The sequence below is a fragment of the Glycine max genome, chromosome 3 (assembly GCF_000004515.6).
Source record: "Glycine max cultivar Williams 82 chromosome 3, Glycine_max_v4.0, whole genome shotgun sequence".
NCBI classification, from domain to species: domain Eukaryota; kingdom Viridiplantae; phylum Streptophyta; class Magnoliopsida; order Fabales; family Fabaceae; genus Glycine; species Glycine max.
Window position 1 is genome coordinate 32728878 of NC_016090.4, and position 144179 is coordinate 32873056.

Consider the following 144179-nt stretch of genomic DNA (forward strand, 5'->3'; position numbering starts at 1 on the left):
CTCCAGCGATGCTTTTCCAAAGAAAATCGTGTCAGCAGCATACTGTAGTAAGCTAATATCCAACCCATCCCTCCCTACTTTAATCCCTTCAAATAGCTTCTTTTCCTGAGCTTCTTTCATCAATCCAATTAACCACTCAGCTACAATGTTGAACAAGAATGGAGCCAGTGGGTCTCCTTCCCTGAGACCTCCTTGAGGAAAAAACTCATCTGTGGGGATTCCATTTACCAGTATTGATATTGAGGTTGACTTTAAGCAGCCCTCAATCCACTTAATCCATTTGGTGCAGAACCCCATCCGATTCATCATATAGGAAAGAAAATCCCAACACACAGAGTCATATGCCTTTTCATAGTCTACTTTGAACACTAGGTAGCTTTTATTGCATCTCTTTTCTTCTTCCACAACTTCATTAGCTATAACTGCGCTATGCAGTAACTGCCTGCCCTCCATAAAAGCATATTGGCATTTGTCTATGATATAAGGCAGCACCTTCTTAAGTCTTCTAGATAGCACTTTTGCCATAGTTTTGTGACTACAACCTATTAAAGAGATAGGTCTGTAGTCATTAAGGATCATGTATCTTAGGGATCAACGCCAGAAAATACACATTGCTTCCTCTGGGAAAAACTTTATTAGCATGAAATTTGTCCAAAAATTGAAGCACATCTCATTTTAGGATATCCCAGAACTTTTTGATAAATTTAAAGTTTAATCTGTTGTGTCCAGAGATTTTCTCACTACTTCAATCCCAGATTGTTGCCCTCACTTCCTCCTCTTCAATTCGTGTCACCAACATATCATTATGTTGTTGATCAATGGACTTGAATTTGATCCCATCTAGCCTCGGTCTTTTGAATTCAAGTTCCTCAAATCTTTTTTTTGAAGAAAAGTCTGGTTTCCTCTTTGACTCTGCTTGGCTCATGTATCCAACACCCACCAACATACACTCCTCTAAGCATCTAGTAACATCGCTTCCAATTTACATCCAAGTGGAAATATCTAGAATTGTCGTCCCCTTCCTTAATCCATCTTGATCTTGCCTTTTGTCCGGCAATGGATTCAAATGAGCTCGCTGCCCACCACAAGTTCTCTTGTAATTGCTTTCTCAATTTGTCCTCTTGCTCATTCAGCTGCCTACTATCTCCTTCTTTTTCCAGTTTATTAAGCTCTAACTCCACTTTCTTCAATTTCTCTTGAGCATCTCCTAATTGATTTATATTCCATTCTTTTAGTCTCTGCTTTAGTTTCTTGAGTTTTTCTTTCAGGACATATCCCCCCCAGCTAGTTACAGAATTTTCCATCCAGTAGTCTTGTACTACCTTCTTGAATGATTTATCTCAAGCCAGCAATCAAGAAACCGAAATGGCTTTGGTTCCCAATCAACAATAGAGGATCGTAGCAAGTTGGGCAATGATTAGAAAAATTACAGTCCAATATTTCTTGAATATTGTCTTGCCATTTGGAAAACCACTCAACCGAGACAAGAATCCTATCAATTTGCTTTTTGCTGCCCCTTTTGTTTTGTACCAAGTAAATTTTTTCCCCACACTAGGTACTTCCTCAACCTCAAAGTCAGCAATCCAATCATTAAATTCCTTCAAGCTACCCCCACTTTGTATCCTTTGACACACTCCAACTCTTTCTGATGGACTTCTGATGCAATTGAAATCTCCTAAAATACAACATAAGCCCCCATTGTTTGCAGCTCTAAGTTGTCTAACTTCATCTCATACAATTCTTTTGGAAGCTTTATCACATGGTGAGTAACTATTAATTATAGTCACTTTTCCACCATCACCGGCCCATTTTCCTTCCAAATATATAAAGCCAGTGCCCTTCACCTTCATCTCCATTTTAAAAGTTTCATCACTCCTAATACACAATAATCCCCAGTATTATTAATTGTTGGCTGCATTTCCCATCTGACTTCAGTATCTCCCCACAAAGCTTGAGATAAAGTCTTGTCTATCATTTCCTTCTCAATCTCCTGTAGACATAGCATATCTACTTGTTCTTTCCTCACCAGTTTTTTGATTGAAGCCTATTTTAAACCCCTCACCAACCCCCTTATATTGTAGGTCACAATTTTCATCAAACACCAACATCGCTTCCCTTCCTCTGATTTATACCCTTGTATTTTCCCTCCATGTTGACTATTTTAGATATCATTGTTCCCTCCTGTTTGCTGAAATTTACTCCCATGTTTTGTCATTTCCCAATTGCTTGCTGCCTCTTTTACCAATTCACAGCTTCTGGGTGTTGAAACTGAGTTTGTTGATGTTGTGCCCTGTATTCTCTTGGAATTTCCTTCCCACTTGACAACCTCCTTCAGTCCATTACCTGCATTTTGTTTAGGAGATGCTGCCTGGGTGTAATTTATTGTGTTGTTACTTATTTCATTTTTTTTGTTTGCTATCTATTTGTGATTTTTGTCCCTTGTGCAAGTGTAATTTATCAATGGGCTCCATTTGTTTATTGCACCCCTTATTTCTTGTGTACACCTTCCATTTGTGACTGGGCCCATTCAGTTTGGGGCCCAAATCATTGAGCTCCTTTTTTTTCCCATCATTTAATTTTACACTGGGACCCATACATGGGTTTTCTTTTTTCGGCTCCTGTGTTGACTCCTGTTTCTCCCTATGCATTTCCTTTAATTCAAAATGTGTCTGCTAGTGTGTGTCCCTTTCTTCCCTTTTCTTGTCGATTTTGTTGATCTTTTCTCCCTCCTCATCAGAAAGCATAGTACCTGCCTCCCCTACATGGTGAATTTATGCTGCTAGGCTTTGCTTCCTAATATCCTCCATGTCCCCATCGTACTGGTTTGCAGTCTCAACCACCTTTTGTATATTTCCTCACCTAACCCACACTGAGTGGGGCCACCATTTAGTGAGTACGTGCTCCTGTCAACGATGTTGACCGTTGTTGCAGAGTCTAGGTAATAGCTAGTGGGGCAAAAGCTGCAACCCAAAGTTCCTTACAAGTTTGTCTCCCTCGACGTCTGATTCGTGTTGGTTCCCAGATGCTCACTGTTCGCCTAAGCTTCTTCTGACTAAATATCCAACCCAACCTCGCTCCCTTCTGAAGATATTTCTTCATAAGATTCTCCATAATCCCCTATGTTACAGTTGTTCTTAAATTTAGAAGGAATAATATTTTATTTTCTCATATAGAATTATGAGGTCATTGGACCAATATGTACATAAGTCTACTGATTATTTTAGGAAATACGGACAACTAATTCTAGGGAGACAAATCCCATAATTATGGAATTTATTCTAAATACATAATCCTAGTATTAATAGCAATATATAGCTGTGATAAAGAATATAAATACAATCAAGGATAAAATATAAACTTTCCTAAAATACACTAAGTAACACGATTTTGATAGTTTTGATTATGATAACCATAACATACCCTCCTCTACAATCTTTACCACATAAGCAACTCCATTAATGAATGTTGTTATTGTGTGGTTGATCATAGGAAGCCATGGTGTTCTTATAAGGACTCGTACCCTATTCAGTCTCTATAGGTCTTCTATGTCGTCATCCACATCCACCACCTCACCAATACCATTCACAATCTTTGTGATGTTTTCCTCATCCCATGAGTGTAGCAGAATCCCCCAACACATCACCCATGCTTGATTGGGATGGTGCTGCTGCACTCCTGTAATCACTAGCACTGTTCTGCTAACTCATTTCCTTTATCTTTGTCTCTCTTTTTCACCTTCGCTATGGTTGCCTCCTCTTTTGGCTGGTGTTTCTTGTTGATTGTCTCTATCGGATTTTGTTCCCTTTCGTGCTTCGGTAAGTTCACGTAAAGCTTTAAACCTTCCAGAACCAGATTGCCTAGTTGTCTTTTTAGTTTCTTTGCATTATCCACCCCTTTGAATCTCACAAACTTGTATCTACGACCACTTCTATTTCGGTTCCTTACAATGTAGACCTCCCTAAAGCCTTCCCACTTGTTGAACTCAATCCATAGTTCCTTTTCACCCATGTTTTCTGGGAACCTTGTGAAGTAGAGCGAGATGATGTCTAGTGCATCCTTCTAGTTTTTTGCCCCTTCCCTTCCCCCAACTGGTCACGATGGCCATCACACCGTGTTGCACATGCCCCTTCCCAAGGTAGTTGAGACATGGCCTATCTCTCACACTCTCTCTGTGTCTCTCTCCCTCCCACTCTTTGTTTCTCTCTCTATCTCACTCTCATTCTCAAATTATTTTTATGATAATTATTACATAAAGTTCATAACATAATTGAACAGTTAGTTAATTAGAAAATATATATTATTGAATATAAGTAATAGGAACTCTTAGAATTTGGGCTTAGGGCTTAACTCAAGTCCATAAAACCGACTTGTGAGGTTAGGATTGACCAAGCTCTATTTAAGCTATATCTTGAGTTGATGTAGGACTAAACCACCACCCTTAAGGCTGAAATTAAGGCAACCCGAAAGAGGCCACGGCAGCTTTCCAACAGGAAGAAAAGTAATAGAGATCAATCTTGGATTTTGGAGTAGAAATTGGTAGGTAGAGTCCAGGTCTCTTGGATACTTGGGGAGATAGGGAGAGAATCATACTTTTCTTTCATTCTTTTTTTCAGTTCTGTATCTCCATGATACTGATCACAGGCTATTAATTGCAATATTGTTCTTATTTCTGTTGTTGACAGAGCTACTTAATTATTACTATTATTTTTTTCTCACTTATCCTCCCTCCTGTCCCTCAATATTTTAATTATTTTTATTTTACAAAAGAAGGCTTACCTGAAACAGGAATATCATGAGGGAGTGAGGCATGAGATTTCTTACTAAACAGCCAAAAGTAAAAAACAGATCAAAGAATAAGACTAGGTAAATAATATCTTGGCCACTTATTCCAAGGCCTAGCTGACACCCAATTATATTAAGTTCTTTTTGGTTTATCAGTTTCCTTTTTATTATCTGATGGTTGAGAATAACAATTACCATGTTTGTATATTATGCAGTGGAAACTCGTCCTTTGGTCTTCTTAATACTTCTTCAGCTGTTATCCAGGTGCATGCCTGAAGCAATTTATTTTGACACTGCAAATTGAGCTTTTTTTTTTTAAGCCTTCTCACTTTTATTTTATGGTTTTTTAATTTGATACATGGTTGAAACAACATATATCTTTGAGAAATCTCTGTCCATATGTCTGTTGGTCCGATTCTGTGTATGTGTAGTATCTCTAGGTTGTCATTTTCAGGCTATGTGTGTGTGCTTGTGTGGTGGATGTAACAGATGTCATACTTTCTTTTTTCGTTGTTCTCTATTGTTTTTTTTCCCCTTTCCTTTTCTAAGAAGGAAAACGTGCCCGCATTTCTTCTTTAACCAAAAAAGACCCTGCTATATTGTTAATTGCAGGTGGAAACTGCAGAATCTTATTCAGTTTCAATGAAAAATGTGGTAATCAATGTTTCAGTTGAGGTACAAATGGATAATTTGTTAATATTAAAATTCAGACATACATGCATATAATTACAAATATATCTAAAATTAGGTCGGTACTTTTGGCAGGACCGTAAGAAAATTATTTTTGAGCAATCTAATGCATTAGCAGAAAGTGTAAATGGCCAAATTCTTATTCCAAAAGGTTTGCTTGACGAGGTAAGAGTTCTTTGTTCCTTTTGTTTAACATTGTTGCATATATGCATTTCTAAGAATTTCCTTTTATTTATATTTAATTATAGGTTGTAAATCTTGTTGAGGCACCTTTTCCCGTGCTTGGAAAGTTTAAGGAAACCTTCTTAGATCTTCTAAAAGATCTTTTGATTATGGTGAGCACTTCACATTTTGCTTTTTCAATTTTGTAGCATGTCATTATTGTGAATCCTATTAATAGTAATCCAGACAAAAAAATTGACTTTAGGGGGGTTTTGGCTTTGCAAATGTGATTAATTGTAAGCAAACTATCCCTATTAGGGACTTATTTAGGAACTGAAAATAATATTGCTTTTAAAGCTAGACCAATCACTTAACATGTGAAGTTACTGATTCCTGATTTATTGGTCTAACAGTGGTTGAAATAATGATAATTAGAGATGTATTTTTTCAATATTATATATATATATATATATATATATATATTTAATAACGAAATAATATAAAGTTGTAAGCAACCAATATAAAAGTTGATTGTACTGGTTGGGTGGGTCATTATGAAATGAAACATATATAAATGCCTCCAGGTTTAGAAGAATATTGAAAATAGAAGCTAACCATTGTGCATCATACCTGCAGGTTATGCAAAAGCATCAAAAGTATTTTGCTGTATGTGATGCTAATGGACAATTATTGCCTTATTTTGTTGCTGTAAGTTCTTTACATTAATTGGTCTTCTAGAATAACTGCATGCTTTGAAATTTTATTTGTTAAATGACATGTAATTTTCTCAGGTTGCAAATGGAGCAATTGATGAGACTACAGTGAGGAAAGGAAATGAAGCTGTGCTCTGGTATTCTTATCTCAACTTCTTATCGTGTCATATATAGTTTATTGAAAGAGAGTTGCTATGATACCCAGGCTCTTCTTTGGTATTGGTGTCCTTGATGAGTTGTGAAACATTTATTAGTTGTTGGTTATACTTGATGGCTTCTGGAAACTCTCCTTGATGTTTAAGCTATAATTGAAGATACATTAATGGTTTGCCTTTCTAACACAGTGCTCTTTAGGCTTGAGGATGAGAAAATACACAATCCCACTCTAGTTTGTGCTGAAATTAACTTCATTTAGAAGAATGGGAGCAACAAGAATTAAACTCATGATTACTTGGTCACAAAGGCTCTAATCCCGTGTTAAGAACCAACCAACCCAAAAGCTTAGGCTATTAGCTGACCTTTGAATAGTTTTATGTCTTTTGTGAACTCCAAACATTTATTGAGAGAAATGAGAACAAGCAACAACAATATTTGAAACAAGGTATTGATACCTGGGGAAAATGGGAATTGGAGTAAAGCCTTTACCAAAAGTTACCCAATATTGCTTTTTTCTTTGTTTATTAGAAATGTGTTATTGATGTAATATAAAACCATCCATTTGTCTTCTCCTAACAGCTTAAGCTCTTAGGATAGTTGGTTTATGGCATGATATTGGAGCTCTATAACAATATGGCCATCTTCATCTATAGTTATGTCCTTACCACCCTCCATTCTTACTACCAAATTTAATAAGTTAAATGCAGCACAAGGTAAAGGGTTGTGTGATACTGTGATAGGGCACACCAGAGATGTCACATAAAACCTTTCATGTGTTTTCACCTGACAACTTAAGCTTCTAGAATAGTCTGTTTATGACAAAATGAATATTAGAGATAATAGTATATAACCTCAACTGTCGTGCTAATTGGATCCAGTGATCTTTTACAACAAAGGGAGGGAAGGAGAGTGCTATTGTTTATTCAATTCTTAAGAATAAATTAACATATTTGCACAATGTAATGTGCACATCTTATGTTTGTACTTTACGGGGAAGCCACATTAAATTAACATTTTGACTATAATTGCAGGGCTCGCTATGAAGATGCTAAGTTCTTTTATGAGATGGACACTTGTAAAAGGTTTTCAGAATTCCGAAAGCAACTGAAAAACATTCTCTTTCATGTAAGTTGCAAATTAAACTTTTAGCTAAGTGCTTGTATGTAAAGCTGCTGCTAACCAGAATGTATAAAAGATTCTTCTCTCTTAATTGGAAAGTTGAACAAATAGCTATTTATCGTTTACTATTTTTTATTTTTATTTTCCATTAGTATTTTTATTTTCTTCTAAATCAGGTCATATAATTTCTTACAAGTTCATTGTTGATATTGAGAAGAAAATAAGGGATAACTTAGATAATTTAGATAATGATACTATGTGAAAGTTGTAGAAAATACAGTGCTTAACCTCTGGTATCTTGTTTGTTTTGATAACGTGGAATGAAACAGGAGAAGCTTGGAACCATGCTGGATAAGATGACTCGTGTTGAAAACATGGTTACTAAACTAAGTTGCCTCCTAGATATCAATGAAGATGTGCAACAAATTATCCGGGATGCTTCCTCACTTGCTATGTCTGTTCTTGCCACTGCAGTTGTCACTGAATTTACATCACTTTCAGGAATTATGGGGCGTCATTATGCCCTTAGAGATGGATACTCAGACCAGGTTGTTTAATTTTTGGTTGGCTATTATTTGATAATCTAAAAAATCATGTTTTGCCCTTGCAATCTTTAATACTTCATTGCATCCTATTCGGTTACTAGCTACTTAATATCTGTACATAATTTTTCTTTTCCTTGTCGCTTTTTGCAGATTGCAGAGGCCTTGCTTGAGATCACACTTCCTAGATTTTCTGGGGACATACTTCCCAAAAGTGATGCTGACATAGTTTTGGCAATTGCTGATAGGTGAAACTGATTTCAGAATATAAATCTTTTCCTGTTTATTTTAGTGATCATTCAGATTTAGTGATTGAGGTTTATAGGCAGAGTTGGTTAGCTATTTACTAACCAATCAGATTAGCATTCAAATTCAAAAATAAAATAGAAAATATAAGGTTAAGACCAGTAAAAATCTCATCTATTCTAAAGATTATAGAATTAATTTATTCTAATGTTTCCTAACAGCTTTGACCGTAGTATTTTCCTTCTTCCTGGTCTTGACATTATTGCCAAAAGAATCAGCTATGCTATTGCATCCCTCCAGGAGTCCCCTTTCCTTTAATTCCTTATTTCTATCATGGAGCTGTCTTTCGTTTCACTACGAAATGAGTTTATACTGCAAATTGTTATACTAGAATATGTCCCAACTGATTTTGACAACATAGCTCTGCATCTAACGAGATATGATAGTTGTCTGCAGATTAGATAGCCTGCTAGGTTTATTTACTGCTGGTTGTCAACCTAGCTCCACAAATGACCCGTTTGGTCTACGAAGAATTTCATATGGTCTTGTAAGGATGACATACTTTTCATCTGTCTAATTTTTGTTCATGTTCTTTTCTATTTCCTTTTGTAATTTTTTCCTTAAGTTTAAATTCTAGAAAGACAATTGCTTGCACTCAAAGAGATGCACTATATACTCCATGTGCAACTATTGGTGGAAAAGAATAAAAATCTAGATTTTAAGAAGGCCCTAGAACTTGCTGCAGATGCCCAGTCCATTAAAGTAGATCCTCATGTAACAGATGATGTAAGATGAATGTCTTTCATAAATTTAAATTTCCATTAAAGTAGATCCTCATGTAATAGATGATGCAGATGTCCAGTTCGATTTTGATTATTTTTAGGAAAACAATTTCTTTTTGTTTATCTAAAACCTAAGCCATACTTACCTCCTGAATTGCTTATCATTTTGAACACCATTGACTTTACACATATATACTAATTACCAGATATTTCTAACATGTATCAAATTGTTGGAGCATATGGGGTTAGACTATTGTATGAGTTAGGGAGAGATATGTCATTAGCATTTGCACCCATTATAGGCAATTTTAAAGTGTATCTTTGTTGCAGATCAGAAATTTAATAAGTGATCACTAAGATATTCTTTCATTTGTCTTTTTTTATGCATCTGATAAGAACTTTGGGAGAACCACACTACAAAAGCTAGTCATTGTAGTTGACGAGTTCAATGCCTTATAAACCCCACCCCAAAATCCCACATTTCTAATGTAGGACTGAAGTCCCATTTCTCGCAATTGGATCCTAACATCCAGCCAAACTCCACATCCGCGTTGCTTGTTTTTAGATGAGAGACATGGTGAATAGCTCAGATACTAATTAATAAGAACTTTGGGAGAATCATACCACAAAATCTAGCCAGAGCACCAGAATCCATTACTTTCTATGCAGGACTCGACTTCCATCCATGCCTTGCAGTTGGATCCTAACTGTATCACTACTATAATTGGATACCTGATGTTTTGCTCACCAACTATTTTAACAATGATATATTTTCCTATAGAACATGTGCCCTAAACATCTTGCTGTATTTGTGCATATACTATTATACTCTGATCCTATTTTAATAATGCTTTGTAATGTTTTTTATGACATGATATTATACTTTGATCCTAAGAGTGGTCAGGTGAGTTTCACCATGCTGCTATATTTTTTTAACAGGTTGACAAGGGGGTGAATGCAGAATTTGTTCGATCGATCCTTGTAGAAAGAGCAAATTTTCCCTGTCTTGCAGCAAAATCAGCGTATAAAGTAAGTATTCCTCTTTCACTTTACTCCATATTCCTTTGACATTGATCATTGATGTATACTGCTAATTGTTTTTCGTGATTAACTACATCATGGAGGTTCTATGATAAATGGAAATATGTATTTGTAGTTACTTAGTAATAAAATATGCTATCTCTCAGCTACATTTTGAGATTTTGAGATTTAGGCTGAATATCTTGTAGATCTTATAATATTCTTTCCCTAATTATAGGAAACCTCATTTACAGAATTTCTCTCCCTCTCTCTTTGTATGTATGTGTGTGTATATAGCACGAATGAGAGAACATGAAGGCATGCCAACACTCATGCCCTGAGATGTATTTACGCTAAAGAATATTTATTCAGAAACAATGTCCGAGTATGAATATGATCCAATATCGTATGTAGCAGCTGAAGTTAACATTTGCTACTTTAGGGAGCTTTCCAATATAGCTTAGCTAAGTAGGTAACTAACCTGTAACTGTAAGTTAGGTGTACAGCTGTCGGCCTAAACTGAAAAATAACATTCCTCTATGAAGGAAATCAACTTATTCAATTTTTATTACTTTTTAAAAGTTTTTATATATTCCTGATTGTTTACAATGGTTGATTCAGATGGAAGAATTATCTAAAGGAACCTTTTCCTAAAGTTGTTGAAGCATACTCCTGGCCAACAAGAATTGTCCGTGGGAAAGAAGATGAACTTCATATGGAGGTATTTTTTTCTTATTTTAATTATTGTAAGTATATAGAGGAAAATTACAGTCAAATCTTAAACTAACCAATTTTAGGAGTTATGCATAACATAAAAGCCACAACATTTATGAATAAATTTAAGAATGGTTGCCTTTACTCATTATAGCATAAAATAAATCACAGCAATAATTTGGGTGGTAATGCTACCAGTGTTTTAATCTATCTTGTGGATTTCATTAATATATCTAAAATGAATAATAAGTTTGTGCATTTGATTGTCTTTATTTTCCCATTTTATTTGGCTTTTTCTCCTAGTTAAGGTTTAATCTAGACATACTAGTATAACTCAACTGAAAGATAAGCAGGAGGCAGATGACCTAAACTTAATCCTGGAAGTATAAGATTGTTACTCTTTATTTTGGAGATGAAATTTGTAGTTTGAATGACAATGATGAGAACATAGCAACTAATTTGTTTGAATTTTTATATTTGATCTAATTATTGTTTATATATACGAATGACTTCTTTTCACTTCTAGGTCTATTAGTTTTGACATTTCTCTTAATGCTTAAACTTACATGATTAGGTGGACGAGACTGCTTTTGTGACAAATGAAGAGAGTGTTTTATGCGGCACATTTTTGTCAGTCAAAAAGAGTATCAATCCTGGTACTTTTTCTTTAACTTGGTACTTTAGCTAATATCATTAATTTCCTTTTACACGACATTGGATTTCCTTTTCCAGTTTCCTTATTTATATTATCATATTTAATTTTCTTTGTACAGGTTTTGGCATCGATGATTTTGCAGAAATTTCATGTCAGTTAATACAGCCGCTTGAGGATTTCTTCAATAATGTCTTTATAATGGTGGTATGTTGTTAATCTTACTGCTCTTATATAATTAGATAATGGGTGTTAATATATTTGTGCTGACTCTGAATACAAGCACTTTAGTAGTAGTGTTTCATGGAATTGAAGGAAGAAGACTATTACAAGCCTGATATATATAGATAAATAAAATAAGTCCACGAATAAAATTGACTCGGAATTACTGGTCGTCTAAAGGACTTTATATTGCAGAGATTTTCTTCCAAAATTTAGTCTTATAAGGAATTTTTGTTCTTGGTTATAAAATTATGTTTTTACTCTTATTATTGTTATCGTTTAGTAGTGCTTTTTGCTGTAAAGTTTGTCTTATGCTATTATCTGCAGTTTGAGTTGGATAACCATAATTGGAATGTTTTTAACTGGAACTACTCTAATTTTCTTTCTGGTGTAAAATAGGACGATGACAAGATCAGAGTAAACAGGTTAGCTCTGCTAAAAGGAATTGCTGAACTCCCTAAAGGAATAGCAGACCTTACTGTTCTGCCAGGATTTTAAGGATTGGTAAAATTATTTATTTCCATAGGATATAGACCATATTTTTTTTAGGCTCCAAAAGTTTTGACCAATTAGGCCATATTTATTTTTTTCGCCCTCTTGATTGTTGTTTGGGTGATGCTAGGTGCACCAGTGTTATTGCTTGTGCACCTAGTAATTTTAATTAATTCCGTAAATGTTCTTGTGCTTTCTTCTTCCTTTTTAAGTTGGTTTCAAAGGTTTTTTCATTTACGCTTCCATGCTTTGTTCTTCGCTTTCTCCCTTTTGTGTTGGTTTTTCATTGTTGAGAGAGGTGCTGCTTCGGTCGAGGTGAAAGTGTTACAGGTCGGTGGTGATTATTATAGTGGTTGGTTCGTTGTTGGAGGTACACTAGGTACGCACTGTTGTTGGGTGAGTGAGTTGATTAGTTGGACACTCATACGCTGGGCGATTGACTAAGGATGAAAAGATAATTATTGCTTATATGACAAAGTCAATGGTTAAACCAAGAAACATTTTGTTAACGTTGAAAGAACACAATGTCAATAGTTGTACAACAATCAAACACATATACATACAATGCAAGAAGTGCATAACGTTCTTCCATTAGAGAAAATGATACTGAAATGTAACATTTAATGAAGCTTCTTGAATGGTATCAATATATTCATTGGCATAGATTAATGGATGAAGATGTGGTACGTGATATCTTTCAGTGCCACCCTGATGCAGTGAAGTTATGCAATGCAAGTAATTTGGTATTTTTGATAAATAATACCTACAAAACAAATAGGTACAGACTCTCACTGCTTGACTTTGTTGGTGTGACACCAACGGAGATGACATTCTCTGCTGATTTTGCATATTTGGAGGGTGAATGTGTTAATAATGTGGTATGGGCTTTAAAACGGTTTCAAGGTTTATTTCTAAGACGTGATGCCCTCCCTAGAGTTATTATGATTGACAGAGACCTATCATTGAAGAATGCAGTGAAAACTATATTCCCTGAGTGTACAGACTTGTTGTGTAGGTTTCACATCGACAAGAATGTCAAGGCAAAATGTAAATCTCTAATTGGTCAAAAAAATGCTTGGGAGTATATGATGGATGCCTGGGGAAGTTTGGTTGATTGTCCTTCGGAACATCAGTTTGATGATTGCCTTAAGAAGTTTGAAATTGCTTGTTCACCTTGGTCAATATTTGTTGACTATGTTAATGAAACATGAATAATCCCCCACAAGAAAAAAATTGTTACAACCTGGAAGAATGAGGTGATGCACTTAGGAAACACAACAACAAACAAGTATGAAAATGTTCAAGTTTTTGTATTAGGGTTGATGAATTGATGAATTTTAATTATTGTATTTGTTTATTTTTTTGTGTATTTCAAATGTAGGGTTGAATCTATTCATTGAGCTTTAAAAAGAGTATTACATAATAGCCTTGGAGACTTATGTAGTGTTTGGGATTCCATAAATAACATGATCATGCTGCAACACACTAAAATTAAAGCATCCTTTGAAACAAGTACACATGTGGTTGGACATGTTTTTAAAGTTACCTTATACAAGAGGCTTCTTGGCATGGTTTCAAGGTATGCTTTAAATTAGATTGTTGCTGAGTTTGAGTGTGTACATTATGCTGGCAAGAATCCTTCTTCTTGGCATGGGCCGCTGCTATTGCTGGTGCCACTAGGACCTCAGGGATATGTGGCTCCACATATGGAACATCTTGCGTCACAGGTGGATGTCTAGCCAGATCAGCAGGCTATGCCGATGTCATGAATGGATGAGAAATCATGAGGAATCATTCCATGTAATCTGATGCACATTGTCCTGACACAACACATATCTTCCCTGCTACTGCAAGATAGTCAAAGTAATGCATCCACCTATCGTCAATATCTTCAAATGATAACATGAAACCTGTAGTCTATGGAGGAATGGTATGAACGTATCCAAGTTGCGCACCACCCTCTTTGGTCGGTGTCTGACCACAATGGGACCCCATCGTAGATGACCTGAAAAGCATGAAATCAAATCAAACTCTTGCACTCCGTGGTGCTCACCGTAAGGCATCCAGCAAACATCAGGAATTGTGAATCCATCTAGATGTTTCTAGTACATCGATGCAGGTAATGACTTCAAAGAAGTCTTCATAGCAATCCACCGGCAAGCACGTGGTGAGATCTCATCATAGTCTGGATCAGTCAAACACTCAGCAACAGAGGAAAAATGCCCATATATCCAACACTACAAAGATTAGATCAAAATAAAACAAATGTCAAATGAACATATTAAAAACATAGTCCAAATTAACATATTAAAAACATATTAATTTCCTGTAATAGAGTGATGTAACTAACAAGCTGTCGGTCGCCGCTCTTACTAGCATCATTCAAATGATCATACATATGCACTAGGGCGGCAGCTCCCCATGCATAGCTTCCACTCTGACTTAAGTCTCGGAAAGCGTAAAAAAAATAACATGAACATGTGTTGCACTCTTATTAGCAAAAAGAATGCAACCTAACAAATGCAGCAAATAGGCACGAGCTGCAACAGTCAATGTCCGGCCTCACATCTACTCTGATATATATCTTGTAGCTACGATAGGCGTACGTATGCCTCATGACATTATGTTGTCTCATCTCTAGCTTCCTCTCTGGAGACTTCAAGTAACTCCATCAACATCAAGATTGCTTCGTCGACATGCAGAGGCTCGAAGCTGTGGAATGTGCCTATAATTGGAAGATGAAGTAGAGACGCCACATCATCCAGGGTGATGGTCAGATCTCCAACAGGAAGATGGAAATTGCTAGTTTCCTTATGCCACCTCTTCACAAAAGGGGATATAAGTCCCTGATCGCCAGTGTCTACTGAACATGTGATTAAAGGACTTAATTATGTGGCAGCGACTAGCCTTTCAATTTTTGGAGCAGGTCTCCCAAATTTCTGAACCTTCTTTCCATGGGAGGATAACTTCAATTCAGGATATTCTTGCAAAAAACAAATAAATGATTCAACAACTTATAAAAATAATAATTAAAATTATGACAAATTTAAATAATAACAAATACTTAACAAATAAGTTTAACTAAAAAATTTAAATACCTCTTCATTCCATACGATGACTACAACATGGTCACCATAGTCAGTCAGCACCGATGGGTCACGCGGCCCACCTGGAAATCCCTCAACATCATCAGCAGTTTCTTCAGCATCATCAACGTCTTCATGTTATATAAAGGTTCTTTAGTTATGGTAAGATTTAATCATATCTTTATCTCCATAACTCTTAAAATAAGATATGATTAGGTAAGATATAAGAGAATTATGATAGGATATGATTAGATTAGATCCCTTAATACCTGAACCATAAGATTAAAATATTAATGGTAACAGAAATATTATTTATTCTCTGGATCGGGTCAGACCATTGGGGCTCGGCCCAACGAAGCTCAAATGGTACACGTCCAGTAAACCAAGATATTGGGCTCGATAATGTATAAATTGAATAATGTAATAAATTAAATTAAATTAAATGAGTATAAGTAAATCATGAACTATAATAAAGCTATAAGTATCACAGATATTTGCCAGCTTTTTGCAATTTGAAATAGTTACTGCTGAATATGAAGTCTCACAGTCTTATTAGATTGATTTTAGACATCACCAATATGTTATATGTGACATTTCTTCATAATTTGCTTCTCTTTTCCATACAGCATCCTTCACATTTAATGTCATGCTTATAATTATTTTTCTTTATACTCCTCTATGAGTCTTTCATATCTTCTCATAAAGCGCACACACATCTTGCTTAATCTCCACTTGTAGTTGACTATTTGTGGTTATGGCTATAATAAGCATCCATTTATGATTGAAGTAATTTTAAAAGGATTGAAGAGTACTGCAAGTATTTTAAGCATGGGGATTTTGACTAATGCTATTTTGAGTAAAGTTATGGTTGCATCCCATCTTTAATTACATGGAAAGGTTCATTAAGGTGTTTTGTCATTAATATTTTAAAAGCATTGAATAGTTGACATTTATCAACATGTGGATTTGATTGGGGCAGGAAAACTCCTTTAGGCAAGACCCATAAGTTAATATTAGGATCATGCTACTTGCCTCATCACGATAAAAAAGAAAATTAAACTAAGCAGATCAAACTCAAGTAAATGATTCATAAAAAACAACTCAAATTACACTCACAATCCCTGACTTTTTTCAAATTACACGTAACATTAACTTTTTTTTTATTCCTATTCACTAATCCCTTTTATATTTGAAAATATTACACTGACATTTTCTTATATTATACTTGCATTCCCTAAAACAGAGATTACTATAATGGTTAAAAAAATAGGGAATGTCGGTGTAATTTTATGAAATCTCATGGATCGTTAGTGTAATTATTAAAAAAAAATAGACTGATGGCATATCAAACTCAAAAACTTAAGTGTGAGTAGGCAATAGAAAATTAAAGGGATAAAAAGAGCTTGCATGGTGTTTGGTAGTTCCTTCTTTATTGTTTGTTTTTATCTCCACCTCCTATAATGATAGAATCTTGATTTCAAGTGCTTGATGTGGTCTGTATGCAGGCAAAATTTGCTTAACACTTAAAGCATTTCTCAGACTAGGATCGAAGAAGGCATTTGATTTTAGTGTTTCTTTGCCGCTAAAGAAGAAAAAATAGAAAGGTTACTTAAGCTGCTAAAGGTAGTTTAGTGGAGTGTGGAGCAAAAGTAGTTTGTTAAATGCTTTATGTTTAAAATTTAGCTTGTGCATTAGTTGTACACTTGTACTTAAAAAGAAAAAGAAGGAAGGTGGATAGGAGTAAGACAAATCATACCGTATCAATAACATCCACCTTAATTAGCTTTAGCTTCTAGTTTGTACAATATCTGATCTTGAATTTATAGCTAGTATTAAAAGAGTCGTTAGAACCAATAGATATGAAGAATGGTCATACCTCAGCAGAACGAGACATGATTTCTACTAGAAAATATTTATGATAATAGTTGTAGTCTAGATTGTATCTTTTACATTTTATTATTTCATGAACATTTAAATCACTTAAACATTGTTATTGTTGGAAAATATATTAATGCCTTCGCAAAATTATTTACACCCCCCAACCGAGGGTGTTGCTAGGTGCACCCAACATTTTTCATTAATGCCCAAAATGCCCCTAGTTTGTTGTTCCTTTTTAAGTTACTTTTTCGGTTTTTTTATGCGCTAATGGTTTTGTGCTTCCCTTTCTCCCTTTCGTGTTGGTTTTCCATTGTTGAGAGAGGTAGTGGTTTGGTGGAGGTGAAAGTGTTACCAGTCGGTGATTGTTGCGGTTGTTGGTTCGTTTTCGTCGGAGGTACACCAGGTACGCTTTTTTGGCTAAGTGGTGATCCGTAAGCCAATTTTTCACATATGGATCAACTTGATCCGTATGATTTATACGGATGAAGTTGATCCGTAAGTACGAAGTTCATCCGTATAAAGCATACGGATCAACTTCATCCGTATGGTTTATACAGATGAAGTTCATCCGTATAAACCATACGGATGAAGTTGATCCGTATGTTTTATACGGATGAACTTCATTCGTATAAACCATATGGATCAACTTCATCCGTATTGGTTTTTTGATTTTTTTTAATTCCTTAAAGTTTTATTTTTTTTAATTGTTAATATGTTAAAGAGTGAATAGGCAATTTAGTCCCTGAGATTGTAACCAGTTTGCATATTAGTCCCTGACTTAAATTTTAATTCAAAATAGTCCCTAACTTTACCTCCGTTATGCAAATAAGTCCCTACTGTTAAAATCTAATTTCCTCCGTTAATCAAATGTCTATTTGGCAAACCTCAGTCCACGTAAGCATCCCAATGTGGCATGTTTGAGTCCAAGTCAGCAATCCTATGTGGCAAGGCAAGGACTGAATTGAAAAATTAGGTTAAAAAGAAATCAAAAATGAAGTAAACGCATTTTCCCTTTCACTGTCTTACTGCTTGTAGGGTTTTTTAACTGTTTGCAGTTTGCTCTTCCCTCCCCTGCATTCTCTTTGTCGGTGATTGTGAGTGTTCGCGCTTGGCAGTCAAGTTGGTGGTTTTTTTGCATTCATTTTGTTTGCATTGTTTTGGTGGTTTCATTTGGGGTTTTATATGTTCAAGGGGTTTCATTTGCATTGTCTTCGCTCTTCGTAGGGAGGTTTATGGTCTTTTATTATTTTCGTTTATGATGCTTTGTTTTTATAGATGACATTGTATGTTGTTGTGTGATGTGCCTATGTTTGAGTTTGAGTTAGGTTTTTTATTTCCTAATATATGACAATGTTTGTGGTTTCTGATTGTGTAGAATGAATGACAATATAACTTTAATATTGCACCATGGAGGAAGATTCACTCCACGTGCCAGTGATGGAAAGGTTGAAAATATAGGCGGAGAATTTGACGTTTGGGGGATATATCTGCAGATTGCCTGAATGCATTTATCTTATATGATCTGGTGAAAGCTTGTAAGAAGAATAACAATATAGGAGAATGTTTTTGGTTGATTGATAAGGACTAGATTTTAATCATAGGTTAAGGAGTTGTACAACTGATGGAGATATATTACACTTAGTTAGGGATGCTTTTGAAAATGAGAATGAGATAAATGTTTATTTTCATCATGAAGTAGATCCAATTTTAGAAGAAGTCCCACAGATGTTGTACTTGGAATGTGATCCAATTCCAGAAGCTGTTGAGAATGAGGATGATTTAGATGATGTACCTGTTGCTGGCCATGAGGAAACTAAGTTTTAATTCATTTGTACTTGGTCCGACATGGTTACTATAATTAATTAATATGATTAATTTTTACTTGATCACCATTGATGCAGATGTTGGTGCTGGTGAGCATGTTGGTGCTGGAGAGCAGAGAGATGGTGGTGAGCAGAGGGATGCTGATGCTAGTGAATAGAGAGATGGTGGTGAGCAGAGGGATACTGATGCTGGTGAGCAGAGGGATGCTGGTGAGCAGAGAGATGCTGGTGAGCGAAGGGATGTTGATGCTGGTGAGCAGAGAGATGGTGGTGGTGAAGAGAGAGATGTTGCTGATAGTGAGGAGGAAAAGGAAGTTGACAATGATGAGTGGTTTACAAATTTCTCTTGTATGATGAATGAAGTTGAAGCTGAAGTTGAGACAAATGGTTATCATTCAGAGGAGCTTAATATCCCATTAGTAGTGATGATGAAGATGAGGATGTTGAAGTTTATCCTCAATATAGTCAAAGTAGTGGAGTTGGTGAACAGAAGTTGGAATTAGGGATGAAGTTTGGTACTCTATATGAATTTAAATCTGCCTTGAGGGAGTATAGCATATTGATGGGCAAGGAGTTCAAGTGGAAGAAGAATGATAAACAGAGGGCTAGAGCAAAATGCAAGAAGACATTTTGTGATTGGGAAATCTACTGTGCAAAGAATGAAGTTAGAAACTCTTTTCAGATAAAGACATTTAAGCATAATCATAATTGCTGCAGAGAAGTGAACAACAAACAAGCAAATAGACAGTGGGTGGTCAGTAAACTTAAGGGCAAACTCAGAATGTAGCCAACCCTTAAATGTGTTGAAGCTTTGGAATATTTCAAGCAAGAGTTTGGAGTGCACATTGAAGTTACAAAGATATGGAGAGCCATGAAAGAAGCAAAGCAACTAGTGGAAGGGAATGAGAGGAAACAATATGCCATAGTATTTGATTATGCACATGAATTGTTGAGGAGCAATCCTGGATCAACAGTTAAGATCAACACAGTGCCAAGTCCAGAAGGTCCACCACAATTTCAGAGGCTATATATTTGTCTTGCTGGCGGTAAAAAGAGGTTTGTTGCTGGATGTAGACTGTGCATAGGTCTAGACGGATGTTTCCTAAAAAGTGCATTTGAAGGAAACTTGCTCTCTGCTGTTGGGCTTGATGGCAATAACCACATCTTTGTTATTGCTTATGTTGTTGTGGACATTGAGAACAAAGACAATTGAAAATGGTTTTTAAATTTGTTGCACGAAGATCTTGGGGATTACATACATAATGGGTGGAATTTCATGTCGGACATGCAAAAGGTATGACATGGTGTGATTTGCAATTTTTATCATAAGTTAGGTATTTAATTGAAGTTAATGACATAAGTTAGGGACTAGTCCAGAAGTATTTACTACTTTGCTGCAATTTTTCAGGTACTTATTTTAGCTTTACAGGAAGTCATGTCTGGTGCACCTCATAGATTCTGTGTCTTGCATCTTTGGAAAAATTTTACAAAGCAATGGAAAAGCAAGGAACTTAAAGGAATTGTGTGGCAATGTGCAAAATCCACTAGTGTTGCTGAGTTTGAAGGCCATATGGCCCATTTGAATACAATCAACTACCAGGCTTGTGAGTATTTGAATAAATGGCGCAAACAAGCATGGACAAAAGCCCACTTCAGTACAATATCCAAGGTGGACAATATATGCAACAACACTTGTGAGGTATTCAATTCCAGAATTCTGCATTACAGATGCAAGCCTATTATCACAATGCTTGAAGAAATTAGAAGTTATATCATGAGAACCATGGCTGCCCGCAAGGTTAAACTTTCTGGAAAGCCTGGACCATTATGTCCAATGAAGTATAAAAGACTAGAAAAAGAAATTCATTTTGATCAATGGACTCCCATTTGGTGTGGTGATAACATAGGTCTGAGATATGAGGTCCACATGTGAGGGAATAAGGTTGAGGTCAATTTAGCTGAATGCACATGCACTTGTGGAGTATGGCAACTAACAGGTTGTGTTCTTTATAGTTTTTTTTTTTTCATTCCTAACCTACATGTGTGCTGATTTTACAACTTTGATGTAGGGATGCCATGCTGACATGCCATTGCAACAATAACTCACAAAGGAGGGAAGCCTGAGGACATGTGTGTCATGAGTGGCTGTCAATAGAAGCTTATAATAAGACATACCAGCATTTTATTGAACCAGTCCAAGGACCACAATATTGGGGCCCAGACGCAGTATACACACCCTGTTCCACCACATAAAAGGGTCCAGAGATGAAGGCCAAAGAAAAATAGAAGGAGATCTGTAGATGAGGACAATGTCACAGGACATAGGCTAAAGAGGAAATTGGTTGAGTTTACATGTGGAAGGTGTGACCAAACCAATCATAACATTAGAAGCTGTAAAAACATTGGAGTTCCTGTTAGGCCAAAGAAATATGTTGCACCATCAACTTCAAATGAGGATGACCACCTATTATCTCAAGATGAACAAGCTTTGAATGAGGGTGAAGAAGCTGCTGCTCATGTTCAACAAGATCCGATGGAGATTAATTTATCTCAACCTCATTTGTCACAAGATAGTGACATGGAGTTGATGGTAAATATTTGTCACAACAAAGTAGTTTTATCTCAACCTAATTTGTTGCAGCACTCCATTTTTATATATTACAATTATTCATGTTTGGCATTTGCATGTAGGTCCCTGCAACTATTGTTCCACCAATAGCAAGGAATAAGCTAACCATAACAAGAGCAAAACAAAGAAAGGTTACTGATAAAGATGATGCAGTATAAAGAAAACTGAATATCCATTTTTTGTTGCATTTTGAAGGTTGCTGAGTTTGAAGGTTGCTGATGAAGAAAACTGAAGAAGCATTTTTTGTTGCATTTTGATATTAGGATGTGTAGTTGTATATTTTGAAAGCTTCACTGGCATGTGAAATGATGTAAACATTATGGCCTACTGAACAATTGCTTCTAACTACCATGCTTTGGGATGTCAAACATTATGTGAAATTGATTTAATGTCATGTTTCTTCTCTTTTTTTTATAAATTATACACTGTGTTGGATTTGGAGTTGGAGTAGGACCACCTAGTTTAGTGCTACTTCAATAAATTCAAAAGGTTATACAACAACAAATTATATTTAATAAACTGCAAATTTCAGCAACAAATTTCACCAACAGATTATATTTAATTGAAATGGGTAATTGGCAGTAGCAACAAATTACTTCCTACTACAAATTCTTCAGCAAAACAACAATTACAATATCAAAAGATGTTATTACACATTTTACCTAAAATACATTCCCCCTAAAACTAACATTACAATTAAAAATGAAAAACCTAACAACACAATGTTTGTTAAATTTCTCATTTTCTTCTGCAAAGCTTCAATTTGTAGCCTTAAATCAGCCACTACCATTGTTTCTTTTGAGACAGAAGACGAATTAGAAAGTTGGTTTTCTTCTTCAACCCATTGAAAAAATTGACAGTTATTTGGGTTTTTTTGGGGTAATGCACAAGTATAGAATAGCCTTCCTGGGTTCCTCCTTGTTCTTGCAGTTCGAATAGCTGCACGTCATCCATGGTGGCATTGCCGAATGAAACTACCAGAAAATGCACAACAACTGCCACTTGCAGACATGGAGAAATCAAGTGAACAAGAAGCAGCGACTGAGCCTCAGAGGAGAAGAAGAAGAAGCGACTCAGCTTGGGAAACCAGCAGCTTCGTAAACCCTAATTTATTTGGGGAAGAAGAAGAAGCAACCTTGCGTGAGAGAGAATTTATAGATGCAGACCTCAGTGCCACGTTGGACAATCTACGTGGCACTGAATTGCCACCTATGCACCTCACTAACGTCGTCACCTGAGAATTTAACGACAGGGACTATTTTGCAAAACTTATGTAAAGTTAGGGACTATTTTGAGTTAAAATTTAAGTCAGGGACTAATATGCAAACTGGTTACAATCTCAGGGACTAAATTACCTATTCATTTTATGTTAAATTACTCATTTGGTCCCTATAGTTTCATGATTCATATCTTTTTAGTCTCTATAGTTTGATAGTGATTTTTTTAGTCCATATAGTTTATATTTTATTACAAATTATGAATTATATATTTATTACAAATTATATATAGTATTAGTATATAATTTAATTATTTATCTACAAATTAGTTATAAATTATCACTAATTTTTTATTACAAATTTTCTTATGATAAATTAGTTACAAATTATTTGGTAATATTTATGTATTTAATTTTTATTGATGATATTAATCAAATTTTGATGATAAGGACTAAAATGGAATTAAAATATAAAGTATAGGGACTGATATAAGATTTTTATTTATTTGTAGTTTGTATAATTATGTAGAGTTTTGTATGATGTGGAAATTTTTTATTTGTTGTTAAGATAGACGAAGATCAATAGATGTATGATGGTATAATGTCTAAAGAAGTTGATATGGATGATCAAAATAAACAAGAATGTGGTGTGAATGAAAAACATGTTGATTATTTGGAAGCGTTCAATACTTCTCAGGTAATAATGTTCATTATTGTGAGTGATTTGATAAAATGAATGTGTTGTAGAAGACTAAAATTGTCTAGGTTGCGTTGTAGGTGTTTGGTACTCGAGATGATGTTTTGCAATGGGCTCGATCAGTTGCTCATGAAAACGGATTTGTTGCAGTCATTATGAGGTCTGACACACAGATTGGTAGTAAAGGAAGGACTTCACTTGTGTTAACTGGTTGTGAAAGGAGTAGTCAGCGTAGGTGTAAGAAGAAAGATTTTGTTAGAAGAGATACTGAGAGTAGGAAATGTGGGTGTCCCTTCAAGCTTCGTGGGAAACCAGTGATTAGAGGGCAAGGTTGGATGGTGAAGTTGATGTGTGGGATTCATAATCATGAATTGGCCAAGTCATTAGTTGGATATCTATACGTTGGGCGATTGACTAAGGATGAAAAGACAATTATTGCTGATATGACCAAGTCAATGGTGAAACCAAGAAACATTCTGCTAACATTGAAGGAGCACAATGTCAATAGTTGTACAACAATCAAACAAATATGCAATGCAAGAAGTGCATACCGTTTTTCCATTAGAGGAAGTGATATTGAAATGCAACATCTAATAAAGTTTCTTGAACGGAATCAATATATTCATTGGCATAGATTAAAGGATGAAGACGCGGTACGTGATATATTTTGGTGTCACCCTGATGCAGTGAAGTTATGCAATGCATGTAATATTGTGTTTTTGATAGACAGTACCTACAAAACAAATAGATACAGACTCTCACTATTTGACTTTGTTGGTGTGACACCAACGGGGATGACATTCGCTGTTGGTTTTGCATATCTGGAGGGTGAATGTGTTAATAATGTGGTATGAGCTTTAGAACGGTTTCGAGGTATATTTCTAAGACGTGATGGCCTCCTTGTAGTTATTGTGACTGACAAAGACCTAGCATTGATGAATGCAGTGGAAACTGTGTTCCCTGAGTGTACAAACTTGTTATGCAGGTTTCACATCGACAAGAATGTCAAGGCAAAATGTAAATCCCTAATTGGTCAAAAAAATGCTTGGGAGTATGTCATGGATGCCTGGGGAAGTCTGGTTGATTGTCCTTCCGAACAATAGTTTCATGAATGCCTTAAGAAGTTTGAAATTGCTTGTTCACTTTGGCCAATGTTTGTTTACTATGTTAACGAAACATGGATAATCTCCCACAAGAAAAAATTTGTTATAGCCTGGAAAAATTAAACACAAATAAGAATACGACTACATAACCCTAAACCCTTGCAACTAAACCCTACACCAAGCCCCCACATCCATAGACCTTACCCCATGAGCACTAAGCCTTAAACCCTAGCCACTACCCTTAAACCCTAAACCCTAAACATCTACAAATTGTAAAACTACCAATAACATACGACCATATATGACTACCTAATTAAAACACAAAACACATAATTAAATAACATGACTATTTTCATTCAAATAAATTAAACATAAATAAGAATATGACTACATAACCCTAACCATAAACCCTTGCAGCTAAACCCTACACCAAGCCCCCACATCCCTAAACCCTAGCCCATGAGCACTAAGCCCTAAACCCTAGCCACTACCCCTAAACTCTAAACCCTAAACATCTACAAAATGTAAAACTACCAATAACATACGACCATATATGAGTACATAATAAAAACACAAAATGCATAATTAAATAACATATCACTATTTTCATTCAAATATATTAAACATAAAAAACTAAAAAAATTCAATTATTTACTATTAAACTTTAAAAGTATTTCATACCACCATGCAATCATACATATTATTTTTATAAACACAAAAGATACCTATTTTTAATACAAAACAAATAAATACAAATCATATTTAAAAACATTTTTCAAAACAAATAAAATTTTTTGCAAAAAAAAAATTAAAACCTTCATACGGATGAAGTTCATCCGTATGAGTCATATGGATGAAGTTACACTTACGGATCAACTTCATCCGTATGAACGTCACAGATTAATTAACACTTACGGATGAACTTCATCCGTACCAATACAAAAAAGGAAATGCAAACAATGCATTAGCGGAGACGCAAAGCTTACCTCAACGGTGGAAGACCAAAGTGCAGCAAAAGTCATCAGTGCCTCGAATCACCAAATGCGACGCGAACGGCGGACGGAGGAAGAAGAAGCTCGATCAGCAGCGGGAGGAGGAGAAGAACCAGGAAAAGGCGCTGCAGAAGGAAGAAGAAGCATACGAAAAGAGACCCCTAGTGCGCCACTTTTAAATTTTAAGTGAAGGATATTTTTGCCATTTCATTTACAATGCTAGGTACACTAACAATACTGTTGGGTGCACCTAGCAACACCTCCCACTCTAGCAACCTTATAATAATGACCCAATCACCCAAAAATGTGGCAATTGTCTCCCAACATGATATAAATGACAACCATATCAGCATGCAGCATTGCCGGACACATGTATCAATTCCAAACAATTACTAGCTAGTAGAATCGGTCAAACGACAAGTGGACCTAAAATAAATTTTAAGAGAATTTTTAAATGAAAGAATATAAATTTTAAGAGAATTTTTAAATGAAAGAATAATATATTGGACTTTTTTCTAATAAATGTGGCCTTTTTGTTTTATAAAACCTAAAAGTAAATATTTTTTTATTGGTAGGTCTAAAGTTTGAATTTTAGTTGTTTTATCTTTGGTCCAACTTACTAACTAGACAATTCTGGTGCTGCTGGAATCCCTACATGATCCACTTCAACTACACTCTACACCTGTGCATTGTTTGTAGACAAAGTCCTCAAGCTAAGAGCCGGGTTCTGTGACCATTCATTAAACGGAATTGCAAATCCTCCCTTTTCTAGACCAACAATATGTAGTGAAACCGCATGAAAGGAATGGAAAGGAATTGAAGAACCACAAGTTTTAAATCAAAATGTCGACTTCTTATTACTCTCTTCCTCAAGAGCGTGCATGCCAACAATCTTAGTATAATAATTCAACAAAAGTCTAATGAGCAAAATGCGCTGATATTTTTGCTACATTGTTTATGTTGAGTTGAAAGAAACGATGAAATAAGAATTTCAGTCCATAAAATCAAATTCTAGTTTATGCTAAAAATTTAACAGGCAACAACACTTAGTCTTTTTTCTTCTGACTTTTGCTTCCATCGGCATCCTTAATTGGTTTCTTGGGATGGTTGAAGGGGTATGATTATAATAGCGTCCAGAACTTATTCTCCGGAATTTTAACAGATTCCAAAAACTAATATCCAGAAAGAGGGTATTTCTGGAAAGAAAATAAAAGGGAGGTACGTTTCTAAAGAATGGAGATATAAAGTTCAATTGTCTTCAGCAGATGTTTTTTGGGTCTTGTGGGCTTCGGCTGAGAAAGAAAATCAAACTTGCCAATTAGCAACAATAAACCCTAAGCCTTTTCTAATGATCGATAAATAAAAAAATTCTAAGCCTTTTCGTGACTCGTGTTGCCCCACTATTGAAGAGTGTGGCTTTCTTGGGAAATTTAAGATAATTGATGGGAAAAAAAGAAATAAATGATTTTGTGTTTTGATTTTTTATATGTGAAATAAGTCTTAATTTTACAACGAAGTTGAAATATTTCAAGTCTCCCAAAGAAAAGGTAGAAGATTCAAGTTCAAATCACTACACCCAAGTGTCCCAACTAGAAAATATAACTATGACTATCTCTGCAGAAATAAAAACACTACTCTAGTTTTGCAAATTTTTAAGTACGAAAATAAGTCGTTACCCCTCTAATCACACAAAAGCATGCTTTGGTTAAATAGAAATTTTCTTAAATACTTAGTCAGAAAACACTAGTACAATCCATTGCCAGATTGTTTTGTATTTTGATAGCTAAAACGAGCTCTTTTCAACTTGGAACAAAAAACCCTTCCCTACATTCATCCAGAAATTACGAATTAAAATTTCCAAGTTTTATTTATTACCTCAGAACCTCACTCAACCTTCCAGAAACTTTATTAAAAGAAATTGATCTAATTATCATCTCTTCTTTTTGTCTCTTTGACCAAGAAGAAGCCAAAAATTAACAACAAAAAGGCAAATTAAAAAAAGGGAAGAAAAACAAAAAAGAAAAAGAGATTAACCTATCTTCCAAGTTTACTGCAAGACTAATTAATTGGTTAAATCACTTTGTGACAACATAGCCGCTAAGAAAAGCTCCCCTGTGGACCAAATGCCATCTAAGAAAGGAATCATGAAAGAGGCCACCTTTGAATGTCTTGCCACTTTTCCTAATTTCAATACCTCAAACCCCTCACTTTTCAAACCCCTAATTTGCCAACTTTTCCAAAAGCAAGGAACAACAAAGTGCAAACCCCACATGAAAAAAAAGGATCATAGGGCTATTCATTTTTGGAAAATGTGGACAATGGAGTTTTTCCAGTTTTCAGTGATAAAATATTAAGCTAATCATTTTCATCACTAAGTTGAGGATTGCCTTCATGGGATCGGAGTCCCTTGGTTTCTTGAACAAGAACTTTGTCACTCCCCCCCATAATCCAATTCTTATTTTGGCCATATAATATGCACCACAAAAACTTCCTACTAATGATGCTTAGCATCATTCACCTATATTTCTCCACTTTACCCAGTTTTTGAATTATTACCAATATCTCTCTTTCCAATATGTATTGATCTTGACTAAGCATGCCATAATTATAATTCATTGGATTCGTCTTTTCCAAATCTGTTTTTGTAGGTGCTAACATAGGGAGGTAAGGAAATATTGGATTTGAATTAACTAAACTTAGCAATATTCTAGTATATATATTATAATTATATTATATGAAACTCAAGTTTCATTAGAGAATAAAACGGTATTGTTTATTGTCCGTCACTGTTTCTTAGAAGTGGATCGGAATATTGATCAAATGGAATTTTTATATGTTATTAATTATTATAAGATAAGGATTCCGAATTTTGATTTGCTTATTTTGGTTGTTTTTTACATGATTAGATGATGTGAAAAATGTCGCCTAAGACAAATTTTACCAAAATTGCTATCTCTAATAAATCTTTTACTATAATAGTATAATTAATAGTATAATCCTCAAAGCAATTGTTTCCAAGGGAAATACTAAAATCACTTAAAAGTTAGGCCTTTGTTAATTAAGGTTTAAGATGTCACGCAAACTTATCAAGTACAATGATCAACACAGTGATTGTCGATATAATCCTATGGAAAAAACACTTTAGTGCATGAAGACTAAATAATATCAAGAATTTAGAAGAGAAAAAGAAATGTGCATTAATTTGGCATGAGTAGTACTGTCCTATAGGAAAATGTTTGTGCATTTTGTTGGAATCTTATTCATAGTTGTATGCTGGGAAGAAGTCAAGTCAGTAATTAGAAGACAGCAATATGTTTTAAAGTTTTGTCCTTACATGGAAAAGAATAATTTGAAACTATGTTTTTTTTTTTTTGTTTCAGAAAGAAAGAAAGAAAAAATTGCTTGTTGAAAATACTTTCTTTAAAACTGGTTTAAAAAAATAATAACTCTATTTTTTCAGATTTTAAAACCAGAAAAATTAATAAGACCATCTTTTATAAGTTATTTTGATTGTCTACTTTCAGTTTTTTATTGTTTATGTTATTTCTTTTATTATTTCATTTTCTTTCCTCACTCCTACTATCTAAAAATTATTTTATAAAAGTTTTTAAAATTTAATAAAAGAAGTATAAGTGATTACTCAGTATAAATATATATGAAAGAGACATTATTAATTAATTCGTTCATTTTACAAGTGTATACGTATATATTAATATTAATATAGAGAATGTTTAACACTTTGACTAGCCTGTCTTGGTGTTAGTTTCTTCATCAAGTATGGAATAAGTGTGCGTATTAGGGTATTCATGTTTTTTTCCATATCTAAAGTTAACTAAATTATAAGTTTTAGAATTTAGATTTGACATATTTTTAAAATGAGTTTTGATTATTATTCAGGCCATTCCAACTTGAACCGATGTCTTATTTTTTTAAGAAAAAAAATTGAACTGCTTTTTTAATAATTATGCATCAATAATAAATTTTCATGACTTAATAGATAATATTTTACATAATATTACATTTATTTTTATAATATTTTATTTTAAAATATATTATAAAACATATATTAATTTTATGATTAATACATAATTTCATGATTAAGTTTATAAATTATTAAGATTGATATATTATATTTACAAATTGAGTTAGTTTGATCTTATCTCGTATATTATTAAATTCTAATCAAATTAAATTTCAACCTGAATTAAATAATATTATATCAAAATCTTGATATAATAAATTTTAAAATAAATTAATCTATCCCAACCAAGTGTTACAAGTACCTTAATGTCCATGTTATGATTCATTTTTTATTCATAATAATAAGCTCGTGCCATAGTAGTTAATTTTATTATGAGTATGCTTTATATGTTAATTCAAACTAAATTCTATTTATTTTAAATATTACTTTTTTATTAATTTGATTCATTGAAAGAGCATAAAATATATTTAAATTTATATAATTAAATCATTACAAATAAAAAATATTTGTCCTATGTAGTTATAGGATTTTTATATAGCCTGTAGTTATAGGGATAAAAACACAAAACCATGTGAATCTCTTTTCATAAATTTAACTGTTTTAAAATTAAAAAAAACTTATAAAATGAGAAAATAAAAACATATCTATTATTAATTTAAATTAAAATACTCCATAATTAATCTTAACTATTTTTTTCTTAAAACACTTTTTTTTTATTAAATGAATACTTGATACATTTTTTATTTCTCACTTTACTCGTTTACTTGATTAAAAGCAATCAAATCATGTTCCATATAAATTCAATTTAAAACGGATAATTACCCGTAATGATTGATTATGTGTATGTTTGGTTTTACATTAAGAAAATGAATTCAATTCTTGATTTATAATAATTCTGGATATATTTTTATATGTTAGGTTTTAATGTTAGGAAAATAATTCAGCTGGATTTAAAATTGATCATTCTAAGTGAAAGTAATTTTAAATAATTTTTAGGTTTAATTTAAAATTTTATATCAAATTTTACCCTTAACTTAATTTTATAATAAAAAATTTTAACTTAAACAAAATCAATTTTTTCAAACATTCATTCAAATATATTATGTAAGAATTTGGCATAAATCCATAATTTTTTTACTTTCCAATAAAAAATTTATCTGAAACAATTACCCGAAACAATCAGAAAAATCAACATCAAACATTTCTCCAGTCTCCACAAATAGAAATCTGCATCAATTATCACACGTTCTCGATCACAGTGTCCATGAAAATCTCTCCTTTATCATCGCAGATTTTAGCAAATTCGCAGTAATCCGCATGATTCAAATTTTGTTAATATGGTGTAGTATTATTGGTAGATAATAATCATATATGCTCTTTATAATCAAGATTTTAATCTTCAAATTCGTAAAAATATTTATTGAAATGCATCAATCCGTTCAATAAATATAAAAAAAAAAAAAAAACTAGACTAGATATCTAATTGGCCAGACACAAGAAAAATAAAATCTGTCTTTTAACATCATTATTATCTACCTGAATACCTGATCATATATGTGTATAAGTTGCTTAATTTCCAGTGTTACAAGGATGGGAACGCCAATGTCATTCCTCAGGCAACGGCAACGGCATGCACGAGAAGTCACTGTTACACATCAAAATTGGAGGTTGCAACATGCTTCTTCTACGTAGGCATGATTGACAATGCCTGATTTTGGCAACATCTTAATTTTGATTAATTTGTTTTAATCCAGATTTCAAATTCCTCAAAAGGGTTTTTAATTTAATGATTTCAAATTAATGAAACAATGGAAACATATGAAAAAAAAAAGTTGCTCTCTCTGTTAAAAATAAGTGTTTTTAAAAAAAAAAAACCATTTCAATCTAACTGTCATATTAACTTTTTAATATAATATTAATTATTTTTTTTACTAATATTAATTATCACTTTTTTTACCCGTAACTACTTGATAACCCGTGCACATGCACACGTCGTGTTGGTTGTGTGTAAGCATGTTTGAAAAAGATTTTTATGAAAAATAATTGATTCAAAAGTAAATAATAGATTATATGAGGAAAAAAATGAATCTTTTATAGCATAACTAAATAATATAAAAAAAAACATTGAAAAATGGTGAGGTCAATTTAGAATCAATTTGAAAGATCCTGATTGGTCTAATTACGCCTAATCTATGCTTAATAAAATTCTGAACTCTCCCATTTAATATGGAGGTGGTGATTGATGAAGATTATATCCAAAACTTCTTAGCTATAAGGACAGAAGTAATCACTAAATATATGGTTGTATATTGTGTCCAAATTATAAGACGTTATGGCCCTTGGTTTTAGTTGTATAGCATATATAAATTTGGCAATCAAATGTTGTTGGCATATTGAAGCTAACTTTGAATCTCTATAATATAATAAAATATTAACTACTAATTTAGAATAGCAACAAAATTAATATCAATTTCCAGTTTTGTATGTATAAATATAGGACAGATAGTAAATGATATTATGGACGGAAAATACTTCCAAATAAGATATTCAGATGATTTGGAACTCTTCTATCTTCCTCCAAAGAAACACTAATTGATCTAGCATGTTAATCATTTTCACAGGGATAACAATTGAGAATCACTATTAAAAAAATGTTGATTTGTCTTATAAAGGAATGGATTCATATATATAAATATATATGCATTTTACCCTACTATGTACTACTTTCAAAGGTTTAAATCTTCAGAGCAAAGTTGTATGAATCAAGATAGCTATGGTCTCAACCTTGCAAGAATTGGATTCTTCTAATAAAACGTTATAACGAAACAATCTCATTCCCAGTTAGACATGTTAAAATAAGGGATACTATATCTAAATTGCTTTAATTTAAACACATATGTAGTGCAATCTATTTTGAATTGAAAAAACATGACAAATGCAGCTAAACACAACCTTTTGGTGGTGTAAGAGAATTGTCCTAATATTCACAGTAACATAGGAAGCTAGGCTTGCAATTAGGCACTTCTAAACACAAATAGTAATTGGAACTTAGTAATTGATTACTAACTTATATATATTTGTAAGCATAAATCAGTCAAATATTAGATTAAATCGAAGAATACATAATGTTCTTAAGACTAAGTCTGGCTCAAAGTAAACATAAACATGGCAATAAGATAGAGATTATTGTATTCTTCAATTAAGTAATTTTAAAGATTATCATGTATAAAAAAATCATTGAATGTAGCTGCTACAATTAACAAAAGAAGTTGTATGTAGCTCTCAATTGCTTCCTTTGTAAACTTCTACACTATACAACATATTTGGCCTACAAATAAGAATAATAAGTTATATGAATAAAATAATAGTAATTAGTCAAATTGAGAATGGCAATTTAAAATGAATAGGTAAGGACATTATCCAATAATTCAAAAATATAGTAAACTAAAAAAAAGAACTTACAACAAAAAAAAATGAATGAGATGAAATTAAATAAATGCATTTTTCAATGTCAAGGAATAAGTGGAACGAAATATGAAATCTGCAAAAATAGAAATAGGTCAATTGATTGAGAAATTATCATATTTGCATTATTAGGAAAATTAACATTCTTGTAGCTAGTGAAACTATATAAATAAATGTGCAATTGAATTTTTTTTTAATAGACACACATGTTATAAATTTTGGAAAACTTCTTTGAAGACTACATTGGTAGTTGTCTTCAATGGTTTATTGTCCCTATCATGTATTAATATCTTTAAACCACGTTTACTTTTAACTCGAGAAACTACTACATACAGTTGACCATGACTATAAATACTGGCCTAGTTAAGTATAATCCTACACTTTCCAATGATTGACCTTGTGATTTATTGATTGTCATGTCATATGAGACCATGATAGGGAATTGTCTTTGAATGAGTTTAAACGGCCGTGAAGATTGGGATGGAGAAATGGACATTCTAGGAATGTAGATAATGTTCCCAATTGTGTTTTCAGACATGACTCTTGCTTCAATCTCATGATTTGCTAGTTATGTGACCACTAACCAAGTTCCCTTGCACAATCCTTCAAACTGATCTAAATTCCTTAACAACATTATTGGGGTTCCAACCTTTAGTTTGATCTTATGATTAGGAAGGTTAGATGTTCTAAGAGAATTTAGAAATTCACTTGTAAGTCCCTCAAATATTTGGCTTTCAATTGTTTCTGACTTATCAATTGAATCTGAACTTGGATATTCTCTTTCATCACCTAAAATGAAATGAAACCAATAAAAGTTAGTTATTCATTCAATTGAAGGAACAATTTAGAGTTAATTAATATTCTATAATTAATTAAGAAATTTGAACTAATACCTGGTAGTAGTAACAACACATAGTCATTAATTTGGTCAGCAATTCCGATGGTTGATGCTAGGATAGCTCTTGATTGCAAGAACTGCACATTGTTATATTGGTCCATCAAATAAGGATATGTGCTTTGAATAATGGCATTGATAGGATCATCGAAATTAGTAATCAAAAAATCTTTTGGAATATCAATGGAAGCATAACCATCATTTGGTTATGCCATTTGACCATTTCCACTGTCTAGTATTCATTATGCAAACTGATTAAGTTCAGATGCAAATGTGTTGTCCAAGTTGTTGAGTAAACACATATTTTTTGTTAGAGCTAACACTTGACAATGATCCCATAGGTGTGATGCATTAATGGTTGAATGGACAATATAGAAACAACTTCCCCTTGCAATGATTGGTAAAATTTGCCTTAAGTCTCCACAAAAAACAATGACTTTTCCCACCAAAAATTGAACTATTGTCTGTAACATTGTGTTTTCGTAATTTATTTTTCAAGTGTTTTAATTAAATTGTAAGAGTAATTAAATTTATATTTGAGTGCCTAAAATTAATTAATGATCGATGTGATGGTGTTTTGCTTATGTTTGTATGTGTTTAGTGAGTTTTTGGTGAGTTTGAGCCTGGAGAAAGATGAGCTCGTGGTGGTTAATGAAAGAAGTATGAGTTTAGCAAATACTTAAGTGTAGGAAGGAAAAACCTTTTCAGGCCTATATCTCCTTAAAACCCTCATTTGTGCTAAAACTCTCTCTCTGTCGACACACTTCTCTTCACAATTATCTCTTCTCCAAGAAACCACGACTAGAGAACTTTGAACTTTGGTATTGTGCAAAAAGAAAACTATTTTCTCCTTCCTTTAGTGGTTGTTGACTGGCCTTGAGATAATCTCCCATTTTTCCTCTCTTTGAGTTCATTTTCGTTTTTCCTAAAGCAACCATGAACTATGGAAAAACTTGGTTTTAAGCGGGTTGTTCTATTTTTGGTCTGCTTTGGGGTTGAGTTGATGCTGGTATGATGTGGGATCAAAGGAAAGTTCCTCACTTGGACCCAAACCTTACTCCTTTTTTCCTTTCTTCTTCAAAGAGTCATCATCTTGGGTTTATGTAGGTAAGGGAAGCTTTATCCTTTTCTATGTTTAGGTTGTTGTGAATTGGTTTTAAGGCTGCTAGAAAATGAATCAAGTTGTTAAAAATGAAAGATTGAGCATTTGAGGTTGAGTTTTAAAATTTGGGTTGTTGTTTATTTGATGAATATTGATTAAAGGTTCCTATTTGTGAAGTGTTTTGATGTCGTTTATGTATTTGGAATTGATGGGAAAGAGTTTAAGTTTATTTTGAGATGATTTGTAAGCAATAGGAGGCAATTCTATAGAAAATTTAAAATTTTGAAAAATTCGCGTCTAGTGTCACATCCACCGTCTAATGAAAATTTTTGCGTCCAATGACCATTTTCATGTCCAGTGTCTTGTGTCGCATCTTGCGTCTAGTGTCCAGTGATCATTTTGAGTCTAGTGATCAGTGTTAAGTCCACTGACCATTTTGAGTCTGATGATCAATTTCGAGTTCAGTGACCATTTTGAGTCCAATGATCAATTTTGAGTTCAATGATCAATTTTGAGTCCAGTGACCGTTTTGAGTATGGTGAGCCATTTTGAGTCCAATGACCAGTTTTGAGTCTAGTGGTTAGTTTTGAGTCCAATGACCCGTTTTGATGTGAATGTGATTAATGATTGTTTTCTTTGTATAAATTAACTATTTTGAGATCTTAATGAATTCATAATGATATGCGATGTGGTTAAGATAATGTTATTTTATTATTAGAGTTGACTTTATGTTGAGATCATGAAATTCACATTCATATGAGTTTTTGGTGAATTGTTTACAAGAATTCAAGGTGTTGGAATGTCTTGTTATACTTATTGAACTATAGGTGGGTTCATGAGTTTGATGAATCTATGATGTTACAACCTCTTATGATGTTGAGATTGGTGAATGAATTTGTGATGACATATGATATTGATTTGAATAATCATAACATACATACATTGATAAATGACATGGAATGTGAGTAGATACGTAAGTTGGGGGGTGCTAAGAAGGTTTTCACCCTAGTGCTGGAGGTTGTCATGGTGGCTAACACCGAATGGGCCTATAAAATGGATAGGTGGGCAAATCCCTAGACAGGTTAAGGTATTTGCAAGCCTTACCGAGGTAAGCCACTATCCACGCTCATCACACTTCTTCTGTAGGGTTAATTCAAGTATCCTCAAATGGTCAGATCATAGAATGCGACTATGTTAAGGGATGCACTTAGGTTAATCGCTCAAAATGGGGAATCTTTCGGGAGTAAAAGAGTCAGCATGACATGACATGATATGACAATTAAGCATGTGCATTGATAATTATGGCTTGAGAATGATGTGTTACTTGAGGAGATGTATTAATACACAACTGTTGGAAAATGGAGGACTTATGTATCTTTTAAACATATTGATCTTATATTTCTTTTATATGTTGTTTTCTTTTAAAATGAGTTTATCCTTGCATTTTCTATTGAACTGTGATGATCGTGTCATTTGATACGGGAGCAGATTATGATGTAGCTTTTAAGGAGCATGTCACTCGTGGTTGATGTGGATTTGATGGTGGACTTAGGGGTGAGATTTGATCCTTTGTCATTTATTTATGTTTTGTCTTGGTGTGGACTAACTTAGGGTTTATATATCTTAATGGATCTATGTTGTATTTATTCTATGAATTGGACCATTGAGTTTTGTTTGAAGATTTGCTTAAGATGTTTGACGATGTAGTACCTTGGGGCACACGTACCTATATGTTTTACAACTCGATGACCTTTTATGACACACTTGTATTCATGAAAAAAAGTTACATGTATTTTCATTAAACTTATTTAAGAGTTTTAAAGGGACTAAAGATGAATAGTTTTGCATTAAAGCCTTAGTGTTTCATGTAATGACGTTTGGGGTCGTTACATTTATGGTAACAGAGCCGGTTGTGTCTTTTGGGAACAAATCTATGGGGACTAGGTTTGTTGTGCCTTCTATTGTGTAGTTTTGGTTTTTGTTTTGTTACGGAAACATTTTCCCAAGAGTTGAGTATGATATTTTGGGGGTTCCAATTGTGTATTGGATATCTAGCTTGAGTTAGAAAATCTTTTGTTTGTGTTATTTAGTCCACTAGAAGTGGCTGCAATGCGATTGTGAAACTGATCGCCTCAAAAATTGTGTTTGGGCACTGAAGGTGGGAGGCGATGTTGTATGATAAACTTATTGAGAATAAGTCTTTATCTTTCTTTTTTGTGCCATGAAATCATTTTCATGAGAGAATGATTGTTGGTTGTTGAACCATATTTGGTTGATTATTTAAGGAGATCATTAGTATGTTGTTTATCGTGTGTTGAGTACAATTATTTCAAGAGGATAATAATTGTAGTTGATGAGTATGTTTGTGTGATCTAATTAGGATCCCTAATCATCTTGCACCGTTAGAGATTCATAGTGAGATATGGGTTGTCACAGTTATTAGGGTGAAAACCCCAAGCCTGTGATGTATCGATCATATGGGTTGCGATAGATGAAGATGTGAGTGAGGTTGAGATTTCCTAGACTAAGAATTTATCTCCAATTGAATATGATGAGGCTAGTAATCCTTAGGCCAGTACTATGTGCTTAATGAGGTTTCCTTTTTATGACTTGTGATATTTTATGATATCTTCATTGTTATTTCCCTATGCTTCTTCAATGTTTTAACAAGCTTGATGTAGTTTGAAGTTGGTTTGCTTTTGAAAATGAAGATGGCATTTTACTGTTTTGTCCAAAGTGGTTTTACAAAGGTTTAGGATGTATAAAGTCTCATTTTCTATAAAAGTCTCATTTTCTATACATGTAGTTGTGTCTCCCCATATAAACATGTTTTATTTTAGTTGATGTTATTTAAAGTGATTCCTTCTTTGAGAATGAAGATATTTCTTTTAACCTTATGTATTCAAATTGTTTTAAAAAGGTTTGGTGTTTAAACTTGTTATCTGATTATGTTATCGTGTTTTCCCTCAACGGTAGATTTTGTCTTCAAAAACAGGTTGTTTTTATTATTTCAATTGCAATGTCTTCCATTGGGTTTTCTTATCCTTTCATGCAGAGCAAACAACCTCTTTCCATGTATGATTTATCTTGTACAACCCTATGTGTTCGAAAATCATTTGTGAATTTGCTACCTTATGGTTTTCTTGTTCTCTTTATGCTACCTATAATCACTTGTTGATTTAGGAGTTAGTTGTGATGCTTGTGGTGTTTTCCTATAAAATCTTTTAGAACTTAATTCTAAAGGTGGAGGAGTGTTTAGTGATTTCCTAATTTGGATAAAAAGTTTCACCACTTTCTCATTGGTGGAAATTAGTTTTAAAATGATTAATCCTTTGCATACATTTCTTTAGTTTTGGAATTTCATTTTCTATAATACGATATTGATTTCAAAGTTGTTCTTAGAAACAACTTTCTCAAGTAGTAACTTGAATCCCAATCTTTGGCCTCTTTTATCGAGAAATCCCATTACAAAGCATGCTTATCTGAATGTAGTATGTTGGATATTGTGCATGGTTTTAATATCTTCATAGCAACATGGTCCTTTTGAGACAATTAACATCATTCTCAAATAGAAAAACTCACCAGTACTCGGAGGAACCCAAATGCGCTGTCCAATTGTGTGACCTTTTTTTACGGTTTCCAGTATCTATCTTTCTTAACATAGACAAATCTTGACACAAATTAAGCATATGTTAGATTTTTTCCTTTGAGGTAGATCGTATTTGCATACATCCAAGATGTAAACATTGGTTCAGTAACACTTGTCTTGGAAAGCACATCATCAATGTGGTCATGATCTTTAGAATACACAAATTGTTCTACAAGAAGGTGGAAAAACAATCTTTCGACTGCTAGTTTCCTATCGTGTATTGGGAAGGAAAAAATTCTCCAACATGCTTCACATGGAGAGATGTATTTGATATGAAGTATTTTAGATGATAATTGTTAGTTACCTTAAGTTGGAATTATGATAAAACAATAACATCCTTTAAAAGAAAAAAAATTGTCGTATTTAGCAATAATGAGTTGCAAGGGATAAATATATCTGCAATCAAGATATTGTTTAATCTCATCAGTTGGTTGAGTATTACTTACTCCTTGTTGGTCATTTGGAACAATCACAACTGTAATCTTATCATATTCTTTGTGAATGTACTTGAATAGGTACTTTATAGAAGTACTTTGGTTACACCATTCCATATTAATGTGTGTATGGTGTAACATCCCATTTTTTCATAAATAAATTTAAAAAGTTTTTTAGTAAAAATAATAAAAATAAATAAATAGAGTAAATAATTGATCGTAAATGCTCCTAGCTATAAAGAGTAACATGTTAGGTTTTTCAGACTAACTCCTCAGTCTCCTCTGCCTCTCATTTTCGTTTTTCCCTTTTTCCTCCCAAAACCCTTTCTTTTTCCCGCAGCTCACTAAACCTGTTTCAGAAAAACGACGATCTCGGACTCATTCATCGTTGGATCGTCATGAAATTTAAACACCAGGTTCACAACCCAATTCCGAGAATTCTAACCGTTGGAAATTTCCAAATCATGTCTGATCTTATAGGAAAACCCTTCACATTGTAGCCTTTTAATTTCCCGCAGAAACCCAAAAATGTCTCGGTAAAACTATGATCCTGGTTTCGTTAACCGTTGGATTTTCATGAAATTTGGATATGTGGTTTGAAATTCAATTTCACACACTATCACCGTTGGGATTTGAGAGATAATATTCGTGGAGAGAGAAAAAGAAATCGCATGAAGACAGTACAAGTGGAGGTTTCAATCTCTTCTCCGTCTCTCTGACGTTTGGGAATTTTATCGGAGAAGTCGGAGGAATAACTGAAGGAATCTCAAGGAACCGCTAGAGATGCTGTTATCGCTGGCTGAAGACACGTGAGTCCGCTCAGAGGTAAGGGATGAGTTATTCACAATTGGGGATTAGTGAGAACATGTGTAAGGATCTTTAGAGATATCAATTGGAATGAGTTTTGGGGTGTTTTTGCAATTTTCATTTTATCCTTATAATTATTACAGTGAATTATATATGTTTGACAGACCAATTGTTGTGAAATTGATATGCTATTGTGTTGAGCGTGAACCCTATAAATCGAGCATTTTTCTAATTAATATGAATTGATGAAATAAAGTAAGGAAAAATTTAGAGAGAGATATTGATTTTGTATTTTCTCTTTTTCTTGCTTTTTTTAAGGTTTTTATATATAATTTAAAAAATTAATATCATAATTGAAATTGACCAAAGTGTTCATATAATTATTTAGAATTTGTACATTGAAAGCTTACTTTGATAATTGTGATTCAATATGATGTATGCTAGCTTATATATATAGAGGTAGTTATTTATATTAATAATTTATGTAAATAATATTGTAGAGTGTTATAGTATGATTCCAAAAATTATTAAGTGTTGGAGTTTGAGAATATTATGGTTAAATTTGATGAACATGTGTGTGTTGTACCTTATGAATATCATTAGGAATGTTATGAGATGGTTGATGTGATGTTAAAGTGTGGACATGATATTCGATTGTGAATAAGTGGATGTGTTTAACACTTGATGTTACATTAATTATATTGTGAGCTATGAATTATACAATAACACGACCAGTGTTTATGCGCAGTGTTAAAGAGAAAGTGTAGATTCCTAGTTAGGAACCAGTGTTAAATTGTAGCGCAATTGTGTTAAACATGTTTGAAACATGAGTGTGAGGTCGTGGTATTGTATAATTCATGAGCAGTGTTTATAAATGAAATATGTGATGAATTATGGAATAATATGTTGCCTTGAGATTATAATATTGTTATTGAGATTGAGTAAAAGTGTAAAGTAGAACATGTGTTGAATTGTGAGATACGTAAAAACATGTGATGGTAGATTGTGACATTATGAGATGTGAAATTGTGAATGAGTTTTGGTTGTAAATAAGTGTGTGATTAACTCTTGATGTGACATTATTTGTGTTGTAAGTTGTGAATTGTACAATAACCCGACCAGTGTTATCTTGAGAAAAGTGTAAATGCGCAGTGTTAAAGAGAAAGTGTAGGTTTCCTATTTAGGAACCAGTGCTAAAGAGAAAGTGCAGGTTTCCTATTTAGGAACCAGTGTTAAATTGTAGCGCAATATGTTGTACGTGTTTAACACACGAGTGTGAGATCATGGGTATTGTATAATTCACGAGCAATGTCTGTGTGCTAAAATGATTTTAGGGGTTGGACCTGAATCAGGAGGGAAATGCCCTGACGGACTCTTCAAAGTGTAGGCTTTGGGGGTCACCGGGTTTGAGTGCTCCTTTAAGCCTATGTTGATCCCATATGGTTGGAGCATTCTCGCAAAACATCGTGACCCTGACTGGTCTCCCTATGATCTTACTTAGTGAGAGTGACCTGACAAACCCATTGTGTGGTGTGTCTTGTTATGTACTCCTAAGCGCCCCAGGGTGGTTTTTCACTGACATGGTACCACATTGCATATAGGCTTGAGTCTTAGCATAACTGTCTCATGCGCTTGCTAATTGTTTATTATGAAATTGATGTGTTATTATGTCTTGATCAGAGCATGTGATTCTTGTGTAATGTGATTGATGATTGAAAAGTGAATTTTGAATGACAAAGTGGTGGAATTACGTGAATTACGTGTAACTAAGTTTTATTTGGTTTACATGATATGTATATCTAGCTGTCTTGTTTCTCTATTAGTTAGGAATGTGATAACTCACTCCTCGTGTGTTGTTTGTGTTTGGATCCTGTGATGATCTTGAACTTTGTGTTCAGGGGAGCAGATGACTAGGTGAATTACTTTAAGGAACCATGTGCTGAAGGACGTCGGGACACAACACTCTGATAGGATGTGACATTGGGGTATAGGGTTTTATAAACGACCTTGTTTGAGCCGAAGTGAATTTATTATTTATTTAGAAAAGTTTTATGATGATGTTAGAAAGGTGAATGTGAGCCTGCTACCCTCTTGAAAGGCTTGTATTTAAATATGTTTTAAAAACTTGAATTAAGTTTAATTTTTTTAACTATTTCTTTTATTATTATTAGTACATATATGTGTGGGGTAGAGGGTGTCACATATGGTACTTCTTTAATAACATCGGATTGTACGAGACTACGCTAATCAATGATGACACCATTCTTAACAATGATATGACCATTGTCTCTTCTCCAATAGATAAGATATCCATTTTGATCAACAATTGTATAGTTTGGGAACTTTTTAGGATAATACCTAGAACACTTTCTAGCTTTCATGTATGGTGAAGATGTATTAGCTGCACTGCATCGATAATGGATCATGTGAGTTTGTACTAAATGGTACAATTCATTGTCTTCATCCTAACAGAGTATTTCTGCTGAAATTATCTTGTCAATATCATCCGGGGAAGGGTAATTTTTTATGAGTGCAAAAAAAAAGTGTGCATGTGGCAATCCTCAATTTTGGAATTCAATTATGTACATATATGAAAAGGAAACCACAAATATTGATGTTAGTGATAGTTACATAAAAGTGTTCCCAATACTTGCAACAGAAAATTATGATCTATATATTTTGCATTAAAAAATATACAACAATAATAAATAGAGAAAAATAGATACGTATACCTGGATGTTCGTTCTTGAAATAACAAAATCTTTCTTCAATAGTGTGAAGACTCTACGTGTATCCAAATCGCGACCAATATCTGCTATCATTGATGAGTGAAACTCTAAAGAGCAAACACTCTTTCTACTTTTCAAGTCTAAAAACTAGATTTGAAATTTTCTTGTTTGTCTCGTACACTTTACTCTCAGGTATATATTTCTATTTATAATGTTAAAGAGATATAAATTTAGGCCTTTTTAAAAAAATAGATTTTATTTAAAATAATTTCATATCTCTTTATCTTTATATTTAAAAATAAAAAATCATCTCATATTTTCTTATCTTAAAAAGCTTCCTGATATAAGGTAAAAATAATTTTCAAATAATCACTTGGCTAATTATGATAACTAATTGCATGATCCGATCCTAATATGTAGCAATAAAATCTTACTTTTATTTTATGAACAACTTTCACATTTATAAAATAATACTATTTGTTCATATTAAATTCTCTAATTTAATTATCAAATAAATTATCTTCTTTTGCAAAGATTGAAACACTCGTTTACGTGTGACTCTATAGGTTCAATATTAAACCGATACTAAATTAACCATAATTAATTTACTAATCAAGGTAGGTGTCTAGCAACACTTATTTTCAGATAACATGAAGTACCATCTTTTACCTTCAAGAATCAATAAAAGAATAATGTAATATTTTCTTTCATCATTTATCATTCAAGGTTAACTCTAAAGTATAATATTATTGTCAAACTCTAATAAGTTAACACATTATATTTAATCAATGAATGACTTAAGAAATTTTTTTCTTCTTTCATTCAATTGCCCTGACCAAGGTCTTAATTCTATCATAGAGCTGAAACTCATTGTCTACACTTGATGGATTCCTTCTTTATTATAATTAATTTTTCAAGTATTTAATCTTATCCCATATTCATTCAACTAGTGCCCTAAGACATTAGGTACTCGAAATTAAAATATAATAAATAACTTATTAATTACTATGATAATTTCAGGTTAAAGGAAACTATTATATTTCTTCTTGAAAACTTTCTATTGATATATCAAGGTAATATTAACTATTAAAAATTCTCGATTGAGTTAGTTCAATGATGAAATTCACATATATATCATCTATATATGCAATTTAATAAATGAGATTTATTAATCTTTATCCAATAAAGACCATTACATATGTATTGATCTATCCATATTATTGATGTTCTATTCACAAAAATATTTTGATTAAAAACAATTTAGATTAAAATTGTAAAGGACTTGTTTCTCATTATCATAATCTCTATTATGATAGCAAGTCTCTAATTTTAATCAAGGAATTGTCAAATTAACAATTTAATAAAACAATAAATATGATAATAAAATAAAGAATTTTTTTTACCAAAATTGATAGCATGATGGATTGAATCTTAGGCATACATATTTATCCCCAATAATCTCCCAGTTGTGCTAAAGTCAATCACTCATGTATTACATTACTAATTCTAACTTATGCTCATCAAATTACTTTAGTTTTTAATTTTGAGTCTTCATAAATGAGGCACAATCTTTAGTTCTTCTTAAGCACTTAAGAATGGTATTACCCACTTTCAATGCTCTCCACCAAGACTTTCTTGATATCAACTTGTTACACATAGTGCATAAATGATATTAGAACATGCAAAAATCATGTCCTATATAATAGCTCCCACTATTCCAGCATATGATATCTAGTTATGTATTCTCTCTCTTCATGAGTTTTAGGACAATCCTCCCTACTAAGAGTAACTCCAATTCCTATTGGCAAATAGGAACTTTTGGAGTTTCCATGTTATACCTCTTTAGGATGGTATCAATGTACCTAGATTGAGAGACACCAAGCAACCTTCTAAATCTATCTCAATAAATCTTTATTTTTAAAATATTGTTTCTCCTAAATATTTCATTGATAATATATTAGTAGTCAAATCTTTCTTCATTATATTGTGTATTATTTTATATGTCATCTACATATAAATGTAATGCTCCCAGTAACCTTTTTGTACTCACAAAGTTCTTCTTCATAGCTAACAAGATTAAACAATTCAATTATCTTGTTAAAATGAATGCTCCAAATTCTAGACACTTCTTTCAATCCATAAATGTATTGTTGAAACTTGTAGACTTTATTAAGGAAACATATTTTAGCTCACCATTAAGGAAAGCCGTTTTCCACATCCATTTTTCATATTTCATGATCATAGTATGTTGTTATAGCAAGAAGAATCTAAATTGATATGAGCATTGCCACAAGAGAAAAAGTTATGTCATAATCTATATTTTCCTTTTGATGATATTTATTGGCAACTAGACAAGCTTTGTAGGTCTCGACCTTCCAATTTACTCCAATCCTTTTCTTGTAAACCCATTTACAACCAATTGGTTTTATATCCTTTGAAGTTAGTCCATACTTTGTTGATCTTCATTGATTCCATTTTAGATTCAATAGCTTCTTGTCATTTCTTACAATCCAAGCTTCGCATAGCCTCTTCATAGCTTCTTGGATCATCATCATCATGATAAATCTCATTTGATTTTTCATCTAGGACTATCAAGTTTAATCTATCAGGTGCACAGTGCACTCGAGTAGATTCTCTAGAAGGCTCATGCATTGGGTTCATAGATTGTTGAATTGGCTTTAAGATTGATTCATTGACCTGATCTTGAATTATAGTTGGCTCTTGAACCACAATTGTTGGAGTTGATGACCTTTGTGGTAACTTTAGAACATTAAAGAAAGGTATCTCGATTTCCATCTCATAGTCCAGAGTTGTTTCATTGGTTAATTGAGTTTCATCAAACTCAATTTCTTTACCAAAATAAATCTTTTAAGTACTGAAATGTTTGCAAATGAATTTTAGGGGGACTAAATATGTTATGGATTATTGAAATTGCAAGTGTATTTATGGACACTTAAATCGCACGATATGTTTGGTGTAAAGAAATGAAATGAGTGTGAAAGTGAAAAGAGATTAAATGAGATGAAAGATTTGAATTGAAATAGAGTTTAGATGTGTCAGATTTACATCAATTTTAATTTTTTTTTATCTCAAATACACCAAAGAAGAAAGTAACCAAACACTACCTTAGGTTTAAATCACACAAGTATGTTTGGTTAATTTAAAAGAATAAAATGTGTGTAAAAGTGAAAAGAGATAAAAGATTTGAACTAAAGTAGAGTGTGGAAGTGTGAGATTCACATCAATTTTTAAAATTGAAAAGAAAAATTATAAATTGACAATGTAAAAAGTTTTACAAATCATTCAATCACAACTCATTGTAAATTTATTGACTTTTAGAATAATTATTTTAAAGTAATTCAAACGATAATTTATAATTAGATAACCATGTAAAATAATGTTATCATGTTATTTTCTAAACATTAAACTCTTTAAAATTTTCAACTCAAATACACCAAAGATAAAAGTAACTAAACATCTAATGGCAATTGTTGATAGGAGTACTTTGTTTTACCCAAATCAATGCATGTTGGATGTAATATATTTGTACCTATCTATAAATTGATGGTAACTTGGTTTCGCATAAAGTGAAAAATAAAATACTTAAAATGTAAAAATAATAATGGTGAATTTAGTTCCTGAATTTGTATCTGATCGTCATTTTTATTTTTATTTTTTTTATAGAAAAACTTAAATAAGTTTTTGAACAAAAGTTAATTTTGAAGACTTAAATGAAATCTTAAAAAACTTAAGGGATGTATTTGAGTTTTTATTAGTTTTATGAACTAAAATGTTAAGGAGATACAAATTTAGTAACTATCAAATTAGTCATTTACTTATGTTAAAGATATTTAATAAATTTCACTCATAATTTTATATTTAATAATAAATTTTAATTAACAATAAAAACTATAGAACACAAATTTAATTTTTTTATCCATTTAAATTTTTTTTTCAAACACTGTTAGTATTAAATATTTTTATATTGATAACTAATACTTTTAATTTTTTTGTTGATCATGATATTGGTACAAAGTAACTCATGTTAAAAATGGTGACGAATCTTCATCGGAGACCATAAACATACATAAGGTAGATATTCTCCTCATAATACTTTTGAAATAATTATTATAAAAAATAATAATTTCTTCATCATACATGATTATGATTGAATGCTAGTTTAGACTATAAAAAATATCTTTATAGGGTGAATGTTTTCTAATTGAATTCATGCAATAATGCTGTAAACATTTGTTTGATGGATAATTTTTTAGTCTCGAGAATATGAAAATAAAAAAAATTATCTCACATTTGTAACAAGATAATAAAATAATAAATTCTAAATATATTTTATTCCTAGAAAAATCATAATCAAGTTCAATCAATATTTAACCCGAACAAAGAGATATGTTTTAATTATTTTCAGGCATATAAATACGTGCCCAACCATTTTTAGTAATCAAACAAACACATTTTTTTTATAAAATAGTTGAGAATAACATTCTCATGTTAAAAAATTATGTGTGAAACAAACAATACCTTATAATATTTTGTTTTGTTTGATGCACACCACAGCATGAAGCTATATATGATTATGGTTAAAAGAAAATTTGCCTAATCTCATTATCCTAACAAATAGTATATATGGTAAGACTATCCAATTTACTATATCTAGACAGAAGAATGGAAGTAGATTGATATCTAAAGTCTAAACAGAGGAATGTAAATACAAGGATAAAAGAAATGGAATGAATATTGTTGTGAAGTGGCAACACCAAAATAGGGCATAGGCCATGGGACCAGTGTTCCCTCGAGTCTCTGATTGGTCCCTATTCAGTTCAGTTTGGTTTTGTTTTTGTTAATTATTATTGACTGCAAAATCTGGTGCATTGGCAGTGCACGGAGACCACCATGCAGGCGCATGCCTTCTTGCAGTTCAATGTCTCCCGCGTCATCGTACGGTCACTAATTGTCTATTTCCAAGGATGTTTATTTCTTTACCCCATGCATATGAAACCATGCTGTATGCTATGGCACGAAGAAATTATTGAATGATGAAAAATTATTATGGTCTTAGTTAATTTTTTTTATATATAAAAAGTAATTAGGTTTTGTCATTTTCTTATAAATTAATAAACTCTACTATATGTCATGAATCTCACGATCAAATAAAGATGATTGAGACTAATGAATCAGAATTATGCAATAAATCTTCATATTGTTGGTTAGTATCACATCTTGGATCATAGGATATTTATTTGTTTCGTGTTTAGTTTAGCGTTTTGAATACTACTGGTCATATATATATATATATATATATATATATATATATATATATATATATATATATATATATAAAACGGATTATTAAGATCAAAGAAAATGATGTTTCCATTTAATATTATCATAAATTTTACTTTTTATTCTAAAATTACTCTTATGTTTATAAGTGATTATTATATTTAATGTCGGTAATCATAATTGAATGAGTGATCCTAGAAAATAAAGTTAAAAATATAAAAAAATTAACTTGAAGTTTAAAAATTAATTATTGTTTTTTATAATTAAGATCAACGATAAACATAATTTATTTTTATATATATAAGATCGAATGTAATATTATTTTCTATTTTTTGGGTGAGATTTTTAAAAGTTAACATTTATAATTTTTACATCTAAACATGATTATTCTATTCTTAACGCGTTTCCAAACATGCTAAGGACCAATTAGGATGGATTGATTCTTGGTCTGGTGGTAAATTTTTATTAGAATATCTGGTTAATGCATTTTTATATTCTTTTGTCATTGTTCACTGTTTAAATCTTGAATCGTAGCCGGATATTCATGAGTAACGTGTTTGGTTTCATATTTTGAATGTGATTTTCAAAAACTAATAATACTTATAATTTTCATATTTTAATTAATATGATTTTCTACTATATCATTTTTTTAGCCTAGAGCGACCTTCAAATATTCAAATATATATATATATATAACTTTTTTATATTAATTATATGCATAATTGATGTAAAATATGTTATATTTATATTTGTTATATGCATCAATATATAGTGATGTAAAAAATCATAATTGTAAGTTAAAATACAATCGAGTCTTGTTTTAGGCCAAAATAAATTTTAATTTTATGAGAGTAAAAAATATATTAAAAATTTTACAGGTATAAAAAATTATATATTTCTAATTTTATAAAAACTGAAAACATATTTTAACCAAACCAAATATATCATAGTTCTCTTCATATTTAGACAACTTCTTCATTCTAGTACACTGTCACCTTAATCCATTATTATCTTAAACATCAAAATTCAAGTGAAATTCAAAGAAATATGAGATACATAAAAATAAAGGTTAGTTGAAAGAAATGTTGCAATATCTTGAATTAATGTAAAAATTATTAGGAATTAGACAGGAATCACCAAACACGTTTCAGAAGACAGACAGAAAAAGTTGCTTATGTTTCTAATGTGAATAATGAATTTATAAAATTTGAAAAAAAGGAAATTAAATTAATCTAGAATACAATGTATGGATTTTTAGGTGATTTATATGATTTCAAAAATCTTGATAATTAGTACAATTAGGGATGAAAATGAGATGGCTTATGATAAATTTTATAAAGCTTAAGTCTAACTAATTATCAAATTCAAGGCGTAAGTTTAATGCATTTACTAAATACAAGTCATTTTTAATGTGATTTAAAAACTTACTACGTAATAAGAACACTTAAACAGATTAATAACTAATTAATGATTAAAAACAGGTTAATAACCCTACTTATAATTAAAGTCTTACTGAAAAAGTTATTGAACAAATAATAATTTTTCTTTTTAAAAATAAAACCAAACACACTTCTAGAAGTTAAAACGTGATATGAATGAACCCGTTAGGTAGATTTTTTTCATAGCCTTCAATTAAATAACCCGTTGGGTATATTTTAAACACTATTTAAAAAATGATTTAATTTATAGGAGGAGAGGACCTGCAATTCTGCAAAATGACTTTGTAGGGTTACGCATGACTCCTGCATATGGTTGCATCGGGTGGTAGTCTGGTAGACTTTGGGAGCTTTTGATAAAATTCAAAAGAAAATAAAATGATATATATATATATATATATAGGGCGTCTTATATAAAGGAGCAGAAAGATATTTTCCAAAGACGAAAGTCAAGAAAGCTATTTGTCAACAGTAAAATATTAAATTAACTATTAAAATTATAATTTTAGGCCATTTTAATTTCTTTAATTAAAAAATAATTAGTTTTTAAAATTCAAAAGTGTTAATTGGTGACTAATTAGTAGGAATCCAGCAAAATAACAGTATAAATTTGACTTCTTAATTTTTTTTAGCTGTATTTGACTTCTTAATTTAATTCTTGATTCCTGATAAAAATAAACTTGACTTTTGATATCTTTCAAGTTATAATGGTACTTTTTTTGTTATAGTTAACATGGTACTTAATTAACTTTGTTATGCATTAGTAAATTTAGTTTCTAATGCTAAGAACTAAATTAATTAACCTGTAATTATCAAAGTTAAGAATGAAATTGAGTATCTTTGTTAATTTATAGACTAAACTGACTACAGTTTTCAATTAAAAAAAAGAAAGAAAAAAACTGACTAAATTCAAGGATAAAATTGGGAACTAAAAGTTATTTCAATTCCTAAATTAGATCTATAAATTTGATTTCAACCTTTTTCAAACAATTAGTCATTTTTTAATTTTTATCCTATTGATTTTTTTTTAATAAAACTTTATTAGCAGAACCTAGAAACTTCTAGAAAAATTAATACAAACAAAGTTAGCTATTAATTAACGCATTAGAAATAAATACAGGCGCTACATCAAAAGCAGGAACGAAACACTGGAAAAACTGCACAAATTTTACTAAGGCATCACCAGCCTCTTTGGTGAGATCAAATCTCTTATCCTTTATACTGGTGAATGCTATAAATAACTTTGCTGTCAAAATTAAACAGTCCCACAACTTAACTGATATTGAAGGGTAGTTGTCAAGTGTAGAGATTAATTTGATCATAATTACTATCTTTTAACAAAATAGGTTGATTTAGTAATTTTAAAATTAAATTGATGGATAGTGTAAATGTTAGTGACTAAATTAATGGCATTTACTAAAGTCGATAAATATTTTTTTTTATTTTTATAATATTAAAAACTAATTTGGTGGGGGACTTAGGCCTCTCCCATTAAAAAAAAAAGAAAAAAAACCCAATTTAATCAGTAATGGAAAAAATTAACTCATTTTGGGTGCCTTAATTATAGCATTTAACTTAATAAATAAATGGGAATCATTTATCAAATTATATTTTAATGATTTAATTTTTTTTTCTATGACGACAAAAGTAATAAGACTAACCCTCCTACGTAAAGATCATCAATGTGAAATTTTCTTTCCCAAAAAAATATTTTTCATGTGTACAATTAAAAAATAAAACTCCTATCATCAGAATTAACAAACTCAGTCATATACAACTTATATTAAACGTATTGGTTATTTAATTTTGTTAATGACTTAATTATATTGGGATGGAATGAAATTGGTTGGAAAAAATATTTTTCAGAAATATAATATTCTTTATTTTTATATAAATTTTGTTAACCATTATTCTGAAAATAAATGATAAGGAATTAAAAGTAATTTTCTTTAATATTCTAAGCATATATTTACTGTTAAGAAGTGGACCAAGCTGGTATTTGAAAATAATGGGTCCGAATGACAAATCAGAATCCACTTCCCGGCTGAAGGATATTCTAATTCCAGTTCACCACAAGAAACAAAAAGAAACTCACGCGCGGACGAGTAGAGTAAAACCACGCGCCATTTGAGAAATCCAAAAGCAGATCAAGGAAAACGGCTTGACGTGATGACAGAGAGAGAGAAACACACTCTCCTCTTTCTGCTTTAAAATGAAGTGTGACTTAAAGAACCAAGGGTCCCACTCTCATTTTTTCTTTCTCTAATCTCTATTTTGTTTTCCCAAAGCAACAACCCAACATGTGAGAAGAAAACAAAAACATATGATGTTTAAAGAATAATATTAAAAATATAATAAAAGCGAGTACAAAAACCATATTTTTAGTATTTATTAAAAACTATTAAATACGTAATACTTACAAAAATATTATAATTTTTAATAATAATAAAATTTAAAAATATATTATTTGTATAATGACTAATATAATATAACAATTAAGGAAAATAAATATAAGATGTAATAAATAATACTTGAAGAGAGAATTTTTTTTTTTTTAGTATTTGACTATAGTATAATCACTTAATATGGAATTATTTTAATTTAATTAGATATCTCAAATTTTTTAAGTATATAATTACATTAAATACTTATAAAAAAATTTGTCAATCATATTCTAATAAATGACACATGTGATTTTTAAAAAAGTATTATTATATAAAATATTAAATGAATTATTGTATGAAACACATTAAACATTAATAGGGATTCAAACCTTTATTAAGCTTTGAGGGACTAGTCTTTTTTCTTCTGTTACACCTAACCCTGGTAATAAATTTATCATATTTTTAAGAATTAAAATTAGTATAATTAATCAAAAATAAAATAAGAAAAATAAATATTTATTTTTATCCTTGATGTAAATAAACGAATTTTTGTTCTCCGTTTCCAAGCTATATATCCTCGTTTAATTATGATAATTGAAACTTTGATGAATAATTATTTGATTTTTCAATTATTTTTTTCTTCTTCCTAGTCTATTAATAATAAAAATGAATTCTTTTAATGTATAAAAAAAAAATTCCAATAGCTCTTGCTACTTTAACCTCCCCGACCACGATTTTTTTATATATTTTTTTCTAAATATTCAACCTCAAAATAATAAATTGTATTCGTACTAGATATCAAAAATCGAAAATATGAGATAATGAAATAATAAGATAATGATAAATTAGTATTCAACAATAAAAAATTTGAATTTAATCTTTAAACGTATACAACTTGCCATAGATTAATCCCTTGGACAATTTGATGATAAATTGTTTGGTGAATTTTTTAATATCAAACTAATTCTTAGAAAATATTATTTATTATTAAATTAATTTTTAAAATTTGCAACTTAATAATAAAATAATTTAAAAAATTTAATAATAAAATCAATTTATCTCATATTTTTATATTCAAATATTAAATTTAAATTTTCTATCCTCGCAGATCAATTTATTGGTCTCACACCTTGAAATAACAAAATGGGTATTTACTCGATAAAAAAGAAAAAAAGCAAAAGCATGTTACAATAACTATCACCACCAACAGCAACACTTTAGTGAGAGAGAGAATTCTTCCTCCGTTTACCGTTCTTCCAGTTTGAGAGAGAGAGAGAGAGAGAGAGAGAGAGGGTGAGTTGGTGTGTGGTTTGTGGAAATAGGAAGAGGGTGTTTTTTTGTTGTTGTTGCTTTGAAGTAGTGGGAACAAAGAGAAACAAACCCCATTATATCATTGCCACACTTTTCTCTCCATTTCAATACTATTGCTGGGTTTGCATTTTGTCCCTTTTGCTCCTTATTATCACTTTGTTTCTTCTTCTTTTCTCTTCTCTTTTTGTTTTATGCACCGTTGATCCCTCTTTTCTCTCAAAACATTGCCGAACAACTCTTGGATTCATGTGGGTTTTATCATTTCTCAAGCAATGATAAATGCAACAAAATATTTGGTTTTTGTGGATTTTCCTTTTTCTGTGAATAGTACCCTTTTTTCTTTTCAAATTGGTTTTGATTTTGCATTTGGAGTCAGTGTTTTGATGCTTCAGGTAACTAAGTAGCTTCCTGATCTGTGCTAGGCTCCCATTAGTGATTTCCAAATTGGGGTGGTGTTTTGTTGTTAAGGGTTTGCAATATTGAGGTTTTTTCAAGTAATATTATTATTTTTTTGGTTTTAAGCACCAACAAGGTCAATTGTATTCCACAGTTCCACTACCAATTTCATTATTTTTGCTCTGAGTAGCTTTTTCTTGTTGATGATGTGGATTCAAGCAATTGCTGTTGGCTTTTCTGTATTTAGCATTTCTTTGTTGATTTGATTTGGTGTGGTGGTTGTGTTTTTTAGCGACTCAAATAGAGCAAAATAGTAGGACTACTTGATTTTGTCATTGTTTCATTTTATGTTCTTCACTTGGTGGTTGGTTTAAGAGTTGTCTTGGTTATGTTCATCATCTTGTTTGTTGGTAAGTAGTTATTTATTGAAATTCAAGTTATAGAATAAATGAAGCTGCTGTTGAATGAACTTGTGGTTTTACTTGCAGGGACTTTTTAACTGGAAATCTTTTGTGTGATGCTATGTCATATTGAGACATGGAGAGGGTTGCAGAGCCAAAGGTACTCCCTCGAACCTTGCCTATCCTGGTTGAGGTATCGAACTCACGCACAGCTGCTGCAAGAGAGTCCGGTCAGAGACTAAATCGCCAGGAAGTTTCGGGTGTCGGTGGGATTTCACTGAGAGAAGTGAATCAATTGTCCAGAACAAGGGATGTGCATGTTCCTATTACACATCTGGCCTCCATCAGAGAAGTGGCTCAGTTGACGAATGCACGGATATATTTGGTGCAAGAAGATACAGGATTTGATGCTCGATCCTCTGAAGAATCCCTCACCTTTGAGCCTACTATGACATGGAAAGGAAATGGCTCTTCACCAGAAGAAGCTGAAGAATTTGTGCCCGATATTGAGACATTGAAGGGGAGCAGTGATTCATTTGAGGATGGTGGTTCGAGTTTATTTGCTGGTGCTAGTCATCCCCCTGAACCTGTTGATACAGATCTCATGAGAACGGTTTTTGTACCGATAGGTCAAAACAAATCCGAGGCTGGATGCTTAATTAAGAACTTGCCCACAAAGGGCCCTTTCCTGGAGGATCTCTCGATTCGTGTTCCTGCAAAGAAACCAAGTCCAGCTGTTCTTTCCCCTGAAGAAAGTCTGGTTGAAGAACTAAATGGCATAGGGAACTTATCATTTTTAGGTCCTCGAACATTGCAGAGTACTGAGAACTCTCTCCTCCCTCCAGATGCTGAGGAAAAAGAATGTGTTTGGGATGCTTCTTTGCCTCCTAGTGGCAATGTCAGTCCACTTAGTAGTATTGATAGTATCGGTGTTGTCACTGCGATGAGCATTGTTAATAGTTGTGCTAGTACGTATCGGAGTGATGCAATGACCAGTGATGGCATGCTTAGTTTAGACAGGAACTGTGACAGTAATAAAGGTAGTGTAAGGGGGGATTCACTAGAGAGTGCTAAAACTAGTGTTAGTCGGCCAAGTGATAGCAGTGGCCTCAGCGATGACAGCAACTGGAGCAACATTACTGGTAGTGCCAATAAACCTCACAAAGGAAATGATCCTAGGTGGAAGGCTATCCTTGCCATCCGGTTACGGGATGGGATTTTGGGCATGAGTCATTTTAGGTTACTCAAACGACTAGGATGCGGCGATATTGGAAGTGTCTATCTCTCAGAGCTGAGTGGAACTCGGTGTTATTTTGCAATGAAAGTTATGGATAAGGCATCCCTAGCAAGCAGAAAGAAGCTGACTAGAGTACAGACAGAGAGGGAGATATTGCAGTTGCTGGACCATCCATTTCTACCGACTTTGTATACACATTTTGAGACTGACCGATTCTCGTGTTTGGTAATGGAATATTGTCCAGGTGGTGATCTGCACACTTTAAGGCAGCGGCAACCTGGGAAACATTTTTCAGAATATGCTGCACGGTATGCTTTGTATTTACATAATTGCTTTCCTTTACCTAAGCTTTTTGTTAATTACTTTCCATCATGTATTTGTGTGTTTATGTGCATGAATTCAAATGTCAATGATATAATGTGATTACCTTTTGCTTTTCATGAAGCTTTATCTAAACTAGAGAAATGTTAATTTTTGTTACATTTGGAGAGTTTTTGAAAAACATGAACAATTTCTTCAAAACAAAGGGGGAATTAAGGATTTGTAATTAATCTTCTTTTTACTTCCTTCTTATTTATTTATTTTGCTCATACATTGAGGTGCAAACTTATTCAGAATCTTCAATGCTTGATTGTGTATTTCACTAATTCATGGCTTTATCTCTCCCTTCTCTACAAGTTAACTATCAATTCTGTTATTTCTAAATCTCTTTTGAAACTTGAAAGCTGTATAAATTTAAACTTATTGCAGGCTTGAGTTATGCTAGTACTTCCTCTACCTTCAAAACGCAAACCACTTCTTATTGTGCCCATCATTTGAACAAGAATATTTCAGAAAGCACATTTGATTTGTACTTCATTTCATTCAACCTTGTTAAGTGATTCATGCATGATATTCATCAGCAAATGATGTGATAAATATGTGTCTTTCTAGTATTGTTAGATGGACCTGCCAATCACTTTGGGAACTATCTAACAAGTATCTTGCAGAAGTGGCCACTCTTATAAGAGTATTTCTGTTTGTGTAGTATTTTTATACAGACTGATGTGTGTCTTCTTGCTTTAAGACTAAACATAATATTGAGGGGATTAGCCTTACAATTTTTTGTTTCCCATATACAAAAAACTGGTGCATGATCTTCTTGTTCTCCATAACATGCCTTTGCACTTGAATACATTATTATTTGGCACTCTCAATCATCATAATGATTTACGTTGTCATTTTCTCTACATATAGCTTTTATGCTGCGGAGGTCCTGCTTGCTCTTGAATATCTTCACATGCTTGGAGTTGTGTATAGAGACCTCAAACCTGAAAATGTGTTGGTCCGAGATGATGGTCACATAATGCTATCAGATTTTGATCTTTCCCTCAGATGTGCTGTGTCACCTACTCTTATTAGAACTTCCTATGATGGTGACCCTTCAAAACGGGCAGGTGGTGCATTCTGTGTTCAACCTGCATGTATTGAGCCATCATCAATGTGCATCCAACCTGCATGTTTTATTCCCCGGTTATTTCCTCAGAAAAACAAGAAGTCACGGAAGCCAAGAGCTGATCCTGGGTTGCCGTCCAGCACACTTCCAGAGCTTGTTGCTGAGCCTACTCAAGCTCGATCTATGTCCTTTGTTGGCACTCATGAGTACCTTGCCCCAGAAATTATCAAGGGTGAAGGTCATGGAAGTGCAGTTGATTGGTGGACATTCGGAATTTTCTTGCATGAGCTATTATATGGTAAGACCCCTTTCAAAGGGTCAGGAAATCGCGCTACACTTTTCAATGTAGTTGGTCAGCAACTCAGGTTTCCCGAATCACCGGCGACCAGTTATGCCAGCAGGGATCTGATCCGTGGGTTGCTCGTGAAGGAGCCACAGCATCGTCTTGGGGTTAAAAGGGGAGCAACTGAGATCAAGCAGCATCCCTTCTTTGAAGGTGTGAACTGGGCATTGATTAGGTGCAGCACACCGCCAGAAGTGCCGAGACCGATGGAAAATGAAGTACCAGCAGGGAAGGTTGTGGGACCAGTTGATCCTGTTGGGGTTGGCAGCACTAGTAAGAGGATAGCAGGTACTGACAACATGAAGTCTGGGGGTAAATATCTGGACTTTGAGTTCTTTTAGTTTGGACTCCTCAATCTGTTTTTTATTATTGTATTCGCCATTCTCAGTCAGTTTCATGGGTGCTGCCCATCATTACAATGTTATTTCAGCTTACCTGTGCCTTTTAGTAGAAGTCCATTTCAGTTGGAAATATGATACCTCAACTTTAGATTAGGTTTTTCTCCTTGTCGGATCCGGTATTTCATTTGGATAATCCATAATGTAGTGTTTCTATACAGAATTTAAATACTTCTCATGAAAATTATAATCTTTCTACATTTTTGGGCTAGATTTCTGATGTTATCAGGTGCAGATGGCATTGTTGTGTGATGTTCTTTCATTCTGCTTATGATTATCTTGGAGTTAAAATAGAATGCTCATAGAACAATGATAAGGAATATTCACAATCGGTTTCAGGGCCTGTTTGAAAAGAAGAGGTTGCTGGTTCCATTTCTTGATTTCCATCTCACCTGAATTAATATTCATTCAACATTTTTAGAATTACTGCATTAGGTAAGATAAATTAGATTTCAAATCATGAATAAAATAAGGAAGTACTCTAAATTGAGTTTTGCTTTGTTGAGGAAAGTAATGCAAATGATATCTTTCAAAACTCTACTTCAGCGCAATTATGAGAAGTCTGCTGAAATCTAGTGAGTTAAATAGGGTTAAGAAGCTACCCTGATTCATTCCTTTTGTTTATTTGGGAAAGCCTGGATTATTATGCTTTGCAAGAGTAGATTTTTCTGTTGAATCTTTGGTCTGATGGAAATCCACACGAATTATGGCATTTCCTATGGTTATGTTAGTATAAGATATCTTGCACATTTTGTGAAATTTGATATAAATTATGTATTAAGACTTTCACTTTGAAAGGAGATAATGTCTTAATCACACTAACAAAACTTATGGTAACATTCCTTTTTTCAGTTAATCTTTCCCAGAAAGTATTATTTTAACCTAAAATTGTTTTACTGCAATTTTCACCCCTTACAATTTATTGTATTTTTGTGAAAAACCAACCTTGAATCTAAGATGCCCTTTTTTTCCTATCTATTTTCCCCATTTGTAAGACTCAACAAATACAAGATAAAAAGTTTGAAATCATTGAATTGATGTTAAAATGAAAAGGGCAGGAGCAATTCACAAAAGCAAAATGAGGACCACATTTAACATAGCAGGCTTTTCATTTTAATTATACAATCACTACTTTTCATGGTTTTTCCTTTGGTCCCCCCTCTACAACATTTGTGCTGCATGTGTTATAGATTCTCTGCGTGGAGATGAAAGGAGACTTGTCAATATAATGTAGTCATTTGTAGGCTTGTCACAATTTGCTTGCGTCCCGTTATTTCTCTCTATGGTCCTTTCATGAAAACATAGATGTTTCTGAAAGCTGCAACAGGGACTAGTTGATGACAATGACATACCATGCCAAACCTGGACTAGAGTCAAGGTATGTTTGAATGGAGTAGAAGAAAAGGATAAAAAGAAGATATTTTTTTCATTTTTTAAATTGAGAAAATTATGGCAAGTCACCAACCAACCACTTCTACAAACTCAAATGAACTTTTCTAAACTTTAATAGCTTGCTTATCCTTAAAGGGTTATATTGTTGGCCATAATGCCATATTTAGCCATACATATAATTAATTACGATATGACAGGATCAGTAAAATTCATGATACATTATTTGGACTTTAGGTCAACTTATTTAGTTCATAGTATTTTTAAAATCCCCTATTTAATTGGTACTTGCAATCAATGCCTGCTTGGTTCAGGAAAGTAGTAGGGTACGTAGTTACCAAATTGAAGAATGAAATCCAAATCCATAGAAGAGAAGTTCCCAAATTGTATATCCATACACACTTTCTCGTCCTATCCTCTAGCAGAACTAAACTATCTTTCAATGTCAGTAGCCTAAGATACTTTTAAGATTATGCTAGGATAAACTTCTGTCTAATCACTTCAACGAGAAAAAAATAAAATAATTTTTTCAAAAATTAAAAATTAGCTTGTACATAAGTTAAAAATTATCTTTGAGAGAAATTAATATAAGAGAGCTTTTATAAATTAATTTATGTGCAAGCTAATTTTAATTTATTAAAAAGTTCATTTCATTTACTTGTATTTCTTCTCTTAAAAATGCTTTTAAAGAAGTTTATGCAAACAAGTTTTAATTTTTAATAAATAATATAATTAGAAAATAGTACTTATCAATCATGGGAACTTGGGACAGCTCTTACTTGAATCCACCCATTCGTTTTATGTCATATTGCATCAAATTCTGAAAGAAGTATCTCAAACAATTAAAAAGAAACGACAGAATCAACACGAGAGTATTTGAGTTTATGGAGATGCTAGGAGCACCCAATATTTTCTGAAAATGTCAGAAATGTCCCTTCCCCTATCTTTTTCTTTAAAAAGCTGGGTGCACAGTGATTTCCGCTACGAAGCTTTTTTTTCTTGCGTTTCTCTCTTCTGTGCGATATTTTCTTGCGCTAGGTGAGCTTTTGGTGAAGGTGAAGGGGCTGGTGTTCATTGTTGTGGTGGTTTGTTCGACGTCGTAAGGCAAACGAGGTACGTGGTACGCATTTCTGCATCTCTGATGGGTGTTTGTGAGTGGGCTGATCCGTAGAGCATACGGATCAAGTTGATCCGTAAGACTGGTACGGATCAAGTTGACCTGTATGTTATTATTAAGAATACGGATCAACTTGATCCGTATAAGCCTTACAGATCAAGTTGATCCGCAAGGCTTATACGGATCATGTTGATTTGTAAGGTTTATACGGATTTTGAATTTGTAAAATTTATTTAATTTTATAATTATTTAAATTATTACTTTGTTTGTATTGTCATAATTAAAAATAATTTAATTGTTTATACGTTTAATTGATTTTCATTGTATGTAGAATGACATAGGGTTTTTGCATTTTACTAATAATGAGTTGTTGTGACTGATAGTAAAATATTATGTATAGTTTTGTATGTTATGTCTAGTTCGTTACGTGTTGTATGTCTGTGTTGAAATTTATGATTTATTGTTAAGATAGACGAAGATCAGTGGATGTATGAAAGTATAATGTCTGAAGAAGTTGATATGGATTATCAAAATGAAGAAGAATGTGGTGTGAGTGAACCACATGTTGATTGTTTGAATGCGTTTAATACTTCTCAGGTAATAATGTTCATGATTGTGAGTGATTTAATAAAATGAATATGTTGTAGAAAACTAAAATTATCTGGATTGCTTTGTAGGTGTTTGACAGTCGAGAGGATGTTTTGTGGTGGGCTCGATCCGTCGCTCATGAAAATGGATTTGTGACAGTGATTATAAGGTCTGACACAAACACTGGTAGTAGAGGAAGGACTTCGTTTGTGTTAATTGGTTGTGAAAGGAGTGACGAATATAGGTGTAGGAAGAAAGAATTTGTTAGAAGAGATACTGGGACTAGGAAATGTGGGTGTCCTTTCAAGCTTCGTGGCAAGCCAGTGGTTGGAGGACAAGGCTGGATGGTGAAGTTGATGTGCGGGATTCATAATCATGAATTGGCCAAGTCATTAGTTGGACATCCATATGCTGGGCGATTGACTAAAGCTGAAAAGACACTTATTGTTGATATGACGAAGTCAATGGTGAAACAAAGAAGCATTCTGCTAACTCTGAAGGAGCATAATGTCAATAGTTGTACGACCATCAAACAAATATACAATGCAAGAAGTGCATACCGTTCTTCCATAAGAGGAAGTGATATTGAAATGCAACATCTAATGAAACTTCTTGAATGAGATCAGTATATTCATTGACACAGATTAAAGGATGAAGACGTGGTTCGTGATATCTTTTAGTGTCACCCTAATGTAGTGAAGTTAGTCAATGCATGTAATTTGGTGTTTTGATAGACAGAACCTACAAAACAAACAGGTTTAGACTCCCACTGCTTGATTTTGTTGGGGTGACACCAACTGGGAAGATATTCTCTGCCGATTTTGCATATATGGAGGGTGAACGTCTTAATAATGTGATTTGGGCTTTAGAACGCTTCTGAGGTATATTGTTAAGACGTGATGTCCTCCCTGGAGTTATTGTGACTGACAGAGACCTAACATTGATGAATGCAATGAAAACTGTATTTCCTGAGTGTACAAATTTGTTGTGCAACTTTCACATAAACAAGAATGTGAAGGGCAAATGTAAATAATTAATTGGTCAAAGAAATGCTTGGGAGTATGTCATGGATGCCTGAGGAACTCTTGTTGATTGTCCTTCAGAGCAGTAGTTTGATGAGTGCCTGAAGAAGTTTGAAATGGTTTGTTCACTTTGGCCAATGTTTGTTGACTATGTCAAGGAAACATGGATAATCTCACACAAGGAAAAATTTGTTTCTGCCTGGATGAATAAGGTGATGCACTTAGGAAACACAACAACAAATAGGTATGAAATTGTTCAATTATTTCTATTAACGTTGATGAATTGATGGAATTTTATTGTTGTATATGTTTATTGTTATTTGTGTATTTGAAATGTAGGGTTGAATCTACTCACTGGGCTTTAAAAAGAGTGTTACAGAATAGCCTTGGAGACTTATGCAGTGTCTGGGATGCCATGAACAACATGATGACGCTACAACACACGGAAATTAAAGCATCATTTGAAACAAGTACACATGTCGTTGGACATGTCTTCAAAAAAACCTTATACAGAGAGGCTTCTTGAAATGATTTCAAGGTATGCTTTAAATCAGATTGCTGCTGAATTTGAGCGTGTTCACTATGCTGGCAAGAATCCTTCCACTTGTGGTTGTGTCATGAGAAGCACGCACGGTCTTCCTTGTGCTTGTGAGCTATCCAAATATGTTGATGGTTGCATCCCACTAGATTCAATCCATATGTTCTGGAGGAGACTTAGTTTTTCAGACCAAGGGTTATCTAAGCCCGAAGTGAGCATCAAGGAAGAAATGGAAACAATATCCAAAAGATTTGAAGAACTTGATGTTTGTGGTAAGTTTACTCTGAAGACTAAACTTCGAGAAATTGCATACCTTGATCAAAATTTGATGTGTCCTCCTCCAACAAAGGTTAACACAAAAGGTGCACCGAAGAAACGATAAACAGAAACCCAAGGTCAACAAAGCGCGATCCATCTTACTGGGAGTATGTAGATGCTTTTCATTCTGTGCAAAATAGCAATTCGTCAGTGAGGCGTAGTGCATCATCTTCTGAGCATCCCAATCCAAGAACGATCATGCCTATGTTGGACCAATTTTTTCCATTTATCCACGACTTCATTCATAACATTGTTGATGTCAAAACTGATGGAAACTATGGATATCAGTTGGTTGCCAGTTTATTAGGTATGGGTGAAAACTCTTGGTCGTTGGTCCGCACCCATCTCCTTAAAGAACATGGGAAATTCTCAGATGAGTATATGAAGCTCTTTGGTGACAAGGAAAGATTTGAGGAATTAAGGATGTCAATACTTGTTGATGGGTTAACCAAGGTATGTAATTTATGTTTTTGATTTTTAAGACTTAACTTTAAAATTAAGTTTGACGTGTATATTTGTTTCATTCAGGTGACTATGGATAAGTGGATGGATATAATCGACATGGGATATGTCATTGCATCAAGGTATAATGCAATCCTTGTATCCTTGTCTCAACAACAAAGCATGACATTCTTTTCTCTTAGAAATCAACCGCCATCAGATTCTTCAGTGCATCGCATAATTTGTATCAGTCACGTGTATGACAATCATTTTGTTCAGGTACATTCTAGATATAAAGTGTTTTTTTTTATATTTATGCAATGAGTTTTGTACGATTGAGTTAATATTTTTTTTGCATGTACAACAGGTTTATTTAAAAGACCGTTGTCCTTTACCGCCTGTAGCATTGTTATGGTCTAGCAGTTGTCATCCTCAGGCGAAGCAGTGACCAACTCCATATATTAGTAGAATGTAGCATTACAAAAGCTTCATGATGTTCAAAAGAGACTATGTTGACATAAATGATGATTGAACATGTACCTTTTAATCACTGATCGTTTTGAATTTGAATCTCACATTAGAGTTATGTGTCTTTGTATATTTGTTCCGTTAACAAAAAAATTATTATTTAATTCTTGCTTTAAGAAAAAAATTAATCGGTGCTACTAAAATAAAGTACGCATGTATGATAAATCATTGTCTGAGTTGACAATACATTGTGAAATGCATGCGTGTTAACATAAAGCATGACAGGACACTGTAAGACTTGACTACAAATTCAAATCTGCTGCAAGATAAAGCATGTCACGTCATTGGTGTAGTTGACAACACAGACAGAAACCATGTGCACGCGTATATATTTATTTTAAAAAACTGAAGCAATGATACTGAAAGTCATCTATATATATGACACAGTCGAACACGGTAAAAAATCACACATTCTATCCTAACCCAACTCTTAGAACAAAGTATGGTATTCTTGGGAGAAATAAGCAGTCAAACAATTGTGAACTCCACATTAGGTTTTATTTTTCCAAATGGATCCATTGTTCACAATGATAGTGGTGTTTATTTTCAAACTTCCACTCCAGCACCCATTCGAGTACCTAACGCTTGTGATTTTCAAACATTACAAACTAGAATACACAATACCCTTCAACTAACCGACAAACAATATTTAGATGAAATTTACTACCGGCAGTCATTCACAGATACAGGTAACCATCTTCACTTTCAATGTATGCAACTGAAAAATGATGATGATGTTAACACAATGTTAATGTGTAATAATCAATTTTCATGTGTTGGTCCGATTGAGTTATTATGCACCATTGGTAGAACACCATATGGTATATTAAACTTACTTGAAGCTAGTATGACCCCTACTCATGATGCCCTGTTGTATTACAATGTGAGGTGAAACATGTCACACCAAAATGAGTTTGTTGGTTACTCGTTCACGGGAAAAAATCCCAAAAAGTTTGACATTCCTTCTGAATGTACCATGAATGAATTGAAGGATTTGATCAAGCAAGTTGCGCCTCATGGGATTCCCTCTTATGGTATTCATGAAACACAAACGGTAATGCGATTGTTTTTTCGACAACCAAGTCACTATGAGTATTCAGATAAAATTATCAAATTCAAAATTATTGAACTGAAAACCAACGACGACGTGCTGAAGGTGTTAGTGCAGTCTAACTACTGGAAAAAATTTGGGCCAATAGAAATTTTAGTTGTTTTTAGTAAACAAGTAATGAAAATGGAAGACGACGTGTCCTTGTCTCAAAATTAGCATGACTTAGTTGTAGTATTTGATGCAAATTTTATTTCTTTCCACTATGTTGAAGTTAATGAATGTTTCAATTTGTGTCCATTACCGTATGATGATTATTTAATGTTATTGGTTTACCTAAATCAACAAATTCGTTAAATTAAAATGACAACAATGGGACACGAAAATAAATTTGTTGGTAAATAATAGTTTATAATAAAAAAACAAAGATTAAATAAAAAATAAAAAACAAAGAGCCAAATTATAGAAATTAAAATGATATTTGAGCCTCAAAAAAATTATTAATATATTTTATGAGCATCAACTAAATGTATTTATACTCATAAAAAAGTATAAAAAATAAAACAGTTTTTTCTATAAAATTAGCTCGTGTTAAAACTTAAAATCAAAGTATATATTCTCATCCTAACAAGTTGAATTTCACGAGTCAACTCCAACAAATTATAATACTGGTATTTTTAATTATTTTTTGTTTAAAAACTTTAAGTCGTTAAATTGGTTTTGACCAAACTATCGATTTTTAATCCTCTAAATTTTGACTGTGGAATTGGATCTTTTGGATTTTCAAAAGTATTTGGATATCACATTAAAGGACACAATTAATTTAAAAGTTAACACTAATATCATAAACAAATATTATCAACCAAAATAACTATAAATATACAAAATGTTCAGTAAAAAAACAAACATGTTTTCAAATACAAGAAAAGTATATACATCATCCAAATATGATAATATCAAATGTGTAAATAAACTATGACTGATTTTTGCGCCGCCTACGTCGAGACCTCACATACACAATGCGGTCTTCTGTGACATCCTTAACAATCCTGAGACATTGTTCGATGACCTCATGCGTCGATGTGCCTGACGTGACTATCCCTAGGTTGAGATGACGCTCCAACCTCTCAACGATCGCATGGTAAGCCTCCTGTTAAATAGAAAACAAACAAATTAGACAAATTAGTATTAAAATAATTGATGTAAACGACATTTCATACATCTAACCAAATAGTAACACTTACCACTACATATTTGGGCTCGTCCACATCAGACCTGACAGGTGTCGATGCTGCTGCTGGCTCCGGGACCTGAGGGATATGTGGCTCTGGCACCTGAGGGATATGGGGGATATGTTTGGGCTGCGTCGTAGGTGCATCTCGTGGAGGATTTGATGTCTGTGCCACAGTCATGAATGGATGAGAAATGACGAAGAACCAGCTGATGTAGTCGGGCGCACACTGACTTGGCACAACACACATGTCACCTGCTGGCGCAAAATGGTCTGAGTAGTGCATCCACCTGTCGTCTATCTCATCAAATGACACCCATGAATTGACAGGCGGAGCAAGAATACTCTGGACGTATCCGAACTAGCGCATGACCCTCTCTGGTCGACATCTGACAGCAACGGGCCCCCAGCGGAGCTGACCGGAAAAGCATGAAATCAAATGTAACTCCCGTACCGATTGGTGCTCCCCATATGGCAACCAGCAGATATCAGGAATCGTAAGTCAATTCAGGCGCTGCCTATACGTCTCTATAGATATGCTCTTCACAGTCTTCTTCGTAGCAATCCACCGACATGCACGTGGTGACACCTCGTCATAGTTCGGATCAGCGTTACACTCCGCAATTGACAAAAAGTGCTCATATATCCAACACTACAAAGGTTACATGAAAATCATACAAATTTCAAATGAACGTATAAAATACCCTAATTAAAACATTGTTGTAATTAACTTATGAAAAACATGTTAATTACCTATAACAGGGTGATGCAACCAGCAAGCTGTCGGCTGGTGCTGATGCAAGCATCATTCAGGTGATCGTACATATGCACCAGGGCAGCAGCTCCCCACGCATACCTCCTTGTCTGACTTAGGTCACGCAGAGCGTCTAAGAAGACAACATGAACATGAGTTGCACTCTTGTTAGCAAAAAGAGTGCAACCCAAAAGATGAAGAAGATAGGCATGAGCTGCAGTTGTCCAATGTCCGGCCTGACATCTGCGCTGATATGTATCTCGTACCTAAGATAGGCGTACGTATGGTTCATGACAATGTCTTGTCTCAGCCTTGGCTGCCTCTGGTGTGACCATTAGTAAGTCAACCAACATCAGCACCGCCTCGTCGACGTGCAGAGGCTGGAAGGTATGGAAGTCGCCAACGATGGGCACATGAATAAGAGACGCCACATCGTCTAGCGTGATGGTAACCTCCCCCACAGGAAGATGGAAACTACTATCTCCTGGTGCCACCTCTCCACAAATGATGATATAAGTCCCTGATCGTCCGTGTCTACTGAACATGCAATCAAAGGACTTAGTCCTGTCCCAGCAACTAGCCCCTCAATGGCAGGGACAGACCTACCTAATTTCTGCACCTTCCTCCCATGGGAGGATAAATTCAATTCAGGACGCTCCTGAATTGAAGTATAAAGGAACAGACAATTCATTAACATAATATTTTAAAGGAACACAAATTTCATTTCAATAATAACATATACTTAACAAATAACTTAAATTGAAAATTATAAATACATTTCCCGTCCATACGCTGGCTGCAACATGCTCAGCATACTTGGTAAGCAAGGATAGGTTGGTCGATCCACTTGGAAATCCCTCAGGCTCATTTGCAGCAGCCTCTGCACCGGTGTCTGCACTAGTGTCTCCATCTACCATCGGCTCATCGGTAGCTACGACAGGCTCAGCCACAGGTACCACAGGTACCACAGGCGAGTCCGTAGGTACCACTAACTCATCATCGACAATAGTGACAGATACTCGTTGCCTGTGTGTTGATGCGATAGGCCTTCGCCGCTGGGGAGCATCATCAGAATCATCACGATCCTCTCTCCCCCGACCTCTGCCAATAACCCTACCTAAGGCACGACCTAAGCCTCTAGTCCTAACCATGATCTACAAATGTCTACCACAAATTCCATCACTGCTTTCATTGACTCAAAGTCATGCAAGTTCTAAGGATGTTTAAGTGATGTTGAAGGATTTTAATGATTTCATTGGTGTAACATTGATTTCATTGACTCAAAGTCATGCAAGTTCTAAGGATTTCATTGAATCAGAATTTTGGTGTAACACTTATTATGGAGCAATCAACGATATAACTGACTGAGACTATTATGGTCACTTCAAGTTTCTGATGTTTAAGTGTCATTGGCTTATTTGTGTCTACTATTTTCAACAATTGGTGGGGTTATGATAGAGTTCTTAAGATCAAACAACAAAAAAAGAAAACAAAAATGTTTTGTCAGCTACTAAATTCAGATTTGACAACATTTATCCTTTTTTTCCAAAGACAACTTGAGGATAAGTCATGAACGAAGCTAAAACTTAAAAGGCTAAAACACAGTAAACAACAACTGTATCTCTTCTCCAAAGTGAAGAAAAGCCTCATAAGCATGTCAAAATTTTGGCCTATTTAATTTAAAGATGAAAGAGGAACACCTGAAGTGGAAGTGGCTATTATTGCTGAAACAAATGGGCACCAACTTCAAAGCTAGAGCCAAACTGCCTAAATTTTAACTTATCATTAATTTTAATCTTATCCAGTATTAGTATCTTAGTCCACTGAAGTCAAAACTAATACAAACTAAACAAATTACAAACCAATATCAACATGTTCATCATCAAACAATCCAAACAGTACAATACAAACCAAACAATGCTAGGAGTCAAATGTAGCATAATCAAAATTCAAAGCAATATCAACATCACAAAATTACAACATAATATGAAACTTAGTTCATTATTCATTCATATTCTACTTGAGCCTAAAACCCGAGAAACTAACCCTAAACTCTAATAAAAATCATATTTCATCAATTTAAACTTGTTTTTCTTTCTTTTTTAATTAAAATAGGGTCATGTGGATCAACTTGATCCGCATGAAGCTTCAAAGAATCCTACCAATTGTGGATCACCTACAACCTACGCGGATCATCTACATCCCTACCCTATCACTACTGCGGATCAAGTATAACGCAAATGTAGATAAGCTAAATGCATACGCGGATTAACTACCCTAAGCACTACACAAAACCACCAACAATGGAAACGCAAACGACAACGCGGGAGAAGAGTGCTTACCTTGACAATGCCGACACACTAAAGAAAAAGAAGAAGAAACCAACGTACGCGCTGCGAAGGGAGAAGAGGACGCTGCACAATGGAGCTGTTGAAGACCAAAACCAAGCTCAAGAATGAAGGCTAATGTTGGGTGCACACGGTTTAACACCCCTCTTCCCTCTCAGTTTAACACCCCACTTTTTCTTCTCCAAATCTTACATAAACTAGTTTATGTAAAATGTTACTTTATAGAAACAAATTACAAAAATATAGGCTGGTGATGCAAAGTGTAAAAAGCGGGGGTGGGGGTGGGGTGGTGGGAATAACATACCCTCTCTTCTCACCTTGCACATACCATCAAAGCTATACTTACAATTCATATGTTGGCCTCAAATAAGTTTGTCCATAAGAACTTATGGATAAAGAATATAAAAAGAAAAAAATAAAATAATTTTAAGTTAAAGTTAGTTTTTTTTAGAGAAGTTAAAATAATTTAGTTTATTAAAAAAATGATTTAGCTTATGCGTAAAGTATTCTTAGTCTTTACGAGACACTTATTTCATTTTTTTCTTATTTTATTCTTGTGATTATGAAGAAAGCTTATACAAATAATGAAATAATGTACTAGGATGCTATGCGGACTAGAAGGATATGCTATTTTCAAAAGTTGCCATGGCATCGCGTGGATAAAATTTCCCATAAACTATTATAGGAGAAGAAAATAAGAAAGTAGAATTAATTCAACTTCTTATATAAATAAACTAAAATATATTTATATACTCAACTTTTGTAGTTTTTCTTTTTTATTTAACTTCAAAAGTTAAGGTGCATAAAGTTGATTTTAGTATATGGAGAAACTCAATACATTTTATTTTCTTCTCTTCTAAACGCTTATACAAAAATTAACCAAACAGAAACCATCCAACAACTTAAAATCTTTTTGAAAAATTGAAATAAGATTCCCTATGATTAAGTCTATCTCAAGTATTTTTTAGTTACACCAATTATTGCACTTTTTAGTAATTTTTTCTTAGATATTTTTATCTAGATTGATGGTTATTTTCATATAGATCATAACTATAAAATATTAAATTAATCTAAAATTATTTAGTACTTTGTTGTATAATATAAACTTTAAAATATATAAAAATAAGGCCTTTTGATTATATACTTATATATAAAGTTATAATTCAATAATCGATAAAAATCATGTCCCATTAAGTTATTGGTGGTGTAAGAATTCATTATAATATATAACATATGAAGTGCGAGTTTTAGAGTTGACAAGTTAGACGTATAAAAAAAGAGTTGACAAGTTAACAGCTGTGGAATTGAATTGACATGTTACCATGTAATTTTTTTAGTTTTAGGTCATCTTATCTATTTCTAATTTCTCATGTAGTTCTACATTCCTTATTTTAATGTTTCTAAAGGTACAATGAAATCTTAACTTTCCTTTACTAATACACGCTATAAGTAATTATATAATAATAAGTTTAGTTACAAAAATTAGTGATCTCAAATTCAAATGATAAACGTAGGTATAATAAATAAATATTAAAAAAAAAGTTTAGTGCTTATAATAGTTCTACAATACTCAAGCTAAATTGTCTCTCAATACTTGTGATCTATACAAAATCTATTAGATACTGTTTTATGATGTCAAAATTTCCGCTTAACTACAATTTTTTTACGTAAATCTAACAATTTTAAAAACAAGCTTACCTCATACCACAACTAAAAATATGCTTTTCTGGCAATTGTATATTTGTATCTCACATCTTCCTTTCTTATTGCTTTATATACTCTAATGAAATATTACTACATGACCTTTAATTACCTAAATTATATAAATTCTACCAATTATGACACCCGTGCGTTGCCCAGATGCATATCTTATTTGAGTAATTTATAACTTATAAGAGTATAATTTGAAGTAGCTTGATGTCTTCAATTTCTCAGACGCATTTAATCTGACAGTAGATTTTGATATTCCTGTAAAACTATATCAGAAAGCATTCCGGATTTTTGGAAGCAAAATGCAAAATGAGCAAATTTATTCATGCCGAAATTTTCCATCCTCTGATACAAACAAAAAAATTTGCTTGTGCAAAAAAGAGACAATCCCCTTTTCCATAATAATAATAAAAAGATTGATAAAACCACAAAATTCTTCATATTTACATTTCAAAGTAAACCAAACAGTTAATTAATGTGAGCAGCAAGAGCCTGCACCAAAAAAAGAGCCAACTCTTATGCTATACTTCAATTCCCAAGCATAACAAATGAATGACCTACTTGATGACATTTTTTTTAATTTGCCGGTAGGAATCGAAGACAGATACCAGGGGATTTAAACAACTCACGCATCATACTCAACTAACTGAGCTAGTCCCCTGAGCTAAACCCCTTTAGTTACTTGATGGCATATGAACGGCTACATACTGACTCAAGAGCCTCAGTGAACAAAGTAGAAAAACTGGTCAATGCCTGAAACACTCCAGGCAAGCCTGTCTGTAGATTGTTGAGTGTCATGGCTCTAGTCACCTCAACAGCCTTTGAATGCCTCACCATTTCATCTTCAACGCGCCTTTGGTGTGCTGCTAGTTCCATTTTTTTTTCAGCAAGAGGGTCTCTTGCATCCAAGCCTTGTCCATTACCAGGCCCTGACTCAGGAGGGGTAATACCTACCATAGAATAGGAGCTGTAAAACTTCCTTTCTATGCTTCTCAGAGATGAAGATTTTTTCTCAAATTCCTTGGAAGAATTCTCAGTTCTCCTCTTAATCTTGAGCTCTTCAGATTGCTTGACAGATATCACATGGACAACATTGATGAAGCTTTTGATTGCTTCGGAAGCAACTGTGTCCGGAACACGGTCAAGGGCTAGTTTCCATTCATCACAGAAAGAAAGCACACCAGATGGTTCACTGCTGCTGTTGTTGTCATTGTTGACTGGAATAAGGTTCAACTTGAGCCAGCCATGTAGAGACAGGATGAAGTCACGTTGAAACTTTATGAGGCGGCAGAAACTGGAGTGCCAAGCTGACACAGCTGATTCAAGATCACGAGTTGCCTGCTTGTGTGATTCAGATGTTGAGTGACCTTCGGATGATTGGTTCACAAGGCCACGGACTTGCTGCACAATGTTGCTTTGAATTTCATGGTACTGATGCATTGACTTCCACATGTATAAGATTCTACATTTCATATATCGCAAACATGAGAGAACAGTCTGTGAACAGAGACAACCCCCATCTTTAATTCAGACCAAACTATTTGGTAAATAATGGTTCTATATGTATAGAGTTGATATCATATGTTTTACAAATTAAAACATTTTAGCTGAGTTCTCAACAGTCACTGATTTTTTATTTTTATGGAAGACAGCATTTTTAAATAACTGTATTAAGATGTTTTCTTCACATTAAACATGTGTAGAGATGAGCAGGATATAACATCACAGACACAAGTCACAACAACCAATAAGAATTGTAACTACATGATCCAATTGAACCAAGATTCTTTACCAAGAATAATGCTACCATGTTTGCTTGCAATTTGCATCCTCCAATTTCATATAACATTGCAAAATTGACCTAACTAATGATTTGGAAATAGTAACAATAAAGCAAACAATTATCGTTTGACTATCTTTATTGTTAGATACTTTTAGATATATTAGTTAAGGGTAATTTAGTCATTCTGCTATATATATATATATATATATTACTCTTTTGTGCTTTGCGTATTGCACAGACTTGACTCTTGTTAATCAGTTAATGTTATGGAACCCTAGCCCCCTTTCTTCTTCTCCACTATGTCTCTTCTCTATGTTAATAATTATAACCCCTCACAACCTGTCAAATAGTTTATTAACGGTTAACAATCATGAGGCTTTACCATAATACAATAGTTATCTTAACATACCTAACCCTATCAGTAAATTCTATTTACCTATATGATGCCTGAAATGTTAAAAAGACACAAGATTTTGGCAGGTGCAATAGTGGGCCAAGATGTGTTTACAGTTGCTAGGCAGTAATTAGAGAGTCTGGTACAAAGGAGCGGCGCATGCACTCATGCAAAGACTCAGAGCTGATGGAGCAAGTGTCGTATTATAGCAGTAAGACATAATGCTTCAACCACCAGTCCACCACACCCTAGATTATCTGTGTTCTGTGATCCAAATTAGCGTGTTTTACATTAGATGAGTTGTGCATCATACTCCTCTCTGAATAATTGAATGAATACCCTCTATGAAGAAACTATTTGAATAGTAGAAGAAACATAATTCAGGTGGCTCTCAATTGAAGTTCTTCCAGAACTCCTTGCTTTCATCCGGGTTGTTATAGCTCAGAATTTCTCGCTTTCCACCATGTAGATTATTCTTATACACAAAATTAGGAGTAAGAATCTTATATGCAAGCCACATCATGATTCAAAGTTATGGCTACACAGCATGTTGCAGCACATAATTTAAGGTGCTTTTGATCATGAAGTCTCAAATGTAACGCTTAATTCACATGTGACACACTTACACACAGCAGACAAGACAAAGACTAGGTATAAGTTGCCAAAGAGAAATGTTAGTAATGCCCTCTCCAAACACACTCTTTACAATTGGCTATTACTATAATTTATCAAGAATAACAAAATTATGTACATGCCACTCCTAATTTAAATAAGCTTCACTTATAATAATTTTGTAAATTGCACTTTAATAAATTTTAACCGAGAGTATGTTATGTTACTCGTGCTCCTCATTGACAAAAGGCTCCTTATTTATTCTTTTTATAATTCAAAAAGTTTTGGGTGCCCAATGTAGTATTCAAGTTCATTCATTTACGGCAGTACAAAAGCCAATTCAATGTGCTACCATACGCCTTAATTGCCTTGGTTGAATGTGGAACACCTTATCTCCTAGTCCTTGGTCTAAATTGAAAGTGTGATTATTAGTATTTTGAAAGGGAGGGAGGCTTGAACTGTCCTCTCATACTTTGAGCATTTAGTAAAAACAGTAAAATAATTGCATAATGAACAGACATACCCATGACAGAGCTCAACAAGCTGAGGAACAAGATCAGAGTCCCTAAGGCCATTAATGGCAGCTGAGGTGGTAGACACGGCCTGAGATGTGACAACAATTAATGACTGCAACCTTGTTATGGAGGCCTTGGTCTTATCTAGCTTTGCTTCATCACCCCCTTTGCATTCTTGACTTTGCAGTGCTGATAATTTATTTTCATGCTCAATCTTCACACCTTCTCTAGCCTAAATATGCAAGGACTTTATTTTAGTATGCATCAACACACAGCGGCTCCAAAATTACGTGATTTTAGCCAAATAAATGCAACATAACCACCTGACTTCAGTTTGGTAAAAAGACAGCCTGAGCTAGACACTACATTGACGAAAACTCCAAGCATCCATAATCCATATTCTATACATTACCTTTTCTATCCATTTTTGGGCAAGCAATTTATATATACTAGTATAAGTGTATAACAGAAACTCTTTGCCCTTTCATATCCTATCAGCAGAATGGACAACCAATAATTTATCACAACTGAATGTGAACAATGAATCGCACGTGGAACAAAAATTGAAGACACTGACATGGACAACAATGAATCACCTTAGGCCTTTATTTTTTCTTTTCCTTTACAATTGATATGTTAAGGTTAAAATACACTTTTTATTCCTCATTTCAATTTTTTTTTCAGTTTGATTTTTTAAGTTAAGAAAAATTCATTTTAATTCCTTAAAATGTATATGCTATATATAGATGAAGTCAATTCTTCTATCAATTTACTACATCTAACATGATGAACTTGATAATTCGTGCCAAATTGTGACAAATGTTACATTAGGTAAAATGTACAATAAATTGACTAAAACATCAATTTAGTATAATAAATACATCATAAAGAAGACAAGTAAATTTTTTTAACTTAACGAACCATATGAAAACAAAAAAACAAAATAACAAATCAAGTGTGTATTTTTGTAATTATAAAAATTTCATGTTTTTAATTTCCAAACCATGAAAAAAACCTAACCCACTTCTAGACTTCTAATCTACTTATCATTTTCGGACTTTTTCCTTCTTGCATGCAGTAAACAGTTTGTCTTTGTCCCCAGGAGACCATAGGCATATCATATGAGATAGGGGTCTTTTTGTCATTTGACAGACACGATAAACAATGCACGAAATTAGTCAAATTCACCGAAAGTGCCTCGTCCGAATTCATCAAAACACTAATTATCCAAAGTACAAAGGGTCCCCCCTACACCCCGTACGAGCGTATTTTGGTCAATTCACCAGCAAGAAAAATAACAAAGGACTAGCCTTTTGTGTCAACATCAAAATTTCATTCAATAAAGAAAATAATTATAATTACGAGATGACGTAAATACCCTGAAAATTACCACAAAATTACCTTCACTTCCTGATACAGCTTCTTCTCCCAAGCTAAAAGCCGTTCCAAAGTAGCACACAGACTCTTCGAACCTCCCGGTCCGTCCAACGAACCGGCGTCGAACCGGTACTTAACCACCAACGGCGGTTTAGAGGTCCAACTCGAACTCAGGTTGCTCAGTATACTATTTGAATGGTAAAGTGTTTCTGCATTCAAAAACCAACACTTTCATTGTTTATTTCTACATAAAAAAATATTATTATCTCATGTGTGTCATATTTAATTTAATTATTTATATATTTATTTATTATATATGAATATTTTTAAATACTCTCCAAAAATGAAAAGGATAATTTTTTGTGGTTTAATTTTTTTTCTTCAAAAAAAAAAATCAAATTCTTGTTAAATTAGTTTAAGAAGGTTAGTCACATATTTTCTAATAATTTTTTAATACAATCTATATATTTTAAAACAACGGAATCAAGATCGAAACTCATTTTAAAAAAAAATTACAAAATTCTGTGATTTTTAATAAATATAAGTTAATATTAAAAATGTATTTTTTAAAAAATATTATCAATATTTCTCTTAATTTAATTAAAACTTTTTTTACACAAAATTTAACCCATTTTGGACATAGCTATTATTATCTTCGTCGTGAAAAAACCAGCAAAGACAAAAACAAGTATCCAATTCTCACAAAAAAAAAACAGAAAAAAAATAGTTTATAAGATTCTCTTTTTTGTGTAAAAAAAGAAACTAAAATATGATTAAAATGAATTTAGTTTAAAAATTTCCCGCACTTTCCGAATAACCAAAGAACCCGAAAAGAAAAAACCTTACTCCTCAATTGCTTGAAACTCCGATCAAGGTGCGCTTTGCTAACTTCGAGCATCTCCGATAACTGATCTCCGGCCATCGCAGCCTTCTCAAAATTCTCCCTAACCGCTTCCACTATCTCCTTCAAATCCCTATGCCTCACGGCAACCTTAGCCGCCTCCGCCACGTCATCATCAACCTTCTCATCCTTCTTCTCCGGAGCATCGCCGCCGGCGTCAGATTCCGCCTTCGCCGGCGATCTATTTTTGGCGGTCCCTTCCTCCTCCGACGACGACGAACTCGAGGAACTGTAACGGTCCTCCCACTCGCTGCATAGAACCTCCTCACGCTCCGTCTGAACCGGTTCACGTAAGTATCCGTATTCCGATTCCGATTCCAAAACTTCACGTTCCGCGTTTTGTTGCTGTGAAATTGAATCAACGTTAGTAATGTTTTCGATTTTGCGTATACGTTGAACTTTTGAACCGAACGGATTATAGGTCGATTCAGATTCCGATTCCGACGTTTCGAGATTCGGCGTTTCCGATTTGTGATTTTTTTGGCGGAAGTAATCGGAGCCTGGAGGAGACGGGGGAGGATAGAAATTCTCCCAATTCCAAACCGAAGAGGCTTGCGAAGTAGGCGTGGTGGATTGAACTTGTTGCGCCCTGGGGAAGAAATTCGAATACTCGCTTCGCGGCGAGGAACAGAGGCTCGATTCGGAGAGGATGTGAGGGAGTTTCGGGGTAGGCTTGCGGCGACGCGCGGCGGCGGAAGGAGGAGGAGGATGTGGTGGTTTCGAAGTAGGTGCGGTGGCGAAGAAGTTTGAATACTCGCTTCCAGGCGTGGAACAGAGGCTCGATTCAGAGAGTATATGAGGAAGCTTCGATGGCGGTTTTCGGCGGCGCGTGACGTCGGAGGTTATTATGCGAGGGAGTTTGGGGCTTGTTGCGGCGGCGGAAGGAGGAGGAGGATGCGTTTGGGGATTATCGGCGGCGGCGGTGGTAGTGGTTTTGAGGATGACGGCGGGAGTGTCGTCGGAGACGGCGAGGGGTTCGCCGGCGGCGAAGGTGTAGAGAGCGGAGCCGGTGAGGCGGAGGCAGCGGCAGTAGTCAGAGTGCGCCGCCGCAAGGTGGTGGCGCGCGTAAACGGCATCTTTCATGAAACGACGCCGTTCCTTGCAGCGCCTCACGGTTTCCTCGTTGTCGAGTTTCGACGCCGTGCAACCCATTTTTGGCTTGTATACCGTATACTATACTCGAATAGATAGAAAATAATTATTAACATATAAAAATAAAGGCATTAAAATGTGTTGTTTTCTGAATTGGAGAACAACTGTGGTGTTGGTGGTGGGTTTAATGGAGGCGAGGTGTGAATGGGTTTTGGAGTGAAAGAAGAAGAAGCAGTGGGAGGTGTAATAAGAGTTTTGATGTGGCGGTGATGTCCATTTCTTAATTTCTTGTTTTTCTACTTTGTGTCTTTCATTTTTTTTTTTCTTGGTGTGTGATAGCTGTTGTTTTGTTTGTATCTAAAGGGTTTTTATTAAAGACTTAGAACACTGTTTTTCTGTGGGGTTTTGGACCTTTTGGTCCTATGAAAGTAAACACTCTACCTCATGATATTATCGTTTGTGGGATCATTGGCCATTTTCCTTTTTTAATCTTCTACAAGGAAAATAGTGATATTGAATATTAACAATTATACTCATATCTGTATATTATAGTATATCTATATCTTTTAATTTAATTATTTTTTTCTCTTTTAGCTAGTTACACACTTAACTAGATTTTTTATTACATTTTTAGTTTTTCTTTTTATCTTCTTATGTCTCATTGTTATATACATTTCATGAATATATAATGAATATTTTTGTATTAAATGAGAGTGTTTTTTGTTTTTGTTATGGGGAGTAACTCTTATCTGTTATTGGATCTTAACTCTTGGTTCATCATTAGCAGAAGAAATAAATTCTGATTAATATGGAATCTGAAAAAGAAGAGAAATCTGATCAAGAATTAATTTTGTTAAAGATCAAATTTAAATAATATTTGAAATGATTTAATGTTACCTTTAACACATTAATTATTTATATCCAATTATATTTGATAAGAGTGTGACAAGAGGATTAAGATCAAATATGAGAGTTAAGAGTAGAGAATCTAACACCTAAGTGTTATAAGTATATTGCAGGATAAATGATTATTTTGGTTAAATTTGAATTTTTATTTTGTCTGGAAGTAACCAAAATGATCACCATATATTATATGTAATCTTTGTTCATTTAATCGTACTTTATGAAGAGCTATGAGGAAAGATTGTGCAATTTTGTATGTTTACCTTTTCTTTCCCTCATTAAACTTTTTTTGTCCGCTTCTTTGGATTGAAAGATTTTGCTTTATTGATTGCATGCTTTATAGTATATCTTTTTTCCAACATCTTAAAAGTTAAAACAACCAAATTATAGTATTTTGCTCGCCATCAAAGTGAAAAACCATTGCTGGTTGAATAGGTAACCGTTTGATAATGATTTTCATAAATTTTGCTTTAGATATGATTGTCACCTATTATATAAATAACGATTTTTTTTTTTATCAAATTTGTGAAATTAGTTGAAATTTTAACATTATTTATTAGTTTAGACAACAATTTTTTGTGTTATGCCTTATTATATTCAATAGTTTTGTTCATTTTTTTATACCAAATATTCAATAGTTTTGTTAGTATTGCCTAAGATCGACGACACTCTTATAAATGATATACATTAAGAAAAAACTATCATGAAATTCAAAGAAACTGCTAAATAACAATATGTGGTCCACTGTACACCTCAAGAGAACAAAGTGCCATGTACTATTGAATACTTTCAAGCATTTTCAAGAAATTGGGGAGGAAAGATCAACCCTTCATTGAGTGCATTTTGAAAAACTAAATGAGGAAGAGAACATCTTTTTATGTCAACCTTTCGGGGAAGAGGAAATCAAGGAGGCCATATGAGATTGTGGTAGTGATAAGAGCCCGGGATCGGATGACATGAATTTTCATTTGATTAAAAAATGTTGGAACACGATGAGAAATGAATTTGTGGATATGATGAACGATTTTTGGGCAAATCAAATCATTTAGACGGGTGCAAATGCTTCTTTCATTGTGTTGCTACCTAAAAAGGATAATCCGCTTGGGTTGGAGGAGTATAGATTCATTTCTTTGATTTGTTGTTTGTATAAAGTAATTTCAAAGGTCCTAGCTAAAAGGTTGGGGAAGAAGTTGGGAAAAATAATTAACGTGAGACAAAGTGTTTTTGTGGGAGGACGATTTATGCTTGATGGTGTGTTAGTAGACAATGAAGTGGTAGATGAAGCAAAGAGGTGAAAGAAGGATTGTTTGATTTTTAAAGTTAACTTTGAGAAAGCCTATGATTCAATTTCTTGGGATTTCATGTACTATATGATGGGGAGGTTAGGGTTTAGTGAGAAGTGGGTGAGATGGATAAAATGGAATATTGAATCGACAACAATTTCAATCTTAGTCAATGGAAGTCCTATGGATGAGTTTAAAGCACAAAAAGGACTATGAAAAGGAGATCCTATTGCACCATTCTTGTTCTTATTGGTAGTGGAAGGGCTAAGCAGGTTGATGAGGCAAGCAAGGAGATAAAATGTTTTCAATGGGTACTTGGTAGGGGAGCAAAACGTTGAAATTTCTCTTTTGTTTAGATTCTTTGAGCTTGCTTCAGATTTGAAGGTGAACTTCTTTAAAAGTAAGGTGGTGGGGATTGGGGTGGATGAAGCTTCCATGAGGAGATATGCAAAAGTACTTAATTGTGAAATCATGAAGACACGTTTCATCTATTTAGGCATTCCGATTGGCGCAAATCATAGGAGAGCCTCTACATGGGAGCCTATTGTTCAAAAGTTCAAAAACAAGTGGTCAACGTGGAAGCAAAGAACACTATCCATTGGTGGAAGGGTCATGCTCATAAATTTCGTACTTTTTTCCTTACCTTTATTTTTCCTTTCCTTTTTGAAAATTCCAACTTGTGTTGTAAATGAACAAGTTAATGAACTTGTTCATTTACAATGTGAGTTTTTGTGGGGAGGGGAGGAGGGAAGGAGGAAAATAACTTGGGTAGGTTGGGAGGATATTTGTTTGCCAAAGGAAAAAGGAGGTTTGGGTGTAAAAAACATTAGGTTATTTAACGTTGCTCTTTTAAGGAAATGGAAATGGAGGGTATATAGTGATCATAATTGCCTTTGGCAACAAGTATTATGTTCTAAATATAGCCAAGGTAATTTGTTTCTTGCTAAGAGGAAATCTAGGAAGGATTCTTTGTGGTGGAGGGACTTTGTAGGGGCCTGCGGAGAAGAGATATATGACCAATGGTTTGACAAAAATGTATATCGGAGGGTGGGTGATGGAAGGTTAATCCAATTTTGGAAGCAACCATGGGTGGGAAATTACAGGCTTGAGGATAAGTATGGGAGGGTGTTTATGAACTTGAACCAAAAGTGAGGTGATAGGGGATATGGGGTTGTGGGTTGGTGGTAGTTGGGAGTGGAATTTTCATTGGAGGAGTGATATGAATCTTCATGTCCTCATCAAGGAGGCAATGGTTCCAATAGGAATTACCCATGTTCACTAGTTTCATGAACAAATGGAAAGGGGCGTGTTTGGTGGCGAATAGGCAAGATTCATTGGTGTGGAAATTAGCCTTAACAGGGTGTTACTCTGTTAGGGATGTGTATTTGTTTCTAATTGGAAATACAAATCCTGTTGATGTCCGTTTCTATAGGTGATTTTGGAAGCTTGCCATCCCCCTCAATGTTGCTGCTATCTTCGTGTGGAAACTGTTAATGGACAGATTACCCACTAGGAAAAATCTGCAATGTAGGAACATCTTGTTGAAAGAGCAACACTAGTTTTGTTCATTCTGCTCAAGGGAAGAGGAGGATTCACATGTCTGTTTGCTTATCAAATTTGGCAAAACTGTTACAAATGCATTGGGATTCAAATTGCTCAACATAGGGATTCCAAAGAACATTTCTTTATGCATAACTGTTTTTGGCTCGGGAGGAATAGTTATTGAGTGGAGAGCAGTTTGGTGTGCAGTGGCTTGGTCCATTTGGTGTCACATAAATAAAATTGTCTTTGAAGGAGAACAAATGGATTTTGATGCAATGGTGGAATTAATATGGTTTCGAGCATGGTTTTCAGCGAAAGTAAAGAACTTTTTCCTACTCTTTTTATGATTGGTACGTGAATCCTAGTTATTGTATCCAAACTCTGGCTTCTTGATGTTGGCTTGGTAATTGTTACAGCTTGCAGGATAAAATCATTTATGTTATATAGCTTGTATGTAATTTCGGGTTAGCATTAAGTAGCTGGAGGGTTTGGATTCGATGGGATAGCTATTGGGTACACGTGTTCTATTTATTAAGAACGAATTATATTATAGTCTGATGGGTGGTGGAGAATATGTGGGATTAAAATTGTTTAGTGATAACATATTATTGTAATATAACTTAGGTATCCCTAATACCCAGTAATGATTATATAAAAATCACTTTTTTGGTTGTTGAAAACAAAAAGTGCCATGTACTATTACCTTTTTTTAAAAGAAAAACTTTGTATTAAATGCTATATGTAGTTATGTACACTGAATAATAACTACAAATTGACTTGTAAAAGATAAAAACTCATAAAAGTTACATTATTCTATTACACAGTTTTTAACTTTTTTTTATTCACTGCAATAATTTCAAAAAAGTTACATGATTATCTCTCTGTAACCTTTACTGGTTATTTTCAATATCTAAGTGTGTCCTTTGAAATATTCTTTAAGGTGTAATTAATTTGACTAACCCTTCCAACGTATACAAAGATAATTTATATCACTATCATGATTGCCACCACATATAAACACCTTTTTTTTTGTAATTTTTTTTTTCTAATTGGACCACACCACGATACAACAAAAAGATGCATGGCTTATTGTTCCATTTTGCTCAGCCTCCACAGCCCTATACATGATTAATTGTTTGGATTCAGTAGGATTTTTGTGGAACTTTCTGATCCCACATTACATCCCGAAATGGGTAAATATGAGGACAAAGATTTCGATTTAAAGAAAATGACATTTTATCTAAAAGAAAAAGAAAGAAAAGGACATTTTAAAGTTCCATATAGTATTAGATTTTTGTTTTCCATTTCTTTCTCCACTTTCTCTCTCTTTTAGTCCTTCTTTTGGAGATATTATAGAACATGATGTCTACCAATGTACATCTACAGTGGCCATGGGCAGCCAAAATAAGGGACAGTGAGTATATGGCCAATAAATTTAGAAATGATGATTATATAATCTGTGCTTCATTTTATTAATTATATTTGAGAGTAGTAATGTTTGACAGATTCAAATAAAAAAAAGTATTGTTTGACAGAATAACTGATCATAAACTCTATAATTTAAATTTTATGAACAATCTTAAAGCTTATAAATATAAACTACTTGCTGAAAACTAAAAACATGCAAGTTAACTTATTTTTTTAAATTATAAATCTTTAATAAAATTAGTCATTGGTGTAATTGATCAATGTAAAAAGTAAAATATATGACATAATAAGACATATATAATTTCTATTTTTGTATTTGACATGCCAAAAAAAATAAATGGCAAGCAAGAGAGAAAGGTGAAGTTTTATTAGCTACACATGCCTACATGCATGAAGATTCCCACAATAAATATGAAACCTTTTGAAGGTTATAAAAAGAAAGAGGGAGGGTTGAAAGACCAAAGAAAGAAAACCAATGAAAGTGTATTTACACCTATCTCGATGTTTCCTCCCTAAAATCTTCTTGTTCCCAACATGCACACTCTCTTCTTCATATTTTTATTTTGTACGTAATTTCCAAAATATTTAATTAAAAGGAAGAAAAAAAAAGTTATATTAACTTTGGACTTGTGCCGATAATATTTTTTTTTGTCAGCAAAATAAAACCTCATATATTAAACTTGTGCCGTTAATATATATATATGATAACGGCCGTGTGAAAGAATTTCCCTCCTTAGCTTTGGACTTTCCAATTGAAACCAAACCCCACAAACATCAATGGTCACCTGGAGTATCCGACTCTTCACAGAAGGGTAGGGTCTCGCGTTTCGATCAAAATGTTCTTTACAACCTTCATTTTATTGGGCACTTTCCGTATATCTCACCCTTGAAATTTTTCAGTGTGTTTCAAGAGTATGTACTCATTTCATTAAAATCATGGCAATTTGATCGACATTGCTCTTTATCCTACAACATTTTCGTTCCTCTTATATCCCTCATAAATATCGTTAAAACGTATCAAAGTCAATGAGTACATGCAGTTTATATTACAAAGGAGATTGTGAAGATTTTAAGTACATACACCTAACTAAAATTCATTATCTTAATATGTTTTAAAATATTTATACTCATATATATATATATTTATAATTTATAATATACTAAAATTGAGACGCGAGTTATAACACTGTAAAATTAGTGAATTTTTATTTTAGCCTTTATAACTTTGTTTTTCGTTCATTCCTAAAAAAGTTGAAAATATATTTTTTATCACTGTTTCTTTGTGTCACTCGTTAATGGCTTATGTATTTAGCAGAAGGTCAACTGACATCCCAAATAACGTCTTAGTGCCTATGATATAATGTTAACATGTGACATGTTAAAAGAATTTTTCTAAATTCGTAGAATAAATGTTATTTATATATCTACCTTAAATGAACTTTAGGGATAAAACTTAGTGATTTTAAATTTTAGAGAGATTAAAATAAAAAATATATTTTAAAGGAATCAAAACTAAAATTAGCTTATTTTATAGGGACTAAAATTAATAATTTCAAATTTTAGAAGGATGACAAATACAGATTTTTTTATAAGGATCAAAATAAAAACATGTTTATTTTATAGGACTAAGGCTTCTCTCTCATATGGTTAGAGGACCGTTACAACTCTCTCTGCCACATGCTTGTAAATGAGGAGGCCATACCTCTCGGTATAAGAGTCCTCTACTCCAAAGAATACTTGGCCTAGCTTCAATTAATGAGGAAATATTCCCACCATCTAAATAGCTTTGAATGTATTCTATGCCCTACAAAAATGGGAATCTCTCTACATTTAATCAATGTGCACATATTTATCCTTCTCAGCCTGGTGAAAAATAAGACCCCTTAGCTACTTGCCATCAATATATGCATGGCCACGGTTAGTGGTTGTTAGTGACAGTTATAACATTTTATCTCTCATATGTAGTAGTTTTTCTTTTCACTCTAATGAGTTCATTTTCATTCTTACATAATTAACTTTTATAAGATATATATTAGTTCGATTAGCAAAAAATACATAAATTAAAAAATAATTATTTAAATAGGAGCTACGATATAGTATTTTATAAGTAACCTTGTACATCCACCCCCAAAATAAAAATAAAAAAAGAACCCCACAACAATATTAACTTATTTTCTTCAAGGGCCGGGGTATCTCTTAAAATGAAAATCCTGGAATGGGCAACAGTTTTTAGTTGCCCTATACATAGAGCCCCTAACCTACAACCATGCCAAGGCACACAAACACACTCAACGATCTCACCAAATTCGTGGCTACGCATACCTATATATTCACATGCAGTGAGATGAAAACAACAAGGACCGAAACAAATATAAAAAAAGAAAAGTAAAACATATACACTATGCTAGACCTTTTTTATTAGGCCAAGAATACAAGACACAAGTAGGTTCAACACTGCACCTTACCACTACAAGAAAGTGACTTGATATTGACAAGATTTTACCGATAATTATATAAAATCATCAGTGTGTTACATTTACGAAAACTATAACTGTTTTTTTAGGGTAAACTACAACTGTTAGTAAATGTCGTTTATGAAAGTTAATTATTTAAGTAGCGTAACAAAAATACCAACGACAGCCATTTTTTGGTAAACCGGAGGTGTGTTGCGTACATACACATCATTATCCTCACCATGGGATGATCTTCATCTTGATTTGATTTTTTTTTTTTGTGTGTGTGTGTGTGACTCTAGACCACAAGTATTTTGCATAGAAGGCAATTTTGCTCTAGCTTGTAGGATATTGCATGACAAATTTAAAATCTCCTAAAATTTAACACAAATGTATATTTAGAAAACAAATTCGAAACTATCGATTAAATTAAAACAATTACGAACTAGTTGATTTATGCTTTAGATAAATGATAATAGGTTTGGTAACGAGGAAGATTAGATGCTTCAGATAATTGATAATACTTGTGCTCTGGATATATAGGGTCGATTAACAGATTTCTACACATGCGAACACGGTTACTTTGATTTATGCTATGTTATTGTATAAATTAAATTAATCATGTGGGGGTTTCTTTCCTTTGTTTTGTAGGGCTATTAGGATCTCTTTTTGTATTTGGTTTTGGGTATCTCTTATACCCATCCTTATCTAATATATATAATTATTTTGCCGATAAAGAAAAAAAAGTTAGTACCCTCAGGCTAAAATTAGGTTGACCAGCAAATTCCAATAATTAAGGATAGTCAACCTATCATCTTTCTTGCCAGTAGGAGAAAGCATTTGTTAGCTTAGTTGTTTTTTTAAAATTGTTTTTTCAGTTTAAATTACATGATATTATTAACTATATCCATGATATATTCAGGTTTGTGCCATGCAAATATAAGGTGTTCCTGGCCATGATAGCAATATCTAGTCCTAGTTTTAGGAATTGTATCTGTCTTGGGAAGAGATCCTTTGATGCATTGGAATACTAGTTCATCACCTTCTGATGAATTAATATATTAATTTAGTTAACTTTTTTATTATAGCTTTTTACTATGTATATATACATCGATTTATATCTCAATTTAATTTTTGAGTTATTGTCATTTAACAGCTGTTAAATATTTAGTTAACTTTTTTTTATAACTTTTTTACTATGTATATATACATCGATTTATATCTCAATTTAATTTTTGAGTTAATGTCATTTAACAGCTGTAGCTAACTGATAAAGAATAGAACTAACTTATATTACAGAGAAAACAATCATGAATAATCAATTGCATTGGGTGGTAATGTTGAAGAATCTGATGTTATTCTTTCCCCCACTTCTTTTTGAAGACCAGGAATAATATTGCTTTCTAATTTTTCATAATCATGCTGTCTTTTCACTTTTTTCCCCACTACTTGTGACTGCCTAATCATAAACCTAACACGTAACACCTCCCATTGTTTTTCAAAGAAAGGAAACAATATATGATTTATAAATCTCGTTTTCTCAACCACTAGCTAGAATCAATCATTAAACAGATGTTGGGTTAAGCTTTTAATTTTCTGAAAAATAATTACTAGTATTTACTTTTGGAAAGCTCTTACGTACAAAACTAAACTATCTATAATTTTCCAAAATAAACTAAATAAAATATACATGCATTAATACAAAATTGAAATACTCAGGAGATACAATACTTTAGGTTTTCGAATAAGCTCACTGCTGTAAAATGAAGCTCCCAAGACTTTCTTAAACGCTGTAAACTATGAATTCTTCCTAGTTTGGGGTGTTACTGAGCCACTAGGGCACCAGGCAAGGCAATAACTAAAAAGCTGATATCAAAGTCGAGTTGTGTTGTGGTGGGACATTAATATCCAAAGAAAATGATACATCTGCTTACTTCTAAAATGGCAGACAGGGGTCCAAGATTTTTAGTAGGATTATTAAAATATCCAACCATCTTTTTTTCCTCTGTTGGGTCCATTCATTCACTTGAGTGATGAAAATATTTTTTGGGGAACTTAATTTGTCAAGAATATATGCTGAGAACAGACCATGATCTTTTCCATTCAAACCACACTCCGTGATTAAGAGTTTGGCTTAATTAGCTGAATAAAGTGTATGAGTTGTATAGATTTATTATTTTGTTTAATTTTTATGAATAAAAAAAATGCACACTCTACATGAATTTCTCGTAATTTCTCACGAATACATTATGCTTTCATTACCTTTTTAGTCCTGTTTCTACCTGTTTTTTGTTTTTAATAATGCATAAATGTTTTTAAGGAAGATGAAGAAACGATTAGCACATAATATATTAAAAGGAATCTTTCTACAATGCATAATATATTTAACTTTTCTTAAATAACTATGCATACAAAACTTCTCTATGATGTCTATCTTAAACTTAATTTTCTGAGTGAGTGAACATTGTATCTATGTTGCTTGGATACAAATTGGAATAATTAGAATTTCAACAAAAGGGAAGGTCTGTGTTAGGAATTTTTCGTATGATGAAGTGAAAGTATAAGTTTTGAAATAGTAATTGGACTTTGTTCAAGTCATCTCCCAAATGATTACTGTTTATTTAAACAATTATAATTAAAAGATTAAGGTTTTTTTAAAAGTATTTTTTTCAAAGGTTTGTTGTGAGCAATTTAGAAAACAATGAACATGAGAACAAATAATTAAAGAACTAATTTGAGGATAAGAGTAATGTAAATAGAGTGGCAAGAAAATGATCACTGTATTGTTGTGAGAATTGAGAGGTTTGAACAATTAAAGTTGGACTTGATTTTTCCTTTATTTCAATATAATAAATATAATGAATCTAATTATTCATGCAATTTATGCCTAATTCACATATATATTCTAACCCTAATGTCTTAGGTAAAATAGCCTAAATTATTTAGATTAATTCCCAATGTCTTGACAAATTAATCTAAATAATCAACGTTATCGATTAAGAATTAATGAGGCCTAATTGGTATTGACCTATGTTTAGCGACAATCTCAATTAGGCACTCTTCTCGGTTTCAAGAACAAAAAGAGTGTCTATCAATTAAACTAATAGTTTCTATGATATCAAGCAATAAATGATAAATCTAGAACAAACATTAAGAATAAAAGAAGAATAACAAAAGCAGGAATAATTTTATTAAAAGAAGAATTACATGAAATTAGGTTCAGTCCTTCCAACCTTGATAGATGAGAAGATTAGTTGCCTATAACGTGAATACAATGACTAATAGAAATCAATCTAAAAGCCTAGGAATGATACTCTCTATCTCACATAACTGCTTCAATTTGTGCCAAGATCCCTTTCTTTATTCACACACCAGGATTTTATAAAGTGTTATGGGCTTGGGCTTGACACAACTCCCTCGCTTAAGCATGGGTAATGTCTCACTTAAGCGAGACCTTCTAATTCCGTTCAAGGCATTTTTTGACTCTCCCCGCTTAACCGTGAATAGTATCTCATTTAAACAAGATCTTCTAATTTCTTTTAAGACATCTTTTGACTCTCCTTGCTTAAGTGCACAATAAGCCGTGCTTAAGCAAGTATATCTCCACTTGTAATTTTTGACTTAATTTACTGCAAAAACTTCGCAAAAGCATCAAGAAATCCTAAAAACTAAAAAACAACAATCCTAAATGATAATTCCTAATATATCCTAATTTTTAGTTAAAACAAGACTCAATGTATAAAAAATGCTAGATAATCACCTCAAATCATATGTGAAATTAAAGCATATTTGACAATTATCAGTCTGTTAAAAAAATAGTTACCAAATTTAAGCAACAGATCAATCTCAAGAGTGCATTTTCTTTTATAATTTTGGTTCTACTTTCCTTGGTTCTAGTTTTGTATGATAGTTTGGAGGGTTTGACACATAGCAACCAAAATCCTTTCTCATTTCTAAAATTAATATGTTTGTTTAAAAATGTCAAACTCTATTCTATTTCCCTCAAGTCTAGGTTCAACCCGTCTTCTTATTATATATAGGTAAATATTAATTAGTGTCCAAAGGACATTAATTAAAGAATTAAAAATAAAAATATCTTCATTGGAAGACATAAAATTATGTTTCTTATGATACTTTTTTATATTTTCTTTAATTTTTACAATAAAGATTATTTTTTAATTTCTTAATCAATGCTCTTAAGACATTGATTAGAAAGATACCCTTATATATAATTGGCTTAATTGTAAAATTCATCCCCCTATCTTGCATTAGACTAAAAAATTGACCAATAGTTTCTTAAAAAATAACTTAAAAATACTTTAGGAGGGACTAGAACTATTATCTTTGAAATAAAAAAGATATTTTTTTACTACTACACCCAAATGCTCATTTGAATATTTGATGAAAAATATAGTATTAATATAAGTTTTATGTGAAAATGGTTCAAAATTTAAATTTATTATTTTTTAATTTATTATATTTTAATAATCTTATATATCATCTTTTAAAATATAATATATAAGATTAAATTTTATTTTCACATAAATTAGAATATGTATACTTATATAAACTTTATTTTATATTTTATAATCTTATGTATTTTTATCATACTATTCAAAATTTATTTTATATAGTATTTTTTATTTATATTTAATTTATTTAATTAGATATTATTTTTTTTAAAAATTATATTATATAGTAAGATACATAATTAAATAAAATGACAGTATTTTCTATTTTTTAAAATATTTATGTATGCAATTTATTGATATTATTTTTTTATCTATATTATAATAAATAACAAGAATATCTTAATATAGATAAAAAAATGTTGTAATTAAATCACAAGTATTATTTAAAAAGATCAATATAATATATAAAATAAAAATAAAACTTATATAAATATACATATCGTAATCTTATATATTATATTTTAAAGGATAATATATAAGATTATAAAAATATAATAAATTAAAAAATAATAAAATTTGAATTTTAAACTATTTTCACATAAAACTTATATTAATACTATATTTTACATCAAATATTTAAATGAACATTTAAATGTAATGATAAAAGAGTATGTTTATTAAGTTCTTATTTTTTAAAATGTTTAACATTTAACTTAATTAAGTCTATATAATTAATAGGAATTTTACTTAATTAAGTTGTTTTAAATTTAATTGAATGAAATTCCACGTTCCAATACACGGTTACAAAAAAGGTCAATATTTTTACTTTTCGGCTCAGAGTGCCTTGAGAGGCCCATAACCTCCTTTTGCATCTTTCAAAGTTCAAAGTTCAAAGTTCAAAACAAACAGGCATTTAGTGTAAATACGTACGAATAGTCAAATAAAACTTCATAGAATTTAGTTTTCAAATTAAAGCATCAAGATGCGAAAATCCAAGCAACCAAACTCCACGTTTTATAGTACTACCAATCTTACTCTCTTTTAATTCACCATCTTAAAAAAGAAGGAAAACAGTTCAATAAAATAAAGTGATGGATTGGTATTACACCACTATAGTACAAAAAAAAAAATTATTGTGAGCATGCTAATTAATGGATAACGAGAAAGAGATTGAGACCACAATGACGTCTACACTCCATTGAATCCTCTTGAGAGGCAAGGTAGTAACTAACACAACATTGTGAACTGATGCTAATGACCGGTTTCGTTTGTTTTGTTATTTCCTTCTTTTTGTTGTTAAGAAATGGTAAAAGGTTTTGTTCACAAAAAGAGAACAACCCCACCCAACTTTCCATTCTCTTATCTGCTTCATCATCTCCGTATAACCTTTGATGCAATGATAAGGCTTCAAACCACTATTTATGGAGGTAAGACTGCATTTGCATGCGTCTACTCACTTTGGATCTCATCAAAGAAATATAATATAGTTATTTTGTTTATATAATATTTTTTATAACATTATTTTTCTTCTTTTTCGTAGCTATCACTCTCCTTGTCGTAAAAATATAATTGCAATATAATTTTTTATAAAACTATAATTGTTCCAATTACATGTCAAAATATGAACAAATTTTAGTCTAAAAGATTCTTTATATAGAGTCCAAAATTAATATAATTAATTATAAGGGATGCCTATCTCCCCAATGGGTCAATAATTCTGCTTAACAGAGAAAGGAAACAAAAAGTGCCAGGGAATGGATAAGGAAAAGCCTGTAGCATAAAGAAACCGTGTTGAAAAGCAAATAACTAGGTATCCTATTTTCCAACTTCCACATGTGCAATGTCCCCACAAATGCCAAGTGTATTAGTTTGTCGGGGTTTTGTCATTTGTGGGAGCCACTATTTTTTCTTTGCAAAACAGCTAGCTGAAGAAGGGTGCGGTTGTATTTTTTATTTTATGCAGCAAACATGACATGAAGGGGGAGTCTAATATAGTCTATGCATAGAAGTAATAGTTAATCTATTTGACTGAATTCTCATTAAAAAAGTAACATTAATAATGACAATGTGGCATAGCTAGTCTAGGGAATTTTACATACCTTGAAAAAACTACATTGGTTGTTTCTAAGTATATTTTATCAAAGGTGTGACTTAACTATTTTTCATTTCTTTTAAGTAATCGTGTGTCTCTTCATTCAATAACTCTTTCGTAAGAACTAGCTAGCAGTTCTCTTTTACCTAAGCATCCCAGGTGTACATGTTCATCACGAGTGCTTCACATATTAACAGTAGTAATAAGGATTTTGGAAAGAGAAAATTTAAATACACTGTATTATATGCATGCATGGGAGTGTATCTCCATGCTTCTTAAGGAATGAAGCACACTTGTTAGAAAAGCCAAAATTCCTAAATAGATCCTGCATCATAAAAGAAAACGAAAAGCGATTAATACTTACTAATATTGTCCCGCAAAACTGCTGTGTTACATTAAAAAATAACTAAAATATGTCTGTAATTTCTCAAATTTTAGAGAAATTTAATTTTAGTCTCCAAATTTAAAATTGATATTTTTAGCCCTGTAATTTGAAAAATAAAAAAACTTATTTTAGATCTACTCAAATGACCTATGCATAAACGCCACCCACATGACTACTTTTTTTTTTAATAAAAAAAAAACATGTAATAGGATGTTTGGTAATAAGAATGTAAAATCAAAATCAGTTGTCATGTAAAAAACTCATAATTCATTAGTCATGTAAGGAAAATCTCTAATGATATTTGGGTGGAGGCTAGGGACTAAATGGTTTATTCTCCATCAATTTAACTGTGTTCCAAAACTTATATAATAAACTGACTCCTTATGCTTCCACGTGATATATGGTATTTTAGTATTTATTTCCCACATTACAAATAATCCAAACAGTGACTAATAGGTTCATAATAAAAACTCTGGACGACAAGAACAACAGTTGTCGGGCATCAGCAATTTTATACATTGAAATTTCTTCATTTGCTCCTCACTGTTAGGTTGAATGGTTCTTCATTGAAATGTGTACTTGAAAATCCAAAATGCATGGAACTAGTTTGAAGCATGAGAATTTAGACAACAAATGAAAAAACAAGAAAATACAAAGGAAACATAAAAAGTAACTACAAAGAATAACTAAGTTTAATTGGTACGCACATCAATTGATTAATATTAAGGAATGCGTCTAGCACTTTGTGTTTCTGCTCATCCGACGAGCTGGAGAATCTGTAGGTTTAGGATGGATTTGTTTAACTAAAAAAAAAACTAAAAAAATAAGTACTTATGATATAAGTGCTTTTTTAAGAAGCATATAGAATTTATTTCTTAAAATAAACAAAAACCTATTTTTCTAAGCAAAAACAATTTAGATAAACATACTAAAAAACATAAAACAAATTATTTTAATAAATAAATTTAAATAAACTCACTCTTAGGTATTATTCCTCCAATGAATCATCCTTAATATTATTTTCAAAATAATTATTATAAAAAAGAATAAACTTACAATACATTAAGATTTGTGATGAAATGATATAATTATATTGTTAATACTTATACTAATAAAAAATTATTGTTATTACATATGTTAATTTCTTTCTCTCTAATTTGTTAATACCTGTGGTCCAGGGAACCCACCAAGTGGCATCCAGGTGGGCAATTTACATCTGGCTGCAACAAGGTATACTCTTCTTTAATACCATAACTGTTTGCACATCAATGAAAGAGTGACTAAATTTAATTATGTTACAATAACAGTTTCATGTATACAGCATCATATACAAAGTGATTTCGAAAAAGGGATTCTAAAAATTGGAAGCATATGGTTGTAAGATGTTAAAGAATCCAAAGTTTTTTTTATAATTAAAGATAAGATTATCTATTAACTCAACAGCACAAGAAGTGATGATTGGAGTACAAGTGTGACTAGACGTTCCACATCGAGTACAAGTAGAAAAGTTGAATATCATATAAGTGAGAAAAATACTCATAAACTTGAGTTTAACCTTGCGTTTGGATTAGAAATTTCAAAATTTCAAAGAATTTGAAATGTTTAGAATTTGAATTTCTTTAATTTTAATTTTCTTCATTTTTCAAATTCTTTGTTTGGATAAATCAATTCAAATTTATTCCATTTTAAATTCTTTGTTTGGATAGGACAATTCAATTTCCTCCATATGTAAAATTTCAATTTTATATTTTAAATAGATGAAATTTTAATATTAAACTTTATAGAAAATAAACACAATCTAATTTTGAAATATTAATTAAAAAATATTTTCAATTTTTAATCTAGGATTGTTTTGCCTTATCACAACCAGAGATGTTTTTAAACCGACATTAACCAATGCTATTTTTTGGTCGACATCAAATAGGACTTTTTTTGTCAAAGTATGCCAGAAATATTTGTCAGCTAACGTCAGCTGGGACTATTTTTTGGCTAACGTTGGTTGAGTCTATTTTTTAGCCAATGTTGGCTAGATTTTTTCTTACCAACGTCAGCTAGGGGGTTTTTTGGCCGACACCGACTAAGGTCTTTTCGAATGACATTGACTAAGACTATTTTTAGCCAACGTCGGCCTAAAAAATCCTAGCAGGCGTTGACAAAAAAATCTACCCAATATCGGCTAAAAAATAGCTTGGTCGATGCCGACCAATAGAACCTACCCGATGTCGGCCGAAAAACATCATTGGTCAACATTGGCTGAAAAATCTCTAGTCGAAGTTGGCTAAAAAAATTGCCTTGATCAATGTCGGACAAAAAACCCTATCAAACATCGACTATAAAATAGTATTGGCTGATGTTGGCTAAAAAATAGCTCTGACCGATGTCGACCAAAAAAACTCTAGTGTATATCGACTGTAAGAACCTAGTCGATGTTGACTAAAAATAGTCATGCCCGGTGTTGGTCAAAAATACCTAGCTGGTTTTAGTAGAAAAAACCCTAGTCCTTATCAACAAAAAAACCTAGCTAACGTGGTTAAGAAATAGCTCTGGCTGATGTCAGTCAGAAAACCCTAGTCGATGTCAACAAAAAAATCCTAACCGACGTCGGCTAAGAAAATCTAGTTAACATCAGTCAAAACACCCTAGTTAACATCGGCTAAAAAATAACCTTAACCGATATTGGCTAAAAATAACTTTGGCTAGAAAAACCTAACTGACGTCAACTGAAAAACCCTAACAGGTGTTTACTCAAAAGTTAGTCATAACCGATGTCAGTAGAAAAAATCTAGCCAACGTTGGTAAAAAAAATCATTGGTCAACATCAACTGAAAAAACCTGGATGACAACGGCAAAAAAAAAAATCCTTGACTGACATTAGCAAAAATTTCCCTGAGTGACATCAATGAGAAAATAACCCTAACTAACATCACCTAAAAAAAATCTTAGCCGATATTGGCAAAAAATAGCTTTGATTGACATTATAAAAAAATTCTGATGGAAAAAACCTCGACCAACGTCAGTGAAAAATAACTTATATCGATATCGGTTGTAAAAACTTTGATCACCCGTAGTCGTGAGTGTTGAGCGAAAAAGAGTCGCGAGCAAGAACGTGAGTTAGAGTGAGCATCTCCGAAAAAAAATTCAAATTCTATATTTTTTGAGAGAATTTGAAATCCCACTATTTTAGTCAATTAAAATGATTCATAAAAATATCATAGATTAAATCTCATTTCAAATACTTTATCCAAACAAGTTATTTTATCATGAATTATTTTAAATTCCTTGAAAAAATGAATTCCCGTGTTAAATTTCTTCATCCAAACACATGATTAAGATTTTGAGTTAAAGTGTGATATCAAGTTTTTTTTATGTGGTTGCTCATGACTCATTGATGTAAATCTTCCATGGATAATAATGATTATACTCTTGGATAATAATATCAAAATATGTAAATTATTTTTTAAAAAAAATATGATCATTTTTATTAATACAGTATTCAAGTTAGGATTAAAATATAATGTCCTAAACAAATAATTAACGAGGAATAATCACATCATAAAAAAATAGTGGTAATCAAGTAAAAGCATCTTTAACAAATAATAGTAGTAAAGTGTCAACATAAAAAATCATAGTGATTGTTATTCCTGGTTTAATTGTGGTGCCCATGTTTTTTAATTGGGGGATGGTAAAAGAAGTCCTAGGTCTGTGAAATATTAAATATATCCAAAATTGTATACCCTATTGTACAAAAGAAAAAAATGATTATTGAGAACCATAAGGCAAAGGGCAATCTCAAACAATAAATATCTAATCATGTGTCCACGTGATAGAACTTAGAAGCAAATGAAGATATGTGTGTTCCATGTTATTAGCATATAATCAGGTACATCGTTAACATAATATAGGATACATAAACAATGCGGCAATTCACGTTACCTGCCACACATCATAAACAGTGTTAAGTAGAGATCCAATGGGATCTCAACATGTTCGATCATATATATATTCTGAGGAAAGAAGCACTGTGGGAAGATACCCAGCATGATTAAAATTAAATATGAATGTATAAACTAATTTCAAGTTAAGAATAACATGACTTCCAGAATAAGAATTTCAGAAGTTGTTCATATAATTCACATCAATAGGCAAACGAGACAAGGATTGCTTAACCAAGGGTCAACCAAATAACTTAGAAATCTATCATATGATATGACTACAAACCCAAAGAGGCAAACAAATAAAGCCCCACCTCTTCAAGGACCCAAACAAAGAAACTTTAACCAAATCTGATGAAATGAACTGCCCTTCAGCTATGCCATTCACTGTGAACATGAAGTTATATAAAACCACACATACATACTAAGTTACAAACTTAGCCAACATAGCCCATGAAACCATGAAGTTTGCCTTACCAAAATCTAAACCAATTATGTTCAAACTGTTCCAGTTATTCATATGAGCAATTGATTGAGTCAGGGTGAAAACCATGGCCTAGAATTTAATCAAGGATCAATGACATCACAATATGAGGAAATAAACTTGGCCTGAAAGCCAGAGGGAGAGACTGAATAAATAAAAATTAGGAATCATATCTTTTAATTTTAATCCCGCAAGCTGCTAAAGGCAGTCAATGAAAGCACACTTAACTACCACAACATGTAATAACATTCTGTTACAATCTATAACAGTTAGAATGGCAAGGAGCAATAATTACTTCTACATGATGTGCTAATAACTTGTTTTTCAACATTGATTTTTACAATAAATTAAACTGTTGTTAAAAACCAATTTCAACATCCATTTTTTAAAAACCAATGTTTATAACTTCAACTTATTTCCAAAAATGTCACGACATTCTGGTTGACATCGTTTGGTATAAAATCAATACTAATTGTCTTTTTTGTAGTATGGTCATCATGAAGAAAACTGAAAAATTATGAGCCATATATCAATATCTCCCTCGACTAAAATCACTACTAGAAAATAAGCATTTTACGACGCACATTCTAAGACGGTTATCTGCGACCGTCTTAGAATGTGAAGCGGTGGCAAACTTGTAATTAAGTTGCAGAAATTTGCTTTCTACGACATACATACTAAGACGGTCATTAATAACCGTCTTAGAATGTGCGTGGTTGACATTTTCGTAATTCTTGGCAAAATAACAACGATGGGTTTCCGTCAAAATCGCCTTCGCTGCATTTAGTCATAATTAGGTTTAATTTGCACATACACCATCCCGTAGCTATTGAACTCATGCTCTCTACTAATAAGCTTTGTACCTCGTAGTTCCCGACGTGAAAATACCCCACCTTTGTATGCCTCGCGTTCATAGTTCTCGGCCTCATCTACTCTGCCTTCATCTCCCGCCTCTCCCCCCCCACGCGCTGCCACCTCCTCTTCTCTGTCGCCTCCTCCTCCACCTCCTGGCCCCGCCGTCTCCCCTACATCAACCTCTGGTACTCCCCCACCACCACCCACCCCCTCGCATTCCTCGACAAAACACCACCCAACGTCACCTCGACGATTCCTCGCCGTCGTTGGTGATCTCCAACGACACCTCCTCCTTCCCCTACACGTTCCGCGGCGGGCTGTGGTCCGCGATCCGTGTGCCATGGATCGCAACGAGACGGGCGTGCGGTGGTTCGCGTTCGGCGACAATGACACTGTGTTCTTCATCGATAAGAGAGTTTCTTTTTTTTTTTATATAACCTAATTTTTATTTATGAGATAAATTTCAGATTGTGGCTGCGGGTGCTAAGTTCAATTTGAGAAGAGGAAATGGTTCTTCTCATAATGTTGTCAATGGCTATAGCAGTGATGGAGATCTCTACAGAATTAACAAGAGTGGGTGTTTTTCATCAGCGGTAGAGGTGGATAGAGATGCTTCTTGTGTTTCATTCACCACTGTCAACATTCTGGCTCTGATTTACAAACGGATTGATCCACAGGTGTTGTGTTCTTTTCCCTTGGTTTTTTTATGTTCATGGAATTTATAGTGGTCTCAAATGTGTGATTTGGAGGGTTTCACTCTGAAATCTGAATTTGTTGTGTTGTTGTTGTGAACAAAACCAAGGCCTACGAGAAAGTGACTTCAGATCATTCTGGTTGGATAGGAATAACAGGATTCTTGATTGCTTGCTTTCCGAATCATCTTCCATTATGTGCCTTCAGGTAGCAATTTCTCTCCTTTCTCTTTGGTAGGCATTGTCTCTTGTGAAAAACAAAAACATTTTTCTTTGGTAGGCATTGGCTCATAAACTCATTTATTATGCAAGTCTGCTGACTGCCATACGTAAAGAATGTCTAAGAGTTATGGATTATAAAGAGTTGCTTTTTAACGATTGTGGTAATCGTGTTGCTCAGTTGTTACATGTTCAGTCAGTTACCCCCTTTGTACAAAACCCAAAAGGCAGTGTTCCCCAAGAGTTTCTGATTGTGAACAGCCACTTGTTATTTCCTCATGATTCAAGTATGTGCATAGTGAGATTGAATGAGGTATGTGAATCCCCAACAATTTAATCTTTTTTGTCTGATTTATTGATGATTGTTATAGGCTTCTAGCCAACTTGCTTGCAATCTTAATTAAACTAGACTTATTTTTTGTCTTCTTGTAGGTTTACCAAATATTGCAATATGTGGAATTGTATCAGAGAGAAAATAGGCTCAAATCCATGCCTATTATACTCTGTGGGTGAGTTTATTGTTTGATTTTCCTACGATGTAATGTTAGTGTTTTATTTTAAATTACTGTGTGATGGTACTATTTTTTTATTTTAAATTTCTCTCTTTAATTGAGTGGCTTAAGAAAAATGTTTGACTCGTGGTTACAGGATCTGGAAAATACAGATTACTATTGTCCAGATTGCAGGGGAAAATTCAATTGTAAATTACCAGCATCATAAACATACAAGTCAAATATCGAGTATGTAGTAATTGTTTGTTGCGTCCTTTTTCTTGTATTTTACAGAATTTAATTTTATTTAGAGTCTTATTATGTGATATTTTTTTGAGACAGATCAATAGAGGAAAAAACATACAGATTGTGATTGCCTTTTCTTGCAGAGTCATGTGCAAGTGTGGCTCTTGTGGTACAAGAAAGAAGACACTTAATGAATGGGAAAAACATACAGGTTGCAGAATGAATAAGTAATTAAGGTAATTAGAATAAGTATATTTTTTAATTTGAAATAATTAAAGTCATTATTAGTATATGTTTTAATTAAGGTAATTAAGATTATTTTAAATATAATAATTAAGGTAATTAGAATAAGTATATTTTCTAATTTGAAATAATTAAAGTCATTATTAGTATATGTTTTAATTAAGGTAATTAAGATTATTTTAAATATAGTAATTAAGGTAATTAGAATAAGTATATTTTCTAATTTGAAATAATTATAGTCATTATTAGTATATGTTTTAATTAAGGTAATTAAGATTATTTTAAATATAGTAATTAAGGTAATTTGAATAATTATATATTCTGATTTGAAATAATTAAATTAATTATTAGGTTTTATGTTTTTGAAAATGTCATTGTATTTTTGCTTTTATTGTGAAACATTAGAACTAGATTTATTTCAAATGAGACTTGATTAAGGAGAAAATATTAGAACTGGATTTTTTGCAGAACAAGGGGATGAAACTTGGAAGAAGCCCGTTTTGGATTAGGCCTCATTGCATTGGGTCCGGAAGGATCTCTTAATGAGATTTGTTGTGCTGCTTGGTATGCTGCTATTTCAATCTCTGTTTTAAACCTATTAAATAGCCTTTGTAACCTGTATATTGCTTAAATGTTTCAAGCTTCACTTTTATAAATATATGCAAATATGAACAAATTAAATGATATAGTTTATCTTTTTTTTCTGAATATATATAATTAGTTATTTTGTTTATATGATTTATGTTTTAAGAAATGAGTACATTGTTGCTTGATGAAAATATAACATGGCCTGTATTATAAATCTATTTTTATATTGTAAATTAATTTGAATTTTAATCAGTAAGTGAGAGTATTATATTTAAATAAGAGTATTTTTAATATATATATATATATATATTTGTTACTAAGGATATCCCTTAGTTGTATATTTGAATCTTCATACAATTCACTAAATAAAGACCACTTAAGTAAAAAAAAAAACACATAATGATATTACTCTTCTTTAACTTTGGTTGGTTCAAAATGACACTTTTATTTTAAAAAGTATTGTGATACAAAAACAATTAGTAGAATATATTTTATGGTTAATGTGAACTCACGAATGTTATATTGATAATTTTGTTTGAAAGTCTATAGGAGGTAATCAAATGTCAAAAACAATTAGTAAATATATATCAAAACTAAATTACCAAAAACACCATTTTCTTTTCTCTTTCTTTATCTTGCTAGTTAAATTGTGGCATGTGAATGAATAAAATAAAATAAATAAAAATAATGAGGAGAAATTAAGAGTATTGTTTCTAACCATATATCAGTTTTAATAACACATAAAAGGCATAAGAATATTGAAATATGAAATATCATATACGTGTATCTGAGTATCAATATTGCAGTTACATTATAATTTATACTTCAAATTTTAAGATGTTTTCCATGTCCCTTTTTTATTATTATTTTTTGTTATATCACACTTGTTTTCACTATTATTTTTATCTTACACCTTTTTACATAAATGTACATTTTGTATTAATGGACTTTAAATGTCTCTACTTTTTTCCTGGTGAATATAATTTTCTTTTGACAATTGGTCTGGAATTATAGGTTTTACTGATTTTAGATTTCATGTATAAATTTAATAGACTTGTATTAATGGATTTTAAAATCATGTATTGTATTGAATGCTCATCTTGTTTGTTCTTTGATAATTAGTCTAGAATTAGCCTTGTTCTATTTATTTTACTTTCAATGTAGTTTGGTTAATTCTAGAATGAGCTTCATTGTTGTTTACGTGGAGACCAACCAAAAAAATACAAATAACAAAAAAATAATTTTGAACACATACTAAGACGGTTATTTGAATAACTGTCTTAGTATATTTGATATACTACATCGGTTATTCTTTAACCGTCTTAGATTGTCAATACATTTTAAGATGATTATTGAATAACCGTCGTAGAAAGTCCATTATGAAGAAGACTTATTAAGACAGTTTCTGTAACAACCGTCTTAGATTTGAAGAACTTTCTAAGACGGTTATATGGATAACGGTCGTAAAAAGTATAGCAAACAAAGACAATCATCAAAATCGTTGTAGTTTTTTTTTTGCTTTTTACGACACTTGTTTTTACGACGGTTCAAAGCCGTCATAAAAAGGACGATTTAACCTACTTAGAAAGTAATAATTCTACTAATGAATAAGTTCAATATCTTACAAAGTTTGGATAATATGGAGCGACATGCAAAGGCCCGTGAAGTTAATGATCCCATCCTTATCTATAATTTTCCAAATAGGTCCATAGCTACACAAATACCAAATATGCTATATTAGAAATAGCTATACAAATAAATAATTAACTGTTATATGAGAGAAAGTTTAAAATTTTTACCTTTTCTAAATGTTATTAAAGTTATATAGTATTTAATTTTCTCTTTTGCACAATCCATCTCCTCATATATGAAACCCATGACGAATTTTACATCTGAATCCACCTATCGAAGGATCACCATAAGAGGAGAAGCAACTTTGAGGCATATAGTTATATTCTTCCAAAACTGACTATCTAAAACCACATTTTCAATCTACTTTTCTCCCCTCCCTTCCGTGAAGTTCTAAACTTGTGTGTTTTTCACTCTTCTGAGCTAAACATGCTCATTATTGATGCTTTCAATTCATGAAGAGAAGTTAAAGTCAAATAAAATGTGGAAAATCTAGTCATACTAGGCCTAATAAGGTCTCTTCTTTTGTGAACATCTTCAACAAGCTAAAAAACATTGTTCTACCATAAATGTAAATGGTGATCCTTCTTCCCTTCTTTATATATAGTAACTTGATGAACCTTCAAATGCTTTACAAAGGTGATGCTTGAATCTAAAAATTCCCCATACAAAGTCTTAGAGCAATAGTTACATTTAACTTTTTTACCATTGCCCAAAACCTATTGATCGTGTTTCCAACTAATATTTGTCTTATTTCCTGGTGCATTTTTACTTCTAGGTCCTGGCAATAGAGGAGGCAGCTAGATTGGCATCACCTGAATTTGATCTAGTTCCATTTCCTAACATTATGAAAATTTAGCAACTCAACATCACACAAGAAATAAAAATAATTAACAAATAAAATCCCAATTCCCAACAACCAAATAGGACCCAATTAACAACAAAGAAGCATCAAAAGGTTCGAACAACTAACAACAACCAATCAACAACTAGCACATTATCACATTTAGTAACAAAAAAATGCCTTCAATTGAGAATGGGAAGGTACAATAAGAATGATCAAAGCTTACCTTGAACAACAATCACAACACTTTCTCTAACACTCATTCAATCAATGTTTGTTATTGGTTGGAAAAAGTGTAGCTGGCATTCTTTGCTAAGAGGATAATTACAATCTTTTTACCTCTTGCTTATAAGAAACCTATTTGCTATCACAACAAAATAGAACACAAATATACCAAATATAATCAGAATATATGCCTTTTCACATCCTTAAACTCATAATTTAACAGAGTCCAAAGAAAAATTTAAAAATGTTAAGGAAGAAATACCTCTCCTCAAAAGCTTCAACAATATCAGGAATAGACTCAAGATTTTCTGGAGGTTCCCAAGTGTTGGTTGTCCCAGGCCACCCATTCCTTTGGTGATATGCAAAAAAACTAGTAAGAAAAGATACATCTTTATAAAAAATTTCACATTAGGCCCTTTTCTGTTTGAGTAATGATATCCATACATCCACATCCTCTTTCAACCCATTTGCACCCATTTTCTTTGAATCTCTCGTTATTTTTTACAACATCATTTGTCACATCCTTATCTTTCATCAGAACCCAGTCCAGAAAATAAGAACAAAATACAAATGAGAAAAAGGGGTTAACTCACCATTTGATTAAGTATTGCACTTGACCCTGTCATTTGCAACAATTTAAATCCACATTGTCATAAAGGAGAACCCAAAAAACAAAAAACACGTCTGGCCAAAGAAGAAGAACATGAGAAACAACAAAGTACTATCCCACTATCAGAGGTTAATTACATGAATCACACAACATCAATCAAAAATTGGGTAGCCCGTAAGAGCAAAACAAAAACTAAGAAAATCCTCATTAGAAATAAAACTAGACTAAAAACATTACTAAAACAATTCCTCATTTCAGATAGCATGATTAAAAAACACAAACATAACACAACAAGGAAAAAACATAACCCTCAATCACCAAAGAATAAGAAAAGAAGCAACAAAAAGTCTATGGGGGAGGAAGAGAACTTTTTACCTTGCGCACCCTCTTATAAGGTATAGCTTCAACTTCAAAGAAATTTTCACCAAGAACAACACCTTGTTGTCCTCCTTGAGCCCCAACAACAACACCATCGCCAGCAACATTTTCTTCTTCATCTTGCTCTTCCTCAATGCCATCATCTTCTTCTACTACTTTATCACCCTCCACATGTTCCTCTTCTTAACTTTTCCACAACTGGGTACCCTTGTTCCCCTCAAATTTTTTAACTTTGATACCCCCACCATCTCCACCACACAAATCAACACCATCAGAAGGAATAGAAGCACCACCATCACCAACACCACCACTCGAAGCCTCCAAGGAAGCCTTTCTCTTCCCCCCACCACCCTTCATTGCAACTATTGAATATTTTAGTATTTATCTATGTTTGGTAGCTTAGTTGGTAAGCTTTATTCAAAAGGCAGCAGTGAATTGTCACTGTCAATAGTCCTTCTCTTTCTCTTGTATCTTGTATATATGTATCATTTTGAAATCAATAAAAGTTAAGTGCGAATAGTGAGTTTTTACCCTCAACTCACCTCAGTCTTCAAGTTGGCATCAGAGCGGGTTCTGTCCGCCGTTGGCCGCCGTCATCTCCATTCGTTTTCTCTGGCAAGACCAGGGTTAGGATCGCCTCGAAAAATGCAACCCACCCCTGGAAGTCGCACCGCCAAAGGAGCTCCCACATGCCGCCTTTGTCTCGTGCGATTTTCTTCATGTGAAGCCCACGCGCCACCGCGCTTCCGTCGAAAGCTGATCCGTTTGGTCCCGTCAGCTTCGTCGTCAGTCCCTGAGCACGTTTCAGGCCTCACCTCTCGCTTCCGGTAAGCTTTTCCCTTCGACCCTTGTGTGTTCTCCCTTTTTTGTGTTAGGGTTTGCTATTTGGATCTGAAATGGCCTCCTCTGGACCTGTTTTCTTCTTTTCCGGGACTCCAATCATCACCATTGCAAAGCTTAACTGGAAGAATTACCTTTCGTAGTCTGCTTCCGTGGAGTTGTGGTTTCTTGGTCAAGGGCACCATGACCACTTGGAGAAAGCTTCTGATTCTGTTCCAGACGATAAAAAACCTGAATGGGAGAAGTTTGACTATCAACTTTGCGCTGTGTTATGGCAATCAGTTGAGCCAGATATTTTGGAGATCCTTCGATCATTTAAATCGTGTTGTTCTTTTTGGAAGAAAGCTCGGGAAATCTTTGCTAATGATATCCAAAGCTTGTTTGATGCAACCATGAAGGTTACAACCCTCAAGCAAACCAGCCATGATATGATCGCTCATGTAGGTAAGGCTTGGGCTGTCGTAGAAGAGCTGAGAAAGTTCCTTGTAGTTGATTCATTGGAAGAAGTGAACATGAAACTTGACAAGTTCTACATGGTCCTCATTCTGAAGAGCTTACATTCAGACTTTGATCATGTGCGTGATCAAGTACTTACTGGGGACCAGGTTCCATCAATGGATTCCCTCATCACTAGACTTCTCCGCGTGCCTCATTTATTGAAGGATGAGAATCCTACTGATGGTGTGGAGACGTCAGCCATGGTTGTGTCTCGAGGTAGAGGAGGCATCCACAACAGTAGAGGAAGTCGCAGTGGAAGGGGTGGACGTTCTCGTTGTACCTATTGCAAGAGGATGGGTCACACCCAAGAGAATTGTTATTCGTTGCATAGGTTTCTCAACAAGGTTGCACAGGTCTCTAGATCAGAGAAAGCAGAGTCTAGATTCTATGATGAGGAGTATCAGGAGTATTTGAAGCTTAAATCCGAGAAACCCAGCAACCAAGCTCAATCCTCATCTGTACCATATTTTTCAATAGCATGTATCTCTCAATCCATTGAAGGTCCTAGTCCTTGGATACTCGAATCAGGTGCCTCTGATCATATTTCTGGTAGTAAGTCCTCCTTTTCATCCTTTTCCTTTCCAAAAATTCCTCACCTTGTTACTGTAGCTAATGGCTCCAAGGTTGCGTCTCAAGGAAGTGGTCAAGTTTCATTGTCTCCCTCTTTGAAATTAAATTTTGTGTTATTCATTCCTCAGTGTCCCTATAATCTAATCTCATTAAGTCAGTTAACTTGTTCGTTAAATTGTTCAGTAACCTTTACTACTAATTCTTTTGTTATTCAGTAACATGGGATGGGGCGACTGATTCGAGAAGAACATGAATCACGAGGACTTTACTACTTGAAATCTAGTCCACCTGGGTCTTGTTTTGCAATCTCAAAACCCAAACTTTTGCATGATCGTCTAGGTCACCCAAGTTTATCAAAATTGAAGATGATGGTTCCTAGTCTTAAGAATCTTCGAATCTTAGATTGTGAGTCTTGTCAACTAGGAAAACATGTCAGATCATCATTTCCTCAAACTGTACAAAGATGTAACTTGACTTTCTCTACCATTCATTCTGATATTTGGAGACCAAGTCGTGTTACATCTTTTGGTTTTCGATATTTTGTAACCTTCATTGATGAATTCTTCAGATGTACTTGGGTTTATTTAATGAAAGATAGATCCGAACTTTTGCCTATATTCATATCATTATACAATGAGATTGAGAATCAATTTGGAAAAACAATTAAAATTTTCAGAAGTGATAATGCTAAAGAGTATTTCTCTCGTGATCTTTCTTCTTTTTTGTCTTCCAAAGGTATTCTACATCAGTCCATATGTCCTCACACACCACAACAAAATGGTATAGCAGAAAGGAAGAATCGTCATCTTCTTGAAACTGCACGTTCCCTAATGCTAAATTCTAATGTTCCTACACATCATTTGGGAGATGTGGTGCTTACTGCTTGTTTCCTAATTAATAGGATGCCCTCTTCTTCTCTTGAAAATCAAATCCTTCACTCAATTGTCTTTCCTCATGATCCACTATTTCATGTTTCTCCTAAAGTGTTTGGTTGTACCTGTTTTGTCCATGATTTGTCTCCTAGTTTAGACAAACTTTCTGCTAGGTCAATCAAATGTGTCTTCTTGGGTTATTCTCGTTTTCAAAAAGGTTACAAGTGTTACTCTCCAACCATGAGACGATACTACATGTCTGCAGATGTAACCATTTTTGAAGACACACCCTTCTTCTCACCCTCCGTAGATCATATTTCGTCTCTCCAGGAAGTTCTTCCTATTCGTCTTCCTTGTCCTCTAGGTAACTCAAACCAAAATGTCAGTGTTGTCCCATCTTCCCCACCAAATTCACCTGAAGTTGCCTCTCCACCTTTGATTACAAATCAACACAGGACAAGGTAGATTGGATCTTTGGTACCTGAAGTCTTTCCTCGTGATCCTCATTCTTCTTCAACCAGTCCTCAACTCATGGATCCTTCCTCTCCTTCCACTTCTTCTCATCATTCTGACTCACATTGGCCCATTTCCATCAAGAAAGGTACTCGCTCTACTCGTAATCCTCATCCTATTTATAATTTCTTAAGTTACCACCATTTGTCTCCTTCATATGGTTCCTTTGTTTTTTCATTGTCTTCCCTTACTATTCCTTCCACTGTCCATGAGGCACTTGATCATCCTGGCTGGCGACATGCAATGATTGATGAAATGCAGGCTCTTGAAAATAATGGTACTTGGGAGCTCGTTCCTCTTCCTCCTGGCAAGACAACTGTGGGTTGTAGATGGGTCTATACTGTTAAAGTTGGGCCCTATGGTAAGGTTGATCGGCTTAAGGCTCGCTTGGTAGCTAAAGGCTATACACAGGTATATGGCCTTGATTACTGTGATACTTTTTCTCCTGTAGCCAAAATCACCACTGTTCGTCTGTTTCTTGCTATGGCTGCCATCCGTCACTAGCCCCTCCATCAGCTTGATATTAAAAATGCATTTCTCCACGGTGATCTTGAGGAGGATATTTATATGGAGCAACCTCCTGGGTTGGTTGCTCAGGGGGAGTATGGCCTTGTGTGTAAGCTTCACCGATCTCTCTATGGGTTGAAGCAATCTCCTCGAGCTTGGTTTGGTAAATTTAGTCATGTTGTTCAACTTTTTGGACTAAAACAAAGTGAAGCTGATCACTTTGTTTTTTACTGTCATACATCTCTTGGAAAATGTGTTTATCTAATGGTTTATGTTGATGACATAGTGATTACAGGGAATGATTGCCCAACTAAAAGAGCACTTATTCAGTCATTTTCAGACCAAAGATCTGGGATATTTGAAGTATTTCCTTGGTATTGAAGTGGCTCAATCAGGAGATGGTGTTGTGATCTCTCAAAGGAAGTATGCTCTTGATATTTTAGAAGAAATAGGTATGCAGAATTGTAGACCTATTGAAAGCCCTATGGATCCAAATCTGAAGCTCATGGCAGATCAAAGTGAAGTTTATGCTGACCCTGAGAGATATAGGAGGCTTATGGGAAAACTCTTTTACCTCACCATTACTAGACCTGATATCTCCTTTGCTATGGGAGTGGTTAGTCAATTTATGGAGAATCTTCATTTGGATAATTGGAATGCTGTCATGAATATTCTGAGATATGTTAAGAGAGTCCTGGACAAGGGTTGTTGTATGAAGACAAAGGTAATACGTAACTATCGGGATATTGTGATGCTGATTGGGCTGGCTGTCCCATGGATAGGAAGTCTACATTAGGCTATTGTGTCTTCATTGGAGGAAATCTTATTTCTTGAAAAAGCAAGAAACAAATTGTTGTCGCTCGGTCCAGTGCAAAAAGCTGAATATCGATCTATGACTATGGTTACTTGTGAACTCATGTGGATTAAACAATTTCTGCAAGAATTGAGGTTTTGTGAAGAGTTGCAAATGAAGTTGTATGTGATAATCAGGCTGCTCTTCATTTTGCCTCAAACTCAGTCTTTCATGAAAGGACTAAGCACACAGAGATTGATTGTCATTTCATTCGAGAGAAGCTTTTGTCCAAGGAGATTGTCACTGAGTTCATTGATTCTAATGATCAGCCAGCAGATATTTTGACTAAGTCCTTAAGAGGATCCAAAATTCAGACTATATGTTCCAAGCTTGGTGCATATGATTTATATGCTCCCGCTTGAGGGGGAGTGTTGAATATTTTAGTATTTATCTATGTTTGGTAGCTTAGTTGGTAAGTTTTATTCAGAAGGTAGCAATGAATTGTCACTGTCAATAGTCCTTCTCTCTCTCTCTCTCTCTTGTATCTTCTATATATGTATCATTTTGAAATCAATAAAAGTTAAGTGAGAAAGAGTGAGTTTTTACCCTCAACTCACCTCAGTCTTCAAGTGCAACAACAACAACAATGCAACAAAAAATTGAAAAGGAACAACCTTAATATTCAACAATTTTCATATTGTGTTGTAAATACATATTTAAATGAAAACACATATATTTAATGTATTAAAAATATTAAAAGACAAATGTTAACATATTTCTTTAGAACATTAGTTAACAAGAAATATTTTTATTAGAATGCGCTAAATTGTGTGTTTTGTATGACTTGTTTTACACTCTCTTATAACTTTTACAATAAATATTTTTTTTAATTTCTTAAAAATGTCCTTAACATACTAGTGAGATCCATATTAAAAATATGTGACTATTAAATGCAGTCTTTTAATTTGTGTAATAAATAAGATATTAAATGAAAAAAATATTTAATGTGGTAAAAAATTTGACCATTAAATATATACACTTAATGACGAAAGAGAAGCTGTAACGCAACACTTAATGTGATATCCTGAATAATTTTATTCTATTCAAACTAAACAATAGGGTCTAAGTGAGTTGATTGAACAGAATATGTGTATGTAGTAAATCTTTTAGTATCATGTTTAATTCCTCCAGATAAAAGAAATTCAAGCCGAATAAAATGAATAAAAAAACATCTAATAAAAATGAATAAGAAAAAATTTCATATTTTTTGTATTTACCAAATAAAAACATTTTTAAAAATAAAGAAATTATAAGAGAATTTAAAAATTATTATATATGTTTTTCTTATAAATAAAGTATGTTTTTCTAATCTCTTTAAAATTTTCTAAATTCGGTTTTCGTCCTTCAAAAATTTATTTTCCTTTTCTGTTCCTCTGATTTAGAAAAACTCAAGTTTTGATTCTCAAAGTGCATTTTTTTTTACATTTCATACTGTGATTATATGATGTTTATAATCGTTTTCAGAATCAAAAGTGGATTATATTTTAATAAAAAAAAGACTAAAAAAGTTCGAAAGACTAATATTAAGTATAGAAAATTTTAGAATTATCAAAAATAATTTTTTCTTTTTTTTTTCTACGTATTTATCTTAGATATAATAATATATTTTAAACAGATTATTTTATTATCAATTAAAATTTATTATTATATGAGAGATGCTTTAGAGAGATAGAGAAACTTTATATGTAAAGGTTATTTTAAAATTATTTATATAAAAAAGTCAGATGTCCTTTTAATAATTTTCTTATTGTTTTGTAAATAAAGCATTAAATGAAACATATATAAATGCATTGAAAATATTAAAGGTATATAATTATTAAATTAATACATAGACTTTCATTTTGTGTAATAAATAAAGTATTAAATGAAAAATACATATTTAACGTACTAAAATATAAGATATATTTTTAATATTAATACACAGACTAAATGCCTAAAAGAGTTGTTGTAACGTAATAAGCAACATGAAATTCTTAATATATAGTCTTATTGAACACAAAGTAAATAGGGTCCTCTGGGCCGTTTGGAATAAAAAAGTAAATAAAATGAATAAAAAACATTCAATACTTTTTTCTATTTGACGATAAAAAAACATTTAATTATAAGAAGTTTTAAGAAAATATAGAATTATTATATATAATTTTTTATTTATAATTTTGTTCGCTCTTTATAAAATTTGTAAATTCAATTTTAACCCTTAAAAACTTGTCATTTTGCGTATTTCTAATTTAGGAAAACACCACATTTAGGTCTCAAAGTGCACTTTTTGGTTGTTTATAACTATCGACAAGTTATTAGTTTTTAGTTTTTTATTAATTGAAAAATTTATTTAACTATTCAGTAAATAATTTTTTTTTTGGTAATTTTTAATATTTTTTAAAACTTTAGTTTCTACCTTATAACTTTTTATATTTTATATTCTTTTTTATATATCTTTACAAAATTATTCAATTTATTCTTATATCTTTTTTAAACAGAACATGAATTTAATATTTTAACCATTGTGCTGTTAATTTTTATACATTTTATTACATTACACTATTTATTTTATTCATTATACTATTTATAAATGTTAGATTTAATTTTTTTCTATTATTTTTTTTAATAATTTTATATTTGACGATTTCATTTAACTATTAGGCTAATTAAAATAATATAAGTATAATTTCTGTTTAGTTACAAGTTTTCTTTTACTTTATTTTAAACTTGATTAAAAATATTTTAAGATATAGTAATAAGATTACTAATTGAATATTTAATATGAAATATTTGAAACTAAAAATTAATGAATTTTTTTTATTTATAAATAAAAAATTACAAGAGTTTAAAATTAATTTAAAAAGTAAAATCATAACAGCTCAAAATATTTTTTTTTCATAAAAAATTGGATTTTATATAAAAATATCATATAGATATATCCATTTTTGTCATTTTACATTTTAACCATGGTGTTGTGAAAAAATTGAAACAGTTAGTTATACTTTATCTTCACCATGAAAATAATTGATTATTTCTCACCTAGAATCTCTTCACCACTATTAATAAGTTGTTAGTTTAATTGCTTTCAACTACCAACTTTCAATTTTTAATTTTTAACTAACTTTTCATTTAGTTTTATCAACCATAACCTAAATGATAATTATAATAATTTGATATCAAAAGTGAATAATTTTCAAATTGAAAAGATCAAAATAGGACTAAATTTTTTTAAAAGACTAAAATCAAATTTACAAAATTTAGAGAATCAAAAGTATCAGGTAAAAAATATTGAATGTAATATCACATTATCATTATGTTTTTAATGAATAAACGTTTCTTTTCCTTTTAATTATTATATGCGTTAAATACTAATTAGCATTAAATTTTTTTTTTAACCATTGATCACATTTTATTTTTTATTTCAAATATGGAGAAATAAATAAGAAGGTGATGAAAATAATTTTTAATATATTAAATATAATAGACTAATAGTATTAAAATGTAAGACCAAACATGAGAATCTTATAATAATAAATATATAAATACGGATTCTGTTTAAATATTTTTTATTTTTTATAATGATATGGATGTATCCACGTTAAAAAAAGACATGGATATATCTAAATAATTAATATAGTTCTCGGTTTGAGACTTAGTCATACTTAAAATTCATTCTCACTTCATAGGAGTGAATTTTGCACGAGTGTTGTTAATTGAGTTAAACTCATTCAGTTCAATAATTAATACTCCTTCTGGTCTCAAATATAAAATAAAAAGCAAGTTCAGGCTTCACCACTACTAAAAAAAAGGTCTTCTACATCGGTTCTAATGGCCTTTCTACATCGGTTATGATGCGTGGTGGTAACACAGTGTCGTTGAATATCGACATCGGTTGGAGGACCGTCTTTGAAGGGCGACCTTTCTACATCGGTTGTGTATCTCAACCGATGTAGAATGTGAGCTTTCTACATCGGTTCTAAGGTTGAAACCGATGTTGAATGATAGGATTTCTACATCGGTTATCAGTCAACCGATGTAGAATGGGTAATAATGGCAAGGTTTCTACATCGGTTATAAGTCAATCGATGTAGAATTTGAAGGATTTCTACATCGTTTACTACTGAACCGATGTAGAATGGGTAGGAATGACAAGGTTTCTACATCGGTTATAAGTCAACCGATGTAGAATTTGAAGGGTTTCTACATCGTTTATCACTCAACCGATGTAGAATAATGAATTTTTTTTTTTATTTTTGCGAAATTTATAATTTTCCCTTCAAATATTGATGTGATGTTAAAGTGCATGATTGTGGTTTACTAAATGTAAAAATACACATATTTGAGCCAGTAATAGAAAAATCACAAACTACGTGCTAATTTAACTTAATAGAGCTAATTGCTATCTTAAATTGTATTAGTATTTAACTATTATATATATATAATTATATATTGTGCATTCTTCCTGATATTTCAACTTTTCAAGTCAGTGCTAATTTAAAAATTAAAATTCTATACTAGGAAATAATAGCCACATACGTTATCTAACTTTCAAACCAAACTATTGTATGAATAAATTTATTAACCTAAAAATCCAGCATCTTCACATAATAAATTAAACTACCAAATCACCAATAGTCTTCAAACACTAGTTAACAAGAACTTACTAGCAAGGGGTCTAGCTCACTCAAATAATACCATTAACTAATGACGTAACAATTATAATTCATTGACTAACCATAAGAAAAAATTGACAGGACATAATCACGTGTTTTGTTTTTGGTAACCAGTTCTTTAAATCCCATCATGCAAGCGTAAATAATGAGGATTCCCTACCCATGTTCACGTTAAAAGAAAAGCCCAATTGAGGCATTATCTCAAATGGACAAAATAATTTTTTTTTGGAAATAAAGACAGATGTTGATTGAAGCTCAAATACAAGGAAGGACAACCCAAAGAAATGAAATGAAGAAAAAATTGAATATTAAATCATGTCATGCCATGGATATCAATCAATTATGACAATGACATCAAATTCAGTAACAATAACTGAAAGGGCACCTGTCATCATCTTCATCAAATTCAGTATCAGAATCCGCTGATGTAATGGTCACATCGGGCTTCAGTTGTGCAGACTGGAGCAAAGGAGGCATCACAAAACCCATATATGGGAGAAAATCCTGCCCAAGGCACTTGCAAAGCCGTGCCCATGCCTGAAAGCATGGCATCCAAGTGAAAATTTGAGATTTGTAAGAATTTTAACTAAACGACAAAATAAATATATATTTCCAAGTTGATGCTTGTAAAAAGACCATACTTGTAACATGTAACTTGCAGTTGGATCATCAGCATCCAGTTGAGATTGTTGCAGTGACATCAAGACATCCATGACCTAGTAAAGGAAAAAATGAAAACTATACATTAGCACACTGAAAGTAAACAATGAGTAAAGGACATAAAATATAAAAATTACTACTTCCAGCAATACATATGAATTTAAAAAGAAACACAAGAAACAACACTCTGAACTAAATTAAAATCCACCTGTTTGGCATCATCCCTGAACTTCTCCTTTCCAACAACCATTCCTACCAAACTAATGCACTCCATTGCTTTGGCTCGAAGCATACGATTAGATTTATCATTTGCGTTCACCAAAATAGCTTTTAAGTATGGCATCACAACATCATAATACTTCTGAAATTGCACCTGTTAACATGGCATTTCATGTATTAAGTATAAAACTTAAAAGCATTGTCATTACTATGGAGAATATTGGCTACATAAAGCACCTCTGAAGAATCTGCAACATATGCTAAGGCTGTCAAAGCCCATTCTTCAACCATTTGCTTCCCATTCTAGAACATGGGCAACAAAAGAAAATATAACTACATATTTAAACACTAATCATAGGAAATGCATAAAATAGGAAGCATGCATGTCAAAATATTTATTATTGAGTAATTATAAAGCACTTCACAACAATGGATTGAACAAAATGATGCACCCTACTCTCAAGTCCAGAAAGAGCATTTAGAGAATGTTTTAACTTACAAATTGAACATTTAGAGAATGTTTCCCAGAACTAAAAGTTAATTAAAGGTTTATAAGCTAGTCAAATCTTATAAGTTATAAACTAAGAACCCTTTAAAATATAAGCATTAATGTGGGCTGTAGCCACCAGAAATGGATCAATGATCCATGTTGAATTTTCACCCTTCATGCATGTTTAATTTTTATATAATTATCATATAACAATTTTGTGAGACCATATTAAAATTTATGTTTTCTTTTTTAAGAAAAATTGTATATATTTAAATAAGACCACACACATATTATCAATTGACTAGTGGCCACACTACCAGACAATTTAGATAGAATAGTTCATTAATTCACTAATTTAGTACCTTAATAGCTCCCAGTTCTTTGGCTTGACTTGGGTCTGTAGGGTAACCTGATGAGACTATGCTTTTAAAATATGCAGATGGTGACCTGGGTTCCACTTTGAACCTCTTGCAGAATGGGACCCAATGTTTTGCAAAGTTTGAAGCCTTTAGCAGAGCATAGAACGTGATTTGCGATCCAACATCACCAGAGAGATACACACTCAATTTTTCAGTTGGATAATCATAAGCCATAACAGATAGCACTGTGTTAATCACCATCATTGCTGGCTCAATATCTGGATCTGCTGTGCACACAAATATGTCCACTCTTGGCAACTTTTTCTCATATCTGTTCAGAAACACATTTTTTTCCAATTATGTATCACTTTGGAACTTTTTCATACGATCATACCCATATATTACCCCTAATAAATGTTACAAGGCATGAAAGCTAAAATAGAAAATAAGACTAATATAATACAAGCATAATATATGGTTTATAACAAGAAATGTGTCAAAAAAATGGAAAATAAATATGTTTTAATCCCTGTACTTTGAAAACAATTTGTTTTAATTCTTATATTTTATCATTCAACATTTTGATCTCTAAACTTTTAAAAATCAGTATTTCTAATACTTAAGACACACGCTACATAAGAAATGTTGTTAATAATATATGTCCTAAGGGACTAAAAGTACTTTATTTTTAAAAGTTTAATAACCAAAAGGTTAAATGATGAAATATAAGGACTAAAAGCAAGAATTTTAGGAACTAAAAACAATTTTTTTTATAGTTTTTTATAACATCTTCCAACAAAACTTTCTTCATAAATAAGTGTAACTTAAGGATTTGGCTATTTGTACTAATTAATCAAGCTTTGTTAGTTCATACATCTTGGCTTCTTTTATCATAAGATAAATCTCATGTTGATGTTACTAATAAAGAGTGAGTCTAGAGTATTTAGTGACCAACATAGAATCTCACCCCTCATAATAGCCAGAAATATTTAAAGAAAAAATGTGGGGGAAAAAAGTGATAGGAAATAAAAATATACAGTAAGTAGGTAGCAGTACCTTTGAGAGAGTCTGTTTTTGAAGGGTTGTCTGAACACAAGGTTCCATCTAAGGGCTTGAGTAAGGACCCAGTAAAAGCCAAACCACAGCTCTGAAGCAAGCATACCAAGCCATGCCCAGTTTCCATCTTCACCCTTTGTTATGTGGCTAAATCTGTAATGCCATATAAAGCATATGGTCACAAATAATGAGATTGCAAAGGACCTGTAGATGAACCTTCCTCTGCACCTTCTTGTCTCAAACAATGGGGAGTACTCAACCCTCCCCATAATAACTATGCTAATTATGTGTGTCTTGTTCTACACAATTTGGTTTTTTTGCTATTAGTTGCATTGGTATTTGTAGCCAATACTAAGGCATTATTGGCATTTGAAAGTTTGTATTTAATTGACTTATTTTCCATTGAGTTAGCGTGCCTTTTTTTAAAAGGATATTGCTGCATAATTTGGTGGTAATAGAATATAATAAGAGTTCCATTATAATAGAATATAATAAGGCAAGGAAAGCCAATGATACACCTGCTACCTGCTGGTAATAGAATATAATACCATCATTATTGTTTAATAAGAGTTCCATTAAGAATATTTAAATCATTCCCCACCTAACCCCATTTAATTTTATATTGATATTGAATTGATTGAAATTAAGCTTATAAGTTACGAACTATTTTTCACTTATCCTAGAAAGTTTATTTAAACTTAATTAAATTGAAAATAAATTATAAACAAATATTAAAGTAACTATTTTAATAAGTTCTCTATCAAACACCTGCCAAATATACTTATATATCTCATAAGATAACTCTAAAAAATTATGATTACATTAAAAAATCTATTTTTTCTTTAAAAAAAATATTTTATACATACGAATGTAGTGTGTGACTGTAAATTAAAGATATGCAAGTTTTATTTCTTTTTATCATCAAATATTAATTTCTTAATTTGGTTAAAAATTACTATTGATATACATTAAAATTAATCTATAAATTTTTGGCATGTCTAAAAATTAAAATTTTTAAATACGTGTACTTTAATTATCATTAAAATTAATCTATAAATTTATTTTACACATTTTTTATAACTATTATATTTTCATTATATGAGATAACTAATATCAAATAAAATTAATATTTTTTTAAGAATTTATCAAACAAATTAGTTATAATACAGCTTTATTCCATAAAAAAATGTTATTAACTACAACAGTTTTTTTAATGGAAAATAATATTTGTTGTGCAGCTGATGGTGATATTAGTTCCGTCAAGATGACCAGGACATGCGTACTTGAGATAATGCCATTCAAATACATATAATAATTAATTTTTCAATAAGTGAACCTTATTTTTTTATTTAGTAGTACTCTTATTATCAATGCAGTAAAATTCAATTTCAACCAATAATAAAAACAGTTGGAAAAAAATGTAAACATGTTAATAGCATTAATCCTCAAGATCACAGAAAGTGAATATGGATCTTGATTAGTAATGTAGATAAACAAATGACTTGTGTCTGGATCCTAAAACAGAATGTTAAGAATGATTTAGTCAAGTTAAAACTACCAACCAAGTAAGGCTAGCTCTACCTGGAATTGGCACATACCATAAAGATTAAAGAGTGCAAATTAATACAATATAGGATTACTAGTGCCAAATCAATATGTGCATCCCAAATCCAAACCAATATAGGATTACTGCTTATAGACAGATTTGTCATCCCATTCCCGAAACACAATACAATAAAAAAGAATAGCAAAACAAAAGAAAAATAAAAGTTTAACATGAAGAAAAGGTGTTAAAGAAAAAATTTACCTTAGTTTGTCATCTACAAAATCCATTTTAGTTCCAATGACATTCATATGGGCCTTTGGATCAATCAATATATTAACACCCTTATCCTCAAGCAACTCATCAAACTTCCCTTTTTCACCTGTCAAAGCAACAAGAATCTAAGATCAAAAAGTCATAACTCATAATGCAATCACACATCCATCTCGAGCTCACCACAATTGAAAGGAATAATCAGTACAGAAAAATAGTAAATTCCCAATAGGATTAAACTCTAAAGGTCAATGAGATTTTTATATGAGAATAGATTAGCACCAAAGGTCAATTTTGAGGTATGCCTATTTACAACCAAGCCACTACACCCTTTTCTAACAAAGCTAAATCCCACTCCCTACTCAACCTCCTATTTAAGCGATACCCGTCTTTCCATACTCTCTAACTAGTAACTAACTGCTAATATTTGGGAATCTCTAGGAGCCAAAATATGTAATATTTTGCCATTGAGCATAAGTTGTACTGTGCTGAATAATTTTACAGTTTACAATATATAATTGCGACACAAATCTCACTCATTTTAACCATATTTCCCGCTAAGATATCAAGAAATAAAAATATGGGTACAATGAAAGCATTTTATTGGAGAGCTTATTAAAACAAATCCCAATCTCTATCCACCCCTTCATTATAAAATATAAATCTACATAGTCATTCTTAGGTGAGATGAATTCTAAGACCTACAGTCTTTCTCAATAAGCCCCAAGTGGCTTCTCCTACGTTATGTATTTCACATTTTATTTCTAAATTTTATTTCTTTCATATATTATTGCTTAAATTTAGTCAAATCGAAATTTTACTCCAAGTTTATATTTTGGCATCAAATTAGAAGACATTGAGACGGTATTTCTTGATTCAAACAATTTACTTCCAAATTTTCGTCTTTAATTTTAAAAATGTTATGTCTTTAATTTGTTAGTTGTTTCTTTCAAATTTGAGAAAGGGAATAATCTTGTGAGCCTCTATCCTCTTATAATGATAATTCCATGTCAACTTAAGTAAATTATCATCTGCAGTGATGTAATATATATAAAAACATCATAAAACCTACCTATTTGTAGTGATGAAAGTTTAGAATTGAAGTCTTCAGTTACAGCTGGTGCAGATGGTGTGATGGTAAAGAAAATGATGATTAGCCATTCAAAAATAATTTCTTGAAGCATTGGAACTAAATCAAGCTGTATTTTGTTTATATCATCATGTAACAAGTGGACCCGCATGAAAAAAATTCCACAGCATCTGTGTCATACATACAAGATATTATTAATCTACATCTACAAAAAGGTAATAACATTTTGCTAACAAATACAACTGCCTATATGCTTTGAGAACTTGATCTACAGGAAAGGTCAACATGGTACCAAATCATGGCTGACCAAGTACTTATAGAATACAATCCTTGAACTCAATCCTATAACTTACCATACAGACAAGGCATCGACAACAATAATGGCATTCTTCAACTGGCCAGTCATAAGTACCAATATCCTGTAGTACTAGTTCTCTAAGCTGCATCAACATTTAAGATTCACGTGTCACCAACCAAGTACCCAAATGTTCTTCTCATTAAATGCACCAATTATACATAATTGATTGTCTAGTTTCATTCTCATTCGAGATAAGTTAGAATTTTGTTAATAAATAAAAATGATTTCAACTATTAAGACAAAATACAAGGCCAATGAAAAACTGAAAGACATCATATAAGTCCAGCAAGAATTCAAAGACTTCACTAGATATGCCAGAAATACTAATATACGAATTCAAAGACTCTGTTGCGGCGCCTTTGTGTTTGCCGCAGACACAAACAAGTGCTGCTATGCATCTCTAACCAAATAAGTGCTGCAGACACAGCACAAAAAGTTTTTATATACAAAATTTAAGATCTTTACTCTTGTTTTCAAATAGCATATGCACAGGGTAGCTAGCCTGATTGCTCATGTAAAGCAAAAAGAGGAACATATAATTAATCTAACCTTACGCTCACGAACAACCTTGGCGGCCTTGTCCATTCCTTCCTCAAGGAGCCTGAGATCTTCCATGCCCAGCTCATTCAGACAATCTCCCATTCTCTACCTAAGCCATGAACAAACACCAGCAGTAAACAAATTAAATAAAACATGTGCATGTGCATATATATATATATATCAAGAATAAAACATTACCAAAGAGATCGATCGAAGTGATGAAAGATATATATACCTAAACTCCTTACGAAGATTCCTATTCACCTCTTTCAGTTTCTTCAAGTTCTCTTGCATATTCTGGGGGACAAATCAACCAATTAAAATAAAATATATTATCAATTACAACTTCCAAAGCAGCAGGCAGAAGTAAATCTGAAGAAAAGAAAAGAGAGAACCTCGTAATGAGAGTTCCAAATATCAACTCCCAGAGTCATCTGGTATTGATCGAAGAATTGCTTTGTTCTTGAAAAAAGAAAAAAGACATAAGAGAGAAGATAGGTAGGTAGGGTTTGTTGGATGAGATAGAGAATAAAAAAAACGTACGATTGCTCGATCTTGTGGAGTTTTCCAGTGCTGGAGAACATAATAATAGAAACCTTGGCATCGCAGAGAACGGTGAGCTCATTGGCCTTCTTGGTGGTGTTCTCTATCCTCTTGATCTGGATCTTTCCTCTAGCCATAGCTAATAGCTAGCAACTTCTTCACTTGCTCGATCTGGGGCAGCGATTTCAATTAATGAGGGAAAGATGAGGTGCGTTTGCATTGCCGCAAATGGGAGGCCTCTTTGCCAAATTAGCGAAAGCTATTGCACGCTTTTTCATAAACGTCTTGTGCTCTTTCTCGTTTCATCGTCAACACCAGCTCCCATGTGCACTGTGGGGACCCTTACGAGAAAGAGAAGAGAGAGTATGAGAGTGAGAGTATGAGAGGGTCAGGTGAGTGGAGGCAGGAAGGTTCAAGAATTAGGGTTCGCGAAAGGAGAAGGAGGAGGACGCATTTTGCTTTTTTTTGTTTCTCAATTACGACGGGTTTTTATTAAGACCCGCAGTGAATTTAATTACATATAACATTCTAAGGCGGTTTTCAATGACCGTCTTAGAATGTGTGTCGTAAAATACTCTAAAACTTACAATAATTACAAAAATGCCACCGTACTATTTTTTAAGGCGGTTTCTGTACAACCGTCGTAGGATACGTGTTGTAAAAAGCTATTTTTACAGTAGTGCACACTAACTAAAAATTAGTTAATGACATTTAATTGCATCAATTTCAATTAAAAAGTAATTATTTTCCTAATTTCTTCTTCATTGGAACTTGATATCAATGATAAGAAAAAGTCATTGGAACTAGCACCTCAAATGAAGTGTATTTTAGAGATAGCAACATCAAATAAGGTAAAGTTAGTTGAATTTTTCTTATATCCACTACTACTAAAATTGTTTACTACAATGCGCCAACAATGACAGTTGGCGGAAACCGTCGTAGAAGACAAAGTGATGATAGTATTGTAATTAAGTTCATTGACAATGAAGACGATTTTCAAATAACCATTTTTAAATTGTAAGTTTAAGTACAATTATTTGAAAAATCATTATAATTGAACATGAGTACAAAGACGGTTTTACAAAATTGTCTTTGAATGGTACAGGGCAACATAATAAGCACAAATGTTTGGTGTTCTCTCGTGTTCTCCTTAAAATAAATTCCTTATCCTCTCTTTCTCTCTTTCTCTATCTTCATCTTTCTTCCACACAAACACATCTCGTAGTCTTGCTTGGTGCATGTTAATGGCATCTCAGATCTAACAGTGCTTCGATGGTTTTCAAACATATCTTGTAGTCTTGTGGTTCAAATTAGTTTCTTGAGTTCTGGCTCGAGGGTTAGGGTTTTGATGGTGGACGGGTGACGGAAGGGAACCGCATCTCCATGTGGTGTGTCCATTTGACACGATGGCCGCGGAAGGCGTCGTGGATGGTGTGGTTTAGTGCAACAATGAAGAAGATGGGGTTAATTGGTGGCATGCAGCGGTAGGGGCATGGTTTGCCACATTGAGGTAAAGGTGTGGGTGGTAGTAAAGACCGTTGAGTTCGACCCATGGGATAAGTTGAAAGATTTGAGAAAAAAGCTTGTACTTAAGCAAGCCAGTGGGATAATTTTAATAGCACTTGATGAAGTAAGTGCATCCTCTAGATAAATCTTTGTTTTAGTTTCTTTTCCCATGACACAAATTTTGTCTGAGTTTGAGGATATTTTCTACTGCACGTGTTCATCCTTTTTAAGATACTTTTCTTTATTTTTTCACTTTTTTTCAATAATATTTGTGATTGTATAATATTCATGGAAGTGATGTGGCCTACTGTCCTGTTGATCATGCATTTGCTATTGTGACATCCAATTTTGCTTTCATTTATGTGGACAAATGAAAGGTTTTTGTTGAGGTCAGTTTGAGTAATGCCTATCTCATTAGCTATGAATGTATTCCAGACCAGCTTATCAAAAGACAATTTAAATTGTGTATATGGTGCCAGAAACATGATAGAAATTATGTATTAGTTTGGTTCATGATCTATTTATCCTGACATTGGGAGGGTATAATTTGGAGCCATAAATTAAAAGTCATTGAAATTTGTGTTTTGTTTCAGGTACAAGTTCATATATTGGAGAATGAAATTGAAATTCAAGAGTATACAACCGTAAGCTCTGATGCAATATTGCTTGCAACTGATGAGCTTGATGTTGTATCTCCTACAAGGCTGCTTTAGCTGAAACAGAGGCTAGAAAATTCCCAATGAACTTGATAAAAGTTTATATGGTGAACATCAACCAGTAGAAAACAATATATATCTTTGAATTTTCCCCATTTTAATGACTTGAAACTTGGCTTATTTTTTTATTACTCCAATACTTTTAGAAGTTAGTGGAGTTGGATGGGTTAAAAAAGGCACATATTTGGGATGGTGCAGCAGTCGTGCAATATCTTGTCTGGCTAGATAAGAAGGTTTCTTCTTAATTTTGAGTTGTCCTCATCTTAACATCCTTATTAAATATACCTCTAGGAAAGTTAGGAAAAGGTTGGCAAGTTGGTTTTAATTGTCAACAGGGGGAAATCGTGACAATGAGATGAAATTCCCTCTATAAAGCTTTTGTAAATTAACATATACTTTATCAGAATGTTGTCAAGGTGAAGTTATTTTAACCTTTGTTAAGTAACGTGACATGATGATTTTAAAGATTACTATTAAATTTTGAGTATGGGCATATCTTTCATAGAAATTAGCTCCTTATGATCAGTAAAAAGCTTAATCATATAGTGTGTGTTAGACAAATGGTCTCAATAACTTAAGAGGGGAGGGGTGAATTAAGTTTCAAAATTCCCACTAACAAACTTTTAACCCCCTTTTTAAAAGATAGGCTTAGAATGCAAAAGAAGAACAAGAAGCAATCAATTTAACAATGTTCCTTTAAACATGCAAGGAAAAATTGATTGCAATAAAATAAACGAGACAAAGGAAGAGAGAAATGCAAACTTAATTTATACTGGTTCGGCCACTTCCCGTGCCTATGTCCAGTCCTCAAGCAACCCACTTGAGATTTTTTGCTATCTTTGTAAAAGTCCTTTTTACAACTTTTGAACACCCAAGGAATCCCTTTCCCTTGTGTTCAGGAAACTCACAATTCAAGAGACAACCAATCTCTTGATTACAATTGACTTTCTGAGAAGAACAAAAAGATTTCTCTCTTTTAGAGTCGATAATTCAATTTGATGTTCCTGGGTGAACTCTTAATAGATTTGCAAGTGTTTTCCCAAGAGTTGTTGAGAGAGCATTTGACAATCAAGTTCTCTTGAAATATCTCTCTCTTGCTTTTTGAAATCAGACACACATATATATAGGCCCTTCGTGCCTTTTCAAAATGGTTTGAAGAGATGTGTCTTTTCAAAAAGTTTTTTCTGAATTTTTTCACTGGTAATCGATTACAGGTTTCTGGTAATCGATTACACAGTTATATTTTGAAGGATCATGACTTTTGAATTTGAATTTCAAGAGTTCCGTTGCTGGTAATTGATTACAAATATCTGGTAATCGATTACAGGTTCAAAATTCAAATTCAAAACCCTTTTTAACAGCTATTTTTCAAACTTTTCTTTTGGTAATTGATTACACTGCCTATTAATCGATTACCAAAGCCTTGGATGTCTTGAAAACACTTTGTTTTGAGGCAAGGCTATATCTTGAGTTAATCTTGAAGCAAGACTTTGTTTGTTGAAGCAAACTTGTATTAATCTTGAAGTAATGCTTATCCTTTGAAGAAACCTTTTTTTATTCTTCTTTGGCATCATCAAAATCATGTATTCATACATTCACATTCTCCCCCTTTTTGATGATGACACTCATTATCAAGCAAATTCTTTTTGACATCATCAAAACCTACATGATTTACAGTCTCCCCCTTTTTGATGATGACAACCATTTGTAGGTTAGGAGCAACAACAACAACAAAAAGTATTTATCTGTATAGTTTACTCCCCCTTGATTTTGCAATAATTGCTTATATGAGACAGTTGAAGATTTCATATATAAAAAGTTGTCTCATAAAGAATAGATAATTTCTCTTACTATTTTATCTTTTATCTATCTCTCCCCCTTTGTCAACATCAAAAACAAATCATGAGCAGAGAGGAGAAAACCATTCAGCAATTTATAATGAATTAAAAGAGTAGAGAATGCCATACCATACAAGTATCATTTCATGGCCTAAAAGAAAATGTTACCACTTGTTGCAATATATGAGAGTCAAGTGATACCAAAAGGCATTAAAACAAACTATTTTGCACCTACAAAAAAAATACATATCCAGTATAAAACAATCAAAATATATAATAAAAAAACAATCATCAAAAGTTATCAATAATCAATATAACCTTCAAACACAATCATCAAACACAATCATAACTCTCAAACACAATCATCATAGACAATAAAAAACTCAATCAAAAAACTCAATCAAAAGCAATCGTAAAAAACAATCAAAACTCAATAAAAAACAATCATCAAAAGTAATCATCAAACAAAATCAACATAACTATCAATTATAATCATCAAGGACAATCAAAACTCAAGCAGAAAACAAGCATCAAAACTCAATCAAAAGTTAACAATCATAGGCAAAAATAATCAAAAGTAATCAATCAAAGACAAGTGACCTTTTGATATCATTTGATACCACTTGTTGGGCTTGTTGATCAAGTGGTCTTTGTTTTTTGTCTCCATAGATCACATATTCACTATCTTTGGGAGAAATATGAATGATCTTTGATGCATTTCCCGCCATGTGTTTAGAGCAATTGCTATCAATGTATCAACTTTGCTCTTCTCCACTTTCATAGTATTTCAACATGAGACCCAGATTTATGATTTTATTTTCTAAATCACTTGAAGAATTTATGCCATTATCTTCCCAAGTGATGTATGCTTTCTTTTCTTTGAGATTCCTCTTGTCATATTTTTCCATTCTTCTTTTAAATACAGGACAATCAAATCTCATGTGCCCAGGTTGATCGCATTCATAACATTTTGGGGCTAAGGAGGAATCTTCTCCTTTCTTCTTTAGATTGATGTTTGATTTATTTTGTTTCTCAGAAATTTATTGAATCTCTTCACAAAACATCTAAAATCATCATCTTCTTCTATTTCAGTCAAGTCCTCTTTGTCACTTTCTTCTTGAATAAAAGATGATGAGGCTATGAGTGCTATTCTTTTCCTCTTTTTTATCATTCTCTTCATGTTGATGAAGTCTCATAAGTTCCATTTCATGTTCTTGAAGTTTACCAAAGAGAGTGGCAAGAGACATATTTGTGAGATCTCTTGAATCTATAATTACTGCTACTTTTGGTTGCCATTGTCTGCTTAAACATCTCATCACTTTGTTAATGAGATCTTCATTAGGAAATGTTTTTCCCAATGATGCAAGATGATTAACCATATGAGTAAATCTCTTCTGCATATCTTGTATGGTTTTATATTGATACATTCTAAAATAGTTCATATTCATGTGTGAGAGTATTTATTCTAGATCTCTTGACATCAATTGTACCTTCATGGGTTACTTGTAATGTATCCCACATTTCTTTTGCATTTTTACAATTTGAGGCTCTAAAATATTCATCCATGCCTAATGCAGAAGTGATTATATTTTTGGCTTTTAAATTGTATTGAACCTTTCTTCTTTCATCATCATCCCATTCTTCTCTAGGTTTTTCTATAATTACATTTCTCACTACCATTGTAGGAATGAAAGGACCAAATTCAATGGCTTCCCATATATTTAAATCAATGGCTTCAATAAAGATTTGCATTTGGGTTTTCCAATAGTGATAACCCTCGCCATTGAAAACAAGAGGCCTATTAATAGAATTTACCTCAGGAAATGGAAAGTTAGATGAAGCCATATCTATTCCTGAAGTTTTTAAACTTTAGACAAGAATCCTGCTCTGATACCACTTGTTAGACAAGTGACCTCAATAACTTAAGAGGGGAGGGCTGAATTAAGTTTCAAAATTCCCACTAACAAACTTTTAATCCCCCTTTTAAAAGATAGGCTTAGAATGCAAAAGAAGAACAAGAAGCAATCAATTTAATAATGTTCTTTTAAACGTGCAAGGAAAAATTGATTGCAATAAAATAAACGAGATAAGGGAAGAGAGAAATGCAAACTTGATTTATACTGGTTTGGCCACTTCCCATGCCTACGTCCAGTCCTCAAGCAACCCACTTGAGATTTTCCACTATCTTTGTAAATATCATTTTTACAACTTTTGAACACCCAAGGGATCTCTTTCCCTTGTGTTCAGGAAACTCAATTCAAGAGACAACCAGTCTCTTGATTACAATTGACTTTCTGAGAAGAACAAAAAGATTTCTCTCTTTTAGAGTGGATAATACAATTTGAAGTTCCTGGATGAACTCTTAATAGATTTGAAAGTGTTTGCCTAAGAGTTGTTGAGAGAGCATTTGACAATGAAGTTCTCTTGGAATATCTCTCTCTTGCTTTTTGAAATCAGACATACATATATATAGGCCCTTCATGCCTTTTCAAAATGGTTTGAAGAGATGTGTCTTTTCAAAAAGTTTTTTCTGAATTTTTTCACTGGTAATCGATTACAGGTTTCTGGTAATCGATTACACAGTTATATTTTGAAGGGTCATGACTTTTGAATTTAAATTTCAAGAGTTCCGTTGCTGGTAATTGATTACAAACATCTGGTAATCGATTACAAGTTCAAATTCAAATTCAAAATCCTTTTTAACAGCTATTTTTCAAACTTGTCTTCTGGTAATCGATTACACTGCCTATCAATCGATTACCAAAGCCTTGGATGTCTTGGAAACACTTTGTTTTGAGGCAAGGCTTGATCTTGAGTTAATCTTGAAGTAAGACTTTGTTTGTTGAAGCAACCTTGTATTAATCTTGAAGTAATGCTTATCCTTTGAAGAAACCTTGTTTGATTTTTCTTTGACATCATCAAAATCATGTATTCATACATTCACAGTGTGTTTATATTTTTTTTTTCAAACATTGGCACACAATCTTTGAAATTGACTGAGGTGATTGTAAGTGACCAACTTGAAGGTTTTTGAGCATCAAAAGAGGTAGAGCTAACTGAACAATTAAGTATATATTTGGATAAGCTTTTCGTAGAAATGTTTTCCCTTAAGAAAAATAAGTGGTGGTTCCAAAAGTTAATTGATGAAAACTCTGTTATGATGAGTAAAGTTCAATGCATAGTTTCTTTTCTTCATGCATTATATTTTTATCCTTGTTCATTAAATCATATTGTGGCCATATGGTGGTAGAATTGAATATATTTCATGCATTTTAAGGTTGATATTAGCTAAGTAACAAATTAAGAAATAAGCATATAGTTTGTAATATTTGTACCTTTCATGTCATTATTCAAAGCATGAAATATAGAATGATTCATGTTAGAATATGTGGATAATATTTTAGGATATTATTAGTGTATATTAAAATATTTTAGAGTACTAGAAGACCTCTTGTGAATGGTTTTCATAATTCATAATTTTTTTCCATATTTGATTATAATTAGAATTATAAATAGGGGTTAATACTCTAGCTTTTATTTAATTATATATTTATTATTATAAAATTACATATCATGGTGAGTTGCTATGTATACAATTTCTTGAACATTTAAATCTTGTATTTATTATTATAAAACAAACAATGCAATTTTAAATTTTTGTCAATTTTTTTAAAAAAAGATATTCTAAAATGACTCTATAGAAAACCGTCTTAAAAAATGTGACATTCTAAGATGATTTTTGATTGAAAATCGTCTTAGAATCTACAAAATCGAAGATGGTTTTCAACAAAAACCATCTTAGAAATGTGACATTCTAAGACGATTTTTTATTGAAAACCATCTTAGAATGCGACATATAAATACGGTTGGAAAACTGTCATGGAAAGTGTTTCCACAAAGACAACTTCTAAGATGATTTGGGAACTATCGTAAAAATGTGCTCCAGAGATGATGTTAAATACTTTTTTCTAGTAGTGATTTGAGACCAAGAAAAATGTTTTTTTCTTCTTCTTATACTTGAGACAGGAGAGAGTATTTGTTTATGCCATATAATTTTTTTATGGAAATTTTTTAATTAATTAGAACATTATTGTTAAGTACAATGATATATTGAAAAAAATTGTTAAATAAATATTTCCTTGATTATTATTTGAATTTTGAAAATATCAAAGAAATATTAAATAGTTTTACTAACATCTTTGCCATTAAATATAATAATTTAATGAGATTCAAAAGTGGAGAAAATATTGATAAGAGAGTTAAAGAATAATTTAATCATAATATAGTTTGATAATTAAGACTATTTACATGGAAAAAAATATAGTAGGAGTTATTTATCAACTAAATATATATTTTTGTAAAAGAAGATTTTTCTATTTAGATGTATGTCTCATAATAGCACTATATTGGTTTTTTTTTTTCTCGTAAAATACTACTGAAATATTATTTTTTAGTTTACAAAAATACATATTTTTTTTATAATTAAGGTGATTATATGAATAATATATTTTGATTTGAAATAATTAAGGTAATTATGATTGATATATGTGTGTGATTATTTTAAATAAGATAAATATTTATGACCATAATATTTGAATCAAGCGATTTGAATGTCAAAAGGAAAAGTCCAATGGCTAGCCAAATATGATTCAACTAACTTTGTTCCAACATGATTTCAAGATTTGAATCAAGCGATTTGAATATCAAAAGGAAAAATTTGCCTATGGACTAGATATCTAAAGGAGTTGATGGAAGGTGAGAGGGAATATGAAAAAACTCAGAAAAAGATAAAGAAAACGAAATTTAAACTGAAAGCAATAAAGTTACCTAAGAAAATAACTTGGAAAAAAAATAATTTATGTACTTACCAAAATCCGAAGTAGGGACACGTCAGGGTGAACGTGGCTAAAGTGGGCTCCTGGACTTTGCATATTTGAAAGTGACATTTGTTAAGGGGGGACCTGCAAAACAAATTACTCCAATGCTCAAGTAAGTATATGATTTAGGAGAGTAAGCATGTATATGCGTATGTGAGCATGTATGCGTGAGTGTAAGCGTAAGCTCAAGTGAGTGTTGAGAGAGTACAAGGGAACCTGATACTTATAGGATTGAGTAGGTGTTGTGGGTCCTTATTTGTAGGGAATGCTACAGCCCCAGCAGATAATTACCAATAGATTATAAATAAAGTTAGAGATAATATGTAGCTTAAAGATAAAAGCTAGAGGATAATTGTACCTTATAGATAATGTGTGACTTTGTAGATAATTAACTACCTGCCAAGAGATAGAAGGGTTGCAATATATTCAAATAATAAAAGGTTAGAGATAACCTGTCAGTTAGGGAGCCTGACTGCTAAGGGTCAGACATTCGTGCTCCAGTGCTAAGGTTGACATGAAGGGTTGACACATGACTCGGAGTGTCACATAGGATGCCATGTGTATTTTATGGACCCTAGATAGTACATAATCCCCCTAAGCTCTAAGTCGGCTTATGGGCGAAATAGGTTTTCTAGTGTTGAAGGACATTGTCTGATGCCTGAGGTAGTAGCCTTGACAAGTAGGAAGGTGATGAGTTTGTCAAGCCCCCAAGCACGGATGAGTGTTATTCGATGTCGGGTGTGGTAACCTCGACAGGTGTGAGAATTGTAGGTCTATAAAGCTTGTCAAGCCCTTGAGCCTGGACAAGTGTTGTTCGGGCTGTTGTTGTTAAGTTATTCAGGGTGGACATGCTTTTGGTTTTGCAGGCGAGGTCTATCGTGTCAGGTGAGGGAAGTTTCTGAATTTTCCAACTCTGCCATTTTCTGATCGTTAGAGAGTGCATTGAAGACACCATTTTTGCTCTTGCTAGTTACCGAAGAGTCATGCCTCCACTTTAAATGGAGTGGAAGTTTGATTTGTGATCAACATCACTTCAAATTTCTACATTCTTTCTCTTAAAATCTCTTCGCTTTCGTGCTTTTCTTCTTGTGATCCTCTTTCTTCTTCATTCCTTTTCTTTAAGGTATTCCTTCTTTGACAATGTCTTCCTTCCTTTTCGATTCTGCTATTGGCCTAGGTGGTAGCAATTTCGAGGGTTCGATTCAGCAACCCCTAATGGATCAGGAGGTCATTTTCAATGGCGGTCCCTCCTCAGAGAATACTCGCTATGGTGCCTTCGACAGTGAATCCTCTTCCTCAGGAAGGTTGACGGCTTCACATCATATTGGGGGGAGGCATCTCTTGCACCATACTAAGTGGGTGAGGGACGATGTTCTGAATTATATGTCTTCCCTCACCTCTGCGACAACTGTCGCTGCTCTGCAATGTCAGGTGAAACTGAAAAGTCCCGAGGACTCCTGCAAGATAGTCGTACATGCTTGTGGGAACGATGATTTCCCTTTCTTGAGGGCAGCGTCGGGTAGTTTTCCCTTTTTCTTCATGTATAGGTGTGTGTTTGAGGTCATGGGTCTCTTTTTCCCTTTGAAAATCTTCCAATATGCTCTGCTTGAGCACGTAAATGTGGCCTCTTCTCAGCTCCACCCTAACAGTTGGGCCATGGCGAGGGCCTTTGGGATTTTGTGCCTCTTCTTCAACATCGGCCTAGTGTGTCAGTCTTCCTATTTTTCTTCCAGATGAAGCTGATGAGCAAGATTGGTTGGGTTTCCTTGAATAACGTGTCCAAGAAGCTGTTTGAGTTTGACTCAAACATCTTTCATCGCTTCAAAGACCATTTCTTCAAGGTCCTCGGTACGGGCGTCATGGCTGATGGTTTTCCATTGATGTTCAACAAGGACGGGGAGTCCCGCTTCCCATTCTATTGGTAGGCTGATCCCACCAGGTTCAAGTCTTTTGACGAGGACCTGTTGACCTTTATGGAGAAGGTCGACAAGGTCGTCTTGGAGCAGCTGTTGGCCTCACTGGACGCGCGGGCCATTTTGTCTCTTCCTTCGGTGAGCGATCCCCTTGCTGCCTTGGATGGTAAAGTGTCTTACTTTGTCCATTTTTGTATCTGAGGTAGGTGTCGGCCTAACTAAGACTTGTGGTGTTGTTGTTGCTTGTTTTTCAGGTATCCTAGGTGACTTCACTTAGATGCCACTCGTGAAGTAGGTCAAACCTGTTGGTGGGACCATGTCACCATCTGTTGTTGCTCCTGCTGTTGGAGAAAGCGGTCAACCTGTTGCTGAGGTTAGCCCTACTGTTGAGGTCGTCCCCAATGTCCCTTCCTCTGTGTTGGCTAAGAGGAAGCGTGATGAAAACACTGGGGTTAAAGGCCTTAAAAAGTCAAGGGCGTCTTCCAGCCTTCGTTCCCTGAGGCAAGTTGCAGGGCTAACGCCCGATTTGGGTTACCCTTCAAGTTTGCAAGATGTGTCTCCGGCTCCATCGACCATCGAGGCTCCTACTTATGTTGTTGTTGTTTTTGTTACTCTTGCTTCTCCACCTCCCCCTACTATGCTTGTCCAAGAGGTTGCCCCCGTTGTTGCTGAAGTTAGTGCTGCGGCCATTTTGGGCGATCCTGTTGTGGCGCCTCCTCCACCGTCGCTGCACCCTTGCTGAATGCTGGTGTGGTGGCCACCAATGCTTTTATGTTGACATCTCTTTCTTCTTCAACTCCAATGGTCCCTCCTTCCACAGTATTTTCGTCGGCTTCCTCCTCCTCACATCCTCATGTTTCCTTGGATCACATCTGCACCTCGAATGATGTTGATTACCACGAACAAATTTTTGGCCGTGAACAATTTTTTGGCGCTGTTGTCGAGGATCTTCTTTCCATTTAGAAAGTAGAGTTCAATTTATAGACATTTATTCTTTATTCTTTGATTGATTTTGTGAATAGTTAGTCGGAATTTATATTTCTCTTGATTTGGTTAACTGCTGCTCTGTTTAGTTCTTCTTGTATGTGAGGTAACTCTTCTGTAGGTGATTTAGCTCCATTAGATTTGGAGATAGAAGCCACTTGCAAGAGGAACAACAAAGAAAGAAGGAGAAATTTTTTTCAGGAAAGGACAACACAACTAAGTTTGGAGGAAGCTCAATCATCTAAGTCATCTTAGATCTTTCCAGAGTTAAGAGAATTTGAAGTAGGTGCATCTGAAGTTCCAATTATGGCTGAAGATCAACCACGAAGGGTTACTCTTGAGGACTATTCTAGCTCCACTGTGTCGTAATTCTTCACAAGCATTGCGCGGCCGAAAGTTTAAGCCCATAACATCACATATCCTAATTCCTTGATACAGCTGATTCAAGGAAATTTGTTTCATGGTTTGCCTAATGAAGACCCTTATGCACACTTGGCTACATATATTGAGATATGCAACACAGTGAAAATTGCCAGTGTGCCTGAGGATGCAATAAGGCTGAGTTTGTTTTCATTCTCCTTGTTTGGAGAAGCTAAGAGGTGGCTGCACTCATTTAAAGGAAATAGTTTGAAGACTTGGGATGAAGTGGTAGAGAAATTTTTGAAGAAATATTTTCCTGAGTCTAAGACAGCTGAAGGCAAGGCACCTATCTCCTCATTCCATCAATTTCTTGATGAATCTTTGAGTGAAGCACTTGAAAGATTCTATAGCTTGCTACGAAAAACATTATCTGAGCCAATTCAGCTAAATATCTTTATAGATGGTTTAAGACCATAGTCCAAGCAATTATTGGATGCTTCTGCTGGAGGGAAAATCAAATTGAAGACCCCTGAAGAAGCTATGGAGTTTATAGAAAACATGGCTGCAAGTGATCATGCTATTTTGTGTGATCGAACTCATATCCCTACAAAGAGAAGTCTGCTAGAGCTTTCCTCACAAGATGCATTGTTGGTACAAAACAAGTTGCTAGCTAAATAGCTGGAGGTTGTAGCATATGTGGAGGAGCTCATGAATCTGGTTTCTGTATACCTCTTGAAAAGGTTGCACAAGAAGTGAAATACATGGGAAACTAGCACAGACGAGGTTTTAATGTAGGAGGATTCGCAGGTTTTTAGCAAGGTTCCAATTTTAATCAGAATCTAGGGCAGTGGAGATCTCACCCTGGAAACCAGTTCAATAATGACCAAGGTGGACCATCCAACAGGCCTCAAAATCAAGGGCCTAGCCTTTATGAAAGAACAACCAAGCTGGAGGAGGCTTTGGCTCAGTTCATGCAAGTTACTATGTCCAATCATAAGAGCACAAAGTCTGCCATAAAGAACCTGGAGATTCAAGTAGGACAACTAGCCAAGCAAATAGCTGAGAATTCTTCTGGAAGTTTTGGAGCTAATACTGAAAAGAATCCTAAGGAAGAATGCAAATCTATCATGACTAGAGGCAAGAAGGTAATCATGATTGAAGGTGAAGGGAGGAATGTGGATGATCATGAGCTAGTAGTTGAAGAAGAAAAAGAGGAAGAAGAAGATCAGTTGAGAGAGAACAAAATAAATGGTGGTGAGAAAGAAATAAGAGAAAAGAAAGAAGAAAAAGAAAAAAAATGAAGAAAAGAGAGAAAAAGAGGAAGAAAAGAAGACAAAGAGTGAGCTAGCCCGAGAAAGAAAGAAAGAGGTTGTTCCATGCTTAGGGAAGGAAGTGCCATATCCTTTGGTACCGTCCAAGAAAGACAAGGAATGACATTTTGCTCATTTTCTTGATATCTTCAAGAAATTGGAGATAACTATCCCTTTTGGAGAAGCCTTGTAGAAAATGTCACTCTATTCAAAGTTTCTGAAGGATATGCTAACCAAGAAGAGCAAATATATCCACAGTGATAATATTGTGGCGGAAGGAAACTATAGTGTTATGATTCAAAGAATTCCTCCACCTAAATACAAGGATCCAGAGAGTGTCACAATCCCTTGCTCTATTGGTGCAGTGTTAGTTGGAAAAGCTCTCATTGATTTGGGGCCAACATAAATTTGATGCCTCTCTCGATGTGCAGAAGAATTGGAAAGTTGGAAATTATGCCAACAAGAATGACATTGCAGTTGACAGATTGTTCTATCACAAGGCCTTATGGCGTGATTGAAGATGTTTTGGTCAAGGTGCAACACTTTACCTTCCCTGCGGATTTTGTTGTCATGGACATTGAAGAGGATGCTAAGATCCCTCTAATTTTGGGTCATCCCTTCATGTTAACCGCCAATTGTGTGGTGGATATGGGGAAAGGTAAAATGGAAATGGGTGTAGATGATCAGAAGATCAAATTCTATTTGTTTGATGCAAAAAAGCACTTACTTGATCGGAACATCTGTTCTAAGATGGAGGAAATTAAGAATGGGATGGTTTTGGTGGCCAGAGCCAAGCTTGCTCCAGACCCATGAGATAACATCCGTCAAGCTAGTGACGTTAAAGAATCGCTTGCTGGGAGGCAACCCGGTTCTTTTTCTTTATTTTCATTAATCATTACATATAGCTAGGTTTCAACTTGTTTGTGATTGCTAGAGTAAGTCATCAACATGTTTTGTATGATACATGAGGTTGTTAAAGCTTCTTTGAAGTTGTGGATGAGGAATAACTTAGAAAGTTTTTCAGTCATCCACTCGCTTAGCGCGCCTTGTGTGCTAAGCGAATCATCATGCATGCGTTAAGCGAGTAACCACCCATGCTAAGCACAACAACCCTTACCAATTGGCTGAAAGGGCCTCATTAAGCGAGACCGTTGCGCTAAGCCCAAAAACCTCTCTGGAATTGCATTTAATGGAATTGGGCTAAGCGAGTCATCTCACTAAGCGCGCATCATAGTCTCGCTAAGCGCATCTATACGCTAAACACAATTTCCTCTCTGCCTGGACCCTCATGTTAATTGGGCCCAACGGGTCATACCCGCTAAGCCCAAATTCCTCTCGGGTTTGGAATTGCGCTAAGCAAGACCATCTTGCTAAGTGCGCCCCACTACTTCATCATGAGGCATTAATTCGCTAAGTCGGTACATGTCCCGCGAAGCGAAAGTTGTAGACCAATCAGAGATGCAGATCTCGCTAAGCGCGTACTCTTCGCGCTAAGCCCAAATCCTTCTCGGGTTTTCTAATTTTCGAATTGGGTTGAGCAAGCCTGTCCCTCTATGTGCGTGAATTTAAAATCTAAAAACTCAAACGTCACTAACTACTTGCTTAGCAAGTCACTCGCGCTAAGCGCGACAATCAAAACTACAAAAAATAAGCATTACTCCCTTAGGTAGTTTCTTTTTGTGCAAATTATAACTTCTCATCTCATTATTGGCATTTCTGCAATCAGGCAGTGTGCTTTCGTGCTTCTCTACTTCTTTGCCCTCATCTCCACTCACTCTACTCAGCAATCCAAGTAAGTGCATTTCACTTAACCTTTTAATTTCTGTTTTTCAACTATAGGGTAGAAGCCATGTTTGGTTCTCTGAAAGCTTTGATTTTGTGTTGATTCTGATGCTGTTTGGTTAGTTATTAGAATGCATGTTGTTAGGGCTTTTACTCTGCGTATAATGTAGGTTGTTTTGGTGTGAATTGCTTAGGTTTTTTAGGCCTAATAAGGGCTGCAAAGCCCCAAATTTTCTGGAATTTTCGATGTACTTGCTAAGCGAGCCTGCTCGCTAAGCGAGTTCATCAATATCTGATGAATTTTTGGGATTTCTGATGAACTCGCTATGCCGGCCCTATCCTGCTAAGCGTGCTCATCATTTTTTTTGAATTTATGCATTTCTGTATGAACTCGCTAAGCCACTGCACTTCAGCTTAGCGAGCGTTTAAATTTTCAGTTTTTATTTCTGAGTTCATATGAACCCGCTAAGCCGGCATGTCAAGCTTAGCGAGTTAGTTTGCTTGGGTCAGAGTCTAAGAGGCTGTTGATCTTCTATTGGTGGCTAAGCGAGGCAGTCTCACTAAGCCACCATACCTCTAATAATTGAATAAGCATGGGCTAAGCGAGTCAGTCTCGTTAAGCCCAAAGCAATTGTATTTTCTGAATTTTTGTTCATGCGCTAAGCCAGCCATGCTCGCTAAGTGCAATTTCTTCTCTGTTTTTGTATTAGGCTTAGCGAGTCTGCTCGCTAAACCAATTATGTTCCAATGGTCAAGTTGGGCTAAGCGCCTACTGGCGCTAAGCCTATGTAGTGTGTCACGCTAAGCGAGTCAGTCTCGCTAAGTGCAATTAGCTCTCTGTTAGAGAATAAGGCTTAGCGAGCCATGCTCACTTAGCCATTATGTTGTGATAGCTAAGCGAGTGTGTCTCGCTTAGCCAAAGTCTTTGTTTTTATGTTGTCGCGCTAAGCGTGTGCTGTTATTTTCATAAGGCACGCTAAGCAAGTTAGTCTCGCTAAACACCCAGTCTGTTTTTCTATTTTATTTTTCTGCTTTCAGTTTGAAATAAAACCTGTCCAATTCAATTCCTGTGATTCTTTTTTATTCAGATGGCCTCCAAGAAGATGAAATTTACCGCCTCCAGACCTAGGGAGCCCTATGACACCACTAGAGTCATATCTGAGGGCATCTGGGAGAGATATGCACAGAATGTTCACTCCCAGAACATTCTTATGGAGAGGAACATCATCCTATATGTCACAGAGTACGATGAGTTCCGTCGCGAGCTCGATAGGCGGAGCTGGCATAAAGCCTTGACCATGCAGCTCGACGGTCACATTGATGTGGCCCTGGTCAAGGAGTTTTATGCCAATATCTATGACCCTGAAGATAAATCCCCTAGGCAGGTTCGAGTGCGGGGGAAGTTGATAAAGTTTGATGCTGAGTCCCTGAACTCATTCTTGGAGACCCCAGTGATCTTGGAGCCTGGGGAGCACTACACCACATACTCCCGATTCTGTCATTCGTGCCCAAACCCTCAGGAGTTCGCCGCCAGACTCTGTATTCTAGGGTGCGGTTTTGTTCTTAATACTGAAGGGGCACCCTGGAAGCTCCTGAGGAAGGACCTCACCACTCTGGCCAAGACTTGGACTGTGCTCTCATACTCCAACCTTGCCCCCACATCTCACACGTCCGATCTTAATATGGACAGGGCGAGGTTGGTATACGGATTGGTAATGAAGATGGATATGGACTTGGGCTCGCTCATTTCTGGCTAGATCTCTCAGATGGCCTAGTCCAACTCCTCTCGCCTTGGCTTTCCTGCACTCATCACAACCTTGTGCGTAGCTAGAGGAGTCATATATGATTCTCTTACATTTGAGTCCTTGTGCCTTGCCATTAATTTGGCATATATCCGGAAAATTGTTGGAACCCGGATGATCCTTCGATCATATTTTCGGGGACCCGCAAGGCTCGAGCTCGAGGACCTGAGGCTTCTACTTCTGCTCCTTCCTCCTCAGCTCCAGCTTCTTCTGCTCCATCCACCACCACCAGCATCAGTCCCAACACCTTCTAACACCTCTGCTCAGAGCGCAAAGTTATTAGTGTCGTTACTGCAGTATCCACGACTTGGCTCAGCATCGGCCCATCATGAGTATGGAGGCTTTTATGGCCCAAGTGGCCTGGCCAGGAGTCCAGCCTTCTCCTTTGGGGGAAGGTGAGGCTCCTACAGCCTAGGAGCCACAGCTAGAGGCACAGCCATAGTCGGAGGTGGCACCTAAGGCCACTCCACAGACTTCACCTGCTGCCACACCATTAGTGGAGGTTTTCGAGGATGAGGATGGCATCGAGGGCACTCAGTATGTAGTTTATTTGGCAGCTGCGCTGAGCACTTGGGATCCCTGGCCCACTACATCTCAGGATATTCCTCAGCCAGCCCAGGATGCTCCTTCCTCACCTCAAGATGATCATACACCGACGCAGGATGAGTGATGACAGGATCATGATTTATTTTTCTGCTTTTTAGATATAGTTTTTACATTTCAGTTTTAGTTTAGTTATTTACTTATTCAGCAAAAAATTTTAGTTTTTAAAAACAGTTTACATTTATATTTATGCAGTGGTTGTTTTGGTTTGAAATTTGGTGTTTGTGAATAATTTTGGTTTGATCAATTGCATGAATTGAGTGAATTGCGATGTTAGATCATGTGCTTTAAACAAGTATGCGGTAATTAGAAGAAAAAAACATGAATTAGGAACACGTGAGTGAAATTGTTAGTTTGTTTGATAGATAAATTGTGAAGGTAATCATTAGCCATAACCTGGTGAGTTGTGTGAACCTTAATTGCGAGAAAATGACTAGCATTGAGTACCAATTTTTGCGTGAATCTCTGAATACTAAATGAATGCATGAATTTGGAAATGATGAAGGTCGTGATTGATTGAATTAGCCACTTAGCCAAATAGCTTACCTTGTTTATGAATGATGAATCGCTTGCACCCATTTTGAGCTTGAATATGATTGATTGAGTTGAACCCTGAGCCTGTTGAATTATAATCTTCATCTACCTTTGCTTAGGTTGTAGGAGAGCATCATGGTTCAAAGCAAATTTGTCCCAAATTTGGGGGAAGATGTTGGGTGATGGTAATTATGGTGAGACAAACAATAGCCATACAATAATTGTGTCAAGAAGTAGTAAACAAAGACTGCTAAAATAAAAAAAATGGAAATAAAAAAAAGAGAGAAATTTCAAGAATAAAAGTTTGTGTGTGCTGTTACTTAAGCTAAGTGCCTTAAATGTTGGTGGCAAGTCAATAGAAGCTGGGAATAAAAAGAAAAGAGTTGATCTAAGGATGAATGCTCTCTTAGAACCTAAGTTCTTGCGTCCTAGAAAAACCATGAATTGTTTGCAGCCCAGCCTCATTACAAGCCAAGAAAGTCCTTCAAATTCAAGTTATGTGTTTGTGATTGTATGTCATGAGATGAAATTCAAAAGTTGAGACTTGTGTTGGTTGTTGAATTGAATAATTACCTTAAACATTTGTACTTGAGAGAAACAATGATCGTGAGGTATTGGCTTGATGAACCTTCCTTGATATCTGTCTTGCTTGCTAGCTTATTTCACTTGTGTTACTTAATAAGCATGTTCATATCTTTGAAAGTCTGCATATTCTTGCAAAAAGCTGTTGGTTGAAGCATTGTGTGCCACTTATGTCATGTGATTGAATGTTTTGGAATAAACACATCTTTTGATTAACCACTGTGAATTTTGTCACTTGAGGACAAGTAAACTGTTATTTCTTTGCTTGAGGACAAGCAAAACTGTTAATTTGGGGGAGTTTGTTAGTCGTCATTTACGACTAACTTTTGGATTGAATAGTTCTATGACATTAGCATTTTTCCCTTAAATTTATGGTTCTTTTTATAGGATTTGTACATATTTTCATGTTCAGTTTGATTTTTCTCAGCAGATACTCCCATTTTTTTGAATTAATGTGAATCAACTTTAGTTTCAGGCCAAATGAATAAAAGGTCTAGCAGTTGGTGTCTCGCTAAGCGAGGCATATGCGCTTAGCGAGTGACATCCACTAAGCGGGACACTCAGCCTGCTTAGCACGTGGGGAAACCCTAGAAAAGGATTTGTCTCAGATGCCCACGGCCAATGAGTCATTTGTCCCTTCTCGCGCTCAGCGCACCCAGCTCGCTAAGCGAGAATTCACTAACGCACACTTAGCGAGTAAATCAGGCTAAGCGAGCCTTCAGAATATGAAACATCCAAGAGTCTTTAAAACACTGAAGTTGGCATAAAATAAAGGGAGACATCAGAGAGGACACTAGAGGAAAAGAAGAGACACACCCAGAGAGACGAAAAACAGAGCAAAGCTCCAGCCTTCAAGAGAGTTTAGGTTTTAGGAGTGATTTTAGGGTTCTAGGGGTGGAGGAGACATCTTCATCGATTTGTAACCTTAGTTTTTCTTCAAAAATATATCCTTTGTGCTGAAAGTTACTAACTTCAATGGAAGGCTAAACCTATTGTTGGGGATTTCTGCTGAACATTTGATGTAATATTCTCTCAATATTTATTTAAAGTTATTTTTATGTGTTCATTGCTTCTATCTGCACTTATTTCTTGCATGCTTGTGGCTTGATAACTCATTTGTATGTAAAGTTAGGATTTTTAGTATTAGGAAGTGTTTTAAAACCTTAGAACTTGATAGAGCAGGCTAGAGAATTGTATGTCTGGGGATAGAGTGCAGTGATTTAGTTTATATTATGTTGTAATCTTAATGCAACTCGTTTAAACTAAGTTTGTTGAGGGATCAAGGATGAAGTTTAAATAGAGTTAGGCCTATTCACTCGGGGGATCTTGGTTTGGGTAGTTGCTTCAGCATAAGAACACTAGAATAACTTTAAATAGAGAAAAATGCTTAGTAACATCAAAGTAGATTTAGTAGAATGACCCAACGCTTTTACTTGACTGTTTTCACCTCTCGCTTTTAGACATTTTAAATTTGTAGTTAATTAGAACTGTAGACAAAAACCATTCTTAATATTTACTGGCTTTAAACAAATGCTTGCTCATTTGAACGCATATTTTCTAAATGAAACAAGTTCCCTGTGATTTGATACTCGGTTCTTACCATTTTATATTACTTGTGCGACTCGGTGTACTTGCCGATTAGCATCGCTGACCAGTGGAACAAGTTTTCAGTGAACAAGTTTTTGGCGCCGTTGCCGGGGAACTTCTTTCCATTTAGAAAGTAGAGTTCAGTTTGTAGACATTTATTCTTTATTCTTTTATAGATTTTGTGAATAGTTAGTCAAAATTTATATTTCTCTTGATTTGGTTAACTGCTGCTCTGTATAGTGCTTCATGATGATAAGTGTGGAATCTTTGACAGTGTAGGAAGCAAGACCTTGGCAATGTAGAGGTAGGACCGTGGTGGTCTTTTGAAATAGAAAAGTAGATGACATAAAATCATCTCAGGTTTGATTTAAACCTAGTTAAAGGTCTTGTCACCCATATGGTGGCTCTTCCTTTTGCTTTGTAGAGCTTTTCCTCTAATGATTGTGAGGAGTGGTTTTGAGCTGCACCTGATTAAAGGTCTTGTCAACCAACCCGATGATAGGTTGTTTTGACCTACGAAGTTTCTCCCCTGATGGTAATGAGGAGTAAGTATGACTGCCACTTGGTTGAAGGTCTTGCCAGCTAGTCTGGTGGTAGTTCATCTTGTGGAACCTGGACCTTTGACGATGGTCGTCGTAGTTGCTGCGAGTAAGCAAACCAAAGGAGCACCTTGGGTTTTGTAGGAGTGCGTACCAAGAGGGACCTTGGGTTTTTGTACCAAGGGTGGACCTTGGGTTTCTGTATCGGGGGTGGACCTCGGGTTTGCAATGTTCTTGTAGACTTGTCGTCCTTCATAGATAAAAGTTAGGAATAGGGAATATTGTCAAGGGTAGACCTTGCGTACCTTGAGTTCTTGTGGAAATGGAACTTAGCAAAAGTGAGGCTGACCAAGGGTAGACCTAGGATTTAACAAGCCTGTAGAGTTGTGCCAAGGTTTACAAGAGGCAGACCTTGGGTTTGGCGAACTTGTTAGACTATCCAAGGGTGGACCTTGGGACTGCCAAGTTTGGTGTGCATAGCGCACATGCTCTTACATTAGAGTTGTTCACAGGTATAGGTCACCCACAAACTCAAACTGATCCGAACAATTTGGGTTGGGTCATTTATGTTCTTGGGTTAAAATCGAATCGAATCGATCAAAACCATTCATGTACAGGTTGAATCACAAGTTTAGATTTATAGATCCGTTGACTTGTTGACTTGATCCGTGAACTCGTAATTAAAATATAAATTTTATTATTATATATATATATATATATATATATTAAAAACTAAAAAAATAATTTGACAATCAAGGAAGGTGTGGTAATGTATTATTTCCTTTAATGGTTTTAATAAAATCGTAACAATTTAATAAGTTGGGGGATAAATCCACATCGTCACCACAAGAAGCCAAGAACACGTTGTGATAAATGTGTTTTTATATAATTAAAATTTATGATAAATAACTTATATTGTGATACAAGATTAATTTTAACAATTGATAAAAAATTTTTAAAAATTATTCAAATTAAACTTTAAAAAAATGGAAAGGATAGAAAGAGATAATAAAAAAATCCATAGAAAAATGTTAGTTGAAGATTTTTTTAAATAAAAATACTTTCGTTAAAAAATAACTCATAAAATTGGTCTAATTATTATCCTATTTTTTCTTTATATATAACAAGAACTAATTTTAAAAGATTTTCTTGTGTTGGGATAAAGATTTTCTTAATACAGGAGGTATTGCCACCAAGAATTTCTTGTGTTGGGAAAAAAAGAGCCAAGAACTAATTATTATCCTATTTTAAAATATTTTCTTGAGGTGCCCGACCATTTTGGTGCTGGCTAGCTGTTAACTCATTGACAAGTGCACTAATTTGTCTCAAGCAGTAAAGTAAAATGAAAGTCCAAGTATCGAGTCCACTTGTACTTGCTTTGATGAATACCCAATTTGTAAGCAGGGGATAAAGAATTGCAATGCATAGAAGGAAGAAAGAAATTGAAATTAAAAGGGCAACAACAATAAAATAAACAAGATTAAATACAAAAGATAATTTCAGAATTTAAATATATGGGGACCCTAGCATGCTTAACTTCCCTTGATGCAATGTTAATGCTTTTCTGTATTTAATGCTTTCCCAATTTCCACCCACATCTTCTAAGACACTCAACCCTAATCTCTCACGATGAATAGCCTAATCTATCTATTCTCTCTCCCAAATCCCTTTGCAACGATAGAATAGTAAATTGCATGAAGTATAGAGATGTATGCAGAGAAAAAACAAAGTCATTCTATCCTTAGTAATAAATTGTTTAGATGCCTTTTCCCAGTTCTTTAGAAATTATCATTTCTCAATGTATAACCCCTAAAATAAATGCATGGATGATCAAACCATACAATAAAAATTAAGAGCAGAAAAGGAACAATAGAAACATAAATTGCATTAATAGATAGTAAAAGTAGTTACATTACAAGGGTGTTGGCTACTAGGCTCCCAACAGAGAAGGTTTTAGCCTCTCATTGTCATGAGAGGCTTTACACTTTAGAGGCTAATGTGGATAGAAGAATAGGGATGGATAGAGGAGAGAAGGGGATAAGGGACATAGAAAAAGGGTTTCCCCTATTTGAGATACTCAAGCTTAGGATGTATTCATTAGAGAGCTTTGAGTCTCGGTGTGTCGGTGTGTATTTCTCCTTTGCTTCCTACTCCTTTTATAGGCTTAAGGTAGCTTAATTTTCATGCGACCTCGCGCTTAGCACGGGCTTTCATGCTAAGCGCATCTTTGGGCTTCTTCGTGGGCCTTCTTCACGCTAAGTATGAGCTAGCCGCTAAGCGAGGAGACGCGTTGGGCCTATCTTGTGCACTAAGCGTGTTGTACCAATCTTTAACTTTTCTTCAAGGCTTTTTCTTCCAATTTTTGCATCAATTTTCTTCCAAAGCACTTGAAATCTTATCCTTTTAACTTCTACTAATAAAAAATTGCAAAGATATTAATTTCTTCATTATTTCATTAAAAACATTAGTAAAGTAAAGAAATTGTAATCATTCTTAGCCAAAATTGACTATCAAATTAACTCAAATTTTGCAGTTATCACCAGCTTAGAGAACAAGTATGCTCTAGTGTTGTTCTCCCTAGGTATGTAGTACATTTCAAAGCATTCAAAATTGTCAATGAGAGTCTTTGCGACGTGATAGTACTTGAGCAACACTATTTCCTTGGTCTGGTACCTGTTGGCAACCTATCCTTGGACAAGTTGCGAGTCTGTGTAGAATCGTAGCTTCTTGGGCCGACTTTTGTTGCTAGTTTTAGACTTGCAATGAACGTCTCGTACTCTACCTGATTGTTTGAGGCTTTGAAGTTGAGACTGAGGGCTTGCTCTAGAGTGACATGGTCAGGGCCTTTGAGGATGATTCCTGCCCCACTTCCCTTTACATTGGACGCATTGTCTATGTAGAGGTTCGACTAGTCTGGGGTGGTTTTTTTGTTTCCAGTGAATTCTGCCAGAAAGTCAACCTTGAATTGTGTCTTCGTGTGGCCGCAAGGTTCATAATGATGGTCAAATTCTAAAAGTTTGATGGACCATGCCACCATCCTCCCTGTGAGTTCAGGCTTTCGCCAAACCTGCTTTATGGGATAGTTCATCTTCTACTAACTGGTGACTCTGAAAGTATGACTTGAGGTGTCAAGCTGAGGTAATGAGTGCTAGCGCCACATTTTCTATCATTTGGTAGTGCTTCTCGGCATCATGGAGTATGTGGCTGACAAAGTAGATGGAAAGCTAGTGTTTCCCCTCCTCTGGTATGAAGGTTGAGCTAACGACTTCGTCAGCTACTAAGAGATACAAGAGTAGAGGTACTCCTGGCCTGGGTCAGCTCAAGACTGGTGGTGCGACAATGGTCTTCTTGAAAGCTAGGAATGCTTATTCGCAGGTCTTGTCTCATAAGAATGACTTAGTTTTTTTGAGAAGTTTGTAAAATGGCTTCACCTTTTCGGCGAGCTTTAGGAGGAACATGGACAGGGATGCTAGCCTATCATTTAGTTTTCGAACTTGTTGGACGTTGGTCAGGCTGCACATCTCTAGTATGGCAGTGCATTTGTTAAGGTTGGCTTCAATTCCTCGATGAGTGATCATGAATCCTAGGAACTTGCATCCGCCGACCCCAAAAGTACATTTTTCCGTGTTGAGGCACATGTTGTATTTGTGGAGTTCTCTGAAGACCTCTTCTAGGTTTGCCAGGTGTTGGGCTATGCCTTGAGACTCGACGACCGTGTCGTCCACATATACCTTGACGTTTCGTTAGAT

General features: G+C 33.5%; 4 protein-coding genes and 3 pseudogenes across 10 annotated transcripts; 4 read left to right on the top strand and 3 right to left on the bottom strand.

Moving 5' to 3' along the window:
• The first annotated feature begins 4407 nt into the window (after positions 1–4407).
• LOC102665689 (glycine--tRNA ligase, chloroplastic/mitochondrial 2-like) lies at positions 4408–22077 on the top strand (annotated as a pseudogene).
• Positions 19585–20292, top strand: LOC106798241 (uncharacterized). Its single transcript, XM_014774223.1, has 2 exons — positions 19585–19833; positions 19906–20292. The coding sequence occupies exons 1-2, from the start codon at positions 19585–19587 to the stop codon at positions 20290–20292; spliced, it is 636 nt and encodes a 211-aa protein (XP_014629709.1).
• A 31005-nt stretch (positions 22078–53082) lies between the features above and the next one.
• Positions 53083–57632, top strand: LOC100792314 (serine/threonine-protein kinase D6PK). Of its 2 annotated transcripts, none has more exons than XM_006576656.4 (3): positions 53083–54017; positions 54096–55553; positions 56482–57632. In XM_006576656.4, exons 2-3 carry the CDS (start codon positions 54145–54147, stop codon positions 57362–57364), a joined length of 2292 nt encoding a protein of 763 aa, XP_006576719.1. In that variant the 5' UTR covers positions 53083–54017; positions 54096–54144; the 3' UTR covers positions 57365–57632. The 2 variants fall into 2 exon arrangements, with proteins under 2 accessions (XP_006576719.1, XP_003521068.1); XM_003521020.5 differs by having other exon boundaries at positions 53083–53331.
• Positions 57633–70845: 13213 nt separating this feature from the next.
• BZIP22 (transcription factor bZIP22) lies at positions 70846–77681 on the bottom strand. Its single transcript, XM_006576657.4, has 4 exons — positions 75981–77681; positions 75159–75343; positions 73766–73989; positions 70846–71915 (listed from the first exon to the last, which is right to left on the bottom strand). The coding sequence occupies exons 1-4, from the start codon at positions 77185–77187 to the stop codon at positions 71132–71134; spliced, it is 2400 nt and encodes a 799-aa protein (XP_006576720.1). The 5' UTR covers positions 77188–77681; the 3' UTR covers positions 70846–71131.
• A 19555-nt stretch (positions 77682–97236) lies between these two features.
• LOC113001212 (uncharacterized calcium-binding protein At1g02270-like) lies at positions 97237–98320 on the top strand (annotated as a pseudogene).
• Positions 98321–101030: 2710 nt separating this feature from the next.
• Positions 101031–115598, bottom strand: LOC102660346 (cellulose synthase-like protein E2). 6 transcript variants are annotated; one of them, XM_041013990.1, is made up of 10 exons: positions 115151–115597; positions 114098–114425; positions 113483–113548; positions 113235–113399; positions 113008–113082; positions 112752–112903; positions 102667–102692; positions 102336–102422; positions 102075–102212; positions 101038–101843 (listed from the first exon to the last, which is right to left on the bottom strand). In XM_041013990.1, the coding sequence occupies exons 1-7, from the start codon at positions 115417–115419 to the stop codon at positions 102674–102676; spliced, it is 1074 nt and encodes a 357-aa protein (XP_040869924.1). In that variant the 5' UTR covers positions 115420–115597; the 3' UTR covers positions 101038–101843; positions 102075–102212; positions 102336–102422; positions 102667–102673. The 6 variants fall into 6 exon arrangements, with proteins under 6 accessions (XP_040869923.1, XP_040869925.1, XP_040869924.1 ...); XM_041013989.1 differs by having other exon boundaries at positions 101031–101843; positions 102336–102692; positions 115151–115598; XM_041013992.1 differs by lacking the exon at positions 102075–102212 and having other exon boundaries at positions 101043–101843.
• Positions 115599–116727: 1129 nt separating this feature from the next.
• LOC100789481 (agamous-like MADS-box protein AP3) lies at positions 116728–119634 on the bottom strand (annotated as a pseudogene).
• Between the last annotated feature and the right edge of the window lie 24545 nt (positions 119635–144179).

Bases quoted from the DNA above. Each gene is read 5' to 3' on its own strand.
- LOC106798241 (XM_014774223.1), top strand. From the start codon at position 19,585: ATGAAGTTTGGTACTCTATATGAATTTAAATCTGCCTTGAGGGAGTAT. The intron at 19,834-19,905 runs GTCAGTAAACTT...GAATATTTCAAG, and splicing joins AAGCAAATAGACAGTGGGTG to CAAGAGTTTGGAGTGCACAT.
- BZIP22 (XM_006576657.4), bottom strand. From the start codon at position 77,187: ATGGGTTGCACGGCGTCGAAACTCGACAACGAGGAAACCGTGAGGCGC. The intron at 73,990-75,158 runs GTAATTTTGTGG...TTGCATATTTAG, and splicing joins AGCTGTATCAGGAAGTGAAG to GCTAGAGAAGGTGTGAAGAT. The intron at 71,916-73,765 runs GTATGTCTGTTC...TATGAAATGTAG, and splicing joins CTTGTTGAGCTCTGTCATGG to AATCTTATACATGTGGAAGT.
- LOC100792314 (XM_006576656.4), top strand. From the start codon at position 54,145: ATGGAGAGGGTTGCAGAGCCAAAGGTACTCCCTCGAACCTTGCCTATC. The intron at 55,554-56,481 runs GTATGCTTTGTA...CTCTACATATAG, and splicing joins TTTTCAGAATATGCTGCACG to CTTTTATGCTGCGGAGGTCC.
- LOC102660346 (XM_006577577.4), bottom strand. From the start codon at position 115,419: ATGGGGAGGGTTGAGTACTCCCCATTGTTTGAGACAAGAAGGTGCAGA. The intron at 114,426-115,150 runs GTACTGCTACCT...GTTTCTGAACAG, and splicing joins AAAAACAGACTCTCTCAAAG to ATATGAGAAAAAGTTGCCAA. The intron at 113,083-113,234 runs GTGGATTTTAAT...TTCCTTTACTAG, and splicing joins TCAGGGATGATGCCAAACAG to GTCATGGATGTCTTGATGTC.